Below are 119,081 nucleotides of genomic sequence, written 5' to 3'. Positions count from 1 at the left end.
GTTGTGGTAGTCTGGCACCACTAGAGGGAGAGAGCAGGCTCTTGTCTGAAGCCAACTGCCAACCAGTCACAGGAAATCTATGCAATACGAAGCAATAAGGAAATAACAGGAAGCCAAAACACCGGCACTTTGGTGGATAAGAGCGGGGGGATAAAACATCACCGTTATAAAAGCTAAATTACGCTGAGTAGAGTACTTAAAACTTTGAGTCTGCCATAATCACAAACTACCTTGCAACTCAGCATTAAATAAATAGAGGAAGCGGGCGGCTGTTTCAGCTAAATCAAAACCACACAGTGAAGATGGGAAGTAGATAGCATGTGATAGACTAAGATCAAAGCAGATGCGCCTCTTAGTGAGGTGAGCTGCTACAGCTTTCCAATATCCTCAGAACCTGCATCAATTATTCACTCAAAGATGCAGCCAAGGCCTGGCTGAGGAACTGGCCAGCCTGCTCTTAACATCATCAGATTTTAGCCTGGAGCTGATTAAACAGTCCCAAAGAGAAAGCAGGCTGCAGGGCGAAGCCTTGCAAATGGCTTCTACCTGGTCAACTATATTTGGCATGCCAAATATAGTTGACCAGGGCCTTTTTGAATAAAGGACCAGAGCAAAAACCACAGTGGATATGAATCCTTGCAACGAGATATGACTGTCACTATCATCACTATCGTGCTCTGTGGGCGACAGATACACACAAAAGAACACGCCTGCTATGTGATGATGGCGCATTAATGAGGGTCTCGTTGCCTTCCTTCATCACATGTTGCCTTTTAGTGGTTGTAGAAGCATCCTGTATGTTAATGACATGCAGTGCTGGCACGTTGTTGTCTTCAGGGAGTCCACGCTGTGCACAGAGAGCAGCAGCTGCACTGGCGTGCGCTAACCTGCATCCGCTTGGTATTTGTTCACACGTACACACCCTGTTTGTGAGATAATGATATTCATGCTATTGGAGTGTGAAGTGCTGTGCAGGGTGATCGCTCTCATGCATTTGGGAGACACTTGTCTGAAAAGGGGGTTGATTTGTGAATATCTTTAGGGGAAAATAAAGGGTGTGTCTCTTAGTGCCAGCTGCTTTCCTGGGTGGCTCGAGAGGGCTGGCAGCAGTGGTGTGCTATACTGCAGATTTTGATACTGATCAGATAACAAATAAATGGTGCCGGTGTTGCCGATACCATTACCGATGATTTTTACTCATAAAGACAACTTATGTACAGGAGAGCAGTGCGCCATGATTTATGAGATGAGGTTTATTTTTTAAAACAAAAGACAAATGTGCAAATTCTGAGCCTACATGTTGCTGCTCAGTACCGCTGAGTCATGTGACTGCACCACAACTAAAAAAAGCAGAGCAGGGAGGAGAGGGCAGCGCAAAGTGTGCCAGCAGGAGAGGAGCGGTGTTTGCACAGACATGTCTCCTTCTGAAATTAGAGGAGACAAATAAGCTAAAGCATTGATCCTGTTGTGATGATATCGATCTAATACCAATACCGGTGTTGGTATCGATACTATCGACATTTGGATCAATCCGTCCAACCCCTAACTTGCAGGCGGTTCAGGCATCCCAGAAACATCATCACACCAAACCCTAACCCCATAACCCTAACCACAACCACATGCAAACCCCCAACCCTAACCCCGACCCGTTTTTGTTTGTTTTTTCCACATTGGAAATCTATGACATCATAACAACATGACTGGTGACTTGCACTGCTGAACCTGGACCAACATTAATTATAATGACACAGGGACGACACCAACACCGGGATGCATCAGATACACTCGAGATTCAGACCTCTGTGCAATCTGACTGCTACATGCTGGAATATGTGAAACACAATTAGAGCATGCCTGTATCTGCTGCTTGTTAAATAACTAATGTGTTGTGTAAGAGTTTTGCAAAAAAGGTAGCAGACTCTTGACCAGCGGCCAGATTTGTTTGGTTTTTGTTGATGGGGGGGCTTGACTGAGCGCCAGCCCCTTTTGTGCTGCAGCCGCCCCAGCTGGACTGCGGGCTGTGTGGACAAAAAAACAATGAGGTAAATAACACGGGAACTGTGCAGCAGGGTACACGGCCCTGCCTCTTCCTGTCTCCGGTGCCGCACACCACCGCCTTCCTCTCTTTGTTGCACCCGGTTGACCATGCCAATACGTCCGTCAGCATCAACTTAGCAGGCATCGAACGCACCCGAGTCCCTGCCTTCTTCCCGGTCTCCTTCCATTTAGTTGCATTCTTTATTGACACGACAAAATTCACACATTTCTACAGTATGTGGCTGGAATCTTCATCTGTCATTTGAATAAACAAAACAAAAAAGCAACTAACTAATCTTGCAGGATTTCTTGTTGGTGTGAGACAACACAACACACCCTCTTCAAACTGACAAATCTGAGGTCAATCCACTTTGCAGAAAGAGAAACAAAGCTTCCTCTGGACATCTGATTGAGAGGGATAAAGGGCGATAACAGGTTTTCATGCAAGCAGGTGATCGGCGTAGTGTCATACATCGAGTCGTACGTTTCCGCCCTGAGCTCAGGCGAGAAACACAAGCCTAAATAAATCTCACCTCTGCAGCACTTGGAAAAGGAAGAGCACACCACAGGCTGGACATGAATAGAAGCCTGTCTTAGACCAGCACACAAAAGCCTGGCTCATGCAGACAGGAGGCAGGCGGCTGCTGGGAGCTAAGCAGCAGAGGCAGCAGCAGCAGTAGCAGACAGGCAGACAGACAGACAGACAGGCGGCATGCCCACCCAGACTGTGTCTGATGAAAAGCTCTGTTCTGGTGAAGAGCACGCTGCACAAGAAACAAAAGCTTTTCAGGGAATGAAACAATGCCCTCTGGTATCTGTTTGTGACTTGAGAGAAAACGTGCAACTTTAACCAAAAGCCAGACACACTCTACGCTCTGCTCTTTAGTTGCCCTTTCCTTTCCCGCTGGCTGCCTCGCCCTTTTCAATTAGTGTCATCCAATTTGAGATTTGTTCGCTCCAACTGGGACAGGCTGACGTGATGGGCAGGTGGGCATTTGGGATCTGGCTGGTGGAAATGTGACTTTGAGGACAAAAGAATGTGCAAGACCTTCCGGCAAAAACAAAAGAAATATAATTTCAACTTGGAAACGCCTTGTGGGAGATGAACCTGTTAAGGAGAAACATGAAAAATATTCCAGATATTACAATCAACAGGTCTGAAATGCACTGAAGGTTTTTGAATTCTTGATGCAACAGTAGCACCGAGGGCAGACAATGCAGGCAACTTGATGCATGGGGTGCAGCAGTAATGTGTGTGTGTGTGTGTGTGTGTGTGTGTGTGTGTGTGTGTGTGTGTGTGTGTGTGTGTGTGTGTGTGTGAGAGAGAGAGAGAGAGAGAGCGTGCATGAGTGTGTGTGTTCAGTCGAGCATGGAGAATGGAAGAAAAGGGTCTGAGGGGCCTAGAGGGAGGGCAACAGACAGCCACGAGAAACTCGGACAAGAGAGTAGGGTGACTTGCAAGAGGTGACATCATCCTTTATTTGAATAATCCTCCAGCCTGTGAGGTGATTGGCTCCTCTTAGAGAAAGCAGAGCTCCTCTGCTGCTATTCACCCTTTTCAATTTCAGTATGGCGCGCTGTCCTGGTGAATGCTGCCTTCAAGGACTCATAGCGAGCTCCTGTTTCTGAGGACGAAAAGAAAGACGTACTGGGAGTGTAAGTTCCTCTTTTCCCTCAGTGAACATGTGGTGTCGGGATGTGCTAGATGTTGCCATGCAACACAGAAAGACCCAGACTCACAGAACGACAGAGAGTAGTACTTTTTTTTTAAAACATGATCATGATCTTCTTCTTCTTTCAGCTGTTCCCTTTATGGGTCGTCACAGTGAAGCATCTATATCCCTAGCAACCTCCTATGAAGTTTTCCTCTTTTCTTCCTGCCTGGGAGATCCATCTTCAACATCCTGATTTTGTCTCCAAACTGCTCAACAAGAGCTGTCTCTGCGATGTACTCATTTCTAATCCTGACTATGATGCTCACTCCCAGGGAAAATCTCACTATCTTCAGGTCTGCCACCTCCAAGTCATCCTTCTGTCTTTGTATCAGTACCACCGTCCTAAACCACTCATTATACCAGGTCTCACTACCACTCACTCACTTTTAAACTTCTCCTTTGACTCATGCTGCTATCCTTCTGTCACAAATCACCCCTGACACTCATCTCCAACTGCTCCACGCTGCCTGGACTCTCTTCTTCACCTCTGTTGTGCGTGGTCCATTGCCTTGGATAGTTGATTCCAGGTATTTAAACTCACCTATGCTCACTAGCTCTACTCCTTGCAGCTTCCGTTTCCGTCCATCTCCCTCTCATTCACACACATGTATTCTGTCTGGATCCTACCGCCTTTCATCCTTCTTCTCTCCAGTCCAAACCTCCACCTGTCCAGGCTCTCTACCACCTGTTTCGTGTGTTTCACCATGCTTATTTCTCAATAAATGTGGAATTATACAGTTTCAGTGCTAAGAGCAGGCATGACATGTCTTCTGTGGGTCTGTGGGAGTTTTGTTAATTCATACCCGCTGTCTGTTTGACTACTTTATATCTCATCAACATCTTTAGTTTGCTCTTGAAATAGTCAATCCTCATAATCAAACAATTTAAAGTTTCAAATAATAAAGCCAATATATGTATCAATAATCCCTGTGAGACAACGTGTCAGCCTTCAGTGTCTTTTAAATTCTCAGTTTTAGACAGGCCTTATCTGCTCATGACTCTTTATGATGTCATAGAGAGCGAGTAATCCTAATATTGTCATCTCAGGCAGGCCTCACCCACCTGCTTGTTCAAACCTACTTTTTAACATGAAGCTAAAACTCTTTTTCAGACTGAACTCAAAGGGGATGCCAGGTATAAGAAAAACTGGGTTTATTATCAAAAAAACTGCATGGTAGCATGGTGGTGCAGTGGTTAACACTGATGCCTCACAGCAAGGTCCTGGGATGGAGTCCTTTCTCTGTGGAGTTCTCCCCTGTGTCCGCCATCAATGGATCATCAATCATAACAAGTAAAATAACATAAACTAGCTCACTTGGGCTGAATCTATGGTTTGATAATGTCCTAGGATTATCTTGAAATTTTAAAATAATAATAATAGTAGTGATAATAATAATAATACGTGTTTATTATTATTATTTATTTATTTGGCGATGCTTGTGGATTTTGTTACCCATCGTCAAAAATGGTCTACCTGCTAACCTGCTGCAAACTGAAGCTTTGTGTAGTTTATTGTTCTTCGAGACATGTAAATGGTATTCATTTTATTAAGTAGCATTAACTGACGGTAAAACGGCAAAAAACGAAACAAAAATTCAACGATCCCTTCGCATTATCAGTATCAGTCAAATATTACTAATTGCTCTAGATACATCAACAGATTTAGTTAATTTTTTATAGCGGGTCTCTCATACTGAAATCTATCACAATTCCCACTTTTTCCAGGGGCACCTGAAGGCGGCGTCAGCCTTCTCCTCAGCCTGTCCATCCATCCGTTCACCGGTCTACTATCGTGTGTGTGTGAGAGAGGAGCAAAGCCTCATTCTCCTCCTTTCTTCCTTTCAGGGAACGCGCATCACTTGTGAAAAACGGCGCTTGAGACCTAGAAGTTTTTTTGTCTGACGTCTCGGCTCTATTTGCTCAGCTCTCCCGCGATTTTCCGCCCCTCATTCCCGGTTTCGTTTTTAATTCCCACCTCACTTTCTGTCGTTATTTTTTGCCGGACTCGAGGATCCAGGCTGGGTGTACCGGCTAACACTTGGGCGTAGCTGGAGAGGATTTTGCTAGCTCGTCGCTGCACTAACCGGTAAGGTCGAGATTTCTTTAGCGTTAGCTAGCATGCTATTGTCAGTCAATAAGTCATGTTTAGCTAGTTAAAAGCCACAATTTATAATGACTGTCTGCCGTCCGTTACGGAGTGTCTGCTCTTCTTACTGTGTTATTACTCGTGTTTTCACATTAACGCTAAGCAGCGCAGTGGAATCCGGCTTGCTCTTTGTGTGACTGGATATTTGCGTCGGAAATGTATAAACGGGTTTGTTTTAGTGTCACTTCATCATTTTTGAGGGCGAGCCGCTCCGTTTCAGTCACTTTGATTCCCGTGCAAAGGGGCTTGATGGGGCGGTGGCAGGCTGCATGGTAGCTTGAAGTGCTCATAGGACCTGTTAGACCAAAGCTAAAAAAAAAAAAAAAAAGCTAAATGCCTTTTAAATCCACGCTATTGTTTATTTTCATAGTGTTTCCTCTCGCTGTGTGACTGTATTACCCACCTTTTTAACCTCTAAACTTTCTCTTCTTCTGACCTCTCCTTCCTTCTCCATCCTCCATCGCGGTTGCCCATTGTTCTGTGATGAGCCAACTAGTGTGAGTTGCTGAGCAATGTTTCAGCCGTCTCAGTGGGGGGAAAGAAGCTGGCAGATATCGTGCTAATAAATTTGCAGCTTTCGTTTTAATTCAACAGACCAACTTTGGGCGTATTTGGAGCATGTTAAAGCAAATCTCTGCGCAGATCCTGCAGGGAGAGTGTAAATCTCAGAGAGAGTTTGTGCACAGTCTCATGCTGGCATGTAATCAGAGGTGATTAATGTCACTCCCCCACCATCACCAGCACCTCGTCTCCAAAAAGTGATCAGCTATTGTGGCATAAGGCTGGAGGGGCTCCCTCGCTGACTCCTTTTTTTGTTTTTTGTTTTCTTTTGGGGGGGGGGGGGGGGTGAGTGAGTGCAGCAAGACAGATTAAGCTCCCTCTCTGCTGAACAATAGGGAGGAGAAAACACTGACAGTTCCCAAAGCCTTGCCAAGAGCGTTTAATAAATTGCAAACATGCAAGCATTAAAAATCTTTATCCTCAGCCTACAAGTGTATTCTTTTCCCCCAGCGGTGGCTCAGACAAGGGACATAAATTGTCTTGAGCTCTGTGGCCTTGGTGGGCACGGCTTGGTCAAATAATGAGCAGCGATCGACCGTGAGGAAACGCCATTCCAGGGCAACTAATACGGACACTTTTCAGGCTTGGGGTTTGGAGACCCTCCAGGACTCTTAAGTCAGGGGGTGGGCTAAGCCATCGGTGAGTCTGCCGCCCCCCCTTGCTCTCTCTGGTGCGTGGATGAGAGAATGGCTGACTCATGGAGTCAGTGGGATGAGACAGGCAAATGGAGGACAGACATGCAGCCTAATGCAATCATGTGAAATTAAATTTATCTGCCATTGAAAACCACACTCAGCTTTATGAAGTTATTTAAGATGTTTCAGAAAGATTATTACTTGGAGGGTGGAGGTTATTGCCAGAGGCACTGTGTTTGTGTGTGTGGAGGGATTTTTCCTAATTACAATGATCGGCTTCATTGTAATTAGGAAAAATTGGATGGAGTTATCTACTTTCTTTCTAGTTGTATCTTCTCTGTCTTTGTTTGTATTGCAACTTTTAGAAAATTAACATTTATCCCTCTGTCGTTTGTCTGCTTTTGGAGCTGGAATCAAGGGTGTGGGTGTCTACAGTGTTAGCGGTGCACGAGGACTAACCGCCGCTGTCTCAAATAGTCTCCCATAGCCCGCACAGCTACTACTACTATGTGTCCACTAAATGAAATTAAAAAAGAGTTGCTTCAGATTTCTACTTAATCACTTTAAAATAAACCTGACCAAAGTTTTAAATGATCAAATCACCATATGTAAAACTAATCACAATGTCTCAGACTGTTTTTTTCTACTCTGGGCTTTGTATGATGTCAGTGAGAGCAGGTAGTCCTAATATGGTCATGCTCAGGCAAATAGACCACGCCCATGTTATGTTTTGCCAGGTGCAGCCAATCAAAAGACATCTGCGTTTAAGATAGTGGGAAGATGGCTAAAAGAGCTTTTTTCAGACAGTCGATGAACTAAATAAATAAAAATAAATAAAGCAAAATAAATTTGAACTGTGAATGAGCATACTTATACTAGAGCCCCGTTAACAGGAACCATGTGGTAATGAGATTCATTAGCTAACTTAATGGTTGTAGCTCATATCTTAAAAAAAAGGATGTTATAAATGCTTTCTTAGGTCTTGCAGATTCACTGAGAGAAACTGTGCAGTAATTGTTTCTCTCCCCCTGCATTTGTCTGTGCAAAACATACCTAAAATATCTGAAATATGCATACCTGTTTTAGTTTTTTCAAAGAAAAGCTCTTTCATAAGCATTTGTTTCAAGGCAATTTAAATTCTAATGACCTATTTTGCCCTAAGCTGGCCTCTCGACCCATGCCTCGGTCTTGAGAGGGGGAGATGGTTGTTGCATTAATAGACCTGTGTGTCAGCTCGCCCTTAGTCAAAGGCCTGGTGTTGGTGGGTGTGTGACTCAGAATGACACCCCCCCAGCTCTGAACTTCTCAGTAGTGACAAGGACAAAACTGGCCCTCTGGTCATCGAGCTTTTTTCGGCCTGAACCCATGGCCCTTGCACTTTATGGCCTCATTAGAAATTACCACTATCGCCCCACAGCTCTCTTTTAATCCATGGCAACAGCTGCACAATAGCTTCTTGTTTGGAGATTATCAAAACACCAACAGAAACAGTATGTTTGGCTGCATTTCCTTTTGTTTGCTGGCTGATTGAGGTTTGAGGAAACCGCCGCGGGCACCGCATTGAATTTTCACAGTGAGGACAAAGAAGAGATAAACTTTGCTGTCGTCTGGCCGCTCTAGCCTTGATAGCAGCCTCGGTTGGTGGCGTCTCAGTTGTCAGGGCATGCAGTTGGCAACTGGCGACGTGGTTTCGAGACTGTATTTGCCAGCAGCTGCAGTAATTTGCTGTGTTTGGGCTCTCTGAATTCCTCTGGTGGGAGGCTGGATAATGGACATGGTTCACAGCCCTGTTGCTAGGCTTCAAGACCAGATTTGTCATAGCACATTGTGTTTGTGGTGCCTTGATTTTTTTTTTGCGTTTTGGTGCAATCTGGTTACCGATATAGTTAAAAAATTGGTCCAGACTGATGGTTGCTCTATCCTTAGTCATTCAATCTCCTCTAACAATTTTGGCTCTGAGATAATGGAGTCAATGGCGTCGTCCATACATCGCCATTGCCGTGTGTTTGTGGCTAAACTGGTCAAGATTATATTAGTGTCTAGCCAGCCTACCCTCACCACAGGCTCAACAGGAATGATAGGCATTTGGGCCTGACACTGGTGCTTACCAGCTGTAACAGCCAATTTATTTCTCAGTCATATCAGTTTACCCTGTTGACATAAATCTTGCTTTGCCTTTTTCATTCTTTGCTCTAACATAAATCACCAACTTCCTATGAATTGCTAAAATAAGTGTCTCTGTCCTGGACAGATGTGCCGTTTTAAGGCCAGATGTGTGCTTCTCAGAAGGATGTATTTTGTAGGTGCTGATCAGCCCGACCATGCAACCTGTCTGCCATCCTGCAAGAGATCAGATTCCATCTGGAACGTGCCACGTTCCACTTAAAACGTGACGGCATAATCCTCTTAAGGACAGAGACGTTCCGGTTGTACATTGCGTGCGGAAGTCCGTGTCCCCCCTCTGTAAATCTCAAGAGAGCACCAGAGCCTCTTGGGCAGCAGCGTTTCTGCCCTTCTGTCCAGATGCCTCGGTTCTGGTCCCTTCCCCTGTCTCTGTATCTGCTCTATCTGGTGTCATTGATCCAAGCCACCAGCTGGTCCTGGGCTGGCCTGATCTCATTTACCCCCTGAGAGGAGCTTGTTTGCGGGCAGACGGCCCATTATGGAGATGATCCAGCAGCTCTTCAAGTTACAAATTAGCTTTAGATTCTCTGTTAGGTCCCCCGTCTCTCCCTGTGTCTTTCTCTGTCATTATTCCCCCCCCCCCCCCCCCCCCCCCCCCGTTTTTTTTTGTTTTTTTTTTAAAGCTGTCCTCTCTAAAATCATGTCGTCAACATCTCTCTTATCTCCCAGGGGGAAGCGCTAACAGCATCAGAGGAACCTGCCTCACTAATGCACTTCCTCTGTCTGTTTCTGTCTCCTTCACTGCCCTGGCCATCTGTGGAGTTGCCTGCTTGGCTCCCCACTTTCTCCTGTGCGATCGATATCCACACAGTGGAGCTCTGCGCTGCCCTGCTGGTTGCCCCTGCAGGCGGTGGAGCTTAGCCAGACTGTAGTAGGGCCTTCGCCATTGGGGCCGTTGTTTGTGGTTGGGCTCTGTCTCCACCCTTATTGTTGTGGGGCTGATTGCCCCTCTAGCCTTGGCTCCACACAGTATTGTCTACTTTCTGGGACATACTACAGCCCCTTTAACTGCTTCATATTCCTTCCTTGTTCTTTCTTGTCTGCCTTCCTTGCCCGCCTCTCTGTTTCTGTGGACAGTTTGTGGACAGTTGAAGCTAACTGTTCAAGATTAGCATCTCTCTTTGTCCAGGGTTAATGAGCTCTGTCATGTGTTAATCTTCCTGTCCCCAGGGTGCTGAGTTTCCCTGTACCACACCACACTATGAGAACCAAAGGCTTCAAGTGTTTGCATACTGTGTATATGTTTTATCTCTTTTCTTTGGTGTGTGTGTGTGTGTGGGGGGGGGGGGGGGGGGAGGTTTACTATACAGCATGGACATATTAGGTGCATTATTATTCTTTACCCTTTGCTTTAAAATTGTTCAGTAGTTGTTATTATATTTTTTAATCACATTTACAACATTAACAAAATATTTTTACAGGCTTGTAAACTCTTAATTCAGTTGCTCACTTGATGACATTGTAAAATCTTAGTGCCCCTGAAGAGTCCTAAGGATTAGTGCCAGCCTTTCTGATCACATGTTTCTGTGATCCAGGTGACTGTCACACAATCTGCTGCTCCCTCTCAGCCAAGAAAAGTAGAAAAAAGACTTGCAGGGTATTTCTCATGCCTCACTTTGTCTTACTGAGCAGCCCAGGGAACAACTGGAAATCATTCGGTAGGAATGACTACACTATACACCATTAAGGAGTTCACTTGACAAGGAGCAAAGAAGGCGATAGGTGTTTATGTTTGCTTTGGTCGTGCTGTCTATAAGAGGTAGGACAGGAGAACTGATAGCATCCACGTCCTTAAAATATTTCTCTTTTAATCGTATTTCCATCCATTTGGGTACATTTTCCATGTGATGTCTGGGAGGAAAAATGATAGATATTTTAATGCCTAGCAAGGGTGTAAACATCATCAAAGGAAAGTGGAACGTAAAGATGCCAGGCTACAACATAAATCAGACTTAAGGTAGTAGAGTACATGACTCTTAGATCAAAAGGAAAATGCATAATAGTGCTCTCTTGGATCTTGTGTGCACAAAAAGAGTAAGAGTGCTGCCATGAAATGCTAATGAAAGTCAGCAACTTGTAGCAGGTACAAGGGAACTAAATGTTGGAGATGTTAAGTGGGTCAAATTTGAAGCACTTACCACTGACAGCAAAGGATATAAATTTGTTCTGTGACAGGTTGGTAAATAGATTAAAGGGTTAGAGAGCCTGTAATGTCCACAACCAGCTGGACAATCACAATCAAAACACATATAATGTGATCTAGTTTTGGAGTTTTGGGAATACAAAAAATGTTTAAAGAAGAGAGGAGTTAAAAAAGAAACAAAGTTGCATTATCAGCCAGATTTCTCACTTTGCAGAAGACTTTTTTGGAAGCTCCCTCTGTCTCCCTCCTCCCGTTTGGCTGTCTCCTCACTCTGTCTCTCTCTCCCTGCTCACTCATCCCTCCCACGGTCTGTGGGGAATGCCATGGAGAGCGGCAGGCTTTGTTTGCACTTTATTTGTGTGTGGGGCAGAGGCGGTTTTCCTGACCTCATGTTGGGGGTGTTTGGAGGGGGGGGGGGGACTGCGATTAGCATTAAGGTAGCGGCGCCACTCACAGCCATCTAGCTGGATTTATCGGCGTGTCACGCAGCCACTACATCGCATACCTATCAGTTTATTTCCTTCATCCTTATGCACATCCTCATCATGCACATGGGGATTTGTTTGGTATTAATCAGTCTCTTATCTCATGGATGAGCTGCCAGCCATTATGTTCAGTGCTGAAGCTGCGGAAGAGGCAGTCACATGCAACAAAACCAGCCCACTAAGTGGCACAGGCGTGAGTCTGTGGCTGCAGCGATGAAGTGATATAAACTTTAACTTCCGTGTGCCAACTGAGTTATAGTCATAAAGGATACTGTAGAGTACCTGTTAGTGTATAATTAAGGAAATATCTCATCTCTGGCTCTAGATCAGTGACTGATGCTGCTGTTGTTAGTACTCTGCCAAGATGTGGCTGAGAGTTGATGAAACATTCAGCAGTCAGATGTCTCTGATGTGCATCCCTGCGCCGCCTCAGCATCATTGCTATGTATTTGCTCTTCTCCATATCTTAAACCCACATTCTGTATCAGGGCTTTATTTGTACACAATTGAATCCCTGTCTTATGAGGACTCAAATAAAGACTGGTGTGATTTGTATCCCACTAATAAATGAGTTCTTCTACCTCTTATTTTGCATTATTAATATTTTTTTCAACAAAGAAACATATACCAGTGTTACCCACACATATAAGCCCAGATGTATTTGCAGATTCACTTTAGTATTTTTCTTGCAAGCAAAAGAATGGCCACGCTCTTATTTTGAATCTTCATTCGCTTCTAACCAGTAGTTATCCCCTCTTGGCTGAGCAGTCTCTGTTGTGGCGATCCTTTGTGTCATTCAAGGCGCCACTCCAGATAGTCTCCCCTGGTCAGATTCCAAGTGCATTGTCCTGTGCCGCAGGTGGCAGTGGTAGTCCTCAAGAGCTTAGAGGCCACTCCATTAGAGAACCTGCAGCAGGTGGAGAACTTGTTCACATGTCCCTACACTGAGCTTACCAAGACTGCAGAGCAAAATGGAGACCGCTGTCTCCAGCTGCAGTCCTGGACTGTGGTACACCTGCAGGATCAGAGGCTTACTGGAGAGGCAGCTGATTATTGGAGATTTGTTTTTTCCATATTTGTAGTTTAGAACTACACTCTACTACAGACACAATCTAAGTCTCTTGAACCACTATATCTTTTAATGGTATAAAAAATGTTTTCTAAAAAAGTTTGGAAAAGCTAGAAAGACATTTATGGGTTTTATGGAGGATCATGCAAATATCCATTTCAAAGATGAATCCAGTAAATGGAGCCCATTGTTCCTGATTGGGGATGGAGAGCTGACTGAGGCTACTTGTTGTAATTTAGACTAGGTTGAATGGACAATCTGAGGCACCGTGCCAGCGTGTGGCATCTTGAATGTGTCATTCTCCCCCCTTCTTCGTTTTTTTCAGAGAGCAGGAGTTATACGTAACCGTAATTCCATGCCTACGGTCAACCTCATTCGATAGTTTCTGGTCGCAGTCACAAGTAAAGCTGCATCAAGTCTGCATCAGCCCGCTCACCCATGAGCAGTGAGGCTGCAGGCAAGTTAGCCGTAAATTATTCAAGCAGCTCTGCAGAGTTGCGCGCTTTGAAGACAGAAGTTTGGAGCTTTTATGCCGTTGAATGTGAAATGCAGAACAGAAGACAACGTTAGATTGACAGCCAAACTGTGTGGCATCATTGAAAATATGAATATGAATTTACTTGATTTTATAAATTCAACAGTAAATCTGCAGTGGGCAGAGGCAGGAGGGGTGTTAAAGAGCACACAGCACTCTCCTTTATCTTGTGGTCGTAGTTTATGGAGACAAAAGCAGGTCAAATCCAGGGTCAAAGGCCACCGCATGCTCATTAAAAACTAGCCCTGACCCACCAATATCCCGTCCTCTCACTGCTCACCAGAGCTGCTTTGCTTTGCCACCAAAATCACATTGAGGATTATTTTGGTTAATGCTGAGACCATAATTCACAATAATTTAATAGTTACTAAACATAAAAACTGCAGATTTCATTGATTATTTTCTACTTTCTCCAAATCTTTGACTAATAGTTCTCTTCCTGCTCTTTATGCTGTTCTAAACATAAAGTTAAGTAAGTGGCAAAAGCAAAGATACTGAAATTATATTCATCTTCATAGAGAAAGTAAATGCTAAAAATGAAACAAATTAAAAGATTGATTAATCACATAGATTACAGCTTGAACCATCTATCCTCTTAAAGAGACATCAGTTATGCCTCGAATGATTCGATCAAGCTCGGGCAAGTGGGTGTCAGCGTTAGCAGCGTGCTACATCATCCACACAAGCTCGCTTTTTCTTCTTGCATCTTTTCTTGTGTCTCCCCTACCCCACCCCCACTGCACTCATCACCATCACTGCTTCCTCCCCCCACAATCCCTCCCTTTGACTACTATTTAGAGTACACCCCGAGGAGAGAAGAAGGCTCACAGAATGCATATGTGTGTGTGCACAGTTGTGCACTGTGAAAGCAGACTTGTCTTTCCACCACAGCTACTCATACACGCTCTCGGGCAGTTGGTCGGCTTTGGTAAAGGTGGGATGGGGAAGGGGGTGGGTGGGGGTGTCACACTTTGATTTTAGTCTTTTTGTGTAGAATAAGGCCAAAAGTCTGCAATTAGACGTGAAGGCAGACCACAGTGCTGGAACACAGATGACATTCGCTTATCATTTAGCTTATAAGCGACGCTGCAGCTTATTAATTTTAATCTGCATAATGAATCAAAGCAACCCTGCTGTGATTAAGAACATCTCTCTCTTTCCCTCTTCAGTCTTTAAACGTAAGCTGCTGTGTTCCCAATAAGCACAGCTGATATATACACGTACACACTGTAGTAGATCGTAGTCGATGGAAAAAAAGCACAAAGATAGGGGTGGGGGTGGGGTTGAAAAATACCGGGTTTCCGTTTAACTATGCTGATGACCTGATTATTCACAAATGCCATTTTTGTGTCTAGACAGTCAGAAAAGCTTCGATCCCTCAGCAGAGTTGGATGCCTTCCAGTTACTGACAGCTTTGGCCTAAACACTGTAGCGTGGCTGGGATACACGCACAAGTGAGAACACACACATATACGCACACCCTCACACACACGTTTTGTTTATGTCCCAGTGTGGGAATTAGGAAGGGATGATGCCTAGGAGGATGATCTCACCTTGCAGAGCTGGCTGGCCCATCATCAGCTTAAGGCTTATTAAGTGTAATAAAAAAACCAAATAAACAACATAAACAAATATCACAGTTTGCATGAAGGCAAACTTGCAAGAGGCTAAGTGTAGACACAGGAAAATAAAGGCCCCAAAAATGAGATCAGCTTCAAAAACACCAGCTGATAACAGCGTTGGCAACATTCTGTGTTTATATATACACACACTCGCAGTACACAGAAAATTATATGAGGGGTTTTGGACTGTAGTAGCTGAACTTTAAACATGGCCATGAATCTGACGCAGGGGTTATCACACCGCCTGTATGTGATGGACGGCCAGGGTGGACCCCGCCTCTCGTCCAGTGAATGGTTATCACACAAAGAATGTGAGCTGTGTGTGTGTGTGAGGGTGACGATGGGAGGGAGGGAAAAAAAAGGAGTCCATTTTTGGTCTTTGCTGATTCCACGCTTGAACCAGTGCATTTGTCTTTGTATTTGTGTGGCTTTCTTTTGTTCTCAGTTACTGCGCAGCTCATCATTGAGGCTCGCAAGGAATTTGGTGTAGGACGCCGCTTGGACGCTGCGAGCATATGACCCACTGCAGAGGCCGACAATCACATTTTTACAAAGTCAACAATGCTGAAAACACAGAGGGTGGACATTTAATGTTTGCTGTGAGATAATCACTCAGACATAGAGGGTGGAGATGTCTGTTCATCCTCTGTCTGCAGCTGTTAACTTAACTCTTAACCTTTTTTGGTTAACTGTAAAAAAACAAAACCCCAATAGGACATTTTCAGCTTTCTCTTGATCTTTTTCTGTAATTTTACACATTCATTTCTTACAGCTGAAGTCACATTTCTTTCATTTACTGCAGCACTGTTTCTTTTCATGTCGAGAAACTAAGAAACACTGTTGAGATGACTTCTTTTTCTTATATTAAGACATCTCAGCTAAATGTGTAGTTAGATTTCTTTACACTGACAGAAAGGGGAGTTGAGCCAGGATGTGGCCCACCGTGTAAAATGGATTTAACATCCCTGCTTCACTGCATATTTGTTTCTTCAGAGGAGCTGTTGTTTCAGCACTGATGAGAAAAAGGGTCACAAGTGCAACAAGCCAAGCAGCTAAATTAACCCTTTAAAAAGACTCATCCTTGTTTAGTCTTTACATTTGAGCATTTGTTGGTTTAAATCTGTTATATTGTAACCCGGTGTGGTCTTCTGCTGCTGTAGCCCATCTGCTTCAAAGCTCCATGTGTTCAGAGATGCTCTTCTGCACACCTTGTTTGTAACAAGTGGTTATTTAAGTTATTGCTGCCTTCCTGTCAGTTCAAAGCAGTCTGTCCATTCTCCTCTGACCTCTGACATCAACGAGGCATTTTTATCCAAAGAACTGCCGGCTGGTTGCTGCAATGTGATTGGATTACTCAGCAGCTGAACAGGTGTACCTAACAAAATCTCCCTTGGGTATATATTACTGTCAATTGTAACGGATGCCTTATTTAGGTAAATAAGAAAAATTTACCTTTTATGTAAACAAAGTTAGACACAGCCAGCAGCTGATCTAACCCACTCTTTGTGAAGGAAGTAGTTCTTCTGCAGCAGATCCCTCGCCCGCACTCGTGTGCTGCTCAGGCCACGGAAGGTCAGGGCAGCTGATAATGTGCAGCTGCTTCTTCTGGGGTAGTTTGACCAGAAAGTCTCCTCAGATTTAACTGTTTTATGGTGTAAACATTTCACACAGTGCACTGTGCCTAATGTGAAACAGTTTTGAAATGGAGCTGACAAAGCCATCTGTCTCAAATCTAAAGACATTACATCTCAGGTCATTGAATACATTCTGTCCCATGTGGGATAAAAATGCCTGCTTGTGTATTATGTAAGATTTCACAGACGGTGTGGGTTCTTGGCACAGCAGCACAAGTGTTAGGGGCAGTTTTACCTAGAGAATGCTCTACCTGATAAACTCAACATAGAAGATATAGGTTTAAGAGTTACACTGTTTGCAGGAGGCAAAAAAGCAGGTCCGTCATTATATAATGTAAGAGAGATTATTGTAATCTCATTGTAGCTCTCTGAATGTAAAACCATCTCCAGCTGCTATAGTTAAAGTGCCAGTGAAACAAAAAAGATAATTCCTAGTTGCTTTAGTAAGGCTGCTCGGAGAATGCCAGAATTATGCCTCACAGCTGTACAAATGTGTGTCATCGGAGGAATTGTAAAGCATGAAGTTGGAAAGGAGGCGTTCTCAATAAGATTCTCCATAGATAAATAAAAAAGGACCACACCGAATGGAAATCAACTATTATACCCAGCTTGTAGAAAACAGCTGTCCAGTGTTTTGTAACATTATTTTACAAGGTCTGAAAAGGCTCATTTATCACGCTTAGCCTTTAAAATGTTGCCCCCACAGCAACAGGAAAATTATAACTGCTTTTAATTTAATTAGGCTTAATGAAAACCTGTAATAGCATTAGTGCAATGAAGATCTTTCAGTTGGGAGAGACACGTTAATTAAGGTTGAAATTTAGGATAGTAAAGCTGTTGGAACACATTGAGGAAGACTGTATAGCAGAAATGTTTAAGCCCAAGGGCTTAAATATGGGAAAGTGTACACTGTAGTTTATAAATGAGTTCATATTTCTTAAAATAGTCCAAGAACAACCGAAAAAACGGAAGCCAAGGAGTTTAAGGGGGAGGAACGTGGCAAGAAAAGGCTGATGAACAGACAGGTCAAATAAAAAGAAAAACACTAACAGGATACTGGAGTATTAAAGGTCCAGTAGGCAATTTCATTTTGGCAGCAAACTAAACATGAACTCTTAAACTTCAGTTCTGTTTATTTAGCTTCTGGAATCACGATAGTGTATTAATGTGGCCTGGATGCCTCACTCCGTCAGTTTCTCTGAGAGCGAATGGGGGGAAAAACATACATTCAGTTTCCAGCCTGTTTATGCCTACCATTGACTGATGGTCCTGATGACGCAGGGAGGGTGTATGAGCCAAAGAGCCAGGAACAAGTACAATCTCACAGCTATCTGGAAACTTGCAGGAGAAAGAGAAATGTTCCTGTGGCTGTGAACATGCACTCAGGATTTATCTCCCTCTATAACATGCACACACAATTTGGAGAGGAGCAGTGAATTGAAGATCATGGCCAGATGCTGTAGTCTGCTGTGGGAAGAGCGGCAGCCAAACATAAACTGCACACCAGAGTCTGAGAAACAGAGAGGAGGAGGGAGTAGTGATTAGATGCAGTCTTATTTCCTGGTTGACTTTGGTGTCATGTTAGGTCACAGTGTTAATAGCTATTCCAGATTTGTATTACAGATTAAGATTAAGATTAATTACCAGTGTGGTGAGTTTGAATAAAATGTTAAAGGGATCAGAGTGTCAAGATCCTGCATTGTGGCTTATTGTTTTTACAATATGTTTCTTCTGTCCCTTTATATTTTATATATTTCTCATCTGTCATTAATGGGCCAAGAGTGACACTTTTAATTAGAGCCTGACTATATTTGGGAGAAAATATCTTCACCGATTTTGTAGGTGAAAAATTCTGATATCAGTATCTTTTAGTAGGCTGATATTCGCCTAAGGATGTATCGGTCTGGATCTCATTTTAAGCTTATGATTGGATGTTTTTTGCTGATTTGCACTCTTGGGGTCATTTCTCCTTCACCGTAACCCAAGTGGCCGAGCATCGTAACCCTTCCTGAGTCTGGTTCTGTTGGACGTTACTTCCTGTTAAAAGGGAGTTTTAACAGGAAGTGCTTGCTCATAGCAAGTCATCTGTGTGTTGGGATGTTTTCTGTATTATTTAGGATCTTTACCTCCCAATATACCTTGAGGTGGCTGACTAGAACTCAATTTGAATTGAACTGATTTTTGTATAAACAGGCTTTTGTCTTTTACTTTTTTTAAACAAATATTTTGTTACTTTGTTACTAAAATTGTTACTAGGGAGTGTTTTCTTGCTGATTCTTTGTGTAGTATCTTATGTTGTAGGTCACCTACAATCTGAAATTGAAAATAAAATGGTCTAAAATAACTGCTCTCATATAACAATTTAATAAAGAACCTGGTGTCATTACCTGAAGACTTAAACATTAAACATATGTCTGGCTGTTTTGTCAGATATATCTAAACTAGCTGTGACTACTTTAGCTCTGTACTTACTCATGGACTTAACTCTGAAATGAAGCCTTGACATTTGGGTAATGAAACTCTAGATATACAAAGCTGATCACATGGCTTTCTGTTAACAAAGGAACTGCCCAAGGTTAGAAGTGGGACAACTTGAATGAGGTTTTGTTTTGTTGTTGAACAAAATGTGGAAGTGTTCAGTGCAAAGTGTATTGTCTTGCTACTCTTAGCAGCACACGTTATATTACTATAGCACACTTTTCACCTGGTGGAGCAGGGTTTAGAATAAATAACATCAGATGGTTGTTTCTTCAAAGAAATAGATGTTAGGTGCCCAGAAGTTTCCCTAACACCACTTTTGGTTGTAAGGAAATTCCACCGGTCACCTGACTTAATTATTAACACAGACATATTAACAACATATTGCAGTCTGTTTTGGCACAGTCTGTGGCTATGAGCAGAACAACTGGAAACTGGTTGGCAACTTGTTGTGTTGTACACTGACTATAAAGCAAGGTTGCCAAGCACATATATTTTTTATGCAGGCTCTATTTGTGGTGGGATTTCTGTTTCAAATCTATAGAGTTCTTGCTGGAGTCTGAATAAAAGTTTTAAATGAGAAAGATTGTGTATGCAGATGAAAAGGATTTGCAATTTTTGCTGATTTAACACAGTTATCACCATATTATTGCAAACAGATTGTGTCCACTTGACTCCGTTCAATTGTAAACTGATAGTAGACTGTCTTTTCTGTCTTTTTGTTGTCTTATTGCCATCTTGACGTACCAAAGTCACTTTGAAGATGGAAGCCAACTATGAGTGGTTACAGGCCTGGTCCCCGTCTTTAAAGCAACCATTTCAGAGGCAACAAGATCACAAGTTTATTGCACACGTTTGCAAATATGTTGTTCATGGCTTGGTCCCCCAACCGCCATTGTAGCATAATGGTTTTTTTTTCCTGTCTGACTATCTAGCTGGATCTTGCAGCCAGTCTGCTCTGTCAGCTTTGCAAAAAAAAACAAAAACTCTTAGCCTGGCATTTGAATACTGCACATCCACATCCACTTTTATGAATCATCCCTAAAATCTAATCTTACGCAAAAAAGCAGATTAGGGTTTTTCCTAAAATGTTGAATAAAACAAGTGCAGATGATGAAACCCAAATCTTTTGCTTCAGACCTCGCTCCGTTCCCTGTTCATCACCCGCCCTGCCCTTCTGGTAAAATCTGTGACCAACCACCCACATTTCGTGGCATTTAAAAACCTTCCTGTGACCATGAGTCCCTCCCAGCAGCTACCCGTCAGCTCCCTCTCAGCCTGTTTGCTTGTTTTGAGCAGTGGCCTGTTGCACTAGCTGTGTGTATCTGTTCTTATGTGTTGTTTGGGATACACGGATCCTTTTCTCCTTCCCCCTCTGGCCTTGCTCCGGCCATCTGTGCAAAACCAAACAGAGAACAGAGGGGATGGAGGGAGAGAGGGAGCAGTTGGGGGGAGGAAGGAAATTGAAGGGGAGTGGGTGGATGGGGGGTATGGTTGGGAGAAAGGAAGGATCAATAGAGAAAGAAAGAAGGCCTTTTGACATTTGAGATTGAGTTTAGGGGATGAGTAGTGGATGACCGAAGATGAGGGAAGGAAAGATGAAGTGAGTGAGGGAATTGTTTCCAGGAAGCCATCGGCATAAAGATGAAGTCTGTCCTCTCGTCTCGAAATAGGAGAGTGAGTGTGCGCATACAAGTTTAGATCAGTGGAAACTGGGATGACTACTGATGTCTGGGTCCTAACGTCATACCAGCAAACATAAGCCAATAGTGATCTCATTTTGTCTTGGGTTTTTTTTTCTTTTCTCCCCATCTCTTTTCTCCCTTTCTTTCTCCCACCTTCTCTTTTTGTTCCCATGCTCTACAGGCCAAGCCTCTTCCTCTGGGCTGGCCTCTGTATTGCCTAAGCGTTTGTCTCACTGCTTAGCCTTCCTCGCAGCCGGCTCCTTGCTCTGTTTGTAAACTTCAGCAGGCCAGTTTCCTGCTTTTCCCAACCCACCCCGCTCCTCTTAAACTTGTGAAGGTCTGTCCTTTTCTGCTGATCCTTCCCCGCACAAGTAGCTGGGGAAAAACTAGATATGTGGACCTATTTTATTGTAGATTGTGACCTTTTTCAGGCCTCAGATGCTTCATGTTCATTTATGTCTTTGACTGCTCTGTTTGCATACCATCAGTCAAACTGCCGCCTGCCTTTGGCCTTATTGGGTTTATTGTACTTGCCTTGACCCAGTTAGCAAACACATCCAAGTCTTTCTCCCACCTCGTGCTACTTTTCTTTTTATAACCATTTTAGCCTGGTAGTGGGAAGCAGGCTGTGTTGACTTTCCTCTTCCATTATAAAAGCTGACTGTCTTAACATTTATTACAGGTGGCTTGTACATTTGTGTGTGTGTGCATGCAAATCTGCATGATAAACTTTTTTTTGCACTCCCTTAAATGTACTATCCTAGAAAACTAGTCTTCCACACTAGTGACTTTGATGTCTTTTGCAATAAGAAAAAACCATCACAGCAACACTGGCCAAGTGTGTCACTGAGCTTTTTCGTGCCACAGAGGGGACCGTTTGCAACTGCAGTGCAGCTGCCTTTGAAATGAATGAAGGCTATTAGTAGAATGTGTTGTTTCTGCAGTAAACATGTTGTTCTGTCCTTCCCTCTATAACTCCTGAGACTTCACGCACATTTTGCTATTAGTTGGTACTAATTTTGTCTGTTTTTCATATTCTGTAGAAGTTTAGTCCCCCCTTATATACTTTAATGAGACATACTGTTCTATTTCTGCACATTTACAGTTTTATTCCACCTCTCTGATACTTATGTAAAAGTATTTCTGAATGTGTGGTGCTGAAGCTTTTAGAAGATATAAGCTTATCCTTTATCTGATTCCTGAGGGTACCAACATTCCTGGGCCTCCATCTATTGATAGCAGTGAGAACTGCTTTTCATGTCTGGTCTTGCTGCTGACTAACTGAGCTTCTCTGTGTATTCTCTCCTTCCAGACTAACCCTTAACATCTGCAGAACGCATCTTGACCTGTGGCTGTCCCGCGCAACTTACCCCAGTCAGCCCTGCCTTGCAGTGTCAGACCACGGCCATTCGAGGGGAGATGAAGCCGGATGGGGTTGCCACGGCAGCGCTGGAGCCAATGGAAACATTGGAATCCAATCCCGTGAATGATGGCGCACCACCCGGGGAGCCCAATCAGGCAGCCAGCGGGGTGGAAGAGGTGATGCCACAGCAGCTGGGGGGTGAAGGAGATCAGGAAAAAACACAGGGAGACCAGGCCAAGGAAACCCCAGCTGCCAAGACCAACAACAAGACCTCGGGAGACCCCAAAGCCAAGAGTACCAACAAGACCGCGACCAAGACGAAACCCGGCAACACCACTCAAACCAAGGCTACAACCGGCTCACGGCCCAACACATCGCAGAGCCGCGTCTCAAACGGTGTGTCCAAACCTCAGACCAACGGTGTTGCTAAGAAGACCAAGCCTGCAGCAGACAAAAAGAGCACCCTGACCTCAGCTTCGTCGAAAAAACCAACAGGAACTGCCGGCGCCCCAGCCTCCAAAACATCGGCTAAAGTGTCTGAGAAGAAAGCCACGGGGGCCGCTCCTGCCACCAACGGCGCAAAGTCAACCACCGGAACGACAGCAGCCAAAAAGACCCCATCCACAAATGCTAATGGTGTCAAATCCAATACCGCTGCAGCAGCTGCTAAAAAGCCCCCAGGTTGGTGAAAATGTCATCAAGATCAGCGTGAAAAGACAAATATAATTCTAGCATTCTAGCAAATGTTTTCAAAGCTCTAATGAGGAGTGTTCATTGTAATGTGATGATATGCATATAGCTGCTCATCAGATGAATTCAGCTCACATATTAGACATGCTACAGTGACTCCTGCTAAACTATAAATGTTTTTGCCCTAGATCCTTGTGACACACTGGATAAAAGCTCTCTGCCTGACCTATATCTGAGGAAAATTATTATTATATACTTCTTTACTACAGCATATAATAATGTTCTTATTGTTTTACACTGCTGTCTTTTTTTTTTTTTTTGCTTTTTTCCCCTCCTCTGCTCTCCTGTCCTGTCTCCAGCTCCCAAGCCTGCCTCTGCAACTTCCACCAAGCCCGGCTCTGTTGCCTCACCCAAACCCGATAAGCCCCCCGTTTCCAAGACAACCAGGTAGGTGTGACATTTGCGTTGGACTGAAGCCTCAGCCGTGCTCAAGTGTGTGAATCTGTTTACACATACAAGCACGCACAAAGATACTTTCTGTGCGTTTGTAGATAACACAGGCTGCTATCTATAACGCAGACGCAGACTCCTCCAGGCAAAAATGTTCAGTGTTCTTTTCTTCCTTTTGAAAACTGCTACCAAATTTCAAAATTTGCTTCAGAACAGCTGCAAATGCAAATGACAAGAGTTGCAGGGACTGAGCTAAGCACTACAAATCTCTTCAGTGCCAAGTGAGAAGCTGTTAGTTCAAAAGGCTTTCACTTGGCTACAGGTTCAAAGAGGGCGCTGTTTAAGAAAGAGCACCCTGGGGGAATCGGGGACAATGGTCCCCCACATACAGGCTCACAGGGGCCGGGCATAAGTAGGCCAGCAACAAGGCAATGTCAGAACAAGCCTTAGAGTAATGCCTTGCAGGCTTTCATCATTATACAGCATTATTAATAAAACAAGTTTGGGGAGGGATTTAGAGAGTGGAGGATGAGCGTTGGGAAGATGAAACGAAGAACAAGATATTTTTCTGGGGTTTTTTTTGTTTTTTGTTTGGGTTTTTTTGCTCTTTCTGTGTGGCAGTGTGTGCTGTGACACTATGTTTATGTGGAAATCAGATCAACATGTGTTCCTCACCTGAGTCATGCTGTATGCATGGTGCCGAATCCTGAGGTGACTTGGCAACAGACCAAGAGAGGAGGCTGAAGGAGGCCTTTGTCTGACGCCGTGATGATCATGATCAGGCAGAGGAGCCTTTGGGACTCAAGCTGCTCTTTGAATAGCTGATCCTTCTGCCTCGTCTTTGACTTTGTTTGTTTTGTTCATGCAAAGCCTCCTTTTTTTCCCCTGTCGTGTTATGTCATCTTGTTGGTATGTCTGTGTGTAGACCCATTGTTGAGTTCGAAACACCATCTCAAAGAGATTGCATTATTTGGAGTAAACAAATAGCCTCTGAGAGATCGACCATGTAAGCATTCCCAGGAAGATGCTAAAAGTTGGACATTTTAGAAAATAATAAATTGGAAAGATATCAAATTAAAAGGAAGGAAATAGCTAGCCTAGCTCAGTTTAGAGGGAATAACCATTCTTGACCACTAACTCCTCTGAAGCTCACTAATTACAGCATCTTGTTATAACATGTTTTTAATCCACCCAAAAAGCAAGTGTCCAAAAATAGCATCTTAAAAGAGTTCAAACTAGACACAAAGTGCTTAGTGGGCTTAGAAAGCATTAGATCAGGTCAGGGTTAGATGTTTCTTTCTCATATTCTTTAGGCTAGGCTAAGCTAGCCCACTGCTTTTTGCAACTTTGTGCTAGCATGACGGTGGTAACAGTATATTTAGAAAGGTTAATAACAAGAAAGACCAGCTAAGCTACTTCCTCAACAGCAGAAGGGTCTGTTAACTCAACATCCAGATGAACAGAATCAACTTCATTGGATTTCCTTACCTGAATGATCCAGATAAATCTCTTTATTACGTTTCTTCAATACCAAATTAAGGAATTATAAACACTGTCAAATATCATAATTGCTGACATTAAAAAATGCTTTTCAGACACACATCTGCTGCTGTAACAGAATGGAAGACAGTCTTTTTAAAGCCTTTTCTTTATATTGGACAGCAGAGGGAAGACAAGAAAGCTGGGAGAAAGTGCAGAGCCATAATAGCCTTACGGTGAGCTATACCTGCTCCCGAAGATGGTCCTTATATGACCGAGGAAAGCTCGATTTTGTTTGTAGCTAGCTCCCCTGTTCTCTTCCCTATTAAATCACTGACAGTATGTTATATATTGTTAATACAATATATAACATACTGTCTATACTTTTCACTATCCTAACATTTTCCTTCCCAGCACACACTGGTTTGCCAACCACTTTCTCCCACCTGACCCGCAAAGTGTTTTAGATCCTCCCCACCCCCACCCCCGTCCATTCTCTCACTCTCCCTGTGCCACGGGTAACAGTTGGATTGAGGAGATTACACTCAGATTACAGCTTTATGCAATGGTTGATGTACAAACATCTTATTAAAACGAGTTACACAAGGGCACTTTGATAATCTATATTGCGGTGCACAATACTCACGTGCAGTGTTTATGAACTGCTCTGATGATTTCATTTCTGTTATACCGACTGGCTCCGTCACGTCCCACCATTGTGCATCAGTCTCCACTCCTTGGAAATATAAAACCATTAAACACACATGAGGACTATCAGGGTTAGGGCTGTATTCAGTAGTTAGTTCATTACCAGTGTTTAATCAGCAATTTATCTATGCAGATGAAACTCGCTCGCAGGTGTTTTAGTTGTGCATCACATAACACTTTAAAACATGTAATAATAATTTTACATTAGCTTTAGAAATCTGTAACACTCTATATACCCCATGAATAATAAACAGTAAATTGACACACTGATCACAGGACTAACGCCTTATGGGTATCTCTAACACGCCAGCAGCTTTGACTAACCAGCTAGTGTTTCGTGGCCTCGGTGTGAGGTCAGGCTCACTGATGAATAATGAAACCTTTATCACAAACCAACAACAAACACAGTATATCAATACACAGCACAGACAATGATATATGTCCCAAAGTAATCCGAATCTTGTCGTTCCCTCCTTTTATTGGGCACCAAACATAACATTATATAGAATTACATTTCTTATTACATAAACTAGTTAAATAGATTAACTGACTTATTATCATTTTATTGATTGGTAATAGTAAAAGTGAATTAACTATGAATTTAACATTTATTAATTATTGGGCACTGACTGATGATTATTAGATGCTGGATGATTTTTATTTACTCGCTTACACTGCCCGATCCTTCTCAGATTATTGTCTATGTGGGATTGTGTGTTGCTAGCTGGGACACTGTAAAGTGCCCAAACTATGGGCGAACGATGCATTATCAAGACTCGCAACACAATTGCACGTATCCCACCTCTTCTTTACTTTTTAAAATTTCATTTAATGGCTAAAATCATTTTTTTTGCTTTTCTAAAATTGAATTTTGCTTGAATTTAGTAACAGGTTAGCTAATCGGCGTTATTAGCCTACTGTTCCAGTTGAAAGAAATTTTAAAAAATGCATCTGTTAAGCTGATATCTCAGGTACACTCACGTCAGCAAGTGCTAATTCGTTGCTTTGTAAAAGTAAGGTTACCAATGACTCACTGCTAGAGATTGGAAGTGGAAATAAACTCACCCATTTCACTCTTTCCTGTCAACCATAGTGCTTTTGCAGACATCCGCTGTTCAGTCTGTGTCACACAATTAGCATTATAGAGGGTGGATATTGTTACATTAATCCAGCACAGCATTATTAGCTAACCGCCCCACCTCCACACACATCAACCATGTCACGGTTTGAGGCCAGATTTGCCATTTCAGACATTTAAAGGCTGCTCTGTTCCCACTTCGCCTCCATCAGTCTTTACAAAGGCTTTGTACCGCAGAGCTGGCAGGGTGAAATCCATTTATTATCCAGCGTGACTTGTGTCAGTCTTTATGTCAATCCATGTCAATATCCATGTTTTACATTGAAATCTTAACACATTCTCTGTTATTATTATCATTATTATTATTATTATTATTTGTAAGCATGCCAAGCTAAATCTTTAGCTAATAGCCTGAGTAGGTAACGTGAACACTTTGTTCAAAAGACTGAGCTGAGGTTGTAATTATAGGCATCTATAACATGCAATATTCAGCGCTATTGGTGCATGTGCTCATGCATTGGATGTGTAGTCCAGAGAAGCCTCCTCCTGCAGTAAATCTCCATGAATCCCCATGAGAGAAGTATAACTATTAGTCACGATTGGCTCTTCTGACAGCCCCTTGTACCCTTGTGGGCATGCTTTGTTAAGTGTGTGTATGTGCATGTCTGCTTTAGTAAATGTGATGTGCTTTGACAGGGCCATAAATTTCAGCTTTAATTAGATTTTGCCCTTTTCCTACCTCACTCACTCCGTAATTCAGGCCTACCATCGGCAGAGTGGGGGAGAGCTCAACAGACACATTAACTGCCACACCAGACGCACCCTCCTCCTCCTGTTGCTGCCGCACACACACTCAAGCACATTGGGGCTCTCAATTTATGCAGTGTTACTCTAAAGGCTCAGTTGATTTAATTCCATCCAAAGCAGATTTCACTTATCAGACAAACAGCAAATGCTGGTTCACAGAGTGACATCAATCTATGTAATTTGAGGCCACTTATAAATGTTTTCTTTCTCTATTGAGCTGGAGGGTTTGGGGTTGTTTTTTTTTGCAAAATTGAGTTACATTAAACACAGCAGGGACTCTTTCTTGTAACTCATCCTTTCCGTTCTCTTTAACCTCGTAATCACACTCTTAAAGTTACCAGAAAGATGGCTTTGTCAAATGAAGATGAAGCCTGTTGTGTCAGCAGTACATCACCAGCATCAAGCTTAAACTTGTTAAGCATGTTTGCAATGTGCATGAGTATAGCTACCTGCTCACTTTATAGTATGTGCATGTCTCTGTTTTTCATAAAGGTGTTGTGTCTGGACACTCAATAAATTGTGTGTACGTGTTATATGTGCACCTGCTGTTTGATGCTGATTGCATACAGCATGTATGTAGCATGTGAGGGAAAATATTTGTGTCAAAACACAGGAAGTGGAAATCACTGTTGGATCTTTGAACATTATATTACCTACACGTGCAGCAGTGTGTGTGCTAGTAGCTTATGTCCCAGGTTGTGTGAATGAATATTTACCAATTTCTTGCCTCTCTCTTGTTTTGCATTGAGACTTGAGTGCTGGTGTCTAGCATGAAAACCGCCCAATAGGAGACTGCAGCACACTGTGCATTCCCCTTATAGGTGCTTTTGTGTGTGCACGGATGATTGCACTGGAGAAACAGCATGTCATTAGAATGCAGAGCATGTGTTCATTTGCCGATATATTGCTGTGTATGATGTGGACTTAAAGGTGGGGGGAAGGGAGGCGTACGCGCGTGCTCGCTGGACACGTAGTACACGGTCACGTGACGCCGAGCCGGGTTCTCCCGCTTGCTCTGCCGTCTCTAGCTGCGGCGTAGTGACGTGAAGACAAAAATGGTGGCGGTGGAGTATGGACGCTTCGCGATCGCATAGGTCACTGATGAGCTCCCGTCACTGCTGCCAGAGATGCATATCGTGTTAGGGCTCTACATGCAGCAAATGAGTGTTTGAGAAAGAGGCACAGAGGTGGAGAAAGGAGGAAGGAGCAGAGGTTAACTCTGCTTCAAGCAAAAAGAAAGAAATTGCCCTGTTGGAAATCAGAGGACAGATCAAGGGCATTCAGTGCTATATAAATGCACTCAGAGAAGTAGATGTGGTAGCCTTTGAGCTATCGGGATCTTTTTTTCATCACCTTTATGCTGCCCACTCAGCTGCCCATGTTCCCACATTAGTCATGGTGTTTTCCTCGCTGATGGTCCCTCAGGGATGATACATTTTTATTGGAGGGGATTGAATGCAGCCCTCCTCGTCATCTAACAAATTACTGCTGATGTAACGGTCCAACACCGGTTTGTGTGGTAAGCAGCAGCTCGTCCCACACAGTGTTCAGCAGTCCGATATGAAGACAAACAGCGCACGGCGCAGGCTGTAAATCTTCCCTCGTGCCACGGGTGTGGCCGATCACTCCACGAAGCGAGTCCCGCTGCCATGATGTTATTAGGGAGCAGCCGCAGAGCCAATTACTAAATGGATTTAGTAATCGGAGGGAGGGACAGAGTATGATTGAATGTGAGGCAGACTTGTTTGTGGGTGTTCCACTCATGATAAAGACATGTGGCAGTTCTTCAAACACTGCAATTTTTAGTCAAACATTTCAAAGACTAGAGAGGTGATATGTTTTTATCCACCCTGCATCCTGGTTAAACAGGTCATCCACTGGAGATGTTTCCATTTAACCCAGCCTGTATTTATCATGGTTCTGGCAGTTGGCCCATTTTACGAGCACTCTATAAATGACCCTAATGATGTTACTGTTTAAGGTAGAAAAAAACTGTTTGGGGAGAAGTTGAGCTTTACAGGATTGTTGGGGTATAAGAGTAGCTTTTTTTTTTTCAGCCAGAGTTATAAAATGAGGCCAGATGTCCTGTATGATACTTCTGTGATAAAGGGTTAAACAAGAGGAAACTAGTCAAGTAAGAAAATAGAAATCCACCAGAATTGAGCAAAATCTAACAGACGTGTTAAACATTGTCAACACGAGACGAGATGTGTGGCACTTTGAAGCGTGCATAAATCATTTACAGCTAGCACCGCCAGTCACATCCACACGTGAGCACAGAAAAATGTAGTCGAGTGCTTATATGGCACTTTGCTCTGACGCAGCCTGCGTGAAGTACAACAGCTGATCCGTGGATCAAAGTACTGCAGAACCATCAAGCTGTCGTCTGTGTTAGCTTCCACCTTACTTGTTTGTAACTTCCCCTCAGAGAGTGTGAGAGCTGCAGCGGTGAGTAGTGGTGAGTGACTGGATAACATGTTAGATCTGACATGTATCTGATCCTGTGCTTTCATTTAACCAACTAAGTGTGCCGAGAAGTCACACACATCCCTCACATAAACTGAAGTGTAGTACCCTGCCTGCAGTCATCATTCTCTTCGATTCGCATTTAGATAAGGTTTAGATGAAATTTCATCTAGGTTATGAATCATAGAGCCTCAAGGTGCTCATTTCCTGCTGCAGAGCAGTGTAACACCTGCATTGCTTAGGGCTACCCTACTGCAACCTTTGTCTTAAATAAAAACACCTTATTAAAGGAACAAGTGCTCTAAGGAGCAGAGCTCTGATCAGGTTCATTTAATGGAGGGGTTATCTTGCCTCTTTAATTATCACAGCATCATACTTTAATTTATCTGCTTGTCTTTGGAGAAGAAAGCTCGTCTCCACCATAGATGGCCGTCTGTGCTGCAGGGAAGATGTCTGCCTGCACGGCTGCTTTGCTCCTGATTACTCATTTGCCTCCCCCTTTTGTCGATCTCATTATTTAAATCATAGCCCCGAATCCCGTTGGATCGCAACAAAGCACCACCAGCAGGCAGCCATGTTTTTGCACACAGCAATCCTTTCTCAGCTGAAGTGTCGTCAGTGATCCTCAGGCGTCTTTAAGTATTTTTTACAGCGCGCCTGTAGCAATGAGAGTCATCTGATTTTTCAGCTTCGGTCCATTTCTCGGTGTCGCGTTGAACAATTTGCTTTAGCCCCAATTTATAGTGTTTCTCTGAGTGAGGCCTGTGGTGGGATGAGAACAATAAACAAAGCTTCTTTCCCTTAGCACAAGCTGCCCTTTGAGTTAAATGTAGGCGCATCATTTAAAGACTACAGTGAGTCCTGCAGTCATCTCAGTCATTTGGCTGACAAGAGAACTTAATTACAGAAGCAAGCATCACCGTGTTTAGGCCTCGTCACCACAAGCCAAGTTGTGGTAAACTAATCTTGGAACACACAAGATCTAATTCTACTGTGAGATGGAGCCTTACAATACTGTGGATGTGGAGACGGCCGTGTTTAACAATGAGGAAGGAAATCATGGTAATAAATAATCAAAACCAGTGCAAGAACAAAAGAACATAAACACAAGTAAAGAAATACTGATCCAAGTAAATTGGACTGAAAGCCAGTAGATACGCATTACAACTCAACAGAAATCTCCTTCACTGTCTCCATCTCCGTCGCGCCTCCTTCTTTTTCAGTGACCTGGTTAATTTCCAGCGCTCTTTAAAGTCCTCCTGCCTTTTTGGATTATCCACATTCCTTTTATCAGGCAGATTACTGTGAATGCTCTCTCTGAATATTCCATTAGCATACTTCATCTCTAATGCCAGTCTCTATCTCTTAATTCTCCCCATTCTCTTTTCCCTGTAATTCCCATCTTTCACTCTCTAATTCAGACATCATCTTTTTTTTGTCCTGAAGAACAGATTCTAAATTTGAGAGCTTAAAATCTTAGTATCTCACTCACTAAAGTGGGATTTTACAGTTGAGATGTGGCTTTTACGCTGCTTCCATAGAAAAATTCACAGCAAACGCACTAGAACGTGAGCAACATTAACTCCCAGATTTAGCAGACAACAGTCGGCGTCAGACATGCTAAAACAATGAATCACAGCTCAGAATGATCAGCACAATCCTGACATGATCCAGCAGCCTCACTATTAGTAACACACCTTCACTGCCCCAGAGCCTGCATGATGTGAATCAACTGCAAAAGCTTCTTTGAACCTCCGAGTTCACCACACCCTTATCGGGTTTTCACTCTCATTTCATGTTGCCACACTGTATTCCCGTACATTTGCCAGGCTGTGAATAGCACACGCTACTTCCTCGCCTTTACGAAGTGAGCGTGCCTTTAACATAGCCCGTGGTTTCAGCTGAGGGGAGGGGTGCTGCTGGTGCTGCTGGATTTGGAAGAGTTATATTTGTTCTCCTTTCAGTATTAAAGATTAACATGGTCCCAGGCATCTTCACTCTCCCTCCCGCTGCCTGTTCTCTTTCTGCCAGTATTAACTCAATTCTTTATTTAGAAACAGGCAGTTAGTGTAGCGTGGGCCCGGGAGACTGCACACCACAGCCCTGTCAGGACTACTAGATGTAGGTTACCTCGCTCAGACGTGACATAGGAGCCAGCATCTAGGCCAGGAGAGCCAGAGCAGGCAGAGCTGACGCACGCTGCCCCAAAGGATCACCCCCATGTGAGGAGGGAAGTGGGCAAGGAGGGATCAAATGGGGTCAGTGTGCCTCTCTGGGGCCGCTCTGACTCACCTTCAACAACTTGATTGTCCCTGGAGGAGTTTGTCATGGACTTGGAGAAAGTTTGCTTTCATACTAGTCCAGTGGTACTTCTGAGTAAAAGAAACTCATAAAATATGTATGTGGGGTAATCAGGTTGTTAGTTTTTAACTGTTGCAAATCTGCAACGTCTGCCTGGAGAGGGTTAATTGGCACTTTTAGGTTGGTATCATGTGTTTTCTGACTGCTCCAAAGGCTCAAAAGATAAAGTTTTTGTCCTGCATCTATAAATAAAAACAAAAACAAATGAAATAAATTTGTGCCAAAGCACCTCAGGGGCTGCCCTGATGGTGTATTACTAGTGTGCCTTTTGAAAATCCTTACAAAACCTGACAGGGAACTAATGTAAAGGCTTTTAAATCAGTACTCAGGCAGCTCTGAATCATTCATGCCTCCTGTCCTTAAGAGGGAAGTCTCAATAGGTATCTACCTTATGTGAACCCGTTGACTCATTGTATTTAGCGTTGCTGCAACAGCTAATCAGGTCAGTGCGTTGGCTATTTGCACATGCTTTAATTTATTATTACAAAAGATGTTTGCACTACTCTGCACTTCATTTTTAAAATAGATGGCTAGCCTTTGTTGTCTAGAAAGATTGCAAATCAGCCATTATATATTGCTTTCATTATTAATATTATGTATGTTTAATGTTAGTGTTGTGAGCTATGCAAGCATTGTTGCTTGTGTGTGCTCTTTCTTAAGGTACCCTTTAGCAGTAGAAGTGTCTGCTGCTGACATGTCAAGCTCTTTGCTCGCTGTCAGAGCCGTTCTGAAGCATTCTGAGCACAGGGTTGATCAGCACACAGTCAGGGTGAGACTTGATGTTTGCCCCAAGATGTGGGTGACTTTAAAAACTCAAATGCTTGAGTCACTTTCAGTTAATCTCCATTCCCTGAGTTCTGTAACCAGGGGATTCACTGTCTGTTAAACTCATTTCACTGTCGGTCTCATTCGTGATTTGGACATATTGTGCAGTGCAGCTTAGTATTTGCTAACCCTTCTTCTCGGTTATGTCTCTTCAGGCCTACAACCGGCACAACTTCATCCCCTCGTCCTGCCACGGGCTCATCTCGGCCACCTACTAGCAGCAACACCAAGAGCTCCCCTGCTACAACCAAACCTGCCACTCCTAAAACTCCCTCTGCCGCCGCCAAGCCGGCTACCCCCAAACCAACCTCCACTACCCCCTCTGGTGGCAAACCTCCATCTCAAACATCCAAAACCACAACCCCTGTGAAAAAAGGTAAGGAAAAGAAAAGAGAAAAGAAACACAATAGCATTTTATAGCAGTTAATAGCAATTGATAGCAAGTATTATGACTACTAACACATAAAAGAAAAAGAGATGTTTTTAAGATGCCAGTGATGAATAAAGCTCTGGATGACGGGTACTTCCATAGTTTTGGGCTAACAACAGACACTCCTTGATTGAAAATAAATAAATAAATGAATGAAAAAGCAGATCTGGAAAAGTTGTGATGGGGTGCTAGTCTGTACAGAAGCCTGCTCGTCGCATTTTGCACCAGCTGCAGAGGAAATAGGAGTACCTGTAACAAAACAAGAGTCGAGATGATGTTTCCGACAAACGTTTTCCATCCACTAGTAGGTAAACACAGGTGTGAATAATCGTTTTGATAAAAGCTCTGCACTAAATACAACATTAATTAATGTCATTAGTAACACCTGTGTTTCCCTGCTGTGCGCTGGGAAAATGGACTTCTGAATGAGTGTTTATTCAGGGATGGTGTGTTAAAGGTCTTTGTCTGTGTTACTGGGACAAAAGGGAGAATAAATAACCACAAAGAGAAAATGAACAATAAAACTACTGTTAGCATCAGCTGTCAGCCCACCACTGGCATCTGTGCCTTTTAAACCAAAGACAAAGAGGTTTTGGAGCAGTAGCAGAGCTGAATATTAAGACTTCATTCATGTTTTGGGTCAAATACATGACATTGTGACTGGTTCTTTAGGCATCCACAAGTTTGATCACCAGGTTTTAAATCGAAGGTACAGCTGGGTGTCATCGGTGTAAGAGTGGTAGGAGATCCGTTAACATATCATGGAGTGGAGATAGAGAGGTACTGTAGGAGTACATTTTAACTACACGCATATGCATGCGCATGAAAGGCGTCACACTTCTTAGTCTTAAATAAATAAATAAATTGTACCGTAAAGACGGTGTAATTATCAGCAATGGAGCGGCCACTGCAAAATATTCCTCATCTTGTGGACAGACTCCAAGCAGCACCAGTCTGGTTAGAGTGGCCCTCCAGCAGAACTCTAGAGCAAAACAAGACATTGAATTCTGACTTTGAAACAGGATCAGAGACACTGATACCCGTCACAGCAACCTGTACAGTCTGCCCTCCTGTGACAAAACAGGCTGGTGAGCAGTGGCTGAACTTTAAAAACAGCAGTGAAGGGTTGTCCAAAGTAAAGTGATCACATCATTTCCTCAGATGGATGTAAAAATAAAACATTAAAACATAAAATGTGTTTATGTCTGCCCGCTCTAGTATGTTATAATTATGTGTAAGACTGATATGTGTTTTATGGTTCTGAGATCTCAAAATAAATGAATAAATTAATTAATTTCAATTTTATATTCCATATATTTGGCCTGATTACAGTGTTAACTACAGAAAACACAGTGGTGACTTTGAAGGGATCAATAAAACGTTGTTTGTCTTCCTCCTGTTTACAAGGGGTTGCCATAGCAGATGGATCCACATGTTTGATTTAGCAGGTTTTTATAGGGGATATTCTTCCTGACACAACCCTTCTAAGGTTTTTTCTTCTGGGTCTTGACTGTACATTATACATTATGCAAATGTGTTAAACATTACACTGTGGGTTTAATCATCAATGATGTGTTTTAATTTTCTACAATATCACATTGTTAAACCACCCCTTGTGTGCTTTTGTGCGTTTTCTCTAGATGTCACCAAACCATCCACGCCAGCAGCCAAAAAGCCTGCAGACTCCCCCCTTACTCGCCCTTCTTCTACAGCGAAGTCAGCAAAATCCGAGACTTCCAAGTCCGCTTCAAAATCAGAGGTCACTGCCAAAAAGCCTGCTACTAACAAGCCAGCAGACACCAAAACACCTAACCGCCCCAAAACACAAGAGAGCAAGCCTACACCAGCTAAGACTCCTGGCTCCAAAACCAAGACCTCCAGCCCCAAGAAAACTGTGGGAAGCAGCACACCAACTCCTGTTAAACGCGCCCCTAAAGCTGCCACAGCCGCTGAACCTGAAAAGGAAGTTGCCGCCGCTGTAGCTGCTGCAGCAGCGATTGCTGCCACAGCAGCTGTTATTGCTGCGCCAGAACAACCAGAGCCTCCTGCAGAAGTAGCTGTGGAGCCATCCATTACAACTCCTGAAGAAAAATCAGCAGAGCTCACACCAGAACCAGAACTAGTCTGTGCACCAGTGGCTGAATCAGTTTGTGAACCAAAACAAGAACCCGCACGGGAATCCACACCAGAACCCGCCAGGGAACCTACACCAGAACCTGCAAGAGAACCCACACCAGAGCCTGTCAGGGAACCTACACCAGAACCTGCAAGAGAACCCACACCAGAACCTGTAAGAGAACCCACACCAGAACCTGTAAGAGAACCTACACCAGAACCTGTAAGAGAACCTACACCAGAACCTGTTAGGGAACCCACACCAGAACCTGCTAGGGAACCTACTCCAGAACCTGTACAAGAACTAATTTCACATCAAGAAGAAGAACCATCCCCCGAGGCATCTGTAGATCTCCTGTCTGACCCACCAGCAGAGGAGGCAGAACCGATCCATGAAGCAGTGTGTGGTGTTCAGCTCCCTGCACAGATAGATCCTTTCAAATTTGAGGAGCCTGCCAACGACTCCCTGGGTACTACCGTCATGTCTCCTCCTTGTTCCCCACAAGGCCCTGCTTCTCCTGTCAGAGACCAACAGAATGCCTACTCTCTCCTGGGCACCCATGTCCACTCTGATCCCTGGAACATAAACCAAAGCCCAAGCAGTATGATGAACTTCCAGAGAGAAGAGGAACAGTGCCATCAGTTTGAGGCTCAGGAGACACAAGAGGAGGAAGAGGACGAAGAGCAGGAAGAAGAAGAGAAGGAAAACTTGTTTATGCATACCCCCGCAGCTCCTGAGGCCTTTAATAACACAGTGCAACCTCACTTATTGGGTGCCTCCCCTCTGGATAATTTCAGCCCCAGAGGCCTGATCTCTCCTCATGAAAAGGAGGAGGCCGTGGAGAAGGCTGATGAGGAAATCAACGAGGATGATGATGAGGAAGATGATGAAGATGAGGAACAAAGGAGACTGGGCTATCAGCCTTCGTCTTTGATCACTGACATGAGCACGTCTCAGCCCTCTGACGACTTCCAAGTGCGCTCCTCTGCCTTTGGAGGTTCAACAGGGTGGCACGGTGACGACTTGCTGTCTGGGATGGACTCCGAGGATGTGAGCAGCTGCACCAGCAGCCGACAGCAGGGGGTCTCAGACCTTAGTAGCACCCAGCATACTGCAATTCTGGAGGGCACCCAGAGTTCAGATGCCCTGGTTGACACTAGCCTCCGTGGTTCTGAAGGAGATGGTAACCTCATGGGTTCTCCCAATGTGGAAACCCTAGCCAATGAAGAAGAGGACGAGGATGATGAGGATGAGCGGGTGGACGATATGGATTTGAGCTCTGAGAGGGTAGACGAACACCATAAAGTTTTCCAGGAGCAAGGGCAAGATGAGGAAGAGGATGAAGACGTGGAAATGCGCAGTGAAGGAGTGATGGAGAGCTGTGAGAATGAGGATGACTTTAATGAGGAGGCACATTTAGATAACCTCAATCAATCGGGTCCTCCGCCCTCCATCCCTGCATCCTCCTGGGGCCAGACCAACCCCTTCTGTGATACCTGGGCTCAGCCAGCCTCACTGCTCTCCGTCTCCTCCCCCAGCCCCGTGTCCGACCACGGTGCTGCTGAGTCTGAAGCGCCCACCCAGTCTCCTGCCCAGGCATGTTTGGACGTCAGTGCCCCATCCTTTGCTCCTGAGATGGAGCAAGAAACCAACCTTCATCAGTCATCATATGAGGAGACAAAGGGCTCAGTTCCTGCAGAGGCTCCCACCCTACTTGCTGCCCCACCTGTAGGCATGTCCCAGTCCAGCACTCTAAGCGGCACGGCTCTGGCAGCCCAGAGCAGCAGCGAGACAAGCACACCAGAGGAACTCCGTGACTATGACAGCAGCTCTGGAGTAGAGTCCCGCTCTGACAAGCAACAGACCCCAGTGCCTGCTTCGGTTCAGCCTGACATGGAGCAGGATCTCGGTATTCACTTAGAAAAAGGCGACGGGGAAGAGGAGGAAGCCGAGACACTCCCCGCCGACGAGGTCCTGGGTACCGGACCCCCAACTGCTCCTGCATCCGCCCCTTCTTCCCCTTCCACCTCGGGAGACGAGGCCAGCGATACAGAAGGGGAGATGCAAATAAATGACCCTGAAGCACCCATGATGGTAGATGAAAGTGCCGGGTTTGAGAGTCCTCCTCAGACGTGTAGCCTGCCCGCTCTCGAGGAGGACGAAGAGGCTGGGGACACACCAGCTGGGGAGGGTGAGGAGGATGGGGGCGGGGCCACCCCTCAGTCAGCCAATTCTGTAGCGTCTTACGGCTTCGACTGCACCACATCCAACTCCAACGCCCACTCCATGGCTGAGAGCTGCGGGAAGAGCCCTGGAATCTTCTCCTTGGAGAACGAGGAGCAGCTGCCAGAGGAGGCCAAAGACCCCTCCCTCATCAAGGAGCTGACGCTGCCATCAGCTGCCACCTCCGCCCTTGCAGAGGACCTGCTGGGCAGATCTGTGGACCTGATGCCTTTGGGTCACCCAGAGGACAACCATCCCAGTCTAGATGACCACCACTACATGCTGGGAGGGAAGATTGCAGCAGACCAGCTGGAGGACATCGATCCAGTCGAGGCCGAGGAATCTGGAGACACCGGCGACAACCAGGCGTCCTACTACTCTACCATATCTGATAAGACTGATAGTTTTCTGGCAGGTAACGTATAAGTCCCTCCTGTTACCCCCCGGAATGCACCTTTTCCCTGCAACCCTCCCCCTTTTACCTGTTTTCTGCTTTTGTTTTCTCTCCAATTGGGTTAGATGGTTAGAAGAAGAAAAAAAAGGAGAGCAAGATTGTAGGAAAAAAGATTTAAAAAAAATGAACAAAGGAGAAGGAAAAAAAATGACTGTAGCAATTTTTAAATGAAGCCTCCCTCTTTCATACTGTTATGGTCACGGTTATGAGTGTATGGCTTAACTCCATTTTTCTAGTAGGATGTTCTTTTTAAGTAACCCTGCTTATTCTGTAGCCCCTGATGGGGTATTGACTGATTGGTCCAATGTGACTGAGCTTTTAAACCGAAAAAAGGAAAAGGAAAAAAAAAAAGACAACACACAGACGGAATAATATGGACTCATTGTGTATTTATCCTACTGTTTTTACCAATCAAATGTCAATGATTTTTTGTTGTTGTTTTGTATTTGCTTATTTTTTGGGGTTTTTTGTTTTGTTTTGGTTTCTGTTAAAACCTGGTCCTCCCCTTCCCTGTGTACACACACTCCATGTTCAACAGCACCATAGCGATAGTCGCTTTTTTTTTTTTATTTGTTTGTCTTCTGCTTTCAAGACTTTTAGCTATCAAAATAAAAGCTAGATATTAACACAGCAGGTTTTATTTTGCCGTTACGGATTAGTTGAAGTAGGTGTGTGCGCGGGGGGGGGGCGATCAATAGATTGCAGTTGGCGACGCTTTTAATGTGTGCTTCAAGAGGTTCTACTGCTCTTTGCATAGGTTGTTAAGGTATATAACGTGCAGTCACGTACAGTATGTGTTTCAGGCGTTTGGTTAAGTGGCTTCAAGCTTCGAGCCTCAGTTAGCAGATCATTTGTGTTCCAAGAAGAGACTAACGGCTAGCCTTTTTATTTCGTGATGAGACGCTACATAATCTCCACATCACAGCTTTACACTCTCTGAAACCTTTTCATAGTGGGCGTTTGGTTTACTATTTCAACAGTATATTGCATGTTTAATTAACAAAGACTCTGTACTACCTGGAAATTTGCAACAATTCTACACTAGACATGATGTTCAGAAATGAATGGTTCACATTAGGTTATCTTTCAAAATTCCATTAAAACATCATTGCAAGGCATTTTTGTTCCTGTTTCCTTTTTTCCCTATGGATCCGAGCATGTCTGAATTCGTCTCCTTGTGTTTGTGTGTGTGTGTGTGTTTATGCAACAGTATTTCCCAAGTGGCGTCTCTTATTCTTCGCCATGGGAACTGCTGTTAAACAGGAAGTGATATGGCCGTTGTTCAATGGTGTTGTGTATAGATGGAATTTTGGTCAAAGTAAAAAGGCGATCCAAGATCTTCAGCACTCTTACACCTTTGTCAACTTTTCAGATCCGCCAACACAACGTTCAGAGCACTCTCTCTCTGACAGGCAGTGCTCGCTTAAGGTTCTTGTAAACAAACAAAGATGTTCTGTGAGAGACACTGTGAGGCCTCAAAAACATTTAAATGGATCTATTATGATACTTTTCCTTAATATGACCTTAATATGTTCACGTCAGGCTTACAGCTCTGACTTGGCACAGAAGCCCCACCGAAAAGCAGAAGCCAATCAGAAGAAGGTCAGCTTAATGGGACTCCTACACTACAAACAAGCATTTAAGAAGATCGCTTAAAGTTCCTCTTCCTCCTCGTCTTTGCACAAGCACATTGCTACACTTCTTGTCACGCTGCCACCGTCAGTTGTCACAGCTGTAGTAGCAGATTGTACCCATTGTTTCACAAAGATAAAGGGGACATACATGTCAAGAAGCCCCCCACCTCCAGAAAAACCACCACTTATGATGAACATGACATTAAGTCAGCAGTGACATAAATTGGGGAGGTGGAATGGAGGTGGGCTGCAAAGCAGCTTGCAGGTATAAAACAGTTGGGTGACTCGTGCTGCTTAAAATGCAGGTCGAGTTTGAGTTGAGTTTGAGTAGCCAATCAGATGCGCAGAAGGGCATGAGGTGAATCTGCATCCTCGTTCGCTACATATGCAGCTATAAATAGTACCATCTCCTCTCTGGTCTGGCCTCGTGCTCTTCATTGAAACCCTGACCGGAACATACCCCACGGCGCACACACACACACACACACACACACACACTGACACAGCTGTAGCTTAGATGTCTCTAAAATACCAGCTTTTCTCATTTACTAAACACTAAATTTACATTCATGAGACCATGAACGACTTGATTCAGGTTTGTGCTTCCCTGACTTGGTGATTATACCGTACACTGAAGTTAGTTTGATTACTTTTCCACATGATTAAAACCACACATTATCTTGATATGATCAACTTCTTGTGATTATATTTTTTATCAGTTCTATCCCATGTGCCCATTGTCTGTACTCTACTGTGAATCACATATATGACCACTGTCCTGCATGACAGACATCATGTTCCTGAGAATGACACCTCAAATGTGAGACTGGGATTTTGGTGCAGACTACTCAACCGAGTGGTCCTATATGAAACAAAGGTGTGGCATTAGAGGAAACATGTTGCACTGAGTGTTGTGTGATGTGTTTCATTGTACCAGTTTGTAGCTGCGGTGTTCAGCATTCCTCTATCGCTTTTATTTTGGAAGCCCCTTCCCTTGTTTTTTATTCCTTTTTTTTGTTACACCTTTTTGCATTTGTGTCAGATCTCTCCTCCTTCCTGGCCCCTTGTTGTACCACCCGTTCTGTTTGATGCATGCATCTATATCGGATGCACCAAGTGATCTTGACTGTCCCACAGGAGATTGGAAGAGATATGAAGTGGATGAAGCTCACAGATGGCAAAAACACTCACAGGAAGACAACCAGAACCAGAACCACACTGCTGCAGCTCCCATAGCGAATGGTCACTACTTGGCAATGGTCCCGGGCAACAGGAGGCCCATTGATCCGACTCTTGCTGCCCATTTTGCCAAAATTGCTCCCCCTCCATCTTTGACCGGTTCTGCTTCTGACGATCACGCTGGCGGAGAACAGCTGAAGAGGCTGGAGCAACACCAGGAAAAGCTGAGGGAGATGCAGCAGCGCCAGGCGCAGGAGAGGCAGAAGAGGCAGTGGCTGGAGGAAGAGCGTCTGAGGCTGGAGCAACAGAAGCAGCTGGAGAAGCAGCGCAGGGAGCTCCTCCAGCTGCAGCTGCAGCAGCAACAGCAGGAGCACCGCCACCGCAGGCAGGTCCTGCAGTGGCAGCTGGAGCTGGAGCAGCAGTACCGCATGCAGCAGAAACAGATCCAGCAGCAACAGCAGCTCAGGAGGAGCCCGACCGGAGTGATGCTCTCCCCTTCCTCGGGGCTCTGCACCATCTACGAAGCCATGGAAACCAGCGACGAGGAGGACGAAGCCAGAGGGGAGGTGAGAAGGAGGGGGCGGTCCCCCCACCGGCAGCAGCACCTGCGCCCGGTGCCCCCGCAGGAACTGGAATGGAATAAGAAGGTGGACATGGTCCAGCAGCTCATCAACCAGACCATGGTGCTGTCTGGTGATACAGACTGCCCTCCGCTCCTCCTCCTCCCTGTGGGGACCGGGGGCACCCTAAGCCCCCTGGAAAGCAGCATGTGGCCCAGTTTGTTTCCGCAGTTCAGCCCTCCTACCGCTACAGTCACATCTGTCAGCAGCTACTCCCCAGACAGCCAGGGCAGCTCCCCAATCAGTGACTGGACTGTGGTCGAGGTGGAGACCCATCACTGAACAAGGGAGGCGGAGAAGCACATCAATAAATCAGTGCGAGGAACAGTTTCACATATTTATGAATATCTGTTTTTAATTTTTGGCACAGGGTTAGGTGAGAAGATTGATACGACTCTCACTGCTGTTCAGCTCAGTCGAGCCACAGTTATTCTAAGAAATTGAAATCTACTGGCAAAGGTGGAGGGAAATGTATCCAAATAAGCTCACAAATAAATCTGTATGGAAGCAAAGCACAAAGACGACAACTGACCTTTATTTGATGGGGTTAAACGGTCCCCTCCTGTGTGATGAACTGCTGACACCAGGATTTGGTGTGGATTTCTGGAGGCTCTGAGTTCATGTGATGAGGTTCACCGATGGGAGGGGCTTGGAACACAAATAGGGGAGCTGCAGGAAGCATTTTCTACATACAGCCACACACCAGAGCCAAAAGGGTGATATTGATCTACTCGTCTAATGCTGTGCCAAAATCTCACGCTGTTATTCATGAGCAGCGTGCATCATACGACTGAACTGCTCTCACAGATCTGATCTGCTTATTTTAATGTGCCATCGTTAATGAAGCCATACAAGAATTTTACGGTTAAGCCGGATACTTGATTTAACCATAAGACCATACCAACCTGGTCTTCAACAGATTACTTGTAGTAGAACATATTCACTGTAGATGACCCCATGTAATTGATTACTGTAACCCAGACATGCATTCTGTCATACTGTCGCCTCACATTAGAGCATGTTCTCCTTACCAGAAGCACTTAACATCTGTCCTCAGCTGTCTTACTCTGAAATGTGCTGGATCTACTTTAGCAGCCCTGTTGTCTCTTGTGTCGTGTGGGTGCAGCGCTCCACTTTGTTGTCTCTTTTGTATCTAGACCAAACACTGGTCGCTCTCTCAAACGAGAGACTGAGCTATGACAAATTGCACTGGTTTTCTACCGTTGTTTATTCGCTGTTATGGTCTTTGCCAAAGTATTTATACAGGTAAGTAGTGTTGTGTTACATAGCCAGTACTGTTGATAGATTAATATTTTTTCTGGGCTTTTACATCCCTCCAAATCCCCATAGTGAAATACCTAAATCAGTGTATTGTGTCCCCCTACACACACCAGTCTCTGCTGAGTGTTACTGTGACTATACTGGACAAGCAGGTTTTCATGGACTTAATAGAGCTGTCAGTCACGGAGAAAGAGGGAGGCGTTAAGGAGAAGAAGGGCGCTCCTTGTTCTGCTGTGAGGGGTGAGGGAAGGCGTACAAGGGTGCAGGGCTGGTTGGCAGGGGGGGAGAGTTGTCCTCCCTCACACATTCCGAAGTTATAACCTCATTTCCTGGGTCGCCCAGTGTTCAGGGAGTCTCCGAGGTTACAGATGACATCATGGTGGGGGGAGAAGAAGAGGAGATGCGGAGATGAGACAATGCACCCACTCTGAGGCTGTGGGGAGTGGAGGGTGGAGGGCAGCCCAAGTACCAACCTCTATATTTCTTTTATTAAGTATATTAATATAGTCTGTGAAGAGTTTCTATATGTTTCCCTTTGTTATCATATTTTTTAAAAGAGGTGTTTATTTGTATCAGTCAGGTAATGAGAACATGGCAGCCTGTCTGATATTTAAATGTGTTGAGTGAAGAAAAAAAAGCACCTGTGTTTCTCTTTGTGTCTGCACAAGGTAGGTGATGTCTGTCTGGGATGATCGAAGTGAAGAAACACCGCCACCTGTTGGCAGCACATGTGACACACTGACCCATTCTTCCACTTACACAGCCTGTGAATCTCTTGCAGTGACATCATTATAGCTAATGGGCTTTTCCTTTATCTACTGCTACTGTAAGCAAAGTGCCCGTTTATATGAGTCTGAAGTCTCCTAAATGAATATTGTAAAAAGCAGATTATATTTCAAAGTGCATACAGAATATAGTTTTCCAAAAATATTTGTACTACAGCTGGACTATGCATGTGTTGTGTGGCCTCTGCTGTTGTATGCTGCTTTCTATCATATCATTAAGAGTTTGTTTTTTCTGAAAAGATCAACATACGAGCAAGCGTAACTAGTGCATGTGTGATTAGAGTAGACTTATATGTGCACCTTTATTGTCAAAGTACAGTCTACTCCGCCTCAAGCCACTTTACACTGATATTTTTGTGTACCTTTGCTATTGAATTTCATATGAATCTATACAAAATTGCTGTTTACATTCTCAGTATTTTGATATTCAGTGTGCGAGTGATCGTCATCCTCTTCTTTAGTACTGGAGAAGCTTTCTTTGTTGTGCCAGTGTTCCAGATCATTTTAAAGTATAAAATGTCAAAACCTTTATGCTTTCAATATTAAATAAAACTGCTTTAAAACAATTGGTTATAGTCTTGTTTTAAAATTCATGTCATTTGAAAAACAATTTAAAAAGAGATGTAAATGAGAAGCAGCTACTCAAAAACACAGAGACTGATTATTTTCACACAGAAGAGAAGAGGACCTTTGCTCGGGGTTACGGTAACCAATGAGGGGTTAACTCAATGTACACTCACCAGCTGCTTTCTTCATTTAAGCATTGTTTAAACACTGCAGCCTAACTGAGTATTGTTTTTGACCATGCCCATCTCTTATGACCACAGTGTAACGAAGCTAAAATCGCCATAAACTGGTTTCTTGAACACAACAAGTCTCCACAGCCACCAGATCTCAATCCAATGGAGCATCTATGGGATGAGGTGGAACATCACGGAAGTGCAACAGACAAATCTGTGCTGTGAAGTATTGAAGTGTTTCTGAAAACAAAAGGGAGTCCAACCCAGTACCTGAAGACTGTGTGTACACTGTAGATGGCACATATTACACATATGATAGCACTGCTTAGTGGAAAATATTGTTTTCCATAAAAATCCCAGGTCCAAATATCACCAGTTGTCTGTTCATACAGAAATCTGTATCACAAGTTCTACTCCTGCACTCTGAGCTCAGCCATAATCCATCCACAAAGACAGTGTGGGTGTATACAGTCTGCACTCACCCTGTATGTCTCCCTCAGCCTTCTGTTGGGTTTGTTAGACCGAGGTGAGTTAACCCGCTGTGTCATCAAACCCTTTTATAGTTTGTAGTTCTTTAAAGTTGTTTCCATTGTATTTTAAATGTTGCCTCTACTCAGCTACATTTCAAATGCAAAATCACACTTTTTTTCACTACATATCTAAAGTTCAGTAAGTTTGCAGATTAACATGTCAATAAATACATACAGTACGACCTCATTAACTTCTAAAAAGAAATAACTATATTTGCTATCTTTTTAATAGGAGTTTTGTTTTGCTGGTATAGTTTGGACCCATTTCGCATCCCGATGGGAGTGATCTCTTTTCTAGGATGCCTGCCATTAATATGACACAAGCGGTTTCTGAAAGTATACGAAATGACACAATGAGTAACCATGTCACACATAGCTGGATGGTGTAGTGGCATCTTTGGAACAACAGGTCGAGGTTTGAATCCAGCAAGTCTTCCTCACAACATGAGCTACAGTGTGTAACATAAGCTGTGGTGGCTCACACATCAACTAACCTTAACAACGTCTGTGTCAGGTATGTGACAATATAGTGAGATACAGAGGACAATATGGACATAATGATCCACGTGTTACGATTACCACAAGGATCCCTGTTGCCTTCACCCTCTACAATTTTTCTAGTTCAACATCGTTTACCATGCAGGGTCAGAGGTCACATTATTCTCTGAGAGCTGACAGCATAGCTTGACATGGCAGAAAAACACACAGAACAGCATAAATAATAAAAAACCACACTGGCCTGGTTAAAGGCTTAGAGTTGGTCCTAAATAAAAAGCGGCATATATACAAAACTGCACTCTTTGGGTACCTGATTAAAAATGTTCACTCACAAAATGTGCATTGTGGTTCATTCATGATAATGTAATGCATGAATAAGAAAGAGGTTCAAAGTTTTTCTTCCTTCTGTGTTGAGTGAGGAGATTTGGCTGCACGGTGGTCATATTGTTGCTGCAGTGACATCAAATTCGCAATTCATCATTCATCTACAGCTGTAGTGTTCAGGGTAAGCAGCCCAGTCTTCCCCTCTGGCATGATTTGGCAATGGCACCAGGAGCTGTTTGATCCTGTAGAAGAGAAGGAATGCAATACACTGGTAATACATAAATAAACATAAATGAACTGATAGTTCTTTTATAGCAGCTTAAAGGGCCATTACACTGATTTTATAAGAAGAAGAGACATCATCAGTTTATTTTAACTCAGACCTACACAGTAAGCTGCAGTGCACAAATTCAACAGATCCAAACTTCATACAGTCACACACTGACTGTATGAAGTTTAGTGTTCCTACAACCAGGTTAGCACGGTGATGCGTTCAAATGTGATCAACAGGTCTCACATGAAAGCAGGAGGGCGCTCGGCTGCCGCAACGGTCTGCGCCTCTTTCCAGCTGCGTCAAGCTGACCAAAGAAATCTGCAATAACAACAGATCCAGGCTGTGCTGGTTTCAAAATAAAATCCCACACGACTTCGCTGCCAAATTAAAGCGTTTGATGGGGGGATTATTTATTAACTGCTGGGACATACAATTCGAAATAAATGCCGTATGCTCCCACAAGAGCTCAAACAGTGATATCTCCTCTTTAGTGTGTTTATGCCGCTGTGTTTAATAGAAGTGGGAGAATCGATCCAAATATTGATAGTATTGGTATCAGCGCTGGTAATGGAATCGGATTGATACTAGCGTAGTAGGATCGATACTTTGTCGCTATCCTCTAACTTCGTTATGCGGCTCACTGGATTATGTTGAATACATTTATTTTTGGAAATGAAAACAAACACAAAAACTTAAACACGCACTGTGAAAAATGTCTGAGCATTTTTGTGTTGACTGTCACCTCTATTTTATTTATAGCCTGGAGCAGAAAGGTTAAGTGTTTTAGAGACAAACATACCAGGTTTTCAAAATACACAATAAGCTGAACGGTGTATTTTATTGTGTTATTTGCTTGGTGTCAGATCTATACCACAAATAGCAGTATAGCACAGCATTAGTGTTTAATGCAGCACTGTCAGTCCTGTGTGACTGGTCTGTTATGTGTACTATTCATTCTCCCTATGTACTCAGACTACTGACTTCCTGTTCGGTGGTAAGTTGGTTAAAAATAAATAAAGGCTCGTTTTAATGGTTTAAAATTGCTTCTGTGCGTATGCTCCAGTTTCTATACAAATATCACCGTGAGTGTGGCAGCTATAGAAAGTCTCCACACGGTTATTTTAACCTAAAGTTTTGTAAGAACCAAATTACTTTTGCATTCAGTGCACTGTGCGTGTTATCGCCGATGCGTATTTTATTTTGAAGGTCAGAGCAGGATGTCCCATTTTTATAGTCTCTGTATTCCTTCAGCGCTTGTGTTCCCTACCCAGAAGCAACAGTAACCGGCTCCCAGCTTCCCGCAGAGCCGAGCCGGAGCGCATCGCTTCGGGGAGAAGATGGCCTCTGTTTGCTGCAGGCAGCAGAGCTGGGTGTTTCAGTGAATCCTGGCGGGTGTTGGGTTTCCTCACAGGGCTTTCCTCCCCTGACGATGAGAAGGATCCCCGCAGCAGCGCTCTCCCTCACACTACTCCAGGACAGCCCGCACTGTCTGCGTGATGCAGCCCGGAGTCCGAGAGTTAACGTCCTGCTACCAGGAGGTGATGGTCTGCCCCTCTCTCCACTGTCCACCTGCTTCTCTATCGTTTTTCCAGACGTTACCATGTTAGCATTTTATTCACCCACCTTCCCCACATCAGACTGCGCCTTTACTCGGATTATTTTTTTTAAACTTATTATTATTTTTACAGGACTTCCAACGTTGGACTCTTTGCATTTAACCACTGGTGCCGCAATGATCCGAGGGCTGTAAAGTAAGACAAACGGTAGCAGAAGTCATCTCATTTGTCGCTGGCATGATGGCCAATCTCAATGAGCTACAAGTGAGTTTCCAACTTTTCCCTGCTTGCTGTGTGAAAGCTGCTGTGTGCATGCACATGTGTGTTTTTAGCTGACTCCCATCACTACAGGCTCTGTGTGGCGTCTGTGATAACAAATATTACAAACCTTAATGTTTTTGATGCCTGAAGATGAATTTGCTGGGATACATCCACAGAGTTGAGATTTATAAAAGGCACATTTCCAAAAAAAAAAAGTGTACCAGGAAATGCCCACTCACTGCCCAAAATGCTAGAGCCTACAGTTTGCATTATACACAGTTCGAGACAGCTTAATTACATTTAGTGAGAGATGTGCCAGAGTTAATTAAAAGACTTTATCTCAGCTCAGATGCTGATAGCATCCAGGAGTCGTGTGAGTGGAAAAGCTGAACCAGAGTCAAAGATGGAAATAGTTGCTGTTCATCCACTGAATCGTTTTACTTTTGATCCTTGTTTAAAGCTATGCTGCCTGGCATGGCCTTTTATAGACCTTCTATTCGGACTATGAGAAGATCAGCACCAAGTCCAGTAAACAATCCACATCTGCAAACAGCTTATCTGCATTTAGTCATATTATTTTCAGGGGGGGAAGTGCTGCTCTTTCTGCTTCCACTCCAGTTTTACTACACTTCTGATTTGCCAAATTAAGCAGCAGGACTTCCCTCTGTGGGACACAGCAGTTGCCCTCGGGTGGAGTCAGGGGTGGGTCATGGAGGGTGCTGTGGTGTCAGAGCCGCAGGTCTAGCTCAGAGTGGTTGGCTCACAACAACCCTAGTATCAGTTCAGCACAGGACACCGTGGAGAAGGATGTTAAAATTTAAAGGACGCTTCAGCTCAGCTCTTTCCAGGAGCAGGTTAAGCAGCAGCACTCTGCGGTTAAGAACCCCAGTCACAAAGTTAAACTACTGCAGAGAGCATGTGCAGATTTCTTTGTGAGTATGAAATACTTTTACTTGATGTGGACAGCTGAAATGGCTATAAGAAAGGCGTGTGATTGATGTGTGACAGCGTGCAATTAGAACCACAAAACACTCACATTTCCTGTTTCTGTACACAAGCATTAACCTGCGCGTTTGATTTGACACCCGTCTTTCCTGTGACCTTCAGCTGCAAGTGCAAATATCTTTTGTTTTTGTTATGTTTTTTGGGTTTTATTATAAGGCATCAGCAAGTGTTTCTCTCAGAAATCCAAACTTAGTCAGATCGCAGTCATTATACAGCACTGCTGAATCATTTGTTGTGAGCGAGAGCTCAAGTATTCCTTGACATTTAATGGCTTTTTTCAAGGAGAAGGTTCCTTTGATGTTTACTGGAAAGCACACTGCCTATGTCTGGATCAACAGAAGCAGACAATATGGGCCAAAGTTTGCCTTCAGTCATGTGTGCTTTCAGAAGAAGTACCTTACTCAAACTGCCACCAGCATAAAATGAAAATTGCGATTAGAGAAGTAGTTTGCCTTTATAAACTAATTATAACTTTAATAATATATTCTTTATAGTGGTATTAATGCTGGGAGACGGTGGTTTGGTGGTAAAACAGTATCATTTTACTCTGGCGAGTTTGCCAAGTTTTAGTTATACTGCATTTCTACCATATTTTTCATCCCAGTATTACTATATCATGACTGCAATGCTTGGAAAAACAACCTGTGTTGGAGTAACAGTAGGAGTGCAGTTTCCTCTGATGTAGGCACAAATGACTTCCTCTTAGATTAAAAAACTAAGGGTCATTAGGAGAAAGACACTATTTCCACCTAATATAACGTAATGCTGATGTGGACTGTAACTGACGATGATCAAAGGAATCATTAATCATTTATGACATTTACTCAGATATCGACATAGGTATATAGAGACATATTTTTAGTAGCAAACACTCCATTGTTTCAGTGGCATGATGAAGTGTTCATCATTTATCAGTGATTATTATAAACACCTAACTGTTTTAGTATAGCAGAAAACTGTTGTGCTCGTTAAAGAAGCAATGACTAAATGCAGAAAACAACAGTTCACACACAGGTGTGTGCTACTCCCTTCACAGAATACACCAAACTGAGTAACCAGAAGAGAAAGTTAAGAGTGAGATGCTGGTGCACTTCTGAAAAGATGACAAGTACATCTGAGTGTTCACTTAGAGTAATTGGATGCTTCACAGGTATTCAAATGGCAGACTTACATGTGCCTGTAAGCCAAATTGTGCTGTTCTGTGGAGGGAGTAGTATGCACTTGTGTAACCCGGGACCTGTGGTTCTCTAAGGAAGTTCAAAAGAAAGTTCGCTTTTAGGTTTTAATCAAACCCCAAAAAGCCAGACACTTTACTTTCCATATATTGTTGTGTCTTGCATATCAGGTTCAGCTACCCTAACATAGAATAGAATAGAATAGAATAGAATAGAATAGAATAGAATAGCTCTATCGTCACTGTTACAAGAACAATGAAATACAGTTTGGCATCTCTCTGTAAATCTACAAAATAACACAGGTATTTACATTTACACAAGAAAGTCATGCACAAGTTATACATACACATGCGTACGGATACACCCATACATACACAAACATACATACATATATATATATATATATATATATATATATATATATATATATATATATATATATATATACACACATACATACATACACATACATGCCATCCGAGGAGCAGGTGCAGTGTGATCAGGGACATTAACATAATTGATAAAGACATAATGATAACATAATGATAAATGAGCCTTAAAATATAATAAGGCTGCATCAGTGTGTCGCTGGAACAAAGGAATGATGGTTACTGAACTCAATTATTATCTAAATTAACACAAATATTCATGATCACTGATTTCATCAATATACTACTGTCTCAGTAATGACCACTGCCCTTTTAAATTACATAACAATAATTGTGCTTTTAAAAAAATGTAAGTAGCATGAGCAGTAAGTTTTCCCTTTGTTTCCTAAACTTCACACAGAGATGATAACTGACTGGTGACCGGTGCGTTGATGACACATTCAAGCTTATAAAGCCCCCTGACTGAATCCATTATTCCTCCTTCGTAGCCTGGGCTGCAATTGAGCTGTTTCTGCCCACTATGATGAATTCATTCTCCCTGCGTAACAATGACCAACGGCTCAGTCATTATCCCGGCAGGCCAGCAGCAGCAGCGGCACACAGCCAGTGAGCAATGGCTGATTGAGATCAAGGGGCCATGTTGGTAATGATGATAGGACCTGTCAGATTGGACCAAGACACATCGATGTGGTGATTGCGCTCGTTTGATTGCAGTCCCCTTCCTTTTAGTTCTCCTCAGAATGTCATTAAGGCAGCACCGATGGAAGAATTTGGTCTCACTCTAAAGAAAACAACTAAAATGACTGTTTCTCTCTGAGTGAGATCGCGAGATCATGAGAATATAGCTTAACTATTAGCGCGTCTCTGCCATCTTTATCCTGCATTTATCGATTTGCAGCCTCTTTATCTGCTGACCCACCGTCTCTCATCAGTAAGAAGTGTAAATCCAGCTTCCTGCACTGAGCTGATAACATAGCTTGGAAGCTGCTATATACACTCTGTGGCCTCTCCCTCATGAATTCTTTATTTCTGTTGGTTTCCTGCAGTTATTATCTGTACGAGGCAAGTTAGAAGAGTTGCCGCTGCTCCTTCTCTCAGTGTTGTAGGAACGAGGGCTCCAAATTACTTTTTTATTGATCATCCAAGAGAGGGGAAGCGGCTTTAATGGCTTTAATGGCATTTGACGACTTTGAGAATACTCACGTGCAGAAGCGCTGCTAGATGAGGTTGGCTAATGGCAGCACATGTGTCGTAGTACTCGGTGATTCTTGCATCACGCTCAAAATTATGTGTCCAGCTGCCACTGCGATGGATAATAGGATTATGAGACTGTGGACTTCAACTCTGTCTCTGACCTCCTTGGAGGGTAGCATTAGAGCCCTCAGTCACCCATGCAGGCTCACAAACACATATATAACCACCTCCCCCCCAGCATCCAGCCCCTCCTGCCTCAATCCAGGATTACACTGTGTATGCAGAAATCTGTCTGTCTCACAGGCATGCCAGTCGGCAAGCTTCCTGCTGCATTACAGCTTCTGAAGTATTGATGGACAAATCTTAATGGAATTCATAAATAAAGCCAATAGATGTGTCTAGCAGTAGCACTGCTCATCAGGGTGCAGCTACGAAGTCCCAATTAGTGCCAGAGAGCAATACTAACACCTTAAATGCCAGAGTAGGAAAGAAATCTGATAAATGTCAGCTAGAATTCATGACTCCCCGTCTTCCAGTCTAATGGCTGCACCTCCCAACATGACTTCACCAGTCATGTTTAAATTCAGCCGACCAGTCTGCAAGCCAGCTGATGCTGCAGTCACCCAGCAGACATTCAGAGGATTAGTTATCTATGACACCAAGCAAAACTATAACTACAGCAGGAAGACTGGAGAAAACCATCAGCATAGACTGTTGCTTTTTTTCTAAGCTGGTTTGGTCAGTGTTTCAGAGCCTTAAGGGATTGTGGTATTACACGATTGTGCCACTAAGAAGGACACGCTGGAGAATCGATGTTACGTTTAAAGCGCAGTGTATTGTAAGTTCCTTCTGGAATTGGTAGTTCTGCCAGTATTACCCAAGAACAGGAAGGTCACAAAGGAAGGGAGCCATCAACGCCGACTGGTTGCTAAAGTAGTTTTGTGATGCCAGAGGGTACTGAGGCTGAGGTGAGCTTGTGAAACAGCTTGGACTGTGTTTTTTTTTTTTTTTGTACCTCAGCTTGGCACTGCCAGACCATTCACTGAGGTAAAAAGGAGAAGCCACAAGATAGATAACTCCATATTTTATCATAAAAACAAAAACAAAGAATAAATAAGAAAAAACATTTTCAGTGCAGTTTGTTAAGAAGCTGGAATAATCTTCATCAGTAAATATGAGTTTTTCCACGTGTCATAATGTGTATAGGATGTTCAAATGTCATCTGAATGAGTCTTTTCATGGATTTGTGGCAACATTATTTCCTTAAACTGTGTCCGAAGTGATGAAGCTTGAGCTTAAGATATTCTAAAGTAGTAAACCATTTGTTGTCCTCAGACAGCAAAATCAGATGTATAGTACTTTTTTAACCTAATTATTGTACTGCAGGACAGGAAATACAACACTGAAGAAGGAAATTACGTAGGTAAAAATTATTTTTACTTTTGACCATATGTGGTCTGGCCTTTTCTCTGTGTATGGTTTTGTCGCTGATGCCAGCTGCTGCACATTCGTTCACATTTAGAACAAGTTTATACTCGGGGGGGGGGGGGGGGGGGGGGGCAACACGGCCAGTAAACACCACATCCACCACAAATATTAGATGAAGAAGCGCTGTTAACAAACACATGCTTGACGTCCCTGTAGCTGAGGTGAAGTCTAGACACACCCCTAGCTACATTTTAAACGTGTATTTTTTCAAAGTTAGGGACAATAATATTGGAAACCATAAAGACTGAGTTGGTTTTGGAGTCCTCCTCCAACCTCAACAGTCAGATGACCCCCAGTGAGCAAGCGCTTATACTGGGAAGAGAAAAACTCCAGGGATGGGCAGCCATCTATGTATAAGCAGCACTTTGCCTTCATTTTTCAAACTACTTGAAAGATATTTTCATTTTTTTTGTAGCCAAAGAAATGTATCAGTTTTATGTACGAAATATCTAATCCTGGTCACTTCCACTGGACTTCCACATAAAGTTAAAACTGGTCATTTTTATTGGCCAGTCCTCTCTCTTGTACTTGATATTGATCCTGTGGCTTTATTAATAATGTTGTTAGTACAATGCAATTTTAAACTAGAGCCATTTGCTAACAGTACAAAGATCAAATCAGCTAGGGGTCTGGAGTTAAAGCTCATTTTCAACATCAGATTGACTGATTAAGATCTGATTGTTTGGGGGATTAATCAATAAAAGAAAACAGACTTGGGGCATCAGCAAGCTTTTAAAAGCGTAAGTTTTATTTCAGAACACTCAGACTTATTTCACTTAAATCATGACAGCACATGGCAGCTGGACGCCGAGACCTTTGTGTTGCAAAATGACGTACATGGTAGAATCGATGAAGTTGCCACATGCTAAAGTAAAGAGAAAGAGGAACCTGTACTGTGTGACCTGATTGTGGTTACACTTGAGGCAATAAGATGAGCTGCCACGCTGCCGTGCAGAGGTCATGTGATAGCCTGTGTGTAGCGCTGCAGGGGTGGTGTTGGATTTAAGAAGCTCGCCACGCTGAGGCTTCGTGGGAACAGCAGCGTGGTCGGCCATGATGTCGCTTGCAACAGCGAGCTGTCTGTTCTGTCCACCCAGAGGCTGTAAAAGTCTGAGAGAAATGGAACAAAAAATTCTGTTATTACCTTCTTGAGAGGGAGCGACAAAGGTATTAGCTGGTTAGCCCGACAACAAGCCCACCCTTCAGAATGTAACCCAAACTGCAGCTATTGTTAGTAAAGTCTCTGAGGTTGAATTGCTGGAACAGTGGGATACAGAGGAACAAAAAGCACCCAGGTGCCATTGTTAGTTTGGGCTTTTCCCCCCCCAAGATATCAACAATGCACGGGATATGATGAAAGCTGTAACTGGAGGAGCATAAATAGTTTTTAATGAAGAGGGAAAGCCAACAGAAGACAGAAAAGAGAAAGCTTGACTCATAGTTCTGGTACTGAGCTAGCTGACAGGCTGCACCAGCTTTGATATGGATATGTATTGTGATATGCTACGGGCAGTCTCGGACTTTTATGATCCCTGGCTTGACCCTTTTCTTCCGATAAGCTCCGACCAGCAGTACTACATTGTATAAAAGAACTGCTGTCACATGGCTCTAACTTTTATATTTTTCTTCTTATCAACACACATGCTGAAATTCCAGAACCAATAATAAACTGATCCTACAAGAAGTGTTATCAGTGTATCCAAAACCTGTGTCCCCACAGACCCTCACTTTTCCAAAATGCACTTCTTGATTTGCTGATAGACTGCAAACAGGCGGTTATGTGGTGATTAGTAATGATAGAAAGTCAGTCACATTCAGTAACTTCAAGCTGCTGAAATAGACTGGTACTTTAGAGCAGTTTTTTACTCTAGCTGAGCACTTATACCCAAAGTCTTTTTCACCCATTCATACACACATTGGTACAGTGCTTTCATTCTAAGGTTCATGCACAAACTCACTCCAGTGGAGCTGCATGCATACATTTTTTTATCATCTTCGCAGTGAGTGATTGAAGTAAATACTAATGAGAGCACAAGATGCTTTTGACTGACGTATAACCCGCCCATAAGGTGGGTTTACTAAACAGTAGGACTTTTTGAGCTTTTGGTAGAATTATTTAGCATTATTGTTTGCATCATTAGCATGGCTGTGAGCATGGTTGGACTGCAGTTTTTCGGCTCTTCTGCATTTTTTTTTTTAGCTCTAGTGGTTGCTGCTTAGACGTGCTACTTTAGAAATATGAACAGTGTTTTATTTTGAGTCATATCCACACATGCTTATCTGTTGCTGGCGCATGCATCCACATCTGAAAATAGTCCCTAGATAATGCTTTGTTAGCTATTTTTTGAGCCTTTTTAAAAGTGAGGTTCATGCAGTGCTCCTAAGCATATTGAATAAGTAAGTACTAAGTATTCCCTTGCAGGATTGCACCGTTGCATAACCCCAGATGAGCAGCAGAAAAATCAAAGTGCTACATCATGTGCAGACTACTCTCTGCAGACTACTTTGACCTGATGAATGGGGTCTTGTTTTCATTAGCCATTATAGTGCAGCCAAGATCATACAAATCTGCAAACATTTCTGCATGTTTGTTTTTTCCTCCCGCTCCAAGCACTTTGCTGTCATAATCAACAGCATCAGTAAAGAGGGATAATCGTCTGCATTATAGAATGGACCTCTTATCCCCCTCAGCCCTTCTGCCATAATCATTTTTAATCTTCCTCGTCCATTACCATCATGCCGGTTCAGCCACTCCATTACACAGTGTGTCTCTTTCCGCTCCCTTTGTCCTCTGATAATCACTGTAGGTGACATGTTAGCATATTGAGTAAAGCATGTGTCACAAAGCCTGTTGTTGACCCGTTAGATTCAGGAGCAAGAGGCCGGAAGACACTGCGGGATGACATCTTAATAACCTCAGATTTAAAACACATGATTTTCTGATGAAATCTCTCATGGACATCCGTGCATGATTTACACAACATCTGAGTTTGGATTTATACCAGGAAGTTGGGGGGAGGTGGGGGGGGAGGAAGTACAGTACAGTAATGGGGCAAATCCTGCAGCAGTTTTAGCTCATTCATGTTTTAGGCTGCGGGATTCCTGTGAGATTTCAGTTATGGAGCATCCACAAAGAAGCACTAAGTTGAATTTCTTAAAATCGAATCTGCAGGAAGTTACTTCCTGCTAAATGGGGCTGTACCATCTACCTGTGTGACTTTAATCTATAGACCGAATCAGCTTTTTATTTCCTCCTCTCCCTTCAGGCTTCTGTCTTTATGCACATTACCTCACTGATATCACATGCCTTTTCTCCTTTGTGACCTCCCCTGCGTTTTCTCCTATTTTGAGAGCTCAAGGCTCGCAAAATTTCAAAATCTCTGGTAGCCCTTCGGGCAGGCATTCTTCAGTTTTTGGTAGCCCAAAATAAATTTAAGTAGCCCGAATAAAAAAAGAATTTTTTTTTACGTTTGGTTTCCTTTACAATATTATACATTAAAGTATAATATTGTAAGTATAATATTGTAACGGAAATAAAAATTAATCAAAAAAATTGTTAAAATACAAATCACAACAACTGTATAAAAATTACAATCATCAACTCAAATACTTGGTTCTAATTGAACAGAAATTTCTATGAACTTGTAAGAACTGTGTAGAACATGAATCAGTCTGTGTCAGATCCTGAATCTGAAATTTTCACTGAAGTCACGGGTAAGAAGTAAGTGGAACCAAGATCTAGGCCATTTGCTTTTTGAAGTTTGCAAAGACTGCTAAATTCTGCCAATGGTAGTTCACTCTTTGCAATATAGCACGCTGTTCTAAACAGCTTTTTCAGGAGTTCTTGTTGTGCTTGGTTTATTTGTAGTGTGTTTTTTTTACAATTGGTGTTTGTTCTGGGAAAGATACTGCAGACTGGGCAATAATGCATTTCTTGCATTTCTCATGGGTTCTGATGGGGTCTTTCTTAAAATGACTGGTCCCAGTAACAAAGGTGCTTGTCGACTCAGAAATCAAATGAAACTCACAACACACCTGGCAGAACATCATGTTATTTAGCTCGTCATATTCCAGCCACAGAAATTATTTTGTCCATGAAACCAAAAAAGCTGCGCTTTCTTTTTGCCTCATATTCTTTAGGCTAGGTGACAAATCGTCAACATATTACGTTTTCGGCTACCCACCACATTCCTAAATGACGACCTCGGAAAAATGAGGAAATATGAGAACCGTATGGACTCGATCTACACATGTTCGCTCTTTTCCTTCAAATAGCTTAGAAACACGCTATTTAACATCATTTAAGTCCTGTTTAAGGTGAGGAAAATGGTTATGGTTAGGGCTAGGGATAAGGTTAGGTTTAGGGCTGAAATACAGGGCTGGAACGTTGGTTACCGCGGGAGCGTCATTGCACTGGATTTCAGCCATAACCCGCCGCGTACCATAAGAACGCCGAAAGTCTCCTTTCGCGTTCCTCAGGAACGCCGCGGGACGTGACAAAACGTCGCCATGTTACGCCTCGGGAGTGAGAACGGGCTCGATTTGTCATATCTTTTCCGTTTTGTGATCGGCTTTTCTTTGGCTGCCACTTCTTCACCCTGACCTGTCTTATTTGGCTCTGCAGAACTAAAATACCAGCGTAAATCCTGCTGCTTTTACACACGTACTTACATAATGATCAGCGATTCTTTGCGCACTCAACCTCTCACATGTTTAAGCTTGCTGCGAGAGATTTCACTTGTCGCGTTTGAATAGTAAGCTAATGAGTGATAAGACGTTGTCAGAGGAATTGGTGCGCAATTAATCGTCACTCACCAATCAGTGCTGCCGCTCTCTATACACCGTTCGCGCGATCGCAAAATGAAAATGAAAGCAAAAAGCAAGCGCAAATTCAAACGCGATTTCAATGTTACATATTGACAGTGGCTCATCGATGCCAATGACATAATTACTCAGCTACATTGGCGAAAGAATGCAAAAGCACTGACATATATTTTCCTATGATAGCCCGACGGGCAGGGCTGAGTTAGATTTTGGTAGCCCGACTGGAAAAATCGCTAGCCCCGGGACGTCGGGCTAGCGATTTTGCGAGCCCTGGAGCTCTTAATATTCCATATATTTTCAGTCTTTTTGAGTGTAATGCACCATACGTTCCCATACCCAACTTGAAATCAGTTTTAAATATGGAGAAAGGCATGGAGTTAAAGCAGTTCTGACTGCAAAGTGCCTCATGGGTTCTCCTTTGAGTAACACCCTTATGCAGGCTGACTGTTGTAGGTCAACAACTTTGTTTTCTGCCTTTTTTATATGCAGGTGCATCTCAGTGGTGCATTCAGGGAAAAGTGGGTTATGTCTGTTGCATTCATTTCCACTGACCTTTTTTACCTCTCAGCCAGTCAGGGCCTGCTCTTTAAAAAAACATACTGAATAGGTTAGCCTAAAAGCAAATAACTACAAATCTCCAAAAGCAAAGCGTTTGTTTGTGTACACCAGGGGTCAAGCTCAGCCAGCAAGCTGCATAATACCATCTCATCTAAGCTGATGGCTCAGCTGATACCCTTCTGTGTGTATTATCAAGGTTTTGCAGACACGTGACCACTAAACACGTGACACTAACTTGTCTGCTATGTTGGACATGTGACGATCATAGTGGCAGCATAGGCTCAAGTGAAGCAGGCCAAAATCATACAGATGTAGAGACTGGTCTGCAACTACCTAGCAACCACTAGTTGTAAAGCAACTTGTTGTTGCTGGCAACCAGTTGGGGAAGGCACTAGGAAAATTATGCCTCTGTTGCTGGGGTATAGCAATCATTTTCATAGTGCCTTCCCCAACTGGTTGCCAGCAACCAGAAGTTGCTTACAACAGTAGTTGCCAGGTGGTTGCAGACCACTCTCTACGTGTGTGTCATACAGACCTAGAGACTGGTCTGCAACCACCCGGCAACCACCACCCAAGTGAGACAAATGAGTATTCCCCAACCGATAGTCAAAAACGTATTTTGCTGCGGTTGTAGTTTGAATGCAAGGGATGGTCTTGAAATGCTGTCCGAGCTGTTTTAAAACTGCAAAAAGTGCAACACAAACCAGAAATGGAGACTGTTTGTCTTCAAAGGAAAAATTGTGCCTTTTAAACACGTTGGCTACAACGTCTCCATTTTCTATTCGCTTTGCACTTTCTTACGTTTTTCTGCCACACAGCTAATAGGTAGAGAGCAGACAAACATGAAAAACTACAAGCAAATGTGGAAATGTGCTAGCAACAAGATCATCAGGAACCACTGCAAGCCAGTTTGGAAATGCGTATTTCTGCCTAGCAATCAGTGGCTTTACCGTGTCAGTGTGGTAGACAACTCTTGAGCAATGAATGTCACATATATGACCTCAAATCTCATGTATGGGTTGCTGCTTTAGCTGATTCAGCCTGCATACAGCTTTGCAAGCCACTTTACAACCCGCTTACATACGAGCTCCTCCACTTCATGTCCTTTCTTACTTAGTTAACGCCAAATCTGTCATCACTGGCCCTCTACTCTGTAAGGGGTGGTCTTGATGTATAACTTCCCACAAGTAGGGATGCACCAATCTGGGATTTGGATCAGTCTGATACAAATTTAAAAGATCGAATTGGTTAAACAGTGGGTGACAACCACCTGTTCTATTCCCTCGGTTATTCTGTTTTCATCTCACCACATTATAGCAGCAGCTAGCAGGAGAACTAACAAAAGGTCAGCAGTTTAGAGGTCTTTTAAGCCGGCTATACCAAAAGATTTTCTTTCTAAGTATGCAGCAGAAAAGCTTCAGTGACAATGACAATGCTTTCCTCTCTTTCTCACGCTCCTGCTGTTCAGTTTAGCACTTATTAGGAAGGTGTTATTGTGTTATTACCGTAACATAGAATGTCATCATCAGAAACACTCAAACTTAAGTGAGTGTGTTTTTGTGAGAGGAGGTTCCCTCAGTGCGTGTCTAGCATGACCATAAATAACAGCAGTATGCAGTAATGACTCACACTGAGCTGAAATAAGATTGATGCAAATAAATGCGGTAAATAGTGTATTTTTAAAAAATGTGCCTTGGTCCTTTTGTCATTTATTATTTAACTGAGAAGTTCAATAAATTTCTGTTTTTGGATGTATTATTTCATGCATGTTAATAACATATAAATATACTACATAGAAGCAATGTTTAAGATGATGTTGCCTTGCACACAAAATTTAATATAAGGTTGGAGTAAAACGGACTTAAAAGAATGGTATTTTTGGAAATATTCACAATCCTTCAACTGTGTCATTTTTATTTCTATCTTATCCTAAGCTTCTGTTACATGCAAGACAGAGCCATATTAATTATGAGAACTGTGGAGCTTTTCCCATTCAGGGTTTTATGCTGTTTTATTCCTGAGGAGCCTGAACAGAGCGCCTGTTTGTTGCAGGAGAGTTCACAATGGACAAAGCTAGGAACACAAACACATTAGTGTTTACTGAAGTCTCTTGAGAAGATAGACTCTTTCACAACGATGCCGTGCATGTCGATCAGCCCCTCCCCGGCTGTGAAGCGGACATTGCTGCACATTCACAAACTCACGGCCATGCAGGCAGATGTGCACTCGGACACAAGACGCTTTTTTTGTGACCTAAACCGGAGCACATTTTGTCTCCTGTCTGCTCAGACGTGGCGAATCTTCTCCCCTCATAAACGTGAATTCAGTACAGTACAGCACATATACGTACGGGAGTGTTACACTTTGTAAAAAGGAGATTTGGCTAGAGAATTTCCCTGGAATATAAGGGATTTTAAGGATTAACAGGCAGCACACAGACACAGTCCAAGGTACATTCTGTAAGCAGTTAACTCATTCATAGAGGGCAAGAGTTTAAATCCCAATACAGATTTGATAACAGCTGGGAATTTGGCTGAAATAATTTTGTGATTTGTTTGGTGTATGTTTTCCTGGTCTTAAAACGGAACTGCAGTGATTTAGTATTTTACTGCAATAAGGTTTGTGCATATCAAATATATCAAATACTCTTCATTTAATCTTTGATATTTAAAATTGAGCATGACTGTATGTTTCCCAATTTCCTTGGCAGCCTTCTTGCATGGTAAAACTCCATGTGTTATACTCTGCAAAGCCAGCTATTACTATGCATGCTCTCTGTTAAACGTAAAAGCCTATACTGGTGTTTTTAAAAATTATGTTTGACTTTATGACTTTCTGTGTCATTTCTGGGTTGGTTAGAAGTCAAATTGTACTGCTGGAAATAGTTTATTTTGATGTACATGCTGTTTTCTTTGCAGATTTGCATTATAGGATTGTTTTTTGTTTTTTCTGCAGTATATAAAAATTGGTGTATTTCAAAAATAAAGCTATGAAGACACTCAAAAATTTCCTGTGGTTGGAAACTATTTTGTGCAACTTTTTTGTATTTACAGTTTTAAGGGATAAGCCTCTTAAATATCCCAAAAATGGCACTACAGCATGTAAAAATATAATATAAGCTCTGGCAGACTTGGTTCTATTGTAGGTCTTAAAGGGTTAAATTGCGATGGGTAAGAAAACAGAATTCAGTTGTCTGCAATCTGCAATGCATTGACATTTAATGATACTATTTTGCACCCTGTTACTTTAATGTCTTAAAATGGCCAGGAATGTAATGTAGATAAATGCAGGATAAGTGTGTAAGTTGGGGGGGCTTGAGATTCCCCATTATTTCTGGTTCTCTCGTATTTATTACCACTTTATCCCCGTGCAATGCAAGAAAACAAAATGCAAGACAAAAGCTAAATTAAGCGATTGATCTGTTTGCTGTAGCTTTTGGTGGACAGAATGGCATCAGTCACATCAAAGATCATATCTAACTCTACTGCTCGGTAGTGAAACTAGGCTCACATAGGAGTCGGCTCAGTCTCGCTGACTGTAACAGTGTCCTCAAGTTAACTTTGAAGCCCAAAAGCAGACTTCCCTCCGATCTGCTGTGCCAACATCATGCAGAGCAACACTTCCTCCTCTTAGTACCCTCAACATCCAACTGACATGGTCCTTTGCAGTGCTGTTTTATTCATTACCAATCAGTTACAGTACATTAGGCCTGTGTGTTTGTGGATGTGAGTCTTGGAAATGAGAGTTAATGTATCTTTGTGGTCGAGCTTGTTCACTGTTTTCTGTTGGTATCCATTGCCTTGTTTTATCTGCTGGGCAGAAGTGTGTTTGTGTGTGTTTGTAAGTGCAGGGATTAATTGGAATTCTCTGTTTAGTCCACTTCTTCTCAGGTGAGGTTTATCACACTACAGACGTTCTTTAGAAATGGCCCACATCTGCACATAATAAAATTGACAACATGACCTTGCATTTCACTTTTAACCTTTATGAAAGAAAATGAATTTTCATCAACTTTCAACAAATCCCCCTTTCAGGGACAAAAACGCCTCCTCATGCAAAACACGGCTTAGGGTTCATTTATTAAATTATTCATAACTTGATTCAGGTAAGAAAGTCCATTCCCAAGCCTCCTCGTTACAATTGTTGCCTGTGAATTGCAGGTGTTTGTGAGCGAGTGAGTAATAAAATGAGTGCTCACAGAATGAAGCATTCCCTGACCGCCTGCACTTCCAACAAAATGGATCTAATCTCTATTTTTAGCTCCAGGCGAGTTAAGATGAGTTGACAGGCCATTAAAACTTAATCAATCTGTCACCCACCGGCATCACCGGGCAGCCTCTGTTACCAGAGATATGTGCATGATGGATGGACGGTAAGCTTAAGAGAGGTAGGAAAGAGGGAGCAACACTATTATTATTACAATAGGTATAAAGCAAAGAAAATACAGACAGGCCAAGACAGAAGAGGTTGCAGAGAGAGAGAGATGAAGATAGCAGTTGGGAGTTGTTTTGTTCCACACTTTGACTCTTATAGGCTTGTTTCATCTAGAAACAATTCCAACTGTAGCCGGTGGTCCTTGTTCTTGCTGGATGAGCAGCTGATAGATTGAAATCCGCCATGATGTGGTGGGAAAAACATAAGACTAGAAGATCCAGGGCTAGCCGGTTAGCAGTGACTTAACTTTAAAATAAAATCAAGGAGGACTAAACACTAGTATTTTAATTATGGATGGAATTCCTCTCTCAGATTCATAATCTCGTCCTATTATATCGCCATGGCAAAGTGTATGTGGAGTATTTTCTTATCTAATCAATTCACAGATGGAATGTAAAATTTATACAGTGTTTTAATCTCATTAAGCCAGGATGATGTTTTCGATGTCAGACTTTTGTCTGAGCATCTGTCTAAGGCCTCCAGTCCCTGGCAGCCCTTCAATTTGCTTGGTGCTAAGACTCCCCAGGCCAGTCATGAGAAGGACAGCAGGGACAGTTGGATGAAAGGCGCGGTCCAGGTCACGGAAAAATACCCTGCTCTGAACACTGTCATTGTTCAGAAAGGCTATGGATAACAAGCAGGTGTTGATCGTTGATGGAGGACAAGGTGCCAAACAAGGAAAAACTGAGTTAAACTGTTATTCTTTCATACAGATATTTGTGTCATCAAGTTTATCAATTCAAATTCATCAAGGGTCATCCTGAATACCAAGATAAAGTTGTTATTTTTCTCTCAGTCTGGTTGCTCCTGCTGTTCACAGCCTTCTTTCACTCTCTAAATAGTGAGTACATGGTTGCAGGGGAGCAAGACTTCTGCTCAGGCAGTAAAAGCCTGGTGTTTTTTCCTTTTTTAAAAAGTTGCTATAAACAGTTGTTAAAATGCTAAGTTAACAACAGTTTTAAAAAAAATCGAGTTGAAAGCTTCCTGTTTTTACACAGTGGAGATCCAGCCTGCATCACAGATGCACAAGTGCAGGGGGACAGAGCCGGACTTCTGTAGAGCGATCTAAAAATAGCGGCCCGACTGGACATAGTGTACGGGGAGAAGATTTTGAAGGAGAGCTGTATTGTGTTTTACAATAGAAAAAAAAAACCTTGGGTTTCAGAGGGGTGTAGTACGAAGATGAATGGGTTAGCAAGCTATGCCGAGCTTGCTGTCACTCTCTTTTATCTGGCGAAATCACTATGGTAACTGATGCTGAACATGAGTTAACCTGGTTGGTTAAAACTGCAAGTGCCACGTTTTCACTGATTCTCTTGTTTACAGCATGTTTTAAGTGCAGTATAGATTATCTGCTGGAGGAATGGGTTTTATATGGGCAACTTGAAACAAATTTCACTTTGATCTGCCAACAAAGTAAGGCAATTTCTTTATTAGGCTATGGGATGGTAACATTCATGTTTAAATATATATCCGGTTTAAAGTTTCAGAGCTCTTAGAAATGAACAGCAGCACAGAGAGTGAAAGTTCTTTACAGATTTTCATCAATATGTCGTCATAATAATCTGATAATGTCTCTGATTGACGCAGGTGTCGCTCATGGGGAGGATTTTGTGTGGAAGAAGAGTCACATGATCAGTGAAAGGTTCCTCTTTATGTAAGCACAGTTGATAACCACCGTCCTGACGCCGGCTTTAGGTTCTGCCAAGCCAGCTAATGCAATGAAGCTCGACTTTGGTGAACTTACTTCTTCAGCTGTTATTTGAAAAACAACGTCAGTTTTGACTAAGTGAAAACTGAGGGGCAGAGTCTCTACCTTAAGATATAAAGTGACTGGAGCCGACTGCTGTTGTGATTTGGTAAATAAAACTGAATTGAATTGATTTAAACTTTGTGAACATGATAACTCGTAAACAAGGTGCCGTAGGGTTTTCAGATCACTATCATAGGCGCATCTCCGAAAAATCTCCGAGAGGCCTTCAGAGGTCAGAGGTCAAGTTTTGTGAAAATGTTGTTAACTTGATAACTTGTGAAAGACACCACCTAGGATTTTTAAATTCATATTATATGTATCTGTTAAAAATCTCAGACAAGTTTGAATCTCAGTGACTTTGACCTTAAGGTCAGAGGTCAAGAAAATCCTGTGAATGCAATAGCCAATGAAGGAAGTCACCAAGGATTTTCAAACTGGTACATTATGTGGATCTCCTCGGAGGCTGAGGGTTGGCACTGTTGACTGACAGTAATTTTATGTGTTAATTTTGAATCCAAATCAGATGAACTGACTGTAACTTTAAGAGCTGTATGTGTATGCGAAGTCATATGAACTTAGTTCCTGATAATGTGGTCAGTACACTTTTAGCAGCTGCACACCCTGCGATTTCACAGACACAATGAGACAGAGTTTTGTGTTGACAGGCTTCAAGATAGTTTTGAGATCAGTTTGGAAGTTTTCACTTTCATTGCTGTTGAATTAATGATGACATCTCAGCCATATCTGTAGAGGTGAGAGACAGCATGGATGCATGGGGGCTGCTATCTCCGCAGCTACCAGTCCACGCAAAACACCAGCCACTGAGAGTGACAGCTGCCCGGTAAGGAAATGTTTTATTACCCGCACACAGATATGTTTCACAGTGTGGATATCTGTTATCAGAACATTTCTAACTGCCTGTGCTTTGCATAGGTTGGCATAACTTCATCTTATTTCACTTCCTATTCCCCTTGCTGTAAAATGTGTGAATATGAAGAACTGGATGTGCTTTGGTGCCTCTTTATATGCCACACTGTGTGTGCTTGTTGGTTTCTTTCTCGTGTCTCATGTTGTTGCAATGGTGGATATACGGCGGCCAGAGAGGGTTATCTGCCGCACAGCGAGGGCTTGGAAGGTCAGTGCCACTGCGCTGCTGAGCATCTGAGTCAGATAAACCCATGACCTGCTTGTCTCTCGCTGGCAGGAAGAGTACAGAAGTCAGGCAGCAGTGAGACCATCTATTGCCCTCAGGAACAGCCGCGATCAGTCAGTGCTGCTGATGTGCAATCACTGCTTGTTCGTGTATGGGAAGTGGCTGCTCAGCATTTTTTGTGCCATCTTCAAATAGACTTGCAGGCAAAGTCCATCTCTGTGCGCAGGTTTTTGATATCCATGGCTTAGTGTTCAAGTGAGAAGAGTTTGTTTACTTCAGTCTTTATCCCAGGGAATGCAGATCCATCAGCTTGTCCTTTGACACATCCCTACTCACTTAGAGGTTTATTTTCTTAATCCAACACTTTTTCTGACAGTGTCTTATTATCTATGCAGAAATTCTGACCTGGATGCATAAAATCTGTGTGTGTATCATTGTTCCATATTCACGAATATGCCAAAAATACACAAGAACTTGCTCTGGTAGTAGACTCTATCACAACAGCCTGTCTCTCAGCTATGGGGACTCGGTAGCAGGAAGCAGAGTGACTGTGAGCTCTCTCAGTTACAAAACCACTTAAATGTGTGTGTGTGTGTGTGTGTACAGAGTGCATGACGCCTCAGCCTCTATCTGGCAAAGAGCAGAACAGGAAGCAGCGAGGTGGGGCTCGGTCTATGCCGTTCTTTCTTCCTCTCCTCCACCTCGTTCACTCGCTCCAGATTTAGCCTGGCTTTTGATTCCTGGCGGGAAGGACATCCTGGATTTGGGGGAGGCAGGAGTAGGACTTTGTGTTGTCTGATTGGTGCTGCTGTCAGTGCTGGGTGTGTGTATGTGTGTGTGTGTGGAGGTGGCCCAAGAGCAAAGCCGGAGGGAGGCCAAAGATGGCCAGTGAGGACTGTGCATTGGAAGACCTGCCACGGGATCAGTTGATTGATAGCCCCGAGCAGGGTGATCCAGAGTCTTCGGTAGGCCACTGTGGCCGGAGCAGGCCTCAACACCGCCGCTTTCTTTCCCTTCGTTACTGTGGCCCTTCTCTTTTCTGTCAGTTTCCTCGTTCATTTCCTGTAAAAACATCTACTGTCTCACAGCGAATCACTTGTGAATTTTGACTGCTGTCCACTGTTGTGATTTCACCCTGCTGCCTGATTTGTCTTATACCTCACTCCAGAGGTTCTTTGTTGTAAAACACCAGGGATTAAGTTGTATTGTGTCGAGCAGGACTACGTCAGAGTGCAAACTCTCCCTTCCTGCCGTTCATGGTTGCTCCACTTTCTTTTCTGCCATGAATGGCCGCTGCTGGCGCGCTCATGCTGTTCAGGTCTGCCACATCATCAGCGATGTTAATAATATACAGCAGTATGTATGCATACGTACATCTACATCTGTATACGTGTATAAAAATAGTGCGTCTGTTGTTCTTCTAGACCAAGCAAGATAACATAGTTGACCTTTTTCAACAACAAGTGAGACACGCTCAGTTTGATTGCTTCAGAGCTGTGCAGTGACGTAACATTGCATTAAATCTGCAGTTAAAATCCCACAAGCCCTCGGCCTGTGCCATGTGGTTTGGTTGTTGTGTATTGTGTTGCCGATGGATTATGGCCTAATGAGAACAGTGCTGTAGCCGTAGCCTGTGTGTGGCTGGATGGACACGGAGACCTAAGCGGCTGTAATCAGATCCGCTAAGCTGGATAGCTGGCTGCACAGTGCAGGGAAAGGCCCTGAGCAGCTCGTCTTTTAACTCCAGCACAGTGGAGCTGAGAGCCCTCAGATGTTACAACAGTTTTTAAAGAATTCACTTAGTTTCCTACTTGATCTCAGTTTTGCTGTTTAAAAATGTTTTGTTTCATTTTTAGTGTCATCAGGTTTTATTTGGTTTTATGGGCTGCATCTTTAAAGGGTAAGATAAAAGATGTGCAGAACACAACTGACACATCTCCCATGTCTCCTCATGATGGTTGCATTGACAAATTTGACCAAATTGCCAAAGACGTTTCCTGTAGTTTGAGTTTGCTGGAGATTATCTGAAGTTCAGGAACGGAGCCACACCACAAAACGCTTTACTTCCTGTTGTATGCCTTTAAATGCTTACTTTCCGCTTTCGTCATATTGGCAGAAGAGGGTTCAGTTAGTATCTCTGAACTTTTTTCCAGCCAACTTCTCCTATTTTTAAAGTCTACTGTGGATGCATCAGTGCCCATTCCCATCTGCTTCCATAAAGGTTTAGCTCCACGGATTCACAGGTTCCTTCTGTCTACCTTCCATGCTCAGCCGTTGGTACACATAGAAGTTCTTCCCCATCAAATGACTCTCGCCTGCTTTCTCCAGTTAACTTCCAGTCGCCTGTTCCGCAACATCATCATACTGAGTTCGAAATATGAGCGAAATCAACCGGCTTAAATCAGTTTAAACGCAGAGGTCAAACTCTTCTTTGGATCCGCCAATCCTCAGTCAGGCCTTTCCCAAACTGGTAACCTCTAGCGTAGCTTGTTTCTTTATCAACATTTTTTATTTGCATTTGCCCTTGTGGTCATTGCACGTGAAGCTGGTTTTAGTGCATAATATCATTAGTTAATTTTTGCTTTACCTGGTCTTTTCTTTCTATAAGAAAACAGACAAAATACAGCAACTGTGAACTGCCTGCTTTCTTTTTCTTCTTGTGGCCATTTCACATGTTGGCTATCTACTGGCGTTTGACGGTCAGCTTTACTGGGAGACAAGTTACACGATGTGTTGATGAAGGTGTAGCCTGTAACAAATGATACAGCTGTTGTCAACAACTTTGAAATTAATCCATGCACATAATTTAAAAGAGCAGGTTAATTATGCTTTCCCTTATTTTCTGTCATGCGTATATGTTTTTTTAAATGAACAATGCCCATGTTAAGCTCCCATGTTAAAATGTCCAACTTCAGTAATGAAATAAGCATTTTTATAGATTTACTTTGCTGGAAGAAATGGAAATGCCTGCTAGAAATATTTTTAAATCTGTATAGCCAGTTAGCTGCAAATTATTATTATTATTATTGGTAACTCATACATTACAGCCACCTTGTTAAATTAAGGCTGTCTGTTAAAATTACAGATGTGCAGGCCTGATAATATTAGATGCCTAGCTTTTCATTTTAGCCGTAGCCACTAGCCACTACGTTAATCGTAACTTAGCGGCTAACGTGGTATTTGCTAATAGTTAAAAAGCTAATGAGAACATTTGTGGCAGCCAGGTAATCGTTTATGATAACTGTTTAATATTTCTGGGTTGTTTAAAAGTTGTTTTAAACAACTTAAGCTTTAGCTTTATTGACCTCCTCATAGAGTGTTGTTCTGTGCTTTGAACATCTATTACAGCTACATGTGTTCAGCTGCTAGCTAGCTAGGGTTAGGGCTGTGTGCCTGTCTGTCTGCAGGGTTTTTTTTAGTAAAACTCAGTGTCACCCATAGCTGTTGGTGCCTTTTGGAACAGCTTTAACAAAAGCGAGTTGCTTACCATACTGGACGTGATATTTTGAGGTAAAAATATGTATTTCTTAACTGATTGGCGAATGTGTCCTTGAGGCTGCTAGTTATTACTAGATGAAATTGGTCACAAAGAGGGTCCTCCACCAAAAGCATCCTTATGATTGCCTTGGTCAGTATCAGATTGGCATGGTTGCCAGCAGTTTGGATAGAAGTTGTCAACATGACTGCAAATACTTGCTGAGAGAAACTGAGAGAAACACAGTTACTTGAGAAACTGTGACACAAACCAGAAATGGAGAATATTTGTCTTCTTAGTAACATTTGGGCAGACAGTACTGGAAGGTGCATCTTTTACTGTGCCAGCAAACATTTTCCGTTTCCGTTTTGTGTCACACTTTTCACAGTTTCACTACTGCTTGGGGAATAGCTGGTAAGTGTTTGTAGAAAAGTTAGTGTTTTCAAACTGTGGGTGACCACAGCAGTCTGCTCCCGATCAAAGCAATCACAGCTGGTTGGAGATACACAGTTTTCCCTAGTGACCAGTGGTTGTCAGGAGGTCACTGACCGCTCTCTATATCTGTTTTCCTGAGGCTTTAGCAAAGGCTTTCCCATCAAGGTCCTGCAAACACTCATCGTTGGAATATTCATTTTCCCCTTACGACTGGTTGCCAAATGGTTACTGACTGGTCTCTAGGTCTTAATCACGTGACCCTACATTGCCGTCATGGTTGTCAAACATCCAGAATGGCAGAAGAGTTAATGTCAGATGGCTAGCAATCACATATCTGCAAAACGTCAGTCTAAATTCCTGCGTGGTTAATTGTACAGTCCATTCAAGAAGTTTTTAGTTTGATTTTGTGAGTAAAATTGTGTTACTTTGTACTATTCCTAGCTAATATTAGCAGGTATCTGATTGTGTATTGCACACACATAATCTATGGATGCAGTTTGGTAACCAAGCTTGTTAGCATTAGCTGCTAATGTAACATGTAACACAGGAGGGTCCAACTCCAGTCCTCAAGTGCTGGTGTCCTGCAGGTTTTAGATGTGTCCTCGATCCAACACAGCTGATTTAAATGGCTAAACTACCTCTTCAACATGTCTTGAAGTTCTCCAGAGGCCTGGTAATGAACTAATCATTTGAGTCAGGTGTGTTGACCCAGGGTGATATCTAAAACCTGCAGGATACCGGCCCTTGAGGGCTGGAGTTCAACACCCCTGATGTAACGTCTTCCTCCTTTCTTTTACATCTTATTGTATTCTCTTCTGATCAACACAGTCCGTCCACCTTTTGTTCAGACTTTCTGTTTGAGACACACAGAAAGTTAGCTTGCAGAAAAAAGCGCTAAAACAGCTTGTTTCTGACATAGGATTAACTGCTGGGCTGCACCAAGGTCCAATATAAGAAAAATAAGGATGATTATGAACTGTTAATCATGTAAAACTGTGTTATTAGCAACCAAGAAAAAAATATGATGCTGGAAATAAGCTCAAATTAAACTCTTGTGCATCTGGTGATATTCTGTTTTTTCCTCTACTAAATATTGCATCTCATGTATGCTTACTATTATGTTTGCTTACTAGTGACCCGTCCAGAAGGAGACCCTGATTGATTTTAGTTTGCATTGTTGCTGTTCTAATCTTCTGTAATCTGGTTAGTGTTGATCAGCAGGAGAGCTGATGTGAGCACTCAGCTCTTTACACACTTAAGTGCTGCCTCTGCTTTGATGCCGCTTCACCACGTCAGCTTGGCAGGTCTCAAATGTTGACGATTCTCTCACAGACGTACAGTTTTTCTCTCTTTTTATCCTGCAGTGCTTCATTTTGTCAAATATGTGCAGGGTGACTGTTTCCAGCTTTTACTGTCATAACCTCAGCTTTGCTCCGTCACCCTGCAAATCAGTTTCTTAGGTCAAACTGAATAATCCTTCTCATAAACAGCAACCTAAATATAGAACCTTTTTTTCATGTTCTTGTGGGAAATCACCTTTCCCTTCACTTTAGGCTCTTTAACAATAACAACCATCTCCTTTTTTTTCCCTTTTCAGAGTGACACAGACAGGCTGTCAGTGCTCCAGCAGCTCGGTCTGGACCAAAACTCAGACTTTTCAGACTCCAGTGTGCAGCAGCGGCTGGATGAGCACCGTGAGAAGATCCGCAGAGAGATCCGCAAGGAGCTGAAGATCAAGGAGGGTGCAGAGAATCTGCGCAGGGCCACTACCGACAAGAGGAATGCCCAGCAGGTGGACTCACAGCTCCGCAGCTCCAAGCGGAAGCTTGAGTCACTCCAGGCTCAGCTCCAAGAGCTGGATGCTCACATTGTGGTCAAAGGCCATGAAGAAAACAAAGGTACAGTGCTTTACTGTATCTGATTTGGAGCACACATCACATGTTGCCTGTGCTGCTGGAGGCCTTTTTGTGTTTCCTCCTTTTAGATAACACTGAGATGTTAATAAGGCACGCTGGAGCTTTGAGTTAAATGCTTTAACATACCAACATGCTCATAGTATCAGTGCTAATGTTTAACAGGTAAATTGTTTGGCACCAGGGGTTCCATTCCTGTTTTATCAAATCAGCACCTTTCTATACTCATATTTCCACATGGTACCTAACAATTATAAAACAGTTGTGAAACTAAACTAAGAAATGAACGACACCTTAATCGATCTCCAGAACTGTAGTTATGATGTGATGATAACATAAGCCTGAGTAATGCACCGTTTCAGCTATAAGGTGCATTACTCAGCTTTAGGTTTTTTTCCTAAAAAAGTCAGGAATTAAAAAAAAAAAATCTGTTAGCTTTAGCTGATTTCTGCTACTAGATTTATGCTTCATAAAACACCGATTGGAAGGAGCCAGGAGAGGTGGTTCGGGCATCTGACAAGGATGCCTCCTGGGCGCCTCCTGGGTGAGGTGTTCCGGGTATGTCCCACCTGGAGGAGGCCAAGGGGGAGACCCAGGACACGCTGGAGGGATTACATCTCTCTGCTGGCCTGGGAACACCTTGGTGTTACCCCCGGACAAGCTAGAGGAGTAGACCGGGAGAGGAAGGTCTGGGTTTGTCTGCTTAGGCTGCTGTCCCTACGACCCGGCCCCGGATACGCGGAAGAAGATGGATGGATGGAAAATACCGATCTGAAAGTGTCTTTATATATAAACTTACTGAAACGTAAACTGAAACCTGATGCCTCCTTAGGCAGGAAATATGTAAAAACATATAAATGTCTTGTATGTTGGCCTTTTATGGAGTAAAACAAGTAAAAAACAAACAACCAAAAGAAAACCTACACACAGTTTTTAGCTTCATGTCCGACCATTTGACAAAAGTGATGTTTGAAAGACTGCATCAAAAGCAACCTGACCTCCTGACCCGACTCTCTTTCTGTTACCAGATTCAAATAAGTCTCCAGGACCCGTCAACCAGACGTCCACCAATCAGCACCGCATAGCTGCTTTGGAGCGGCAGCTGAACATTGAGCTGAAAGTCAAACAGGGAGCAGAGAACATGATTCCAATATATTCCAGTGGCGGTACCAAGGTAACCGAACTAGCACAACCACCAGCAAAAAGTCTTACTCACTATGTTTACTGTCACCTGCACCTTCCGGTGTTCAACCTGTGACATGATCTCTTGTCACTTTTCAGGACAAGAAGCTTCTCCAGACAGCTCAGCAGATGCTGCAGGACAGCAAGACAAAGATCGACATCATCCGCATGCAGATCCGAAAGGCCATGCAGGCAACGGAGCAGTCTGAGGACAACCAAAGTACCTATCATGCTTTTGTCTCATCTTTCAGTTCCTCCTTTACTCCACCTGTCAGTCTTTCAGCTTATAAACACTGCATATTTTATGATGCGGGCGGATCAATTCTTGGTTCAGAACTTCACAGCGTATAGTCTTCCAGTCAAAAACACACACTCATACGCGCACACACACACAAGCGCAGTGTCCATTACAGCCCCCTCACTCTCTCAGGTTAGAGTCTTATTGATGTTCCTGCATCCCCTTGATGTTGCCCAACAACTAAAAGCCATGGCTCATTTAACAGAGGTTAGAGAGCAGGCCGGGCAGATGCGGGGAGCCAGGAAGGGAGTGAGCCTGAAAGGACTGAGTCAGAGATGACAACAGAGCGAAGCGCTGGGAAGGAAGGAGTGAGAGATGAAAGAGAATAAGCAGGCAGGATAAAACAAAGCTCAGATCAGCAGCGACGCTAGATAGGACACCAAGCTCGCTGACATAAAGACACACACCTCGATTGGGAAGATGTTTTTTGTTTTGGTCTGTGCCACTTTTCTTCCAGCGTGTTGCTACTTCAGCTTTTTTTAAAACTGCCGAGTTTGCCATTTTTATGTTAACGCAGATCACATGACTGTTGGTGCATAAATGCAGTCACTCTTGAGGGTATTACCCAACTTTCCAGTTCCTCTCAGCTCCGTGGAAGTCTTTGCATTTAAGCTTTAATGTTTATTTTACACGCTCACTCACAAGGACCTGCGCACAATGTACCCAGCGTGTCAGACGAGCTAGCTGACACGGTGGAGCGTTTACTGGCGCCAGAAATGAGTCAGATGTTTCTCCACAAGTCGGCAGCGACCTCAACCAGAGATAAAAGAGGCTTTAAATGAGGCAGACAAAAACACAATGTCAAATGAGTACAACGATACTACAGAACTTTTCTCTTGGAAAATTTTTCTGTACCGCTGTGACACATGAGACAAAATTATCAAATGTTACGTGTCTGTGGAGGGTATCTGCAATCTCATGAGCCTTTCACCTCAGATATTTCCACAGTAGTTTTGTGGGATTAAGGTCAAGACTTTAAGCAAACTTTAGTAGAGCAACTTGTATGTTTGGAGATTGTTGTCTTACTGAGAAATCCATTTTGCTCTCATTCATCCACACAGCATTGTTTAAACAGCCTTCATCTAAATGATCTGCAGATCAAATGATCTAAAGATCATTTAGCCTTCATTCAAGCAAGCTAGCATGGTTCCTTAATGAGAGTAGTGCTTTGTGCTTGCAGACCTGCAATGCACGCTGTTCGTGTTCAGTGATGGTGATGATTCCTGATGGTGGCCTCATAAACGTGACAGATGTCATTTATCCTCCCCGAAGCTACCCAGGCCTTAACACTCCTGGCTAATTAGCTAATTAGCTAACTGACCGGTTTGCAGATTGTGGAGAGTTACAGTGCTCTTTAAGTGGCCTTCATTCTTACACACATTCATACATCTGACTGGTGAGGATCAAATTCGCGAGATATGCTTCTGTAACCGTCTCCAGCTTGATGAGGATTAACAGCCTGTTCTTTAAAACCCCACCATAGAGGTTTTAGCCTGGGGTGACCAAGTGTAAAACATCTTTTGTTTGTTTTATGGCTTTAATTAGATTTCTCCTGCAAATTTTGGTTTGTGTGGAACTCTCACAGTGTTTAAGGTTATATTTATGAGCAAATGGAAACAAAGGATCCAGTGCATTGTTGGAAAAAAGCCTCGTTACACTTTCTGTTTCTATGTCATATTTAGTCATTTTTGCCCTTTGTTCATGTTGTGTGCTGTTCACACCTTGTCCCAGGTAAGCCGGACCTGTGTGGGGCGGAGCTGCGTGTGGAGGAGCTGTGGCATCACTACCGTGTGGAGCACGCCATGGCTGAGGGAGCCAAGAACATGATGCGACTGCTGGGTGCGGGAAAGGTCCAAGATAAGAAGGCCATTGCTGAGGTCAGAGAGGAGATGGTTGAACTTTTTCTGGGTCAGAGATCTACAGTCCTGGCAGTATCATCTGTTTTAAACCCTAAAAAGTTTCATTTGCGTCTCTCCTTTGGGTAGATGTAATCGAAAATGCTGAGTTCTGTGCTGTATGTTACGGTTAAACAGATCCAGGCTAGCTGCTTCTCACAATTGCCAGTCTCAGATGTTAGTCAAACAATGCTAACCAATTACTAGCTGTACCTTTGTGGTGATATCAGTCACGTATCTCTCTGAAAGAAAGTGAAAGAGTCATAACACTTGTTCCTAAATACTGAGCCAATCCTTAAAGTGTCAGTGTTTCTTTGGAAAAGGCAGAAGCAAAGACCTGTACTTTTATTGGTGCGAACACATCCACATAATCCAGAGAACTCATTTTCAAGGAGATTTGGTTACATTTTCTAATTCTGACTTTTTTTTCCTTTAAGCATTGCTAAATAATGTCAGTGTCTTTAAAAAGATCAGTGCATACATTTACAGTTCCATGCAGAAGTCTTTAGCCTCCTCATTTTGCAAGAAAAATAGGAAATGGATGCAGCAGTTTATTGAAGCATCCAGTGAAACCATTTCTTATGAGGCTTCAGTGAACAGTTGACGGTTCAGCCGAAAGCCCATTTGACCCACAGACCTGTTACTCTCTCAGGTCCTGGTTCAGGTCTTTGCTGGATTTTTCCTGTTTTTTAAGGACAAGACTTTCACCATTTACAAGAAAGACGTTAGCACAAAAACAATCTGAAATCTGTCTCCAGTCGCACAGCTTTGTATTCTTTCTGCGCTCCGCAGGCTCAGTGTGGTTTGAGCGGCTCGTCCCAGCGTCTGGACCTGCTCCGATGCTCTCTGGAACAAAGACTGCTGGAGCTGCCTGAGGATCATCCCAAAGCCTGCCTCATCAAAGAGGAGCTAGTGCTGGCCTCCTCCTCAGCTTTCAGCTCCCGTCACAGCACCCCATATGTCCATAACCAGTACAGCACCCTGATCAAACCATCACCCCTTACAGGTAGACAGAATAAATAGGAGAATAAAACAGCTTTCAGCATATTCAGTCAGAGTTTATTATTCAAAAACGTAAGGTTAATTCCTCTTTGCCTTTTCTTTCCAGGCAGTCTTCAGGTTCGTCTTCTGGGCTGTGTGGGACTGCTGGAGGTCGTTCCAGGGAGAAATAGAGGAACCCCTGTCGTTCTGCCTTCTTACTCCACACCAGATGGACGCTCCTCATTCAAACTGAGCGGCCTCTACAGCCGGAGCACCAGCAGCATGAGCCTCAAGATCCCCAGTAAGAATGAGGACCTCTCGTGTAAGTGTTCCTGGTCTTTTTTTCCCATTAAATTGAGCTCTAGATGACTGTAGTAACTAAAACAAATTGACACTTGAGGCTTATAATTTAATAAAATTCAGCCCCCGGTTGGCAGTCGACATTTTTACTGTTTGTGTATCTTTAACAGCGGAAGTGAGCGCCGTGCTGAAGCTGGAGAACACAGTGGTGGGTCAGACAGCTTGGAGAACAGTTGGAGAGCAGGCCTGGGACCAGACCTTCACTTTAGAGCTGGAAAGAGTACGACAAAGCACACTCTCAATCTGTTACACTGTCACAGAAATACTGTGGTTCTAGCCTAAGCTGTCAAGCAGTGCTTTTCATGGGCTTTTACACATACTACAGTGCATTTGATGGGTTGTTACCCAGAAAAATACCTTCATTTTAAAGTAGAGCAGAGATTTTGTTTGGTTTTTTTTTTCACTTGGATTTGTTTCCAATTCCATACTTGGTTTAAATTCACACATTTCCCCTTCAGTATCATCTTCTAGCGCAGTGGTCCCCAACCCCCGGGCCTCGGACCGGTAGCGGTCCGTGAGTCGTTTGGTACCGGCTTGAGGCTCAGGTGTGAAATGTATGGTTATCAGGGTTTTTATCAGTTTTCAGTGTTATTTTGTTATCGTTTTTATCGTTAACTCTGTTTTCCTGGGTCTTTTCACATGTGTTATGAATAAATCTTTTTGTTCGGTACCGGTACTAGTTTTATTTTGTTGTATTTATCCGCGACACCTTAAAGGCCGGTCCGTGAAAATATTGTCAGGCATAAACCGGTCCGTGGCGCAAAAAAGGTTGGGGACCGCTGTTCTAGCGCACTACTGGACGATTTCCAGCACAGCTGCTATATATAAATCTCTCCCTGGAAGTCTTGCCCTCTTCGTCCTTGTGCCTCTGAGATGCCCACTGGATCTCCTCCAGTGTGTCAAAATTATGATCATTCAACCAGATTTACATTCTGGTGGGGAGGAGGGAGTTGTCCAAGTCACAGAAAGGCAAATCTGGCGAGCAGAGGGGCGTTAGGAAGATAGTGAAGAAGATTGTGTTGTTCTGCATTGACAGCCTGAATCTGGGGAGCAACTTCGCAGTGCACAACCACGATGAAGAAACTGCCTGTTAAATGTTTACACTGTCACTGAGCTGCAAATGTCGTTCCTATAGCGATAACCAAGCATGAGCTTAGATCCTGTTTCTCACGGTTTCCCTGAAGCAGAACTGCGGACTTGTTTTTTTTAATGTATCGAAGCAATCGAATGTTCGTGTTTTGTGATTAGTCCAGGGAGATGGAGATCGCTGTGTACTGGAGAGATTATCGCTCCCTGTGTGCTCTGAAGTACCTGAAGCTGGAAGATTTCCTGGACAACCAAAGACACCAAGTCCAGCTGGAACTGGAGCCACAGGGGCTGCTGCTGGCTGAGGTACTGGGCAGACACATGCGTGAACATTACAGCTCCCTTTTAGTCTCATCAGAACCTCCTCATCATTCATATTTGCCTGCAAACACTAAAACACAAAAGCACCTAAAAAACACGGTTGCTGTGTTTTTTTTACCTCAGGCACAGACTAGAGTTGTAACGTGTAACTGTGCATGTTTCAGGTGACCTTCTTCAATCCAGTCATAGAGAGAGGCCGAAGACTCCAGAGGCAGAAGAAAGTCTTTTCTAAGCAGCACGGTATGCTCCAGCGTTCACACACAACCTTTTTATATCCACGTTTGGACTTTAAAATCTTTTTCCCAGCTCGCTGCTTTTCTTGTTTCACATTTTTTTTGACAAGCAGATCAATTTTTAGAGCTGTGTAAAACCACGTGTACGTGCTCTGCAGCACCATCTACTTGTGGAAAAGGAGACTTGAATCCACCAGTGAACAAAAGAATGAGAAGCGTGTGTGCGTTAAGTCACCACTGCTGGCTTTATTGGTCTGTGACTGCGATCTGTCATTCAGACATGGATCCTCTTTGCATGATTGCTCCTCACGGCTTCATTCAGACGTACTCAGAACACAGTGATGGAAAGTACACCAAGTGATGCATAATGCATGAGGTCAGTTTTCTTAACTGCAGCTGTTTTTTGGTAGCTGCCTTAATAATTAGAGAGGTTATAGGAAAATAAAAAATAAAAAAGCTTAGAGATCATCTTTGTGAAGTAAAGATCTTGGTGTCATTTGGTGTTAGACACTGTCAGCAGGTCGGGGATAATTAATTTTTGGTAATTAATAATGTTTTTCTGTGTTGCATGCAAATGTGTGCAGCCCTTTCACTCTGGAGAAGATAATGAGAGGTTTCTGTCATCTGATGCTGCAGAATTGTAATAAATGCACAACAAAAAGCTTCCTGAAGCAGCTCCTATTAGTGTTAACTGGGATTATTGCCAGCACTGGTGAGCAGTGGTGAAGATTTTATGCTTCAAAATTTGACATGAGCATGAGAGGTCTTTGGAAAGGTATGTTTGTACCTCCAACAAAAACTTTAAACTTTTAGTCGGAGGCTTAAAGCGAGTGTGTCACATGGCAGGTTTTTCCCCTGTTTAAAAAGTTATTGTTAGCTAAGCTAACAACTCAGCATGTCGGAGAGACAAGTGCACAACTGTAATTTCCCCTCAGTGACTCTGAGTGACTTTCTCACTTGTGCCATGTTGAAAGTGATCATTACTGCATGTTGTTAGGTCTGAGCGGGTTGCACATTCACACATTCAGATGCCGTCAGGTTAAAAGGAAAAGGAATGCATGTCTTAAAACATTATTTGGTATAGCTTAGGGGGTAAAGTGGATCAGCCACTATTTGCAAGGTAAGCAACTCTAGCACCTTTGTGTCCATGTGGTCGCAGCAAAGTCTTTCCTGAGCCTGGTTCAGCTGGAGGTTTCTTCCTGTTAAAAGGGAGTTTTTCATTCCCACTGATTCTTGGGGTTTTCTCTGTATTATTGTTGGGTCGTTACTTTACAATACAAAGCACCTTCAGGTGGTTGTTGTTGTGATTTGGTGCTGTATAAATAAACTGAATTGCTGAATGATACATACATCAGTTATTCTAAATTAAGATATTATTTTACTTGCTTCAAGCCTGCTGCATGTGAAGTTTTGTTTATAAAACCACAGGACTTGAAATAATATCATCTGTTAATTTATGAGACACACATTCTAAAGATAAGATAAGCTAAACCTCTTTTAGTCCCACATGTGGGAATTTTTTTTATCACGGCAGAAAGTAGAAAGTTAAAAGCAAAAAAACACTCACATGAAAAAGTCACACGAAATACAGTCACATGAAAAAGTCACATGCAATAGAGTCATGTCATTTGACAGCTGAGCTGAAGCGTTTCTTTTTCACATTTGGCAATGTGTACGTTTAGGTAAAGCTTTCCTGCGGGCCCGTCAGATGAACGTGGACATCGCTACCTGGGTCCGCCTGCTGAGGAACGTCATCCCGAGCGGAAGCAGCACGCCCAGTTTCACAAGCAGCCCGCTCACAACCAGTGCAGGGTATGTAACTAATGTGTCTGCAGGTGGACTGAAATGCATATGGTATGCCTTAATGCATTTCAGTTATTAATTTAGGATATGTTTATTTTAAGTCGTGGTCATTGATCAGTGTAGAGCTGATTAAAGGAATCAATATCTGACCACTTTGGATCAGTTGCTAATGGGTGGTGGATCTAATGTAGCTTTAAAGAACTTTTTAATGTCTGCCATTATTTATATTTTTATATTGTCATTATTATTATTGTTATTATTGTATCATTTAGACAGTGTGAGTTACACCTGAGCGGGTATTCTTGCAGTTGAGTTTATTGTTGGCGGTGTATTCATTTTCATTTTTTACCAGTAACTAAATACCGTATTTTTCGGATTATAAGGCGCACTGTCGATGAACGGGTCTGTTTTCATACATAAGGCACACCGGATTATAAGGCGCATTAAGCAAAACAAAACAGTCAGATAAGTCAAACTTTACTCAACTCTTCTTCTTGCTTCCTACACTTCCGTACCATTGATTCATTAATCTTGAATTCTCTCACAGCTGCTCTATTCCCATGTTGTTGCAGTATATTAATGACTAACCTCGTATTGTGGATGGATTATCTCAGTTGTTCTCCCGACTGAAGTTTGGTCCGTTTACAGCATCCTGCCATGCGATTGCATTTGTCCCTAACCATTGGGAACCCTCACATTAACTTTTATTGAGTGGGAAAAAGTTAGCGTTCATCCTCCAGCTTCACTGTGTTTATGTTATGCTAACATAGCTGTGTCGCTAGCAATCACATAGCACATCGTTATATACCAGCTAGCCCAACTTCAGTAACCCTATAAGCATCACTGGTGTTTAGTTTTCTGTCTTCGTTTATGTTGGAACTGACAGCAGGGCTGTACGTTTTAATTTTTTCTGAAATTTCTCTCAGTCAGAACATGCTATATCATGTTTAGGTGGAAACTAGCGAGCTAACTTCCTGCTAACTTCTAACTCCTCTGAATTTAATAAATTCTGTTTTCATGGATGTTAAACTTAATTGTTACACCTGGTAAAGCAGCAACACTGATTATTTTATTAAGGATGAAAGAATTTAGGCAGTTTTTAACTCTCAGTGTTAAAAACACTCAGCAGTGTTTGTTTGCACGGACGGAGTTTTGGACCCAGATTACTCCGCGAGGCTTCTGACTACGGTAGCCGTAATGCTCCGACAATCCATCAAGCGATACGGCTTCATAGCTTACCAAAGTCCTGCTAAAACATTGTTTGACAGATTTTTGAGCGCCGTGTACCACATAAAATTGGTTCGAGGTCAGTAAGCGCAACCAGAATTCATACATAGAATTCATACATAAGGCGCACCGGATTATAAGGCACACTGTCAATTTTTGTGAAAGTTAAAGGATTTTAAGTGCGGTTATAGTGCAGAAAATACGGTAATGCTTTTATTTGTGCCTCCAAAAAGTTTTATTTACTTTTTCTTTATTTTGTGCACTCTGCAGGGAAATCTCAGTGGAGAAGCTAAACCTGGAAGCTGACCATCTGGTAAAACCTGAAGTCAAGACAGATGTAGTGGACTCACCTGCTCCTGTGGTGAGTGAGATGCAGAGATTCCGTTGGAGGAAAAGATGGACATCTTTATACTATCATGTTACCATTTTCCTGTTTTCCTACCTGCAGCCTCTGTCTTGAAAACAGTGCTCCCTGTCATACAGGCTGCCTTCCTGTGGGCTGCAGTGAAATCCAAGACCGGCCTAGCCGGGGCCTGAGTGGAGACAGAAACAGAAAGAATGAATAATTAGCCAAATGGTGAACTGAAATCTCAGGGAGACAGCTTTAATGAGACATAATTGGATGGAGGGGAGCTTTAATTTGATCAAGTCCAAATCTGTGTGATTTTCCCAGTGTGAAGAACACAGTCTGCAGAGGGTGATAGTGTGGGAGTGAAGACTAGAGAGGTGGAAAATAGAGGAGCTGTGACAGCGAAGCAAAGAACTAACTGAGCCTGAAAATTAAACTTATTTCATTTTCACTTACTTATGAAAGGGAAACAGTTATTATTAAAAACAATGCAGTTTAGTAAGAATAAAAGGAAAAGAATTTTCAGGAACTGCTTTAAAGATTATGACGATTATCAAAAATACACCGTTTATTCTGGTTTAAATCCAGAGACATTAAATCATTTAATTTATTTAAAATTGCATCACATAATTGAACAGGCTAATGTCAAACATAAGGCCCGGGGGACAGAATTGGACCGGCAGAGATTCCAATCCGGCCCACTGGAAAGATTTGGAAAAAGTAAAGGAGTGCATAGATTTTGAACTTTTAACTATATTTTTATAAGTTTGCATCTCCTCCACGACCATTCATGAAATACCAAAGTAAATAATGAGTAGATTAAAAATTAAATGACAAAAACCAGTATCTGCTGTATGTACTGTAGAAATGTTCTAATGTAGAAAAAAGGGACATTATTAAAAATACAAGACTGTCTGGGCAACGAGCTAACAGACCTTTTTCTGTTATTTTAGCATGTGAAAGAAATTTAATTTTATTTATACAGCGCTAAATCACAACATCAGTCATCCTGAGGCGCTTTATCTTGTAGGCTAGACCCTACAATAATACATAGAGAGAAAAACCTAACAATCATATGGCCCCCTATGAGCAAGCACTTTGGTGACAGTGGGAAGGAAAAACTCCCTTTTAACAGGAAGAAACCTCCATCAGAACCAGTCTCAGGGAGGGGCAGGGCCGTCTGCTGGGAACGGTTGGGGTGAGAGAAGGAAGACAGGATAAAGACATGCTGTGGAAGAGAGACAGAGGTTAATAAGAAGTATGATTCAGTGAAGAGAAGTCTATTAACACATAGTGAGTGAGAAAGGTGACTGAAGAAGAAATACTCAATGCATCATGGGAACACCCTTCCTGTTCTTCCTGTTAAAAGGGAGTTTTTCCTTCCCACTGTCGCCAAGTGCTTGCTCATAGGGTGTCGTCTGAGTTTTCTCTGTCTTATTGTAGGGTCTTTACTTTACATTATAAAGCACCATGATCCCTTTAAATAATATTACATTATTACAGGAACTAAACAAGGAGACAAAATATCAGCTTTTCAAATATAAGCTTTAATTTGGTGATTTCATTCTTTGCATTCTAAATGTAATAATCCAAATTATACACTTTATGCAACATGGCTTGTCAGTACACTGTATACCAGCAGAGCTAGTGTGACTTTAAATATAAGAGGCCAGGGAGGAAGACAGACAGATTTAGACAAGCAGAGAGAGAGCCAGAGGGGGAGAGGGGCTCGTGGCAGATGGTGTGTTCAGCGGGGTTGAAGTATTATGAGATTAATTACTCTGATGTTTTTTTAGACAACTAATTAGCAGTGAGAGGGGAGCGAGGAGGACAGGGGAGAGGGGAGGAGCGAGGCTGTCGGCCAACAGGGGGATCTGACCATCAGGCTCGATGAGCATCACTGACTAATTGTCTGCTTCTACAGATGTTCTCCATCATTTTGCCCTCTTTTTGCTGTATTCCCTTATTGGTATTATCTCCCCTTTGTGTCTCTTGTCATTCAGTATGCTGGTGTTTCACATTTCCCCTCCCCTGTTATCACAGGAACAGACGCCGGTCATTGAGCCTCCGTCCAAACCAGAAGTCCCTGTTCAGGAGACGCCAATCAGATCACAATCCCACAACTCTTTAAGCAGGTGCAGAAACACACACACACGCACACACACACACACACACGCACACTTGAACCCACACCTGAGCATGTCTTTTGCAATATTGCCAGCACAGCATGACACCAGGAAGACACCCCCTCACACAATATGGCCATATTTCGTAACCTCTTTTTTTTAACACCTGATTTTAACGCTGAGTCATCATTAATATGGATGACTGCATATGTCACCCCAGAATAAGACATGCTTTACTGCGTTAGACGCTAAAACGCAGAACAGAAAAGCGAGATTCTGGTGTACGTAACAGATTTTGTTGAACATTATGAAAGACATTTATTGCATTCGCTGTATAATAGTAATTTCCCTCTCTCAGGCCCAGCAAAGGACCTCTTTCCCTGCAGGACTTCAAGCTGATCGCTGTTCTCGGCAGGGGCCACTTCGGGAAGGTACTGTGTTTCATTTTCAAAATGATAAAATACACATCTGTTGTGTAAATAAGTATTTTAATATTAGCAGCCTGTCAGTAAACACAAGCTCCATGCAGCTCCATGGAGCATTTTAGCCTGTTTTAGCTCTGTGGGCCTCATTCAAGTGCGCATGTGAAGTAACTGTTTGATTGATGAAGCGTGCACACTGAACAGTTTTATTCTTTCCATCATACATTTGGTATTAGATCTCGGTATTACACCTCCTATGAGCTTTGAATTCTAGGCTTTTTCACAGAATCCAACCGATTTGTGAGTGGCAGATCATACCTACTAATCTTAGCCAGTATATCAGCTGATCTTAGCTATATATATCTATATATCTGTATCTATAATAACTAAGATCTGTTGATGTAAATAGCTGAGAACGTTTTCATTTATTACAGCAGATAAATGAACATTTAAAAATGATAGAAGAGATGGGGGAAGCACCCTTTAACCGTTTTACGAGTGTTGACTTTGCATTATTTGTCCACCAGAGGGCACTTTGTAACTTCCTTATTGGCAACAGGTGTTTGAAGCCACAAACAATATTACCTGCTAATCTGAGTGGAGTCGGGGAGAATATGAACTAGTAAATAAATAACTACCCGTAAGAATTGTTAGTGAAATCTGTTTATGTTTCATGTGTCTGTAAGACAAAACATTTTGGCCAATATATTGGAATATTGGATTACCAAATATCAGTATTGAGGATAGGATGTATTAGGTAAAGCATTTCCTCAGCCAGCCTGGACATAGTTCAAGGCCGTTCTAAATTTAGTTGCAGAGTACGAAGATATTCTTGTCAGAAAATACTGATAAAGCTCAAATGTGTCCATTCATACTGTTGAACGAAGCCCAAGGAACACATAATAGAGCTGCGATCAACCAAATAAACCACCATCACCACCAAAGCGCTATACAAATACAGGCTATTTTACCATACTTCCCTAAATACTCACCTCCCGGATAAATGCAGGGTTGCTCCAAGTTCATATTTATTGAAAAGAAAAATGCTTTAGGTTTCAGGCTGAGGCAGGTTGGGTAGGAGGGAGAGTACTGAGTGCTTTATTAGATATGCTTTTTGATCACAAAGACAAAATTACAGAATTACACCTGCCTTCTGTTACTTTTTTCCAGTTCATTTCCATTAGCAGAGAGTTACTCAACAAAAACTCTGAAGTGATTAACGAAAGCTTTTGTCGGACTCTTCAGGTGCTGCTATCAGAGTACAAAAAAACAGGCAGCCAGTACGCCATCAAAGCCCTGAAGAAAGGAGACATCGTCGCGCGTGATGAAGTGGAGAGGTAGCTGTGCTTTACCACCTTAACCACATCTCTGCTGCACGACAAGAGCTCATTCACCTCATAATTACACAATGATTGTCTCATGTGCATCCCCCCTCCTTCCCCGTCCCTCCCCCTTTCCTCTGTCTGTCCGTCTCCAGTCTGATGTGTGAGAAGCGGATCTTTGAGATCGTCAACGGCTCCCACCATCCCTTCCTGGTCAACCTGTTTGCATGCTTCCAGACGCCAGAACATGTGTGTTTTGTCATGGAGTACACGGCAGGAGGAGACCTCATGATGCACATACATGCAGACGTCTTTTCTGAGCAACGTGCTGTGTGAGTTCTGCTTTGTCATGCATGTATACCTACACATCATATCTACAGGAGCTGCTCGGCCACGGAAACCCGTGCCATGAAGCTCCTGGCACACAGTTTTGCTGCTGATGTTAATGTGTACGGATGTGTTTGAAGCAGTTTTTGAGTCAACAGAGCATCTGTGACATCTACGCACTGCAACGTTGTGTAGTAGGCTCCTTTGTGGCTGAGCTTCTGTGGGTCGTAAATGCTTCCACTCTACAATAACACGGTTAATTGTGGGATATGTAGGCGGGAAGAAATTTGACAAACCGAAGCTTGAATTCAGCGAGCTCTTTAGTGTGACTCATTCTTTCATGAATGGCTCGGTGCGCAGACTTTATACACCTGGAGGAATGGGACTGAAGTCATGCTTCACACTTTTCTTCTGTGTCTCTTGCTTTCTGTCGTCTCTACAACAGGTTCTACTCTGCCTGTGTGGTCTTGGGTCTTCAGTTTCTTCATGACCACAAGATTGTGTATCGGTGAGTGTTTGTATCGCCTCCGTCTTTGCATTTGTCACGTGATACATTTCCTTTCTCTTTGAAGTAGTCGACATAAATCTGATTCCTTTTCTTCCATCAGGGATCTTAAACTGGACAACCTGCTGCTGGACACTGAGGGTTATGTTAAAATAGCTGATTTTGGGCTTTGTAAAGAAGGTGAGTGTTCATCGTATGTTGATCACACTGATCCTCTGTTCCCTTCTGTTTGGTTAAATCTGACTCAACCCTCACACGTTGGTCACCCTTTGTTTCTTTCTTTTCTGAGGCATGGGTTATGGAGACAGGACCAGCACATTCTGTGGGACTCCTGAGTTTTTGGCCCCAGAGGTGCTCACCGACACATCGTACACCAGGGCAGTCGACTGGTGGGGCCTCGGGGTGCTCGTCTATGAGATGCTGGTGGGAGAGGTGAGAACTAGTCAGTCACCACATTCACACAGGGGCCATTTTCTCCTGACGTTGCTCTCATCCATGTGATTGTTGTTAGGGTAGAAAGGGTAGATGATCCTTGCAGCGCTGAGCCAAGCTCAGACGCAGAGGATCAGATGCTCCCCGATTCCCAGAGTTACATGACTTGCTACCTTCTGAGCTTCCCACTGAGCATGACAGGAGTGGGGAAAAGGTTGTGTAAATGTCATGAATACCCATCTTTCTTCGAGCTTCTTATCTCCTGCCTGGATGTCAAATAAAATGACAAAAAATGAAACACTAACACTGAAGATGCCATCTTTAGGTTTCATAAAAAGTCATGACAGGGGCATGTTTACTGTTTTTAACACTTTAAAACGTTTGATAGCAGATGAAGCTGTTAGGTTAAGGTTTGAAAGCAGAATATTTTCTCTTTCGTGCTTGATGTGGGACTTATACATCATATCTCCAAAAGTTGATTCTGTTCATCTGGACGTAGCATTTTCAGTGGGAAAAACGTTTCGTCACTCATCCAAGTGACTTCTTCAGTCTCAGTCTCGGTCTTCAGTCTCTTGAACAGAATCAACTTTTGGAGGTTTACTTACCTGGATGATGAGCATCAAGACTTTTTATGTCATAGTGCAGCAGAGGTAGTCAGTGGGTGATTAGGCATCCAAACTCTTTAGTGCTGTAACATGGTCTGGTTATTGTCTTACTTAAATAAGGATGGTGGCTAAGCTGCTTCAGGTGTATTGTTATGCATTAGAAAAATGTTCTACAACGTCCTGGGCCTTCTGACCTCAGGTAATCACATGATAGGGTGGGGCTAGATTTCATAGTGAGTTCACCCCAAACCTTGGCTGATTGTGACCCACACCCATTTTCACTCCTTGGCTCGTGGGGTTAGGTAGAGGATCATTAGGGGGTCCTTTGTCCCTCTCGGGGGGACACTCCCACAGGGCTTAAATCTGGGACTCTCCACCATTTGACCGTAGAACTGAAGAAGCTTCTCGGATGAGAGGTGAAACGTCTTTAAGCAACTTAAAGAAGTCCAGATGCTTTTCTTTCTAAGGTCCTTAAAAGAGCAGCTGAAATATATAAACTCCAATGTTTATTTATCTTAATAATGAATCATTAATTTAATTTACACCCGTCATGTAAATTTCATTTGACCAGGTTCCATTAAATGTAACATTTTTATTGTACTCGTGTACCAATATTCTATGAAAAATTTACATATAATCAAATTACTTAAAGTCAGCATTTTGTCCATAAATATATTGAGTGTGTGGTTGGTTAAATGTTAAACCAAGTGTGACAAGAGTCATTAGTTACAGTGTAATACCACTGTAACTAATGATGAGTATGCTACAGAATGTAGTTGAATAAAACTTTTTATTTTTTAGAATAATTAAATTAAGCCTTATATCGTAAACTTACCTCGTGTTTTCAGTCTCATCCGTGTCCTCTTCTTCCATCTACTTCTACCATCAGCTGAGCTGTAACATAATACAGGCAGTAACCGTCGGCAGGACCTCGAAGACTAAAACCTGTTTACGAGGCTTCTCACAGACGCTAACTCTTTACTTATAGCCAGTGTCACAAAAGCAGCTGTTTCCCTGATAGCTGAGCACTTGCCGTTTTATCACACTGGGTCATTCTTATAGTGGAGACATTTATTTAAACAGACCAGACAACTGCATGCATTAATGGGATATTTCACTCGGTCAAACCATCAAAAAGTGACATTTTGAAGCGTTTTTTTCCTTTCAAAATATTGGATGAAATAACATAAAGATAAAAAATTATTTACAACTCATTAGTTGTTCCTGGTTGATGTTATTTGTTAGCTAACCTAATCAGATTTTACAGATGTGTAATGTATTATGTTTGTTTCAGTCTCCTTTCCCAGGTGATGATGAAGAGGAGGTTTTTGACAGCATAGTGAACGATGAAGTCCGCTACCCACGCTTCCTCACCACTGAGGCCATCGGCATCATGAGACGGGTCAGACTGACGATGCTTTCTTAAAGTTATTTTGTGCTTTTGTGTATTTCTAATAATGATAATAATAATAATGGATTGCATTTATATAGCGCTTTCTGTTTGATTTTTAGGAAGGTTTTGATATGTCTTCACGTTTTTTTGTGCTCATAAGTGACATTTTTGGTTTTTTCTAGCTGTTGAGAAGAAATCCCGAAAGACGTCTCGGTTCTGGAGAAAAGGATGCAGAAGAGGTCAAAAAGCAGCCTTTTTTCAGGGTGAGCATTTTTTTCTTTCATATTTTTTTTTCCTTGGCGAGAACGTTGATTGACAGCTACCTAAACCTAAATCCCATTCAGGTAATGGACTGGGAGGCACTCCTGCAGAGAAAAGTCCCGCCCCCGTTCGTTCCCAACATAGTGGGGAAAGAAGACGTCAGCAACTTCGACGAGGAGTTCACCAACGAGCCTCCCACCCTCACGCCTCCCCGTGAGCGCCGAGCCCTCTCCCGTAGGGAGCAAGATTACTTTAAGGATTTTGACTACGTCTCTGACCTCTGCTAGGCTCCGCGGTCAGAGGTCAAAGGGTTATTAGCTCCCCACTGCCAGCCACAGACTCTGAGAGGAGACTGAGAAGTGAAAGGCTGCTGTAAAAGCACAGAGGAACTTGATGTTGATGAGAAGCGAGGAGCACTCTCTTCTCCGCGTGCTCACGATGAGACGAAGCACTGGCCGGGCCGAGCGTCAATGATTGCGCGTTCCAAACACAGGCAGTGACAAACAGACTGTCTTGGGGGTGGGGGGGTGGGGGGGTCACGAGAAGAACTGAAGATAATCCAGGTTATCAGATCCTGCTGTTTGTTTGAAACGCTCACAGAGCCTCAAAATCACAAAGAGTGAAAAAAATGTGATGATTCTGACAGGAAGCGCTCTTTTTTTCCTGCATTTGCTACACTCTGTCGTCCCTTTATCTCTGCTGTCTGTTGCTGCTACAGTGTGTGTTTAGCCATGTGCACTGTCCCCTGCCTCAGTCATGAATGTATCCACGTGATCCGCAATCGTGCACCACCCGTACATTACCACCCGGGGGAGCCAGAGGAAAGAGGGGCTCTCTTCTTTTGATTAAGCCAAAGAAAGGCAGGAGCAAGTGGAGGGTCTTGCTCAGTCGTCTTTGTGTTGCGTTCCCACCGACTTTTGGTACAACACAGATTTTTGACTCCAATCGTTTTTCAGAGACAGGAAGCTTTTACAATTTTTGTGATTTTAAAGTTTTGTTTTTTCCTCATCTGTGTTTCTTCCTCTGTCATTTGCTGGTGAAATGTGTTGACTCAGTAAAAATGTGAACCCAAACTTTGGAAAATTTGGTGATTTAATGCCCCCCCCAACAACACACACATCTGCCGTATATTCTTACATCAGCAAATTGTTCGCACGCACATGTGAGCGATAAAGGAAACCTATCGGTCCGGGTAGAAGAAATGATTTGAACTCCAGGTTCCTCAAAGAAAATGTTTCTTTACGATAGGTTTGTGGTTTTATATTAAACTAAAAATAAACTCAAAAAGAGGTGTGAAGAATTTGTTTTGTTTACTTAAAGAAAAACGAAAAAATAGACAAAAACCTGAAAAAATGTTTTGAGCCGACAGAATTAAGATAAAATAAGAATAATCAGGAAGTGTGTTTGATTTTAATTCTATATCAGCTTAGTGATATTTGTCAACAAGCCTCGGGAAGCTTCAGTACAAACAGTTTGTTAGGCTAAAAGTGTTTGGTGTTTATCGTAATACCTGAAAACCCCCGTACTGTAATAAATAAAAGGACTAAAAGTGACATTAAAATGAATAAAAACCATTTACATTTTACTTTTTAAACAATAAGTAAAATGAAATAAAAATGAAAACTAACAATGTAGTCTGTTACTGGCAGCTGAAAGACCAGTCCAAAGAGTTTTGACTGAGCGATGGCGCAGATGTATGCAGAGTTTCTGTGATTGCTTTAATTGAAGGGTGATTTGCAGGAGAGCAGCACACAGATGTGCGTGTAATTTCTTTCTTGTGTCGCACTGACCCCACAGCATTTTGGATTTGGGGAGTGGATCACTTATCCCTGCTCATTAAGGTCGGAAAAAAAAAACAGGTAAAATGTAAAAGGATGACTAAACATATCTGAGTTACTCAGGGTCCCAGCTGGTATCATTATTGGTGCTTTAAGGGAACTATTATGCAATTAAAGTACACAGACACAGATCATGTTTAAAAATTGCACTTTATTTACTTGCAGCCTGTCACTAAACCACAGTTTGTTCCCATTTATTTAGTTGACTCTAAGATAAAACACTTTGACAGACATAAAATAGTATTTTTGCACCAACAAGGTGATTTACAAAGAGGTCGGCATGGTGCGCAGTCTGTTCTTAAAAAATCTGAGGAAACTAGACAAGTCCTTTAATACTGTAAATCTTGTCCCCCCTCTTACTGTGACATCTACAATGATATGATGAGAATCTTTGTATTTTGATTGGGTACAGCCCCCTGATTCATTTCAGGTTTACTTAATGGACTGTATATAAAAAGAAGGATGTAGACACTGTAAAAGTCAGAGAAATGCACGATCTGCAGTAATCTGTTTGGGTTTTTTGAAACTCTACATAATGAGGTGATATTTGATTTTCCTCCACGACTTATCAGGAAAGCTTTAAGAGAGAGGGAGCTGAGGTTTTGTGTTCCCATACACTTTGGGACAATCACATTGAGTCTCCCCTGCTGACCATTAGAAAGACATTAGGTTTCAGGCACATCCATGTCGGCTTCACATTTCAGAAGATATGCCCATTTGTTAAAGCACAGTTTAAGATTTTTGTCTCATGCAAAACTTTGGTATTTGGACTGTCTAAACTTCCATAACAACATGAAATCACGCCTGATTTCTTTGGCTTTTCTGAAATTTATAGCAGAATTATCTCCTTGTTTAGTTGTTGTGCTCACAACTCTACAGCTTTGGTGCAAACTCCCTTTCCCATAGAAACATTTTTGGCCAGAAGGCAAAAAGCCTTCATACTGCCTATTCAACACCACACTGGACAGCAGCAGGCTCAGCAGTGTGAGTGGGGAGACCAAAGATGGAGCTAAAAACTCTGTGGTTGGCGAGGTTGCGATTTTGCTCTTCAGGTGAGCAAAATCACAACCTTGACAATGTATGCTCACTGTTATCACTTCTTTCCACTTTGAAAGCCAAGAAAAAACAAGATTTTACGATCAGCACAGTGTCCCTAAAAAAACAAGCCCCTCCCCATCCACGCATAAAATAGATGATGAACAAGCTCTCAGGCTGCTTATTGGGGAAAAGCTGCTGTGGGCTTTCACTGGTTTGCTATCATGTTTTCTTTAGAAAGGTGTTTCAGAGGTTCAGATAAGAAGACACACCAGTTAATGTGTGTGTTTGTGTGTGCCTGGGTTTGTTTTTTTTTAAATACCCCACCACCCTCCACCCCGCCTCCCGGTATCACTCTCACATTTCCCCTGCCAGTCAAACTTCTGAGGTCCACCCTGGTCCTCCTCTTTCCCTCCTCTTCCCTCCTTCTCTCCCTCTACTCCTCCTTCCTGTTACCATCTACGTTTGGAGACGTCTCCAGAGCCTTTTATTCCTCTCCTCGCCGTCTCTCTCTCCACTCTGTCACACCATCCCGCAGTCCCTCCCATTGCCCCTTCAATTGTGTCTTTACAGCTGCCCACCCCCCGACACCCCCTCCCCTTCGGCATTACTCCATGTGTAAAATGAATTTCACCCGGAGAAATCTATTTCTTACAAGACGCACCTCAGCGGGCTAAAGATGCCCGATGGCCCGCACAGCTGAGAGTTGCGCTTTTTTTCCTTATTCTTATTCTTATTCTGTATTTGGTCTGTTTTGACATGTTGAGGGTGTGTGATAGTGTGTTTAGGAAATGAGAGGGGTGTGCGCAGAGTTGTGAATACAGTGAAGTCTGAAGCAAACAGCTGGACCAGCAGTCAGCCTGTGCCTTCGAGGAGCCGCAGGTGAGTGACTGTATTCACCCCCAAAAGCGCAGACCGCTGGAGGGAGAGAGTTTTTAGGAATCCTGCAATTTCCTGAAGACTCGACTAGCACGACTTATCTGTCCGGAACTTTCTTGGAATTTAACAGCAGCCACAAAAATACAATTATGAGAACACCAGTCTCCATGTTTCACTATCTTAAAGCATGAATCAAGTTAGCAGCTCGGACACAGACTGCAGAGCGCGTGTTTGTTCTGCTCAGGATGTTTTGCATGCTTTCCTGAGCAGTATGGACTGGTTCTCAGTACATTCGTGGACCATGCATGGATCAGACTGATGCTCAAGCACGTTCTGATCCATGTCAGCGCATTTCTGCAAGCAAAAAGGAAAAAAAAGCTGAACAGAGTAAGTCAGGGGTCAGTGCACTTAAGTCAGAATGGTTTGATAAAAGCTTTGATTTCATAAATTTGACGAAATGTTTTTGTATTATTTAAAAGACTGAAACCGTTTTTTATTGTGACAGTTCATTCAAAACTCTTTCCCAGAGGAACATGTTTGGTTGATTGGTTGATTGTTGCTATTGAATGTTTTTTTTTTTAAACTGACACTTTATTAGGTACACCTTTCTGCAGCAGTTTTGGGTCCATATTAAGGTGATAGCATCAAACAGCTGCTGCACATCCATGATGTTACCTGATGGTGTGTTATCCCCATCAGCTGATGGGTACATTAACTCTTTATCCTTGAAAGCCTACTAAGAGTGACCCTTGAACCTCTTTTCTGACCCGGGCAGTTTCTGTTATAAACTGTGCTTGCATCAGAAATTATTGAGGGTGGTCTCTGCTGATGCACCTAAACTTGGAAAAACACATGAACTATTCTAATGTTCATCAAACAACATCTTTGTTTATATTTACTAAGGTATCAAAACTCATCATTAAGGGTATAGATGAGGTCCTGTTTATGTGGGAGAGAGTTGTGCATTCAGAGATGCTATTACACATGCCTTGATTGTAAAGCGTGTTCGTTGAGTTATTGTCGTCTTCAGCTCGAAACATTCTGGCTATTCTCCTCTGATCTCTGACATCAGTGAGGCATTTTCTCCCTGAGAGCTGCCGCTGTCTCTTTCTCAGACCATTCTATATAAATCCTAGAGATCATTGTTTGGGAAAATCCCAGCAAAATAGCAGTTTTTTAAATACTCGAACCACACTGTCTGACACCAACGGCCATGTCAATGTTACATCAGTCAGGTTTCTCCCCTGGTCTGAAGCTCAGACAATGTCTACATGCTTAAATGTGAGTTGTTGCCATGTGATTGGCTGATGAGATATTTACATTAATGGCCAGTTGAACAGATGTCTCTAATAATGTGTCCAGGGGGAGTATATCAAGGTTGCTTGCTTTTTTAAACCAAAAGTCCCTATTTTGATCATTATTAATCAAGCTTATCTGAAGCTTTTCTGCTTTGGTGAAAAACAGGCATACTGAGATAACTGAGTTAAAAATCGCACATAAACTGCATGTTTGATTGTGTTTTTAAGGTGTTACACTAAAAAAGCATTCGGTCAGTCTGGTGAAGTAGTTGTCATGATGCCTTCGCTGTATGGACTTGGATGGACTTTATTCTTCCTCTCTTTCCTCTTGGAGCACCCAGAAGGTAAGTCCAACGACACCCAGCAGGAGACACAGCGTGAAGACATAGCGAATTGTAAATGTGGTATTTCCTGTGCCCAAGCCAAAGGTCTTTACATGAAGTGTCAGAATGAAAGTGAAAGTTGCTACATAGTTTTCTTTTGGACAAGTTCCCACCCCCCCAGGCGGGGATTTGAGAAAATGTAGAAACATCAGAGTACTGTGTCACCCACACATTAGAGGGAGAGAAAGGAGGAGAAGAAACACAATGAAACAAGGAGGAATACAGAAGGATAGTGTGAAACTCAGCGAGGCCTGCATGGGGAAGCACTCATGTCTCATGTTATTTGTTATTTTACACAGTGATCACGCTGCTGCAGCAGATATGAATGTACTTCCTGTGCATATATATTTCAGGTTTAACACATTTTGTAGTGATGCATGCACTGTTCCTCTCCAGCTCAGAGTGGAGAGCCGCACTGCTCGGTGGCTGGTCCAGTGGGCGCTCGACATCCGGTTCAGGGTCTGCTGGAAAGGTTTGAGGCAGGCCCCGGCTGTGCTGCTAGAGAACGCGGAAACAAGGAGACTCATGTCATTGCATTAAGAAGAGTGACCAACAGCCCAGAAAACAAGGTAGCAAAAACCAAGGACCCCGGCTTCAGGAGCAGGGGGGCTTTTATTTGAGTCTGGGTTTTAGCTTTAAATTTTTGACTCAAATGGGCCGTAAGAAAGCTGGAAAATCTGATTCCAGTCACTTGCTGATCAATCAGTCTCATTGATTGTAAACTAAGAGCAGAAACACGCATGAACAATAAGGTTTCTTTGCCAAATGCTTTCCTTTAAAATGTGATGATAATGTTTAGCTTTAAACGTGTCAACTATCTCAAATAAGCTTTTTAAATCCATTTAATTCCCTTTATATCACAAAGACATTACCAACAGAATTTCAGTGTAGCACCATTGAGCTGATTCTGTTATAAAAAGGCAGATTTTATGGGAAAACATTAAAATAAATAAATAATATTAAGTCTCAGCATGATCTTGTGGACATTTCTTTATAATAAAAGTCACAACAGTCTCAAGGGAATTTCTTTAAATATGGTGCAAACTCTCACTGATGATTGATGATGATAGTTTTATTTATATTGTGTGAAATTACATCTACAGTCGGCTCTTTGTATGGGAAGCTAATGACCTTACAAAAATACAGAGAAAACCAACAATCAGATAACCCCCTTTTGAGGAAATACTTAATGACAGTGGGAAGGAAAAACTCCCTTTTAACAGGAAGAAACCTCTGTGACTTGTTGGGGGAAGGAAGAGGGTCAAAGTTCCATTAAACCTCCTGTAAGTCTAGAATGACTAATTATGATAAAAATGTCAAACACGATGATGAACAGACGATTATTTGTGCAAAAGATCACAGGCTTAGTACACTGTGACATTGGAGATGTATACTCCCTCCCCCTTTTATTAGGTACATCTTGCTACAACTGTGTTGGACCCACCATTATAAGATGTTAATCCATATTGAGACGATAGCGTCACACAGTTGCATCACTGATTCCACCACATCCCAAGCGTGATCTTTTGGATCGAGATCTGTGACTGCAGAGTCCACGAGAGTGTAGTCAGCTGACTGCCATGTTAAAAAAACACAGCCTGAGATGATCTGAGAGGAAAGAAATAACTATACTGTAAGTAGTTGTAAGACGTGTGACTTCTGGGTAATTTAGTGGGAAAACAAGCTACACTTACGCTGTAAAATGAGGAAACCTCGACTTTTACAATAGAATTATTTCTTCTTTCTTGTGAAAACTTGAATTGCTACCCATTTACTCTACTGTATCTGCTGGGAAGCCTTTGTAGGTACATATAATTACACTGTTAGTTGTGGGTCATATTATAAAGTGCTACCAAACATTTTAAGTAGCGTTAGCTTCCCAACCAAAAATGCTGAAATGTATTTAATTGCTCTAGCTGCTTACACAGGCACACAAATACAAGACTAACAAATATGTTTTTATTTTATTCTATTTGTTACATTTTTATTTGTACAAGTGCTGTAAATGTGTTTGGTGTATTTTAAGTTAAGTTTGCTACATGTGGTTAGCTTTGGAGCTACCCTAACTGTCTGAAGTACATTTATCCTGTAAAGTGCTGAATGTACAGCGGGCTGCCTTTTCCTCTCCTCCCTATAGGTGACAGTGCTGATGAAGCCTCTGTCTCTGTCTCCTTCTCCTATGAGGGTTGTCCACCTAGTGCTCATCTCCAAAGTCCCAGTTACCTGGTGGTTGGAGGCCGAGAGACTGCCCTCCAACCTCCAGGTCCTGGTGCAGGTCAGTCATTGTGCAGAAGAGCAGTTTTGATAGAGTGCACTCTGCAGTTTCATTCATTATTTATTTGCCTTCAACTGCTAGGTGTCCTCAAACGCCAGCGTACAGTCCAGCGCCCTGCGTTTGCACGTCCAGACGGTGCATTCATTGCCTTTTCGTCCCCGTGCGCTGCATCGCTGGGCTCTGAAGCATCATGGCAACCTGTCCTCTCTGACACACTCATCACATGGCAATCGAGTCTACCTTCAACTGGGAGAGGGTGAGCCACCAAATCCACATCCTGTGCTCAAAAATCTAATTTAGTGGTGATTTTGTATTTAAGCTTTGCAGTTTTTATACACAAAAATATCCACAAATGAAAAATAATTTACGGTAAAATAAACAAATGATGAATCCAAACATCTGCAAACATCTGATGGCTTATGAGTCAGATGAGTCATTTCTACCAGACTTTTGCATTAGGTCAGCTTCCATTTCTAAACTTTCTCTTACTTTGTCTCCATATTACAGATCCAAACCTGCCTGCTGTGTGTCAGCTGCAGTCCATGTTCATCTCTCGCAACTACATGACCTCTGACTTGCAGCCACAGGAAGTGCACGGTTGTGCCCACTTGAATGTAGGCGGAGCTAGCCCTGAGGTCCACGTAATCAAGCTCCATTCATCAGGCTCAGGCCTCTGTGGGTGAGAACAAGCAACCACTTGATGTCCTGGCAAAAGCAGAAATTAGAATCGATTTACAGCCGCAAAGCCTGTATATAAATGATGGTAGCCAATGTTTTCTGTTTCGCTGTTTGCCATTTTTTATTTTAGCATTTTGGGTTTTTCCATCTTGCTTTTTCTAGGCAGAAATGATGATATTTGTCAGTAGGGGTGGGTATCGTCACTGATTTCTACAACTGATTCAATTCTCATTCACAAGGTCCCAATTTGATTCAATTTTGACTCAGACATATTATAATATTATAATTCTGTATTATTCTGTAATATTATAATTATAATTCATATTATAATTCAGTACATATCCATATTTTTATATCTATGTATAAAAAGAAAGCTGATACTTGTGAGACTTCATCAGAGATGTAAGCATCACAGCAGATGCCTTTGTGTCAAAGTAACGGAGGATAAAACACAGAAAAACATGATGCAGATTTTCCTGGCCTGGCTTTTTATGGCAGATAACCGCCTTAAAAATATTCTGCAGAAAATTAAAAGATGAAGAAAACCATGAATCAAGATATGAAAATTACCTGATGTAGTCTGAGCAAAGTTACAGAGGTTTTAGTAGAGACACGGCTAAGTGTTTTGCAATTTGGCATATTTTGTAAAAGTTTAAGTTTCTTTGGTATGAACATCAGAAATTAGGCTTTCTTGTCGGAGGTTATTTTTAAGAAAAAACAACGTGCAACACCTCTGAACACAACAGTAGACTGGTGCATAATAAGGAAGCGAATAATGCAGAAAACCGAGATTTGAGATGGGAAACTGTTCTTGAAGTACACTGAGAGAGAGAGAGCTGTGCAGGAAGTGGAAGCAAAACAGCAAAAGTAAGAGGGAATTAGTGACGATGTTTATCAAACGTGAAGCGTAGTTTTGACCTTTTGCTGCTGGTTCAGTGAATTTTGGTCGGAAAGCGACAAAACCTGCAGCATCAGAATCTGTGAGATGTCGGCTTTCAGCACCGTCCGTGTACGTGACGTCGGTTGAACGATCCGTGTTTTGTGTTTACATCTTTTTGCAGAATCAGTTTCTGCTCTCGTTTGCTGTTTTAGCTGTTTTGTGGTCGCTGAAATTGTTTTGTGGGCTTTAAGCTGAGGAAAAAAATCGATTCAGGTTTTCATGAAGCGATATTGCTTTACTCACGCTAAAATCGATTTGAATCGGGGAAATCAATTTCTAAACCCACCTCTATTTGTCAGGTATCTTTATCAAGCCTGGTTATGAGGCTGCATTACACTGCTACACATACCTGCACATTGGTTAACAAAGAAGAAAAACACTTCAGAGTGTACAGTATATTAGTACAATGAACCACAAAGTAAGCCTTAATATTATTATCAGATAATTCACCAACAGCACAAACACAAATTCCCAGATGATTAAACATGCAACTATTTTGCTGGTAATGCCTGAAATGAGTAAAGAAAATCAACAACCTATTTATGCAAGATAATTCATAATTTTATTGGGGGGCTTATATTGGTTGGGTCTGATTATTGGGGGGGGGGGCTAACCCCCCTGAAATGCCCCTAATAATATAAAGCTTAAGCCTTAATTCAGTATAAAAAGCTCAGTTTAAAATGTATTCACCCATCATAGAGTAGTTATGAGTGGTACTGAAACTAGTTTAAAGTTGGATAATTTGAAATAGAGCAACTCCAGTGGTGATTCAAGGAACTGCAGGGTTTTTTTTTCTGTACTACTTCATTTATTTGGCCCCAGATGATGCCGTTTGGGTTAAACGTTGTTTTCTCTGTCCACTCTTCTTCAGCTCCATGCAGGTAGAGGTGACTGTATCGCTTGTGCCTCCAGTGGCCGACTCAAGAGCGCACAAGATTGTGTTGATTCTCAGCAGCTCTGTGCCCGTCAACTGGGCCATTACTGCCCATAGCGTCCAGGGTCGCATCTCTGTTCATGTAAGGGCATCAGCTGTCATTTACATCACCATCGTGGTGGGATTTGTTTTGTTTTTTTAACACACAGCTAACAGGAATCTAAGGCTACAAATCATTCTTATTGTGACCAAATCCAAAAAGAACTGGTCCTAGCATTACTGGCCATAGTCTAAAACACTTTATTGTATTGCTCTGTGCCACAGTGTCCTTGACTCTACTTGATCTTTACTTGTATTATGCTTCATCTTGCTGTCTACACAGTCCTCCAACAGCGTGTCTCCACCCTACCCACCTGAGCCTGGCCTAACAGTGGCCAGCACATTCGACCCTGACCTGTCTAGCATCTCGGACCTTCTCCTTTGGGCCCGTGAGAGTGGCTTCACCACGGTGACCTCATACACTGAGGCCGACCTGGCCAATCACTTTGTGATCCGGCTGGCTGAGGGAGAAGCAGGTCGGGACTCTTCTGTGTCTGAACCAACATGTTCTCACTTCCAAAGCATAATATTTTACGCTACGTGACAAATTGTCAACATGTTACGCTTCTGGGCACCCAACACGTCCCTAAATGACAAGATCAGAAAAAATGAGGAAACATGAGAACCGTTTGGAATCAATCTACACATGTTCGTTTATTTTGCTTAAATCAGTTTGGCAAACACTATTTAACACCATTAAAGTGCTGGTTAAGGTTAGGGATAAGGTTATGGCTAGGGCTGGAATACATGGCTGGAACATGTAGTACCGCGGGACCGTAATTCTACTGGATTTCACCCATAACCCGGCGCGTAGCATAAGAACGCAGAAGGTCAACTTTCGCGTTCCTCAGGAACGCCGCAGGACGTGACAAATCGTCAGGATGTTACACCTCAGGAGTGAGAATGGGCTGTATAAACTGAACATTTGAATTTCATTTTTTCACTCAAAAGAAAGTATATATCATTTGTTTGGTCTTTTTTCATTTAAATTATTCCATAGTATTTACTCATAGTATTTATTCCATATAGTATTTACAGCTGAATGAAGGATTTTGATGTTTGAGTGAATGGTTGTATCTCTTGATCTCCTATCTGTATCACAGGTAAGTTTGCAGTGACGAATCCACTGGTTGCAAGGCCTCCTGAGGCAGAGGAGCGCAGGTTGAGGCAGTGGCTGAATGGTGGCAGCAGAGCAGGAGAAGGCCGGCAGGGTTTTACAGTGAACTGTGAGGGCGGACGCCTCAGCGTGACGGTGGACAGAAGCATTCTGCAGGTCTTAACTTTTTTAAAATCTAAATTAGAAGCAGCGACAAACCTAAAGCAGCTGTTCACGCTGTGATATTCTGTAGTGCCTCACATCAGTGCTCTCTTTCAGAGCTTGTCTGTCCCGGTGGCTGCCGTGACTCTGCGTGACCTGACTTGCCAGGCTGAGTCCAATGGGAGCCATTTCCTTTTAGTGTTCCCAGTCATTTCCTGTGGGACAGAGGGCCTGCTCCTGGGAGAGCCTAGAGGGGTGCAGTACAAAAACACGGTGAGATAAGACATTTCAACAACAAAAAACCATTGAAACTTTGGAGAATTTTCTGTCTTTGTTTGTTACTTAAACCCTAACTTTCCTCTCTATATCTTCTGTCACACGAGGAAAAGAATGATACAGATCTTGTCTTTGAAAAAAATCTGCATCGCTGTGGATGTAATTCAAAACAAGCTGTCAAAAAATAAATGAAAAAAAAAAATCTGAAGGGAGGAAACAGGACAAACAGGAAAACGTTCAGAACACAGTTAGGAAAGCGTTTGCGTTCAAAACAAAAACAAATGTCCTTTACTCATGGTACAGGAAAAAAAGGCATGTAGTGCATAACAGCCACTTAAATTTGTGGTAAGTGGAAGTTGTCCTGGTAAGACTTGCGACCCAGGTCATTGTGACCAGAACATTGCTGAGGTCAAGCCTAAAATGGGTGTTTGCACAGAGGCAAATTAAGTGAGAGCAAATGTCCCCTCAGAGGCGGGAGGCTGGATGGAAACATGATTGAAAAACAGACAAACAACACAGGCTTAAGGCAACTGTGGGTTAATGCAGGTGAAGAGGCAATCTGGGCCAATTTGAATTCGGGCAGGGAGGCTGAAGAGCTGATGAAGCAGGTGAGCAAGCTTCAGCTCATCCGTCCTTGTGTCTCTTTCTTAGCATACCATAATATACCATAATTTATTTATATAGCACCTTAAAAACAACACATGGCCCTGCTGTACAGCAGGAATATAATAAATACAATAAGAATAATAAATACAATAAATAAATAACAATAAAATAACTTGTCAGTTACCCACTGAGTCAAAGGCCAGCTAATAAAAATTAATTAAAAATGAGTAAAAACAAATTAAAAACCAGTATCCGGTGCCATCATGGCACCGGATACCGGTACCCATCCCTAATCATGACACATATAACCTTCTTGCTACGTTGATGAAAGTCACAAAAAATAAATGGGCCTTAAAGAAGACTGAAGGTTGTAAATATGAAAATCTTGATGTCAGGTTTTCTCAAATGGGTTGGCCCAAGATCACTGAAGCAGGGGTGTAGCTGAAGAGAGGGGTCTGGGGTACCTGCACTCCCAACATTTTCAATGTACTCTTTAGCGCAACTATGTTTGAAAATTCAGTAGATCTGTCCTTAGTTATAGTCACTTTAATCTGCAAATTATTCAACAACTTTTGTTACAACTCTCTCTGAAAGACGTCTAATCAAGGCATAAAGCCAAAGATGCTGCAACAAACTTCTAAAGTTAGATTTTTGTCATGTAGTTGCAGCAAGTTTGGGAACATTCGAGACTTGGTAAAGTCAAGGTAATGAGAGGAGCAGGTTTCTATATTGACCAATCATTAGTGCCTCATCAGAGTAAAAATTTAGAACGGAAACAGAAAATAGCAGAGGGCATAAAACTAAGCTTACACACCACAGGATGAATGCAATTTATACATTATGATGGTATTGATACTATTTGTATATTTTATATTTTTGTGAGGAAAACACCACCTGAAAGACTCATTTTCATAGTGGAAAGATATGCCCCAGGAGAAGGAGACTGAGAGTGACTGTGAGTTTGATTTTTCTGTTTGTCCTTTTTGACCAGCTGTTACTATGGAGGGACAAACCTCAGACCATCCTTTCACTCAATGAGACTGAGAAGTCCAAAGGTCCACTTGGCATACGTGTGAGACGTCTGTGTGTCTGTTTACATTCGTCTTATATTTAACAGTTTTCATGCAAGATTTTTCATACATAACCTTGTGCTGTTTTCTTTCAGTTCAGCTGTTTTTCTGCTGTCCCTGGCCCTCCGAGCAGCGCTGCTGCTAATGAGAATGTAAACACTGTGCAGACAGAACTGGTCCCCTGGGTGCCAGAGGGCTTGTGGCCCACCCCAGACCTAAGCCACTTCCCAACACCCAGACATAGATCTGGGCCTGTTCTTCTTTTGCAGCTTTTTGTCACAGACAGCTACGAGCAGAGGCGGATTGGTCCGTGTGTCATCACCGCTGACCAGCGTGTCTATGTCCAGGTCTTTTTCATGTGTTTTCTCGCTTCGATTTGATATTGTGATGTAAACTGTCGCACTAACTTCTTCACAGCTTACTTTTTTAAATACATCTAATGAACATGAAAGCTACTTAATTATAACTATGATATATTCTGCATCATTTTTTTCTGCTGCAGATTTCAGCTAAAGCACCTCTCGCAGATGTCGTGGAAGTGAAGTCATGCGTAGTCTCTTCTTTCTCAGACCCCAAAAAATCGCCTTTCTGGACTGTGATAAGTAACGGCTGTTCCTCTGACCCTTCACTGACCTTCAGTGCGAAGTCAAAACATGAGCAAGAGGAGACTGAAGATAACGTTGAAGTAGTAGAGGAAACGGAAGAGACAGAGGGCCTGGGAAATGGCAGAATTTATCAAACAGGTGAAAAAGCAGAAAGTGGAGGAGGGAGAGACAAGAGGACCATGAGTGTGAGAGAGGAGGAGGAGATACAGCCCTTAAGATTCAGCTTCATTCTACGACCAGTTTATAACGACTCAATGCAGTTCCTCCACTGCAGCCTTCGCCTCTGTGTCTCTGACACAACTAGAGGGGAACCCATGAAGGAAACTATAAAGAATGACTGTCAGGGCAGGCCACGCATGCCTCTGCTTCTATCTAGATCACCCGGGCATCAGGTAAAAAACCCCAGAAGAAATAGCAAATAAATCATCTTGTCAAAAGCACTAAGATGGAGCAGGGAAACTGTAGCTTGGTCATTTGTATAAAGTGCCTGTTAGGCATCTTGTGGAGCATTAGATGAGAAGATTGATAACCAATATGTGTTTGAAAGCTCACTGAGAAACCTAAAGCCAGGAGCCAGTTAGCTTACCTAGTCTTAGATTTTAAAAAATGTAGGTAAAGTGAACTGTGTTAGCCTTCACACCAAGCTGTGTAAGAAAGTAGGTCAGCTTTATTTTAAAAAAAATAAAGAGCCAAATATTCGCTAAAAACATGTTTGAATGTGCAACCTTATGTAATAGTTTTGTAGTAGAGTCATGGTAAACACCAGGACATAGTTTTGTATATCAGGGGAAATAATCTGGTCCTTATCAGGTCCTAAAGTTAGATAAACTGCAAAAGTCCCAGGATCTACATCTCGGACTCTGCAGGACTCAGTTAGCATGTTAAATATTACAGTTCACGGCAGTACAGTTAGAAAAAGACTGAATAGGTGTGACCTGTTTGGAACACAAACATGGCAGAATGACTTGGGTTTGAAAATTTGTATCTGAACAAATCAAAGGGCTTCTGGAAAATTGTCCTTTGGAAGGACAGGAACAAAGTGGAGATGTTTGGCTATAATGCACAACACCGTGTTTGGTGAATACCAAATGCCTCATGATTTGGGTTTGTTTTCCAGCATACTGTAGTTACTGAGTCAACCATGAACTCTTCTGTATCCCAAATTGTTCTACAGTAGGCCATCTGTCCAACAGCTAAAGCTTCAGCCAGACTGGATCATGCAACAAGACAATGATTGCAAGCACAGCTGCAAATCTACAACAGAGTGGCTGAAAAAGTAAAAAAAAATCAAGGTTTACAACTGCCCGCTCAAAATCCAGACGTCACCCTGGCTGAAATGCTGTGATGGGGCCTTAAGAGAGCTGTGCATAAATCAATGCCTGCAAACCTCAATTAACTGAAGTAACTTTGTAAGAATACAAAAAAAAAATTATTATTATTATACCAGACTGCCTTGATATGTTTTGATATGACACTATATAAAAATAATTGAATTGACTTCAAAAGGTGATTCCAGAAGCTAATGAATTATGGGATATATTCACACAGCTTCAACATTTAATTTTCTAATTTTTGTTGAATAAATAATGACACAGGTTCATGCCTTGTTTTGTACTTCTAAGGTTATATTTACCTAATTTCATATCTGCTAAGGACCAGGTTATGTTTAATATGTGCTGATGTATAAAACCTTAGAACTGAAACAGGGTTTACTTTCTTTTTACAATTACTTTATTATGATTTACACTTTTTAACACTTACGTTTTCCTCTGATATCATGGCACTGGAAGGTGAAGCCAGTAAAACTAAAGCATAAACCTTTTCCTGTATTCCCACTTCAGTGTGAGATCAGAAACCTCTCCAGACCCATGGTGGTCACCCACCCGATTAGTTCACTGTCACCTAAAATGAGGAACCCTACTGGCCAAAGAATCAAGAGACTCAGCGTCACTCCGCTGGCCAGACCAGAGACGGAGCACAGCAGTGAGTATCATTTACTGTATTTTGGTGATGTTACTGTCTTTGTCTTTAAAATATATCACACTCTGTCTCTAGACCTGGTGGTGGAGACTGGACCAGTGATGGGAATCGTCTTTGCAGCCTTTGTAATGGGTGTCGGTCTGATGGGGGGGTTGTGGTGCATCTATAATTATACAGGTAATGAAGGCAGCTTGTGCGTTCTCTTTATGTTGTCATCTTATCAAGTTTCATTTAAATACAGGTTTATACACCAACTGATCCCAAACTATTCTATGAAAGTCTATGAAAGAAACAGCAGCACAGTTAATTGTTCCAAATTATCATAACTTAAATTTGCATCGTGTGCTTTGAACAGAGAGCAGTTTTAGCAGTAAACCCAAATTCATTTCAAAGATGGAAAACAGGATACACCTTATTATCTGCATATTTTCTGTATTATTCCACAGCCGAGCGGCCAGCATCTTATAGAGATCATCTAACAGACCAGACTCGTGGAGAACACAACATCTGGAACCCGCCTTCAGTGTCTGATCAGTCCTCGAGCTCAGTGTGAGGTAAGAGCTCATGGTGAAGGTAACTCAAAGGGGAATCACTAAATGTGTTACACTGTGTCAAGCACACATTTTATTATTGTTACATTTTGTGAACATATTCTGATTTCACTATCACGCAGTGCGACTTTCTAGTTTGAGGGGGAAATATAAAACTTGGGCATCACTATGAAATTCACAGGGTCTCTTTTGGGGAAACGTCATGTGGAGGAGTATACCCTGAACAGGTTGCCAGATCATGGGAGGGTTAACACAGAGAGACACTGATCCATATTTACAGCCAATCTAGAATCAACAGTTAACCTACATTGCTGTGCTGAGGATTTGGGTCAGCCCTAATATCTGTTATTGTGCAGCAATTTAATGAAACGCTTATTTAAGGAAAATTCCATAATTCCATCAATTTTGACAAGATCCTCCACACCTCTGGCTTAAATGCAGCTCCAACCACGACAGAGCCTCCGCCGTGTTTTACAGATGGCTGTGGCTGCGTTCAACTTGTCCAATTTCCTCAATTTTTTTGAGGACACACTGCACACCATTCTGAGAAATCCCAAGTATTTGTCTGATACCTTTTTGGGAATGACCTTGTTAGTGCAAAAATACAATTTCATGGATATACTTCACCACTTTAATAAGACCACTTGTTATTTTGGCGTGATGACTGAACCACCATTAAAGTGAAAGCAGTGGCATTCGGTAGCTTATAAATTCTAACTATGTGCTCTTTCACTTAAAGAGGTGTGCATCTACCGCTGTGCCGTTGAACTGTACGTCTTACTCCAGCTGGGCTGCAAAGACCTAATGTCAAAGCTGTGCATTTAAAATAAACTGTTGTGGTTAGAAGCACCGTCGTTTCCAGAAAATATATCAGCATTATGTCGAGCACCTGCAGATTTCAACTTTGATATGCCCGATAGGTCTGAACAGTGTTATTCTTTTATCTCTTTCTCAGGATTTCCTCCTGCAAATCTGAGAACGGAGAACTGGGACAGAGGTTTCAACAACTTCTGTGTGTGCAGCTGCCTTCTCTCTCTCTTTGTGTGTGTGTGCGTGCATGTGTGGGCATTTCTCCTCACGAGTACGGCTCGTTGCCGTGCATCCGAAATGTAAGAGACTGATACTGTATATGCTAAAGTGAATACAGCGCCGCTTATTCATCGCAGCGGAGAGTCAAGAGTTTTGACTCAAAGTGAAAAGGAGCTTCTTTGTCTTGTGTGGTGTTGTCAACCATTCGATGCAGAGTCATTTCAAAAGCAGCAGCGAATCATCACATGTGGAGGCACATATATGAATCTGACAGAATCTAAACATGGTCGAGCGAGTCATTCTGAAACCACGTTATTTTTTTTGCCCGTACAGAGCGAATGCGAGGTCAAAGATGAGGTCACAGTGCGCCTGTCTGAACAGTCAGCTTTTTACACTTGTTTTCACTATTTATGTTGTGAATCAGCTGGATGTTAAAACTGCGTTTATCTGTGTGTGAAATCTTTTGTGTATGTGGGAAACATAAAATGTATTAAATGAGCTAAAATCTGTCTCAATCTTTCTCTCTCGTGTCTCAAAAAAATGTAACCATCTCAACAGCATAACCATAACGTCAAAGTCATAGACAAAACATGCTTAGCAAAGCTTAAGGGAAACATGCCGTGGCTGATTGTTATCTTTGGGTTTGAAGTAACAACACCTTTCACAAAATTGTGCTGATTTATTTTGAAAGGTGCAGTAACCTTAATTTTGTCTTTGAAAACTGAGAAGTGCTGCTGGGCTGTTTCACAGCTCAACCCAAGACAGAGCCATTGATGTTTACATCCTGCAGTCATCAAAGAGATGTAGACAGCATCTGGGTGTGAAATGTATCTCTGTGCCTTGCTCAGGGGTTCAGACTGTGGCAGTTACCGTGCAAAAAAGACCAGACTTGTTTCTCCATTTTTGATGTTTCAGTTCAAGAAATGATCAATTTGTTGTGGTACTGTGTTCTGTGTTTGGGACCTTTTGAATCTTGTTAAATGTATTTTTTGATTTTATTAAGTTGGTTTTCTTGTTTAGTTCTTGTGAATAGAAATGGTAGAGTTTGGTCATTTCCCTGCTATATTATTCAAGGTCTCTAGTTCAGTTTTAAGTTACTTTAGGGTTATCGTTTATGTTCCCGCTCCCATGATCTGGTGTCTGTGGTTTGTTGCTTGGTGTCCCCTCCCGTCTGTCATGTCTCTCGCCCTGTCTCTCACGCCCTGTCTCTGTGCTCTCCGCATTCTTCTCCATGTGTTTCATTCTTTGTCTCCCCCAGTCTGTCATGTGTTTCCATGTTTTTTATCCCCTTGGTGGGCGTGCTACTTCCTGTTTTGGCAGTCCCTCGTCTCATGTTTGTGTTCAGTTTGGTTTCCCCAGTCTTGTTATTCCTAATTTGTCCCTCCTGTGTTCCCACGTGCTGCCGCTTTCCCTAATCTCCCTCAATGTGTCAGTTCCCCTTTGTCCCTCGCCGGGACGTCAGTTCACCTCCCTCCATGTTTCAGGTCCCATGGTCTGTGTTCCTAGTGTTTACTTTTGCCCGGTTTAGTTAGTCTGAGTCTCCTTTTGCCTTTTGTTTTGTATTCTTGTTTGGTTTTTCACCCATCCTAAATAAACATCTCACTGTTAAGTCCCATCCGTCCTGTCCTCTCTCCAACACCATCTGCACACGCACAGGATGACACTATCAAGCAGCAGGGAAAAATGGAACGCAGTAACTTAACAGTATTGCACTTATTGGAAAAAGTCTAATTGGTAACACAGTACAGTCAGTAAATTAAGGGTGGAATTTCCCTTTCATTAAATGGAATCTTGATGTATTTTATTTGAAATTATAATAATTCAGTGTATTAACTTACTGATACTTAAAGGTAGGCACACTAGAATAAGGGGGTAACAAGTCAGGTTTTTACAGGAAACAAAGGAATAATGATACTGTAACTCATTTAAAGTGGACCAAATTCTTGGAACTTTACAGCGAAGGAGACAGAAATGACATCGAAGTAGTGTCAAGCACTGTGTAATATCTTGATAATGTTCTTGAAAAGCATCTTACATTGTACGCTTTCCTTTTTGGGACACAGGCTGAATTAGGGAGCGGTTTAACTTTGCCAGATTTTCCAGTGTTTTACAGGAAAGCAAACACTCATTTTGAAAGTTATCTTTAAACAGTCATAGTGAAAAAAAAAGTTAGACTTGGCTCTTGGTTTTATCGTTACAGGATCATATAAGCCTGCAAATTTCAACTGTATTTTTGGTAAGTTGGAAAGGCAGAACAGTCCTTGTCACATTTATAGTGGTAAAATAAAAGGACAGTTGAATAATTAAACATCCATCATCCACATCAACATAATGAATATGAAATAAAGATGTAAAGAACATAATAACTCCATAATATGGCCCAAGCCTTGAAAAGGACAGCATATTTTAAGATTGGAATATATTGCTTATTTTTCCCACAATTACCATGAAATTGCTCGCTATCCAGAATTCTTTTTACCACCTTATTCCAGTGTCACTGCCTTTAAGCGTTTGTAGCTAAATATAATTAGATTGTAGTTTTAAATAAAATACACTGAAATTACATTTAATTACAGGGGACTTAAGCTCTCAGTCTACTTTGATATATTTATTATTGTCTGATTTGATACATTTAAAAAAATAATACGTGATTAATGGAAGACTGACATGGACAGGAGCTGTGTAGGGACAGACTCCGAGCTTAAAGACTCAGCAGCTCTCGTTTCATGTGATAAAGAAAATGGTTTTAATGATGGAAGCCTCCTTTCATGTCTTATGGTCATAGTTTACAGCACGACATCACAGGAAAGCAGCTGCATAGAAACATCGACATTTTGATATGAAAACGCACATTTGCAATTCAGCCCAGCAGCCTGTGTTATAAATATGTGTCTCATATTTGTAACTAAACTGCTGAACCTGCTGACGTTTGGGTGGGATGTGACCATTCTTAAACTTGAACTCTGGGTAGATCTTCAGTATACTTTAATACACATGTGCTCACATAAGCACAGCCTGTCTTGGAGCTACCTGCTAAGATAGATGGCTGGTTGGTGTAGAAAGAAAACAGCTCCTGAGTGATTTCTGTTGGTTTTTCTTCTCAATTAGCCATTGCTGCTGCTTTACACTGCAAGACACCAATTACTTCCATTAGCTTAAAGATAAGGCACACAACTCTGCGGCTGATATACCAAAACAGGAAGGATGTCTTTTGTTCTTTTTTAAGCGACTGACCACTTTAATGTAACAATATTGCAACTTTAAACACTTTTACCAAATGTGCTGTTGAAATGGTAACAAAGTGTTTTTCTTTTATTTTCAGAAAGCAAATTCAAATTAGACTTCATGTGCATGCAATAGTCAAGGGGAATCCAGTGAGTGATCACCGTGAGTCATCTGTGTCATGACCCAGCAGCAGGACATTAAGCATGCTCTTCAGTCAGTAATGGGACAATCACGCACAGGCGCACGTATATTGCAATGGAAATAACATCGCATTACCTTCGGAACACGTTTGCTTTGCAAAAACTCTTCAGAAAATAACCTTATCATTATTTGTGAATGACTTTTGTGAGGTTTTTTTTAACCAAAGATGTCCCTGTAGAGTTCTTCAAGCAAACCAGTCCGCATTTATTCCCTTCTAAGCATGTTATTACTTAAAGCATATTTTTCAGACTTTTACATTTACAACAGATGTCACCCTGCCCACTTTTACTTTCTTTGCTTCATGGGCTCAGGTTTGAGTGTACATGTCCCCGTAACCACACTGCGTCTCTTGGTGGCGCTGTAGATCAACCCTGCGCTGGAAGCTGAGCTGACAACGGGGGCAGCTGAACGGCCGATAGCTGCTGTGCTTTCGGCTGTGGGTGATGAGGTTGGAGCTTTGGCTGAATCCTTTACCGCACACCTTACACACATGCGGTTTCTCACCTGAGCAGATGAGGGAAAAAAGGGGAACTTTTTTTTTTCAGAGCTGGAGCATTTAAGAGCAAGGTTTAAATCAAACTGTTGCGTTCACCCACCTGTGTGTATGAAGGTGTGTTTCTTCATGTCTGACTTCTGGTGGAACCTTTTGCCACAGTACTGGCAGGGGTAGGGTCGAGTGTCTGAGTGGATGAGGAGGTGAGTTGACAAGGTGGACGAACGCTTGAACACCTTTCCGCACACCTTGCAGCCAAAGCTACGCTCCTGCACATTTATACACACAAACACACAGCTATTAAGAACTGCGTTGATTAGCTTGGTTCAGCTTATTATGAGTCTGAGTATTATCAGGCTACTGTACCTTAGCTCTACCATAGCTGCTGATTGTTCTGAAGCCAAAGGGCATGTGGGAGATGTCTGTGGCCGTGGGGGATGTTGCCAGTGGAGAAGAGAAAACATTACAAACCTGTAGACCACCTCCTGGTATTAAGACTTCTGAAAGAGACTGTGGGAGGCAAACAATGAAGAAGAATACTAGTGAGTAACAATTTAAATAAGGGGAATTTAAACAGCTCATCAGTATGGAAAATTGCTTTGTATCAAAACACCATTGCCTTGGAAATTGATTGCAACAAGTAATCAGTGTCTAATCTTAGTGTACTGTTGCATTTCATTTGTTCGATCCATAATAAAACAACGAGAGGCACTTGTAAGCAGATTTTGGCATGGTGGGCAGAGCCGGGCTGGCTGCTTCCTTCTCGTCTCCAGTCGCAATTGTTTTTGTGAGTAACCAGAGTAAATGGCAATATTCCTTGCAGGCTGCATCAGACTAGCGCATGTAGGTTGATGCAATATTGCATGAATTGTTACTTTCAGCTTTCTAAGCATGCTCTGCAAACACTGCACTCACTCTTCGTTTGTTTCCAGAAGGCGTCTGTTAAAGCGTCTCGATTGTTTAAATTGAATTTCATCTTCAGCAAAACATTTGAATAAAGGTAATAAAATGTCTTTTCTTAATATTTGGAGAACACGCGGGTTAGGCGTCAGCCAGCTTTGCATTAATTATCTATTATAATAAACCTTTTGTATTTGCGATGCTGCTAGAAATCACAATAAATAGTTAAAACTTGTGAACACATACCGCTGTTATAAGCAAACATGTCATCTGTTCAGTAATAAGATGTGCCAAAAATACATTTGTAATATTTAGAAATTATTATAAAAATCCTGTTTTGTTTTTTAATCTTTTATGTCTTTTTATAGATTATTGAAATAAGTGTGAGCTCAAAAATCCAACATCAGCCGGGCTCCAGTTAGGAAACAGGACAGCTGATTACAAATGGTGTTCAATTTAAACAGCATACGTGTTTTTTAGACTGTCATCGATGCTGATTCAAAAAGCAGAGAGATTTTTCTGGATATGAGCTTCCAACTTATCATGCAGCTTATGATCGTATACGAACACGTGCATTCTAAATGCAAACAAAATCTTCTTATCAATAAAGTTTTAGAGAGATCAGGACTCATTTCAAATTCCTCCTCATGAGAACATACAGACAGATGAAGCGGTTCAGAGTATTCTCTCCACTTGTGATTTCTTTTTCTCTGTGACACTGATAAGAACATCAACAGCAAAGACTAATAATTCTCACAACCCACAGGCCTCCTACCTTCTCGCACAGCGGGCAATCACTGACGGGAGATTTGAGGTCAGTGTGCGATGTGTGGTTGACTAACATGAAGACCAGTCTCTCCAGCTCTCGCTCTCTCTCAGATGCTTGGTGTCTGTCTGCCAACCATGGCGAGACCAGCAGAGGAGCGTTTATTTTCTCCAAGGGGGCTTTTTTTAAGAATAAGAATACAAATGTCATTAGTTCATTGATGTGTGAATCATTCTGAACCATTTTTGCTTTTCTTTTTGTGGCTTTGAGTACAAGAAAAATAAAGAACTTTGGTGTAACCGGAATCCATTTGGTAATGTTTTAAATAACAAGCCACATTGACACACATTGTGTATTTACTGTGGTAGCATTTCAAGCTCAGGTATACACAGACATACACACACAATGCTAGAAATATTCATACCTGAAGGCCAACGGTCCTGCGTGGGGTCACTGTGAGAGCGGACCGCCACCCGACTCCACGGCAAGTAGGCTTCGGCCGCAAAATCTTTGACCCCATAGATGGGGGACGAAGGCTGCGCAGCATCTTCAGGGCGTCTGCCGTCCTTTCCAGCCGCTGGCACCTCAGCATCTCTCTGGGATAGGCACTGCTGTCTAAAGGCATCCTTAGACGGGCTGAGGAGGTGAGTCCTTTTACTCTTGACGAGGAACGATCTTGGCATGGCAGAGTGTCGACTGAACTGATGGGAGGCAAAAAAAATCATGTATCAGAAAGCTGCAGGAGTCTGATAAGCCAACTCTTTCATGTCACTTTTAGAGCCTCGTGCACTTAGATGTCGTGCACCTGTACGTGTTCAGTTACAATGCCAAAGCTTGAGGTTTCCTTAAGAAATACAGCCTGCCACCTGCACAAAGCCCTCAGTGAGGATAACCCTGTTGTGGTGTCATACATCTTCTAAACTGACACTTCTGCTACTTTTTATATTTTTATTTGAAGTGCAAACAATATATTTAGCTGTTCTCTCTCTTTTTTTCTTATGAATAATAACAGCAGCGGCGCCATTAAGGATTTTGACCTCGCATGTTGACTCGCACGTTTTCAAAATGAAACAAGTGCGTGCACAAAACAACTGATTCATATTGTGACCAACCTTTTTTGTTTTAGTCACCGCATAAGGGGCGAATATTTGTAGCTCTGAAATTTAGCATTATAAAATTTCATTTATTTAACAAGGAAGAGAAGACCCTGAAAACGAAAACAGAAAAGACAACTAGGCGAGGCAACAGCATGGATGTAAAACTAGTTTATTCAAACTTGCTTAAAAATGTTGCCTCCAAATCTTCTGCTAGCTTTAGCCTGAGTGACAGTAAGTAACAATATTTTAACCTCGCTATCTGCTGAAATAATATCCTGCACATATGTCACAGTGCACCAGATGATTACATTTGTCATGTTTTTGGTGCAAATAGAAATGTGGAAAAATATAGCTGAGATTAACTATGACACAGTAACAAGTGGATACCAGATAAATTGCTCTTCTTACCTCTGTGATGCGCAGCTGGATGTTGAGAGTGTTTCTTGTGTCCTTGTAGCTGACAACGTCCTCTTTTCACTTTCTCACACCCATCGACTGATGACATGACACAAAGAGATTTGATTTGATTTTGAAAGGCTGCTGAGCATTGTTTGACTGGAGGCACGAGGTGGCAAAATGCCCTGACCCGCTCGCATCTATTAGTAAAAAATGAGTTATTTTCACTGTAGGCATCTTTTTAACAGCCAGTTTTATAGGAGTTTTTGTTTTTGTTGTTTTTTTTTACCCCAATAAAATCCAAACTTAAACAAAAATAAATAAATAAAAATATAAAAGAAAGAAAGGGTTGATCAGCTGGTGTCTTGGGGCTATCAGTTAAGTTGTCATGATGCCAAAGTCACGATGAAACCTTATTTAATGTGGGAGAAATTTGCTTGTGTCATTGCTGGATTTAATGACTATACATGTGGGCGTACTTGTAAATACACAAAGCATTCTCTGGAAAGTTTGAATATCTCATTGTTCTCATGTGAACATCTGAACCTTTACTTCTGAGACACTGAGGTAGCAGTTACACAGTAGACCTACCTGTCGTGTGTATGAGCATGTGGGAGTGTTTTATGTGGTGTCCCCCTATCCCACACAGTTTTAGTTTATATTTTTATTTTTTATTCTTCCCTAAATTATACCTGAACCCATACAGCTAACATTTTCAGCCTTAAAAAACCTTCCATTACATGTTATAATCGTACACTTTATGTGTGTTCATATTTTTTTAAAGTAAGCTACACTTAAGCTACACCCCATATACAGTTACCAGAATCAACTAAAATAACCAAAGTAACAAGTTTGAAAGAGGTACTAGAGGCAGTTTGTTTTTAAAGCATTGCAAAGGTTAGTCGAAGTAGAAGTGAAAAAAGGGTTTTCACATTGTTATCATGCACCAAATTTCTATCTATGTGTTTCGGTGCTTCTTCATGAGACGATTCCTCCTAGACCATCAGGAGCTGAGCAGCCAAACTTGGCAGTCTTGTACGTCTTTAGACTCCTGAGGGTTCTCATCTACATCAGCTATGTCAGCATGTTGCTTGGCAATCATCTGATCCATTTTTTACCATTTAGACACTCCTACTGTTTTAGTTTCATATCCACAAAAGCTGAATTATGCAGGATATATTATGACACCATCTCGTTGCCTAGCATTCACCTAGCAACTGGCTAAAATGACTCATTTTTATCATATAAATTGCACTGCTGCCCCTGTTTTTTGTGTTTTTCTTTGTTACTTGTCTCAGTTTGCCAAACGCCTGAACAGGCCAAACGTAATGTACAAGTTCTTATAGTTTACAAATACCCCAACATTTGAACACACTTTACAAAAATGTGACATTTTCGGTGTAAAAATGATCCCAAATTATATTAATTATGGTTCCCAGAACCAAATCTACAATCCACAGTCTACATGAAAAGTAATAAATAAATATGCATATATATGGCAAAGGCAAAAACTAGTGCTTTTCACTGTACATCAAACACAGCCTAACTTCCTTGAACTGAAGGGGAAGTACTTTACCCTTTATGTGCCCAGCACAGCATAATCTATGTCTGCTTTTCTCTAAAACGCTTAAAGAAGACTGGAAAAAATAATCTACTTTATCTGTACTATCACACTGATATCCCAGAAATCAGTATCATAAACTAATCAGTTCTTCATTTATCTTGATCATAATAAAAATACCACGTCTGATAAAAACACCCTCCCAGGGAAGATCGGGCTTATTTCGAGTGACAGAAGAGAGAAAAACATTAACCAATCAAACTGAAGGCACAGACAGAAATAGATCAGAATTTCACAGCTCATTCTGCAGCTTGCACGTGCGAATGCTGAGCAAAAGCGGAATCTCTTGAATCTTTGCCCAAATTTTAACCCCAAAAATGTTCAAACCCCTTGACTGACAGCAGAAAAATTCTTAAATTGTACTACTTACAGGCTTCAAGATGTTACTATTCATAAAAACCACTTAGAATCAGCATATGTGCAGATGGCATGTAAGTTTAGTAGAAGCCACAGCACTTGATCAAATGCAGATTATAATTAGCCCAGATGTTAGCTTGCCCTGTTTGTACAGCTTTTAACAGCGTGCCCCCTGTGGGCATGACAAACTCTCGGCTGTTTCTCTGAAACTTACTTGGGAAAAGTACCACGGTTTACATATCTCATAAACTCCACACGACCTCTCAATTTTACACTATTGCTTATCGTTTTACAAGATGAATACACTTGTTTGTCCGGAAATGTCAGCCACAAAGAGTAATTAAATGTACAAGATGAAAACATCTTCTATCATCTATCCTATATCTACCTTTGTATCTACGGTATGTTAGTCACTGCTTAAGAGTTTGACTGTCATTAACAACAAAGAAGACTTTGAAATTTCTTTGACTTCTTTGACTTCTTTGCCAAATTGTCAGCAAAATTGTCAGAATTCCCCACTGCAAGTTCTCACTGACACAAGTGGAAAAAATGGCATTTCTGAACAAATATCTTCTGGAGCCCGAATCTGACCTCAGACTGAAATCAAATCAAAGGCACATGAACTGAAACCAACGCTTTTCTCCATGTGGCTGTATTTTTTGCAAGCAACTCATCTGACTCCTGGTGTGAGCAGCACAAACTGAAGCTGAGTTCCCCTTGATGTGCACAAAGACAGGCATGTCAGAGCACTGTGGTTGATGTGGTGGGGGGCTGGCAACCTTTTCCCAGGGGCTTTCAGGGAGAGCAGACGAGAGGAGTGCAGGGAGCCGAGACGGGCTGGTGGGTTCGGTGGGTTTTCAACTTCATTTGTTTTGGGGGGTTCAGGGGCTGCTCGCTCCCCCGATGGTGGCGGAAAACTGCCTTTCTAGGAACCTGAAACCTGAAGCAGAGCGAGGCAAGAAAAAACAATTGTAGGCATAAGTTCAATTTCCTTTTGTTTTGATCCAGATGTTTACTCGCTGTGATAGTCTGGTGTATAGTACTTTATATTTTACTTGTTCCTTTATTATAAGGTAAACATGACATAAGTACTACAGTACCTCGAGTGACTACACACACACACACACACACACACACACACACATACATATATAGTCTCATTACATGTGGTATAAAACTAGCATTTCAGCCTTTCACACAAAGAACAACAGTCACGCCTGGTGCTGGTAGTGTGATGGCAGTGTGGGGCTTCAGTACCTGGATGACTTTCTGTATTGATGGAACCATGAATTCTGTTCTTTACCCAGAATTTATATTTCTGTGTAATTTTTTTTTTTTTAATTTTCCCGTGTTAGTCTTTTAGTTTAGTCTATTCAGCGGTGAGTCCATTTTATACTTTCTTTGTGAGAAACTTCAAATTAACTCTGTCACGGTCTGCCGGGGCAAGCCGTGTGGGAACTATTTAGGACCCGGAAGCGGCAGCTCTGGTGCAGGTGAGTATTTATTAACACGAGTAGAAATAAACAGCAATGGCGGGTGAACATGAGCAGGACCTAAACTGGGCAGAGCTAACAAAACAAACCAGAACAAAGATGCAGGGAGATCCGGGGAAATACACACAGGGAGACGGATGGAGAAACGCAGGGAGACCGAGGGGAAACAACACAGACGAACCAGCAACGACTAAGACAGAAGACACGACTTAAAAACACTCAGAGAACACAGGGAGATTACACACAGGTGGGGGACACAGCTGGGAGTGATTAACGTGACGAGACTACGGAGGCAAACTGAAAACACTCACATAAGACGCAGACCTTCACAATAAAACAGGAAACACACACACGCAAAGACACAGACTAGGAAGCACGGACTTAACACAGGAATAGATGGGCAGAACAGAAAACACTAAACAGAAGGAACAACAGAACCAAAATCACTAATAGAAAACACAAAACGCTGGGTCAACAGGACCCAGGATCATGACAAACTCTTAGCTTACATTTTCTTGCTCCAGTTTCTATCCTTGCACTATCATACTCTCCCCTCTATAATCTGTATGGCATAAGTCGGGATACCAACTTTCACATTTTGACAGTATACCTCAGGAGGTTCCTTGTTGTCAACAATGGCGAAAAGCCTGGTGTCAGTAGATGCAAGCAGAAAGGCTGGTCCAGGATGCTTTGGTTGCAGAGGCTGCGGCTGCAGAGGGCACACAGGCAGCTCTGGAGGCTGGGGTTGAGGCTGTGGCCTGGTTCCCCTCACCCTCGCAGCTGGGACAGGTGCAGTGTGCTCAGTCTCTGGGTTTGCCAGCCCAGGTTCAGTCTCTCACTGGGACCTAGCAACGACAGAAGTGGGCAGCGAAAAACTCTGTGGGCTCAGTGCTGACTGACGCAGGTACAGAAACAGATGTGCACCTAGCAGCTCTCGTCTTTAGTGTCTTCAGTCTTTGTGTTAATCAATCCAGGACGGAACCTCAGAGTGGACCTAGCATTGATTGCACTCAGTGCTAGCCACGGCCTGGTTGACTGACCCAGGTGGGAAGAGCTTCGGTGCTTGGCTTCTGCTGCAGTGTTCAGGCTTACCGAGGCATTTGCTCCACATTTGCTCTTTGAGGATGGCAAAACAGATAAAGCAGGCTCAGAAAGGTGGCTAGCTATCACTGCAGCTGGTGGGTAGTTAGCTGGAAACATTAAACAGGGGAAGAAAGGATGGCAGGAAAACTGAAACTCAAGGGATTTAATTAATTACGGAAGATATTTAATAATGAACAGAATCTGAAAGTCGAAAAAGATAAAGACAGGGTCAGAAACCCAGGACCATCACACATTCATGCTCAAAAACTCTCTAATGTGCCTGAATTAAAGCACTGCAAGGTACAGACGCAGATGCAGATGGAGGTTAACAAAAGGCGAGCCCGTTATTGAACTGATGAAAAACCAACATGAGACAAAACATAAATCAAAACAGAACCCAAGTTTGAACCAATAAACTGACACGGGGCAAAGAGACACATCGGTACAAAGACCATGGGACAAAATGATGCTGGTGAACTGAACAGTACGCTCTGGCAAAGACGATACACAGGGGAGAGCGGGGCAGAGAGGAAACAGGTGGGAAACACAGCGAGAGCAAATCTGGAATAATGAGACGAGGGAAGGTAAACTCAACAAAACACACAAGGAACAAGAGACCTTCACAGTAAAACTGGAAACTTGATAGTGGACAGAAAATAAACATGGCGACAGAATCAAAGATCAGACAGTTATGGGGATCTGACTGAGGGAACAAAGAGATCACAAAGGATAATGACTAAATATTACATAACCAAGAAGGTGAACCAGAACACAAACAGAGCCCACAGAG

At 42.5% G+C, this 119,081-nt stretch overlaps 4 protein-coding genes across 11 annotated transcripts; 3 read left to right on the top strand and 1 right to left on the bottom strand.

Annotated features, from left to right (window-relative positions):
* The first annotated feature begins 5,480 nt into the window (after positions 1–5,480).
* prr36b (proline rich 36b) lies at positions 5,481–46,903 on the top strand. Of its 3 annotated transcripts, none has more exons than XM_085158368.1 (6): positions 5,481–5,838; positions 22,242–22,973; positions 23,342–23,429; positions 33,312–33,532; positions 35,227–38,340; positions 41,151–46,903. In XM_085158368.1, the coding sequence occupies exons 2-6, from the start codon at positions 22,349–22,351 to the stop codon at positions 42,092–42,094; spliced, it is 4,992 nt and encodes a 1,663-aa protein (XP_085014494.1). In that variant the 5' UTR covers positions 5,481–5,838; positions 22,242–22,348; the 3' UTR covers positions 42,095–46,903. The 3 variants fall into 3 exon arrangements, with proteins under 3 accessions (XP_085014494.1, XP_085014495.1, XP_085014496.1); XM_085158369.1 differs by lacking the exon at positions 5,481–5,838 and adding an exon at positions 9,877–11,037; XM_085158370.1 differs by lacking the exon at positions 5,481–5,838 and adding an exon at positions 11,044–14,964.
* Positions 46,904–47,493: 590 nt separating this feature from the next.
* pkn1b (protein kinase N1b) lies at positions 47,494–92,800 on the top strand. 3 transcript variants are annotated; one of them, XM_085158373.1, is made up of 23 exons: positions 47,494–47,782; positions 47,933–48,064; positions 71,542–71,842; positions 72,886–73,031; positions 73,139–73,259; positions 75,069–75,214; positions 76,025–76,238; positions 76,341–76,535; positions 76,684–76,793; positions 77,822–77,965; positions 78,145–78,220; positions 79,896–80,025; positions 81,514–81,604; positions 83,636–83,727; positions 84,077–84,149; positions 85,386–85,477; positions 85,618–85,794; positions 86,235–86,297; positions 86,398–86,474; positions 86,584–86,726; positions 88,626–88,733; positions 88,907–88,987; positions 89,069–92,800. In XM_085158373.1, exons 2-23 carry the CDS (start codon positions 48,038–48,040, stop codon positions 89,270–89,272), a joined length of 2,811 nt encoding a protein of 936 aa, XP_085014499.1. In that variant the 5' UTR covers positions 47,494–47,782; positions 47,933–48,037; the 3' UTR covers positions 89,273–92,800. The 3 variants fall into 3 exon arrangements, with proteins under 3 accessions (XP_085014499.1, XP_085014498.1, XP_085014497.1); XM_085158372.1 differs by lacking the exons at positions 47,494–47,782; positions 47,933–48,064 and adding an exon at positions 61,763–65,722; XM_085158371.1 differs by lacking the exons at positions 47,494–47,782; positions 47,933–48,064 and adding an exon at positions 65,730–66,999.
* engl (endoglin, like) lies at positions 92,634–107,525 on the top strand. 2 transcript variants are annotated; one of them, XM_085158374.1, is made up of 17 exons: positions 92,634–92,740; positions 94,264–94,379; positions 94,815–94,987; positions 96,556–96,693; positions 96,775–96,949; positions 97,201–97,372; positions 99,183–99,327; positions 99,568–99,760; positions 100,388–100,557; positions 100,660–100,815; positions 102,416–102,496; positions 102,590–102,841; positions 102,997–103,491; positions 104,941–105,082; positions 105,155–105,256; positions 105,526–105,633; positions 106,586–107,525. In XM_085158374.1, the coding sequence occupies exons 2-16, from the start codon at positions 94,310–94,312 to the stop codon at positions 105,630–105,632; spliced, it is 2,571 nt and encodes an 856-aa protein (XP_085014500.1). In that variant the 5' UTR covers positions 92,634–92,740; positions 94,264–94,309; the 3' UTR covers position 105,633; positions 106,586–107,525. The 2 variants fall into 2 exon arrangements, with proteins under 2 accessions (XP_085014500.1, XP_085014501.1); XM_085158375.1 differs by having other exon boundaries at positions 94,264–94,383; positions 94,822–94,987.
* A 64-nt stretch (positions 107,526–107,589) lies between these two features.
* On the bottom strand, positions 107,590–116,785 carry LOC146520624 (uncharacterized). Of its 3 annotated transcripts, XM_085158382.1 has the most exons (7): positions 116,495–116,785; positions 113,750–113,836; positions 112,669–112,945; positions 112,254–112,423; positions 110,945–111,088; positions 110,682–110,847; positions 107,590–110,589 (listed from the first exon to the last, which is right to left on the bottom strand). In XM_085158382.1, the coding sequence occupies exons 3-7, from the start codon at positions 112,925–112,927 to the stop codon at positions 110,393–110,395; spliced, it is 936 nt and encodes a 311-aa protein (XP_085014508.1). In that variant the 5' UTR covers positions 112,928–112,945; positions 113,750–113,836; positions 116,495–116,785; the 3' UTR covers positions 107,590–110,392. The 3 variants fall into 3 exon arrangements, with proteins under 3 accessions (XP_085014508.1, XP_085014507.1, XP_085014506.1); XM_085158381.1 differs by having other exon boundaries at positions 113,750–116,785; XM_085158380.1 differs by lacking the exons at positions 113,750–113,836; positions 116,495–116,785 and having other exon boundaries at positions 112,669–113,743.
* Between the last annotated feature and the right edge of the window lie 2,296 nt (positions 116,786–119,081).

The sequence above is a fragment of the Neolamprologus multifasciatus genome, chromosome 4 (assembly GCF_963576455.1).
Source record: "Neolamprologus multifasciatus chromosome 4, fNeoMul1.2, whole genome shotgun sequence".
NCBI lineage: Eukaryota > Metazoa > Chordata > Actinopteri > Cichliformes > Cichlidae > Neolamprologus > Neolamprologus multifasciatus.
This window is presented reverse-complemented; position numbering and strand designations above follow the sequence as displayed.

Bases quoted from the DNA above. Each gene is read 5' to 3' on its own strand.
- prr36b (XM_085158368.1), top strand. From the start codon at position 22,349: ATGAAGCCGGATGGGGTTGCCACGGCAGCGCTGGAGCCAATGGAAACA. The intron at 22,974-23,341 runs GTTGGTGAAAAT...TCCTGTCTCCAG, and splicing joins AGCTGCTAAAAAGCCCCCAG to CTCCCAAGCCTGCCTCTGCA. The intron at 23,430-33,311 runs GTAGGTGTGACA...ATGTCTCTTCAG, and splicing joins CCCGTTTCCAAGACAACCAG to GCCTACAACCGGCACAACTT.
- pkn1b (XM_085158371.1), top strand. From the start codon at position 66,916: ATGGCCAGTGAGGACTGTGCATTGGAAGACCTGCCACGGGATCAGTTG. The intron at 73,260-75,068 runs GTACCTATCATG...ACCTTGTCCCAG, and splicing joins GCAGTCTGAGGACAACCAAA to GTAAGCCGGACCTGTGTGGG. The intron at 76,794-77,821 runs GTACGACAAAGC...TTTTGTGATTAG, and splicing joins TCACTTTAGAGCTGGAAAGA to TCCAGGGAGATGGAGATCGC.
- engl (XM_085158374.1), top strand. From the start codon at position 94,310: ATGATGCCTTCGCTGTATGGACTTGGATGGACTTTATTCTTCCTCTCT. The intron at 99,328-99,567 runs GTAAGGGCATCA...CTGTCTACACAG, and splicing joins AGGGTCGCATCTCTGTTCAT to TCCTCCAACAGCGTGTCTCC. The intron at 102,842-102,996 runs GTCTTTTTCATG...TTTCTGCTGCAG, and splicing joins ACCAGCGTGTCTATGTCCAG to ATTTCAGCTAAAGCACCTCT.
- LOC146520624 (XM_085158380.1), bottom strand. From the start codon at position 112,969: ATGATTTTTTTTGCCTCCCATCAGTTCAGTCGACACTCTGCCATGCCA. The intron at 112,424-112,668 runs GTATGAATATTT...TCTTAAAAAAAG, and splicing joins GCAGGACCGTTGGCCTTCAG to CCCCCTTGGAGAAAATAAAC. The intron at 110,848-110,944 runs GTACAGTAGCCT...ATAAATGTGCAG, and splicing joins GCAGCTATGGTAGAGCTAAG to GAGCGTAGCTTTGGCTGCAA.